The sequence below is a fragment of the Oncorhynchus keta genome, chromosome 34 (genome assembly GCF_023373465.1).
Source record: "Oncorhynchus keta strain PuntledgeMale-10-30-2019 chromosome 34, Oket_V2, whole genome shotgun sequence".
In the NCBI taxonomy this organism is placed as follows: domain Eukaryota; kingdom Metazoa; phylum Chordata; class Actinopteri; order Salmoniformes; family Salmonidae; genus Oncorhynchus; species Oncorhynchus keta.
In genome coordinates, this window is record NC_068454.1 from 27019750 (window position 1) to 27163928 (window position 144179).

The 144179-nt window shown below is 42.6% G+C and overlaps 1 protein-coding gene across 1 annotated transcript; it reads left to right on the top strand.

Annotated features, from left to right (window-relative positions):
• Positions 1-15749: 15749 nt before the first annotated feature.
• Positions 15750-98381, top strand: cps1 (carbamoyl-phosphate synthase 1, mitochondrial). Its single transcript, XM_035749699.2, has 38 exons — positions 15750-16064; positions 21436-21545; positions 21770-21914; positions 23239-23328; positions 24032-24088; positions 24310-24402; positions 24524-24613; positions 28374-28502; positions 28890-28996; positions 29560-29701; positions 29999-30076; positions 30281-30379; positions 30927-31022; positions 32994-33183; positions 34519-34676; positions 35092-35220; positions 35466-35610; positions 36734-36944; positions 39912-40110; positions 40385-40561; positions 42851-42969; positions 46418-46559; positions 46913-46978; positions 47314-47377; positions 47645-47826; positions 53471-53665; positions 54320-54387; positions 56715-56790; positions 58165-58242; positions 69928-70035; positions 70357-70446; positions 73256-73426; positions 81529-81603; positions 81931-82029; positions 89401-89460; positions 89732-89844; positions 95966-96095; positions 96336-98381. The coding sequence occupies exons 1-38, from the start codon at positions 15948-15950 to the stop codon at positions 96456-96458; spliced, it is 4521 nt and encodes a 1506-aa protein (XP_035605592.1). The 5' UTR covers positions 15750-15947; the 3' UTR covers positions 96459-98381.
• Positions 98382-144179: the final 45798 nt, after the last annotated feature.

Consider the following 144179-nt stretch of genomic DNA (forward strand, 5'->3'; position numbering starts at 1 on the left):
TATACATTTTACCTCTTGGGGATGTTATTCGAAAACATAATGTTAACTTTCACTGCTATGCGGATGACACACAGATGACAGTACATTTCAATGAAACATGGTGAAGCCCCAAAATTGCCCTCGCTAGAAGCATGTGTTTCAGACATAAGGAAGTGGATGGCTGCAAACTTTCTACTATTAAACTCGGACAAAACAGAGATGCTTGTTCTAGGTCCCAAGAAACAAAGAGATCTTCTGTTGAATCTGACAATTAATCTTAATGGTTGTACAGTCGTCTCAAATAAAACTGTGAAGGACCTCGGCGTTACTCTGGACCCTGATCTCTCTTTTGAAGAACATATCAAGACCATTTCGAGGACAGCTTTTTTCCATCTACGTAATATTGCAAAAATCAGAAACTTTCTGTCCAAAAATGATGCAGAAAAATGAATCCATGATTTTGTCACTTCAAGGTTAGACTACTGCAATGCTCTACTTTCCGGCTACCCGGATAAAGCACTAAATAAACTTCAGTTAGTGCTAAATACAGCTGCTAGAATCCTGACTAGAACCAAAAAAATTGATCATATTACTCCAGTGCTAGCCTCTCTACACTGGCTTCCTGTCAAAGCAAGGGCTGATTTCAAGGTTTTACTGCTAACCTACAAAGCATTACATGGGCTTGCTCCTACCTATCTCTCTGATTTGGTCCTGCCATACATACCTACACGTACGTTAACGGTCACAAGACACAGGCCTCCTAATTGTCCCTAGAATTTCTAAGCAAACAGCTGGAGGCAGGGCTTTCTCCTATAGAGCTCCATTTTTATGGAACGGTCTGCCTACCCATGTCAGAGACGCAAACTCGGTCTCAACCTTTAAGTCTTTACTGAAGACTCATCTCTTCAGTGGGTCATATGATTGAGTGTAGTCTGGCCCAGGAGTGGGAAGGTGAATGGAAAGGCTCTGGAGCAACGAACCGCCCTTGCTGTCTCTGCTTGGCCAGTTCCCCTCTTTCCACTGGGATTCTCTGCCTCTAACCCTATTACAGGGGCTGAGTCACTGGCTTACTGGGGCTCTCTCATGCCGTCCCTGCAGGGGGTGCGTCACCTGAGTGGGTTGATTCACTGTTGTGGTCCTCCTGTCTGGGTTGGCACCCCCCCTTGGGTTGTGCCGTGGCGGAGATCTTTGTGGGCTATACTCAGCCTTGTCTCAGGATGGTAAGTTGGTGGTTGAAGATATCCCTCTAGTGGTGTGGGGGCTGTGCTTTGGCAAAGTGGGTGGGGTTATATCCTTCCTGTTTGGCCCTGTCCGGGGGTGTCCTCGGATGGGGCCACAGTGTCTCCTGACCCCTCCTGTCTCAGCCTCCAGTATTTATGCTGCAGTAGTTTGTGTCGGGGGGCTAGGGTCAGTTTGTTATATCTGGAGTACTTCTCCTGTCCTATTCGGTGTCCTGTGTGAATCTAAGTGTGCGTTCTCTAATTCTCTCCTTCTTTCTTTCTCTCTCTCTGAGGACCTGAGCCCTAGGACCATGCCCCAGGACTACCTGACATGATGGCTCCTTGCTGTCCCCAGTCCACCTGGCCATGCTGCTGCTCCAGTTTCAACTGACCTGAGCCCTTGGACCATACCCCAGGACTATCTGACATGATGACTCCTTGCTGTCCCCAGTCCACCTGGCCATGCTGCTGCTCCAGTTTCAACTGTTCTGCCTTAGTATTATTTGACCATGCTGGTCATTTATGAACATTTGAACATCTTGGCCATGTTCTGTTATAATCTCCACCCGGCACAGCCAGAAGAGGACTGGCCACCCCACATAGCCTGGTTCCTCTCTAGGTTTTTTCCTAGGTTTTGGCCTTTCTAGGGAGTTTTTCCTAGCCACCGTGCTTCTACACCTGCATTGCTTGCTGTTTGGGGTTTTAGGCTGGGTTTCTGTACAGCACTTTGAGATATCAGCTGATGTACGAAGGGCTATGTAAATCAAATTTGATTTGATTTTGATTTGATTTGACACACCGTGTTGTGAAGGTATACTGGAGACCTTGTGTGTATAGCCGGCATCAAATCCCCCAGAACTCCAACACACGTTTCAGGCTGAGTACGAGGAACTGACACGGGTGACATCGGACAGCTAACACGCTCCTCAGGGCGAATGCCGTGCATACTATGCCAAACCAACAGCTTTCTTTCTACTCTGTCCAATACATCCTCCACACTCTCAGACTCAGCGTCGCCGACAGCTCCAATTCCATCCATGGCTCCTTACGGTAAACAGGGGGAGTTGGCTCAGGTCTGACTCCTGACTGCACCTGTCGCTTCTCCTGCTGCGGCTGTTGCTGCTGCCTCTGTTTACCACGCCGCTTGGTCCTTGGTTGGTGGGTGATTCTGTAACGGTTTTCTTCTGGTGAAAGAGAGGCGGACCAAAATGCAGCGTGGTGGTTATTCATGTTTTTAATAAAGACGACTATACATGAACAGACTAAACAAAACAAGAAAAGTGAAAACCTAAACAGTCCTATCTGGTGCAAACACAGAGACAGGAACAATCACCCACAAAACCCAACACAAAACAGGCTACCTAAATATGGTTCCCAATCAGAGACAATGACTAACACCTGCCTCTGATTGAGAACCATATCAGGCCAAACATAGAAATAGACAAACCAGACACACAACATAGAATGCCCGCCCAGCTCACGTCCTGACCAACACTAATACAAGGAAAACACATACGAACGATGGACAGAACGTGACAGTTACACCAGCTCTGTCAGGAGGAATGTGCCAAAATTCACCCAACTTATTGTGGGAAGCTTGTGGAAGGCTACCCCAAACGTTTAAAGTTAAACAATTTAAAGGCAATGCTACCAAATACTGATTGAGTGTATATAAACTTCTGACCCACTGGGAATGTGATGAAAGAAATAAAAGCTGAAATAAATAATTCTCTCTGCTATTATTCTGACATTTCACATTCTTAATATAAAGTGGTGATCCTAACTGACCTAAGACAGGAATTGTTTTCCAGGATTAAATGTCAGGAATTGTGAAAAACTGAGTTGAAATGTATTTGGCTAAGGTGTGTGTAAACTTCCGACTTCAACTGTACCTTACAGTCTTAAGTATGAAGGGAAGGTCCATGTGCAAATCTGTCATAGTGACAAGCTGGCAGCTATATACGTAGCCTCTTCATTTTCACCCTATAACTCATTAATCTACTTATCTTTACATCTCTTACTCTACTTTTCTTTACATTGCTGCCATTGTACCCGACAGTGGCCAGACTGACCATTCATTATTTGTTCCAAGATGGCGTAGCAATCGGACGTGTGTTTTGTCTTGTCCCGTCCTGTCTAGTGTAAATATAGTTTTCTTCGTTTTTTTTCTGTATATATTTCGTACATATTTTAATCTCACTTTCAAACTAGAGCTGAATATACTCTCCTGCAACCCGCATCACCCAATGTGGTACGGATCTGCTTTTTCTATACTTTACTTTAGAACCGGAACCACCATCAGAAGCTAGCCAGCTAACTAGCTACTACTCAGTTAGCCATTGCTAGCGGTCTTCAAAGCTAACTAGGACACCAGCGCGACATCAACCCAGAGCATATCAGACTGCTCTTTCTCTACCACATCTCCGGATTCCTACCGCAAGCTCTGAACCTTTACACCGGATCATCGCAACTAGCTAGCTGCAATCCGAGTGGCTACTCCTGGCTAACGTCTCTGTCCCAAAACAAGCTACAGTTAGCCTTGAGCTAAGCCCATCTCCCGACTAGCCGAAGAGGCCCAACAATACCTCTTTTGCCAATTGGCCTGGACCCTTTACTGCCGACACGGAGCCCCGCCGATCCATCACGACTGGTCCGCCGACATAATCGTCCGAGGTGGTTTCAACAGGCTTTTTCGTTGCGACATCGCCAAAGATCCATCTGCTGGCCAAGGCCCGCGAGCTTTCTGAAACGCTGTGTCTCCAGCTCACCCAGCGCACTAGAGCTCCTGTAGCATACTCCTGGGCTACAATTACCCGGGCCCACGACCGGTCTGTCGATGTCACCGCAAGAAGAGGAATAAACAGACTCACCCCATCGCGACGTCCCCCAAAGGTTAGCTCTCTAGCCCTCGCTATCTCCCTGCTTGCTAATTCGGCCTGCTAACGGTTAGCTTGTCTAGCCCGGGCCTACGAACTGTTAGCTTGTTAGCACAGGCCTGCTAACCATCTGGCTCACTGCGTTCTAAACACTCTGAACCCATTTACTTTCTATCTCTCTTTGATTTTTATTTTGTTTATACCTTCCGGAAACCTGCCTCACCCACTGTGATACGGAATCGCTATCACCTTTAATTTTTATTTTATTTTTATGACACACTCAAGAACCTCCAGACGCTAACCAGCTAACTAGCTACGAGCTATTTAGTCATTGTTAGTTTTTTTTTTTAAACCTGGATAACACTCGCCAGCCCAGCTTCCCTGCCCATCCACCGCTGCCCCCTGGACACTGATCTCTTGGCTACATAGCTGACGCACGCTGGACTGTCCATTAATCACGGTACTCCATTCTGCTTGTTTGTTTTATCTGTCGACCCAGTTGCCTAGTCAACGCCATTTTACCTGCTGTTTGTTGTGCTAGCTGATTAGCCTCGCCTACTGTTTTTAGCTAGCTTTCCCAATTCAACACCTGTGATTACTGTATGCCTCGCTGTATGTCTCTCCCAAATGTCAATATGCCTTGTATACTGTTGTTCAGGTTAGTTATCATTGTTTTAGTTCACAATGGAGCCCCTAGATCCACTCTGCATACCCCTGTTACCTCCTTTGTCCCACCCCCACACATGCGGTGACCTCACCCATTACAACCAGCATGTCCAGAGATACAACCTCTCTCATCATCACCCAGTGCCTGGGCTTACCTCCGCTGTACCCGCACCCCACCATACCCCTGTCTGCGCATTATGCCCTGAATATATTCTACCATGCCCAGAAACCTGCTCCTCTTATCCTCTGCCCCCAACGCTCTAGGCGACCAGTTTTGATAGCCTTTAGCCGCACCCTCATACTACTCCTTCTCTGTTCCGCGGGTGATGTGGAGGTAAACCCAGGCCCTGCATGTCCCCAGGTATCCTCATTTGTTGAGTTCTGTGATCGAAAAAGTCTTGGTTTTATGCATGTCAACATCAGAAGCCTCCTCCCTAAGTTTGTTTTACTCACTGCTTTAGCACACTCTGCTAACCCTGATGTCCTTGCCGTGTCTGAATCCTGGCTCAGGAAGGCCACCAAAAATTCAGAGATTTCCATACCCAACTATAACATCTTCCGTCAAGATAGAACTGCCAAAGGGGGCGGAGTCGCAGTCTACTGCAGAGATAGCCTGCAAAGTACTGTCATACTTTCCAGGTCCATACCCAAACAGTTTGAACTACTAATTTTGAAAATTACTCTCTCCAGAAACAAGTCTCTCACTGTTGCCGCCTGCTACCGACCCCCGTCAGCTCCCAGCTGTGCCCTGGACACCATTTGTGAATTGATCGCCCCCATCTAGCTTCAGAGTTTGTCCTGTTAGGTGACCTAAACTGGGATATGCTTAACACCCCGGCAGTCCTACAATCTAAGCTAGATGCCCTCAATCTCACGCAAATCATCAAGGAACCCACCAGGTACAACCCTAACTCTGTAAACAAGGGCACCCTCATAGACGTCATCCTGACCAACTGGCCCTCCAAATATACCTCCGCTGTCTTCAACCAGGATCTCAGCGATCACTGCCTCATCGCCTGTATCCGCCACGGAGCCGCAGTCAAACGACCACCCCTCATCACTGTCAAACGCTCCCTAAAACACTTCTGTGAGCAGGCCTTTCTAATCGACCTGGCCCGTGTATCCTGGAAGGACATTGACCTCATCCCGTCAGTTGAGGATGCCTGGTCATTCTTTAAAAGTAACTTCCTCACCATTTTGGATAAGCATGCTCCGTTCAAAAATGCAGAACCAAGAACAGATACAGCCCTTGGTTCACTCCAGACCTGACTGCCCTCGACCAGCACAAAAACATCCTGTGGCGGACTGCAATAGCATCGAATAGCCCCGTGATATGCAACTGTTCAGGGAAGTCAGGAACCAATACACGCAGTCAGTCAGGAAAGCTAAGGCCAGCTTCTTCAGGCAAAAGTTTGCATCCTGTAGCTCCAACTCCAAAAAGTTCTGGGACACTGTGAAGTCCATGGAGAACAAGAGCACCTCCTCCCAGCTGCCCACTGCACTGAGGCTAGGAAACACGGTCTCCACCGATAAATCCATGATTATCGAAAACTTCAATAAGCACTTCTCAACGGCTGGCCATGCCTTCCGCCTGGCTACTCCAACCTCGGCCAACAGCTCCGCCCCCCGTAGTTCCTCACCCAAGCCTCTCCAGGTTCTCCTTTACCCAAATCCAGATAGCAGATGTTCTGAAAGAGCTGCAAAACCTGGACCCGTACAAATCAGCTGGGCTTGACAATCTGGACCCGCTATTTCTGAAACTATCTGCCGCCATTGTCGCAACCCCTATTACCAGCCTGTTCAACCTCTCTTTCATATCGTCTGAGATCCCCAAGGATTGAAAGCTGCCGCAGTCATCCCCCTCTTCAAAGGAGGAGACACCCTGGACCCAAACTGCTATAGACCTATATCCATCCTGCCCTGCCTATCTAAGGTCTTCGAAAGCCAAGTCAACAAACAGGTCACTGACCATCTCGAATCCCACCGTACCTTCTCCGCTGTGCAATCTGGTTTCCGAGCCGGTCACGGGTGCACCTCAGCCACACTCAAGGTACTAAATGATATCATAACCGCCATCGATAAAAGACAGTACTGTGCAGCCGTCTTCATCGACCTCGCCAAGGCTTTCGACTCTGTCAATCACCAAATTCTTATCGGCAGACTCAACAGCCTCGGTTTTTCGGATGACTGCCTTGCCTGGTTCACCAATTACTTTGCAGACAGAGTTCAGTGTGTCAAATCAGAGGGCATGCTGTCCGGTCCTCTGGCAGTCTCTATGGGGGTGCCACAGGGTTCAATTCTCGGGCCGACTCTTTTCTCTGTATATATCAATGATGTTGCTCTTGCTGCGGGCGATTCCCTGATCCACCTCTACGCAGACGACACCATTCTATATACTTTCGGCCCGTCATTGGACACTGTGCTATCAAACCTCCAAACGAGCTTCAATGCCATACAGCACTCCTTCCGTGGCCTCCAACTGCTCTTAAACGCGAGTAAAACCAAATGCATGCTTTTCAACCGATCGCTGCCTGCACCCGCATGCCCGACTAGCATCACCACCCTGGATGGTTCCAACCTTGAATATGTGGACATCTATAAGTACCTAGGTGTCTGGCTAGACTGCAAACTCTCCTTCCAGACTCACATCAAACATCTCCAATCAAAAATCAAATCCAGAGTCGGCTTTCTATTCCGCAACAAAGCCTCCTTCACTCACGCTGCCAAGCTTACCCTAGTAAAACTGACTATCCTACCGATCCTCGACTTCGGCGATGTCATCTACAAAATGGCTTCCAACACTCTACTCAGCAAACTGGATGCAGTCTATCACAGTGCCATCCGTTTTGTCACTAAAGCACCTTATACCACCCACCACTGCGACTTGTATGCTCTAGTCGGCTGGCCCTCACTACATATTCGTCGCCAGACCCACTGGCTCCAGGTCATTTACAAGTCCATGCTAGGTAAAGCTCCGCCTTATCTCAGTTCACTGGTCACGATGGCAACACCCATCCGTAGCACGCGCTCCAGCAGGTGTATCTCACTGATCATCCCTAAAGCCAACACCTCATTTGGCCGCCTTTCGTTCCAGTACTCTGCTGCCTGTGACTGGAACAATTGCAAAAATCGCTGAAGTTGGAGACTTTTATCTCCCTCACCAACTTCAAACATCAGCTATCCGAGCAGCTAACCGATCGCTGCAGCTGTACATAGTCTATAGGTAAATAGCTCACCCTTTTTCACCTACCTCATTCCCATACTGTTTTTATACTGTTTTTATTTATTTACTTTTCTGCTCTTTTGCACACCAATATCTCTACCTGTACATGCCCATCTGATCATTTATCACTCCAGTGTTAATCTGCAAAATTGTATTATTCGCCTACCTCCTCATGCCTTTTGCACACATTGTATATAGACTGCCCATTTTTTTCTACTGTGTTATTGACTTGCTAATTGTTTACTCCATGTGTAACTCTGTCTGTTCACACTGCTATGCTTTATCTTGGCCAGGTCGCAGTTGCAAATGAGAACTTGTTCTCAACTAGCCTACCTGGTTAAATAAAGGTGAAATAAAAAATAAAAAATAAAATTTAGTCCTCTCTGAGAATGGCCACTGGAGGACACTAGTGCACTACAAGTGAATTGACTCCATTTGCTTCCCAAATGGCACCCTAATTCCCTTTATTGTGCACTACTTTGGAATAGGGTGCCTTTTGGGACTGAATCCATGTGGATAAACTTAGATACAAGGGGAAACCTGACCTGTGTAGTGGAAGTCTACTAGGGTTTATAAGTGATCCCATGTCTCTAGAGGTCTATTAAAACTGTTTCTGAGGGAATGGAAGGTGGACAGTAAATGAGAGAAGGAGATTATTAAGGATGCAAGGTACATGATGAGTGTATTGACATTTATATAGTAACTAATACCAGATAGTGTTGGTGAATTGAATCTTTCTTCGCCCTTTTTTATTTACTCAAAGTAGGTGTGAGAGCAAAACATGGAGGATTGTATAGGTGAGTCACTCAGATTTTATTTGGATGGTCGTTGTCCATCTGTTTTGGAGTGGATCTGAACAAAGAAGGAGGGAGCAACTTTTGAATCTGCAACTGATATATTGGAACTTGTTTCTCATCATCATGATTTCTACCTAAGGGTCACAGGTCAGGTGACCTGGATTGGTGACCAGGCGACCTGGACCAAAGGGGGTCACTGACCACTCATTGTCCTGAGTGTCTTTCTTCTTCTCTCTTTCTGTCTCCCTCTCTACCTTTGTCTCTCTCTCTCACTCTTTCCAATCTCTCTATATATGTCTCTCTTCTGTCTTTTACTCTTTCTCTCTCCCCCTCCCTCTTTAAAACAGGTTTTAAAGAAAAGGATGCACTTGTAAATGGCCAAAAAGGAGCCTTGCAGAGGATCACTTATTCTGGTACAGTCCAACCTGTTTTAGGACTATGACCATTCATACTGTACTGAATACCAATGTGACTGTTAATGTGGATATATTATATTTAACAACCATTTTGTACTCTGCTGCTGTATGATTCATTTCCTAATATTTTCTCATTTCCCCTGTGTCAGGTTGTTAAAACTGCTGCTCTACATACTGTATGGTTTGAAACTGAATGTAATATTGTCAACTTATAATACAGTTATTATACTGTAATAATAACCAATAACATACACAGTTAAAAACTGTTCCAATAAAAAAAAGTAGGTATGAAAGGTCAAACTGAAAAGAATCAATCTCCACACTACATAATGATCCAAAATAAAATATAATCATGGCTGCCTCTGCCCTGCATGAAGTTAACACATGAATGACACCCTCTAGATCAGGGATGGCCCCCTCTTGACAGTGGAGAGAATTTATTTTAGTTTTACAGTTCATTTCTACACATTTTGTCATAGGGTGGAGAGAAATGTTTGCAGTTTTTAATATGACCCAAAAAACTATGGGGGTACCCCGGTCGGTAATCCGACCATGATTGCTACAAGTTTAGTACCCTTTAAGCTCATCATTAAGCTCGGGGCAATGGGTCTGAACCCTGCCCTGTGCAACTGGGTCCTGGACTTCCTGATGGGCCGCCGTCAGGTGGTGAAGGCAGGAAACAACACCTCCACTTCGCTGATCCTCAGCTCAGCCCTCTCCTGTACTCCCTGTTCACAAATGACTGCGTGGCCTCTCACGCCTCCAACTGAATCATCAAGGCCTACTACACAACAGTAGTAGGCCTGATTATCAACAATGACGAGACAGCCTGGGGACGAGACAGCCTCTCACTCAACATCAACAAAACAAAGGAGCTGATTATGGGCTTCAGGAAACAGCAGAGGGAGCACGCCCCTATCCACATTGACGGGACCACAGTAGAGAAGGGGGAAAAAGCTTCAAGTTCCTCGGCGTACACATCCCTGACGACAGTGCCTCTTCAACCTCAGGAGGCTGAAGAAATTTGGCTTGGCCCCTAAAACCCTCACAAACTTTTACAGATGCACAATTGAGAGCATCCTGTCAGGCTGTCTCACCCTCTGGCACGGCAACTGCACCGCCCACAACCGCAGGGCTTTCAAGAGGATGGTGCGGTCTGACCAATGTATCACCGAGGGCAAACTACCTGCCCTCCAGGACACCTACAGCACCCGATGTCACAGGAAGGCCAAAAAGATCATCAAGGACATCAACCACCCGAGTCACAGCCTGTTACCACTATCATCCAAAAGGCAAGGTCAGTACAGGTGCATCAAAGCTGGGACCGAGAGACTGAAAAACAGCTTCTATCTCAAGGCCATCAGACTGTTAAAAAGCCATCACTAGCCGGCTTCCACCTGGTTACGCAACCCTGCACTTTAGAGGCTGCTGCCCTATATACAAAGACTTGGAATCACTGGCCACTTTAATAATGGAACACTAGTCAATTTAATAATGTTAAAATAATGTTATCATACTGTTACTCATCTCATATGTATATACTGTAATCTATTCTACTGTACCCAAGCTTTTTTAGTCAATGCCACTCCGACATTGCTTGATCAAACATTTGTATATTTCTTAATTTCATTCTTTTAATTTTAGATGTGTGTATTGTTGTGAATTGTTTTTGATACTACTGCACTGTTAGATCCTACTGCACTGATGGAGATGGGAACACAAGCATTCCGCTACACCCGCAATAACATCTGCTAAATATGTGTATGTGACCAATAACATCTGCTAAATATGTGTATGTGACCAATAACATTTGATTTGATTGGAGTTTTAATAGCTGGTTGGACTATTTTACCAATCTAAACACATTTAGCTGACTAGGGCTAATTTAGTGACTGTCAGTGACTAACAGAACAAGAGAAAAACTCCCTATGTAGAACCAAATGTCAAAATTGCACCTCCCCCCGAGTGAGTTGATTGGGTGGAACCATTTTACCGGCTTCTAACATGGACACACACACACAGATACAGGGAAAGAGAGACTTCTGAACCCAGCAGAGTGGCAGGCAGAGGCAGCTCTCTCTAGTGACTGACTGACTGGCCATGTTCAACAAACCCAGTGAGGTACCTCCCCCCATCCTGCCCCCGAATAGCAGCACTGTAGAAACTATTACACTCAACGGAACGACTTGATTAGTGTAGTGTCAACAACGCAGCCACTGCCAGCTAGCCTACAAAGTCATCAACGCAGCCACTGCCAGCTAGCCTACTTCAGCAGTACTGTATCATTTTAATCATTTTAGTCAATAAGATTCTTGCTACGTAAGCTTAACTTTCTGAACATTCGAGACGTGTAGTCCACTTGTCATTCCAATCTCCTTTGCATTAGCGTAGCCTCTTCTGTAGCCTGTCAACTATGTGTCTGTCTATCCCTGTTCTCTCCTCTCTGCACAGACCATACAAACGCTCCACACCGCGTGGCCGCGGCCACCTAATCTGGTGGTCCCAGCGCGCACGACCCACGTGGAGTTCCAGGTCTCCGGTAGCCTCTGGAACTGCCGATCTGCGGCCAACAAGGCAGAGTTCATCTCAGCCTATGCCTCCCTCCAGTCCCTCGACTTCTTGGCACTGACGGAAACATGGATCACCACAGATAACACTGCCACTCCTACTGCTCTCTCTTCGTCCGCCCACGTGTTCTCGCACACCCCGAGAGCTTCTGGTCAGCGGGGTGGTGGCACCGGGATCCTCATCTCTCCCAAGTGGTCATTCTCTCTTTCTCCCCTTACTCATCTGTCTATCGCCTCCTTTGAATTCCATGCTGTCACAGTTACCAGCCCCTTCAAGCTTAACATCCTTATCATTTATCGCCCTCCAGGTTCCCTCGGAGAGTTCATCAATGAGCTTGATGCCTTGATAAGCTCCTTTCCTGAGGACGGCTCACCTCTCACAGTTCTGGGCGACTTTAACTTCCCCACGTCTACCTTTGACTCATTCCTCTCTGCCTCCATCTTTCCACTCCTCTCCTCTTTTGACCTCACCCTCTCACCTTCCCCCCCTACTCACAAGGCAGGCAATACGCTCGACCTCATCTTTACTAGATGCTGTTCTTCCACTAACCTCATTGCAACTCCCCTCCAAGTATCCGACCACTAACTTGTATCCTTCTCCCTCTCGCTCTCATCCAACACTTCCCACACTGCCCCTACTCGGATGGTATCGCGCCGTCCCAACCTTCGCTCTCTCTCCCCCGCTACTCTCTCCTCTTCCATCCTATCATCTCTTCCCTCTGCTCAAACCTTCTCCAACCTATCTCCTGATTCTGCCTCCTCAACCCTCCTCTCCCCACTTTCTGCATCCTTTGACTCTCTATGCCCCCTATCCTCCAGGCCGGCTCGGTCCTCCCCTCCCGCTCCGTGGCTCGATGACTCATTGCGAGCTCACAGAACAGGGCTCCGGGCAGCCGAGCGGAAATGGAGGAAAACTCGCCTCCCTGCGGACCTGGCATCCTTTCGCTCCCTCCTCTCTACATTTTCCTCTTCTGTCTCTGCTGCTAAAGCCACTTTCTACCACTCTAAATTCCAAGCTTCTGCCTCTAACCCTAGGAAGCTCTTTGCCACCTTCTCCTCCCTCCTGAATCCCCCTCCCCCCCCCCCTCCTCCCTCTCTGCAGATGACTTCGTCAACCATTTTGAAAAGAAGGTCGACGACATCCGATCCTCGTTTGCTAAGTCAAACGACACCGCTGGTTCTGCTCACACTGCCCTACCCTGTGCTCTGACCTCTTTCTCCCATCTTTCTCCAGATGAAATCTCGCGTCTTGTGACGGCCGGCCGCCCAACAACCTGCCCGCTTGACCCTATCCCCTCCTCTCTTCTCCAGACCATTTCCGGAGACCTTCTCCCTTACCTCACCTCGCTCATCCCTGACCGCTGGCTACGTCCCTTCCGTCTTCAAGAGAGCGAGAGTTGCACCCCCTTCTGAAAAAACCTACACTCGATCCCTCCGATGTCAACAACTACAGACCAGTATCCCTTCTTTCTTTTCTCTCCAAAACTCTTGAACGTGCCGTCCTTGGCCAGCTCTCCCGCTATCTCTCTCAGAATGACCTTCTTGATCCAAATCAGTCAGGTTTCAAGACTAGTCATTCAACTGAGACTGCTCTTCTCTGTATCACGGAGGCACTCCGCACCGCTAAAGCTAACTCTCTCTCCTCTGCTCTCATCCTTCTAGACCTATCGGCTGCCTTCGATACTGTGAACCATCAGATCCTCCTCTCCACCCTCTCCGAGTTGGGCATCTCCGGCGCGGCCCACGCTTGGATTGCGTCCTACCTGACAGGTCGCTCCTACCAGGTGGCGTGGCGAGAATCTGTCTCCTCACCACGCGCTCTCACCACTGGTGTCCCCCAGGGCTCTGTTCTAGGCCCTCTCCTATTCTCGCTATACACCAAGTCACTTGGCTCTGTCATAACCTCACATGGTCTCTCCTATCATTGCTATGCAGACGACACACAATTAATCTTCTCCTTTCCCCCTTCTGATGACCAGGTGGCGAATCGCATCTCTGCATGTCTGGCAGACATATCAGTGTGGATGACGGATCACCACCTCAAGCTGAACCTCGGCAAGACGGAGCTGCTCTTCCTCCCGGGGAAGGACTGCCCGTTCCATGATCTCGCCATCACGGTTGACAACTCCATTGTGTCCTCCTCCCAGAGCGCTAAGAACCTTGGCGTGATCCTGGACAACACCCTGTCGTTCTCAACTAACATCAAGGCGGTGGCCCGTTCCTGTAGGTTCATGCTCTACAACATCCGCAGAGTACGACCCTGCCTCACACAGGAAGCGGCGCAGGTCCTAATCCAGGCACTTGTCATCTCCCGTCTGGATTACTGCAACTCGCTGTTGGCTGGGCTCCCTGCCTGTGCCATTAAACCCCTACAACTCATCCAGAACGCCGCAGCCCGTCTGGTGTTCAACCTTCCCAAGTTCTCCCACGTCACCCCGCTCCTCCGCTCTCTCCACTGGCTTCCAGTTGAAGCTCGCATCCGCTACAAGACCATGGTGCTTGCCTACGGAGCTGTGAGGGGAACGGCACCTCAGTACCTCCAGGCTCTGATCAGGCCCTACACCCAAACAAGGGCACTGCGTTCATCCACCTCTGGCCTGCTCGCCTCCCTACCACTGAGGAAGTACAGTTCCCACTCAGCCCAGTCAAAACTGTTCGCTGCTCTGGCCCCCAATGGTGGAACAAACTCCCCACGACGCCAGGACAGCGGAGTCAATCACCACCTTCCGGAGACACCTGAAACCCCACCTCTTTAAGGAATACCTAGGATAGGATAAGTAATCCTTCTCACCCCCCTTTTAAGATTTAGATGCACTATTGTAAAGTGACTGTTCCACTGGATGTCATAAGGTGAATGCACCAATTTGTAAGTCGCTCTGGATAAGAGCGTCTGCTAAATGACTTAAATGTTAAATGTAATGTAAATGCTTCAGACCAGTGGTCAGTGGTGGTGGTGGCTCCTCATTGCCAGACAGCAGCTGGGGGCTATAGAGAAATTACCAAAGGTTGGTGGAAAAAGTCAAATGCAATTCATGTCAAAGCACCAAAGCAGTGTTAATAATATGTGGTTAATTGGGCTTATTTTCTTGTTATCTGCTCCATTAGACTATAGCCGATGATTCCCCATGGAGACGAACCATCCTGAAATGCAGTCACATATAAACATGTACCACACATGTAATAAAGTGCCATGTTTGATGGAACTCACTAAATAAATAAGGAACCTTTCTGCTCTTAGGTTATACTCAGATGTAGGATCTTAATATTATCACTCTTTTGTTGCTGAGAAATGTCCTGCACAGCAGGAGATGTAAACCTGTAGTGTATTTTAGTTTTAAAAGGGCTTCTAAAGTTTGTAATGACCACTTTGATATTTCAGACTGGATTTAAAAAAAAAAAAATTATTTAACCTTTATTTAACTAGGCAAGTCAGTTAAGAACAAATTCTTATTTACAATGACGGCCTACCCAGGCCAAATCCTTCTCTAACCCACTGGGCCAATTGTGCGTCAGCCTATGATTTGACCTAACAAACCTCTAACCCATACAAAAGTGTCCATGAATTATAATCCAGATAATAATTAATATTTCCTGTGGCTGTATAGTTATTTTCCTGCTGTGGTTGCAAACTGGCTCAAATTAAGATCAGCATCAATAACCTAAACCTACTATAAACCTATTATATGGAGCAAATGGTCAAGTTAGTCATGTTACAGTGAACTGAGTTCACATGAAAGTAATATTTTCCTTGGGAGTTTATGCATACTAGGAATATGTTGGAACGTAGTCGTAGAAGAGCATGCTGTATATAATACAAATATTATGTGACTGTGACATATGCATCATGCAAAGCAAGCATGGTTGGTTCAACGCTAACAGCGCAGAATTTTTTACATGGTTTCAGCCACCATGTTCACCGATTCGCAGCCAATCAAAATGTTGAGCGGAAAGAAACGCGCAGAAGAAAACAACCTGGCAGCCAATTGCAGCCGACCCACGTTGATCGGCTGTTTGCATTCGGAGTTATCTGTCTGGAATCCTTTGGATGAGACACGCGGGCTGCTTGAGCCCAAATTCATCCATTTCAGTGGACCGCTCTTTCTCAATAGAACAACTTTGACAACAACACATTCTGCGCGGATTCATTTTTCCCTTGTAGGACAACAGCTAACAGAGTCAGAATAAGTGAATTAAAGACGGAATATGACAAAAATATTGACAGCCTGCAACGTCGTCAAATCACTGAGGCAAGGATGGCTCGCAGCCAGAAGAAGCAGCAACCCTGCTTGTTTGAGGTCTGCTAGGCTCTTCAGTGTTAAGGTAATACATTCGCCAGCTAGCTAACTAGCTATATTGATTTTCTTTCATTCTAAAACGTTAATTGAGCAGTAAACAACTTACTTTTACCAGCTTGCAATAGTTTGCGAAAGTTTTGTCATTGACCATGAATTATAGCTAGCTAGGAATAAGCTAACGTAAGTTGTCATTCATTGTCAATAATAGCTAAAACAATGTATTGTCGAGGTAACTTAACGTTAGCTAGCTAGCTATCACACTAATAAAGCATGCTCGAACTTGCTTCAGTCAGCTAAATGCAGTTGACAACAGGTCAACGTTCTTTTGCATTTGGAGAAGAAACACGTCGTGTTCTTGAGTTGCAGTGGAGCCAATAAAATTAATGGATGCATATGGTGGCCAATCCCGGTGTGGTGTTGCGTCATGTTGATTTACTAGTTTGGGGTGCAGTTTGGCAAATCTGGCTAAGCAAAGATATTTCTCAACATTGCATGATTACTCGATGCAATATATTTCAATCAACTTTATTAGTTATATTGGCATAACATTAAATGCCATTTTGTGATTTTTATAAATATGTGTAGGATACGGTATTGGGCTTTAACACCACACGGTCACACACGCACACGCACACGCACACACACACAGTGGATAATCCTAGGCTTGGCCATGAAAAATAGAACAAGAGAATAGTCTACCTCAGCATTCACTGCTGACCAGGAGAATATGGCCCCTCATTGAGTGGGTCAGGGGCTGGTGGTAGATAGCTACCTCTAGTTTCCTTTGTCGTCGGTGAATTAGGATAAGCCTTCTCTCATACCGATTTAAGATAGCATGTTACTGTCTATCTAAACAGAAATGTTCCTTGCATCATAAAAACACCTCATACAAACAGTAAGGATTACCCACAGTGCATTTGGAAAGTATTCAGACCGCTTAACCTTTTCTACATTTTGTTACGTTACAGCCTTATTCTAAAATTGATTTTTTTCCCCTCATCAATCTACACACAAGCTATCCCATAAAGACAAAGAAAAAATGTTTTTTTAGAAATGTTAGATAAAAACATAATTTGCTATGAGACTTGAAATTGAGCACAGGTCCATAGGGTTTCCATTGTTCATCCTTGAAATGTTTCTACAATTTTATTGGAGTCCACCTGTGGTAAATTCAATTGATTGTCCATGATATGGCCAATCAATTGAAGAGACTTGAAATTGAGCACAGGTCCATCCTGTTTCCATTGATCATCCTTGAAATGTTTCTACAACTTGATTGGAGTCCACCTGTGGTAAATTCAATTGATTGGCCACGATATGGAAAGGCACACACCTGTCTATGTAAGGTCTCACGGTTGACAGTGCATGTCAGAGCAAAAACCACGAGGTCGAAAAAGGTCGAAGAAGGTTGAAGAAGGTTGAAGAAATTGACCATAGAGCTTCAAGACAGGATTGTATCGAGGCACAGCTCTGGGGAAGGGTACCAAAAAATGTCTGCAGCATTGAAGGTGCCCAAGAACACAGTGGCCTCCGTCATTCTTAAATGGGAAAATGTTTAAAACCACCAAGACACTTCCTAGAGCTGGCCGCCCCCGGCCAAACTGAGCAATCGGGGAGGTGACCAAGAACCCGATGGTCACTCTGACAGAGCTACAGAGTTCCTCTGTGGAGATGGGAGAACCTTCCAAAAGGACAACCATCTCTGCAGCACTCCACCAATCAGACCTTTATGGAAGCCACTCCTCAGCAAAAGGCACGACAGGCCGCTTGGAGTTTGGCAAAAGGCACCTAAATGACTCTGGCCATGAGAAACAAGATTCTCTGGTCTGATGAAACCAAGATTTGCCCCTTTAGGCTGAATGCCAAGCATCACATCTGGAGGAAACCTGGCACCATCCCTACGGTGACAGCATCATGGTGGCAGCATCATGCTGTGGGGATGTTTTTCAGCGGCAGGGAATGGGAGACTAGTCAGGATCAAGGGAAAGATGAACGGAGCAAAGTACAGAGAGATCCTTGATGAAAACCTGCTCCAGAGCGCTCAGGACCTCAGACTGGGGCGAGGTTCACCTTCCAACAGGACAAAGACCCTAAGCACACAGTCAAGACAACGCAGGAGTGGCTTCGGGGACAAGCCTCTGAATGTTCTTGAGTGACCTAGCCATAGCCCGGACTTAAACCCTATCGAACATCTCTGGTGAGACCTGAAAATAGCTGTACAGCTACACTCCCCATCCAATGTGACAGAGCTTGAGAGGATCTGCAGAGAAGTATGGGAGAAACTCTCCAAATACAGGTGTGCCAAGCTTGTAGCGTCATACCCAAGAAGACTCTAGGCTGTAATCGCTGTCAAAGGTGCTTCAACAAAGTACTGAGTAAAGGTTCTGAATAAGGGATGCACAATATATCAGTGAACATATCAGAATTGGCCGATATTAGCTAAAAATGGCAACATTGGTATCGGGCCGATGTCTAGTTTAACGCCGATGCGCAAAACTGATGCCAAAGCTGACGTGCAAACCTATTTGATGCCACGTAAAAAGTTTCACGACACGTGCAACACAGCATTCCTAACCTAGCCCACAATGTCTGCTGTGTGGATGAGCAGTTAACAAGTCGAGCAGTCATTTGAAAGAGTAAAAACATTTCAGCCAGACAACTCAAAAGGCGAAATTCATTAACGGCAAGATAATGGAATTCATTGCACGATGTTGGCATTCGTAACTGGTCTAGCACCGGTACACACTACCAAGTGCGCTATTTTTCAGATGTTGCCCTACCGGAGTTACACAGTAATGGCATCGCTGCTATTACCTTCACGACATACTATGAAACGCTGTTTGGGTCTTTGCATGTCAAAAAAGATACACGTCAAATAACACGTTAAATATGCTTTTAATTTGACATGTCAAATAACACAGTTTTATTATAGAATGTTGTTTGTTCTGAATTTGCACATGTAAGCCAAGCGTCACCACTACTATCAGTAGCACTGTCATAGCTGTACAAAAAAGTCTGCCAACACCGGCCATGAGCGATGTGTTTACAATACCGCATTGGTAATAAAGCATTATTTGTTCAACCGCAACTGCTGTGGTAGCTAGCTAGCTTTAGTTTGGTACATAACTAGCACCAATACAACCAGCCTGCAATCCATGTTCTCATGTTCTGAGCAAGGAACTTAAATGTTAGCTTTTTTACATGGCACATTTTGGACTTGTACTTTCTTCTCCAACACTGTGTTTTTGCATTATTTTAAACCAAATTTAAGATGTTTCATTATTTATTTAATATTGATTTTATTTATGTATTTTATTAAGTTAAAATAAATCTGTGCATTGTTTATTCAGTATTGTTGTGTGTGTATATATAAACACCGGCCGATTTTAATTGGATCTGCTTTTTTTTTGGTCCTTCAATAATCGGTATTGGCGTTGAAAAATCATCATCGGTCGACCTCTAATCTGGACTATTTACATTGATTTTACACTGCTGCTACTCCCGCACATTGACATGTGTACCGGTACCACCTGTATAAAGCCTCGTTAATGTTAGTTTTTATTAATAAAAAAAACTTTAGGGTATCTAGTAAATGTTTTCTTAACTCTTTCTATAACTGCGTTGTTGGTTTTTCACAATTCCTGACATTTACGTGGCACCATCGTAATACATTGTATTGCATGAACAAAACAACAAAAAAACAAATTTCATTGTATTATAACAGGAGATGTCTGGGAAGGGAAAGGCCCAACGAGCCCAAGAAACCGCACTGCTACACCCTTGAACAGCTACAGGTTCCTTGCAGGGAGCAGCCTGAGGGAGGTGACCTCATGCCTCCTGTCAGTACCTGTTTACAGGGTAGCCAATTGTCCAATAACATTCCACATAGTTCCACAACTATTGCAGTTGGGTAAACATGCCTTTTGGAAGTTCAGTTCATTTTCTTCACCTGTGCACAATCAAGAGCAGAAAGAGAGGCACGCAGGAATGTGGCGTCACAATTTGGGTTTGAGCATAACATTTGCAAACAAGTTTAATAGGTAGCACCCTTTAAGATTTTGGGAAATGCGTTATTGAGATTTCACAATTATTGAACACACAGCTCTCGTGAATAGGTTGGCACAGCAAAGATATTTCAAAAAGTTAACACAGCAAACGTGAGAGCAAAAAATAAAATCTCTTGCTTGTTTAAATGCAGATCAGAGGATGGCGCAGTGGTATTCTTTTTAAGATTCTGCACATCAGTCTTATGCAATTCATTATTTATTGATTCAGTGTTTGTGTAATTGATGACCACATTGCTATTAGCACACAACTCATGACAAATTAATAATATTTAACTGCCTTGTTCAGGGGCAGAACGACAGATTTTTACCTTGTCAGCTCGGGGATTTGATCTTGCAACCTTTTGGTTATAGGTTTTGATGATGTTTTACTGGTAATGGGGACATAAGTAAATGCAAACAAAATAACTTTTTGGTCAGTGTGGTGTGTGTGTTACCTTTTTATTTAACTAGGCAAGTCAATTAAGAAGAAATTCTTATTTACAATGACGGCCTACTCTTGCCAAACCCAGAGGACGCTGGGCCAATTGTGCGCCGCTCTATGGGACTCCCAATCATGGCTGGATGTGATACAGCCTGGATTCGAACCAGGAACTGTAGTGACGCCTCTTGCACTGAGATGTGGTGCCTTAGACTGCTGAGTCCGTGTGTGTGTGTTTAACTATTAGAATGCTTAAAGGCCACAAAATTGTTTATATCGGGTATGTTTTGTTTTTATGCCAAGGAAAATATCGGTATCGGCCAAAAATGTAATATCGGTGCATCTCTAGTACTGTTAGGTACCAGTAACATAACACAATTTGGAAAGAGTCAAGGGGTCTGAATACTTTCTGAATGCACTGTGTAGCCTGGCTCAGTGGCCTTGTGATTAAAGTGCCCACCCTAAGGTTGGGAGTTTGATCTGATGCGTCTCTGCTTGAGACTCAGCATTAAAGAGATAGACGGGAGGTAAGGCCCTGCGATAAACTACTGTCCTGTCCAAGGGTGTACTTGTACATAGGCTCCTGTTCCTATGAGCTGTTCCAGCTAGCACAAACCAAGGCTTGTGCAAGGCTGGCTACTTTTTTACTATAGCCTGACCTGGTTCTATTGAATTATTAACAAAGGGTCATTGTAATATAAAAAGGTGCCACTGCCATATTATAGGTCTGTGAATGTATCATAGTAGTTTTTCCACCACATTCTTGTATTTACTCAGTAGCCCAGTTACCAGTCCAACTCTTGGATGTGTTCTGTACTGTGTAGGCTAACATGAAGAGTAATATACCAACGGTTTCTTCTTTTTCTTCATCCTTGTCTCTCCTGCTCCTCCTCCTTCACCTCCTCTCCCAGGCCCAGATAGCCCACCTGGTCCTGGAGGATGGTACCCGGATGAAGGGCTTCTCCTTTGGGGATGAACGATCTGCTGCTGGGGAGCTGGTCTTCAACACTGGCCTGGTGGGGTAAGAGATCAGTCTTGTCTAAATCACCATTAACAGTCAGTCATCATCATTGCTAAAGTGCATGGATCACAGTATGTTTACATTGTGGGGAGACAATTTTGTCCTAACCAGGGGACAGGTAAGCAGTTTTTCCAACTCCTATTTTCACTCTCATACCAAACATGACAACAACCAGCACAAATAGGTTACCTATGTATATCTATAATAACTACACATTTCTGAAGGTACCCAGAGGCTTTGACTGACCCCAGCTACAGAGGTCAAATCCTGACCCTGACCTACCCTATAGTGGGGAACTACGGCGTTCCAAACACTCAGGAGCTGGATGAGCTGGGCCTGAGGAGGAACATTGAGTCAGACCGTATACAGGTGGGTCTGTTGTGTTATCGTGTGTGTGTGTGTGTGTGTGTGTGTGTGTGTGTGTGTGTGTGTGTGTGTGTGTGTGTGTGTGTGTGCGTGTGTGTGTGAGAGCATGTCTGTGTTAGTGATGTGTTGGTTGACTCATAGCCCGCAGTTCCAGTGGGTATATCCGTGGGTGGATGGGTTTAGGGTCATGAAATATTGTGTGTATGAAGGGCAGGCAGGTTCAATAAAGAGAAAAAAATATCATAAATGTATAATTGTGGGCCTCCCGAGTGGCGCTGCGGTCTGTGTCACAGCCGGCCGTGACCAGGAGACCCATGAGGCAGCGCACAATTGGCCAAACATTATCCGGGTTTGGGGAGGGTTTGGCCGGCTGGGATGTCCTTGTCCCATCGCGCTCTAGCGACTCCTTGTGGCGGGCCGGGCACATGAATGCTGACTTCGGTCCCCAGCTGTACAGTGTTTCCTCCAACACATTGGCACGGCTGGATTCCGCGTTAAGCGAGCAGTGTGTCAAGAAGCAGTGTGGCTTGGCGAGTTTGTGTTTCAGAGGTCGCATGGCTTTCAATTTTCGCCTCTCTAGTCCGTACCGGAGTTGCAGCGATGGGACAAGATTGTAACTATCAATTGGATATCACAAAATTTGAGAGATAAAGGGGTACAAAATGAAACAAAAATTAATTAATGTATTATTCTGGGGCCTCCTGAGTGGCGCAGTGGTCTAAGGCACTGCATTGCATTGCAGTCATGATGCGCCACTACAGCCGGGAGCACCACAATTGGCCCAGCGTTGTCTGGGTTAGGGGAGAGTTTGGGGGATTTCATTGGCTCATCTCGCTCTAGTGACTCCTTGTCGGGCCGACCGTCTGCAAGCCGATACATTGGTTTGGCTCGCTTCCGGGTTAAGCAAGCCGTGTGTTAAGAAGCAGCGAGGCTTGGCGAAAATGCACGCCAAATGCTTTTGGGAATTTGGGCAGAAAAAAGTTAACGTTGATCCACTGAGGCAAAAAGGACAATGTCAGAATTGAATTCAATAAGAGAAAAGCTGCGAAATGGAGAGTTGAAATTAACTTGGAGGGCCAGAATCGTATAGTTTCCCAAATAGTAATGTTTGGGAAATATGTGGTAAAAGAGCAGTGTTATGTTATGCTATATTTTAAAGTTGACTGCTCCTTTGCTTCGCTGTTAGTCAAGTAAATATTTTAGGGTATTTAAAGTGCATATTACAAGGTCTCTTTACAGAGGAAATAAATAATAGCTTTATTAGGTTGATAACTCAAGTGTTTGGTTTGTGTTGTGACTCATGTTGGGTTTGTGTTGTGATCTCTAGGTATCTGGACTCTTGGTGCAGGATTACAGTCATGAGTACAGTCACTGGAACTCTGTCAAGTCCCTGGGACAGTGGCTACAGGAGGAGAAGGTAGTAGAGACAGCATTACAGTCACCAGCTGTACAGTGTTTCCTCCAACACATTGGCACGGCTGGATTCCGCGTTAAGCGAGCAGTGTGTCAAGAAGCAGTGTGGCTTGGCGAGTTTGTGTTTCAGAGGTCGCATGGCTTTCAATTTTCGCCTCTCTCTAGTCCGTACGGGAGTTGCAGCGATGGGACAAGATTGTAACTATCAATTGGATATCACAAAATTGGGGAGATAAAGGGGTACAAAATGAAACAAAAATTAATGAATGTATTATTCTGGAGCCTCCTGAGTGGTGCAGTGGTCTAAGGCACTGCATTGCATTGCAGTGATGATGCGCCACTACAGCCGGGAGCACCACAATTGGCCCAGCGTTGTCTGGGTTAGGGGAGAGTTTGGGGGATTTCATTGGCTTCATCGCCTTCTAACATAGTCAACATAACATAAGTCCCCAGCGTTACAGTTCTCATTAGTGGTGGGTCCGCCCTCAAAAACGAGATTTTCCTTTTGTTAATTGAGAAATAAAATCACTTTTTTTGAGTGCAGACCCACTACTAATGAATTCGATGTTTTACTTTTGGCTAATGCACCAGTTCTGATTTACAGTGGTTTAAAGAACCTTTTGAAAACATGGCACTTCGACTCATTTTCTAACAGCACAAGTCTTACTGCAATTTTAATGTTAGTATTTTCTCATATTGTTTGAAAGGTCCCTGCATTGTTTGGAGTGGATACTAGGATGCTGACCAAGATCATCAGAGACAAGGTAAGTGTTTTTACTGTAAGCCTTGTCAAAGCCAGAATGGCCTATAGGGCAGGAGCCTATCTCCTGTCTATGTAGCTTGAGGCAGCTTGATGTACAAGTACACTCCCTGGACAGGAAGCTAGTCTTGTTACTGCTTTACTCTTATTGTGTTTAAAGAAACGTGACTATTGAAGAAAAAGGCTGTTTTTGACAGAAAATGTGTCTCTTTATTTTGTGACCAGGGTACAGTGTTGGGGAAGATAGAGTTTGAGGGCCATCCAATAGAGATATCAGACCCTAACCAGCAGAACATTTTAGCAGAAGTCTCAACAAAGGTACGTTCTGACTGCTATACGATCAAGTGTATGCTGTTATTATGGATATGATTCTGCTGCAAAACATATTCCCCCCTGTTGATGATGATGATATCCTTTCATTGTTCTTGTATGTTTCCAGGAGACCAGAGTGTTTGGGAAAGGTAACCCCATCAAAGTGGTGGCTGTTGACTGTGGCATCAAGCACAACATCATCAGGCTGCTTGTTAAGGTGAGAAAGGGAGACTAGAGGAGAAAGTTTACCATTGATCACTGACCTCATCTCTTCTGTCCATAGATGATACAACTTAGACTACAGTAGGGCTGTCCCAACTAAAAAAAATCTTGGTTGACTTCTTTCGACCAATAGATTGCCTGCCAGTTATGGTTTTCATATGCACATTTTCATGAAACAGTTTCATATAATTTATAATAACTTCTCTATATCTCAATCATTGTCATGTGGTTAATCAAAATCAGATCAAAATCTAAATGAAAATGATACAAACCTAAAAAGTAACTTGTATTGCCATTGGTAACTATGTAGCCTACGTAATAAAAACATTGCAGTCTGCAGGTAGAAAATATCCTGATAAAAATAAATATCCTATAAATCACATTGGCTACACATGGCCTGTCTGCAACAAACTTCAAACGTTGTATCAACTATTCTGGGCCCTCAGAGTAGGGCTAATAACAGTTGGTCTCACGGTAATTGACTGTTCATTAACATAAACACATTTAGCATCACCTGGCTTCCACACACAGTCTACAAGCCACTGATGCAGACCTTTGGAACATCTATGTCTAACAAGTCCATGTAATGTAGCCTACACCTTCACAATAAATAAATTATTTATTTTAGACAGGTCTAAAGAAGCATGATATGAGGAAAATTTAGTTTATTTCAGAAGAACAGAATAGCATACTATGCTGTGGCTATGCCAAATGGCTGTGGGCTACACTAGTTCATTTAGCAGACAACATTTGCTTAGAATTCCATGGCATTATTTTATATTATTTCATAGTATGAAGAATACAATTGAACAAAGCTGAAAGAAATAGAAAGGATATTTTCTCTAAATGATTTGACGGAATGAGCACGTGTCTATTCTGTGAGCGGTTAACAAAGAAAACAGGTACTCCTATATGATTAGAGTTATTTATGTAACTTTAGTTGTTCTACAAATGTTGGGCTATATGTTTAAATTTTTAATACATTGCAAGGCTGCATGATGCGATGATTTGGAAAAAGTTGCTTGAAAGGCATGAGCTCTGCTTTCTTTTTTACGCAGGCTGTACACACTTCATTACTCTCTTATTCACCATTTGAGAAGCACTTGATATTGACTCAAATTGCACCCTAAAATGTTTTATTTTGCAGCCAGTGGCCGTTGTGCCCTTGGCCCGGAGTGCTGCTCGCTCCTAAGCACCTCCCACTCACATGGCTCTCCATCACGTGATGGGGTCTTTCTCACAGGCTACAAGTGAAGAGACACATCGGGGACTCAACTGCGCGCATCCTTATCTAATTTCGAGGTGCATATTGTGAGAACTGTCCACATTTGTTTTTCGTCAGCCAACAAGATGAGTAGGCCTAACGAACAGCGAAAGCACTAGCCTATGTCAATCTATTATCCTCCATAGTACAAAAGTCAACCTATTCTGTGTGATAAATAAATATTCCAAACATAGTCTGGGATAGTAGTGGGATGCAATAGATCCCAAATTAATACAACCACTAGCATCAAAACACTTTTTATGCAATGTGGCTGACACAACAGATCAGAACATTTAGCTTAAGATGTTGATAAACTATTAGGCTATTTCTTCACATTATAAGCACAGCAATGCTTACATGGCATGAGCAAATAAGAGCAAATGTTCCATTAGTAGGAAAACTCCATTATGAAAAGTGACTGCAAATGCGAATACGCATGTAATGCTTTTACTTTAAAGGTGCCTTTTTTATTTCAAAAATTATCTTCCTAAACTTGAAACTCACACCCTGTTTATGTATGCCAGTTAGGAGCTAAAGCACTTGTAAAGTGGATTAATGTGCTTCATTTTAAGAAGTTATTAGGACACTTTTAGTTGTGATACAAACCTTATCAAAACATATCGGCTTATTGGCTAGGCTAATACATGAGGTGTGGCTCGGGTGGTTGATGTCCTTGATCTTTTTGAACTTCCTGTGACATCGGGTGCTGTTGGTTTCCTTGAGGGGTTTCCTTGCCCCCGGTGCTGCGCTGGGAACCACCCTCTGGAGAGCCCTGCGGTTGTGGGTGGTGCAGTTGCCGGACCAGGTGGTGATGCTCTCAATTGTGCATCTGTAAAAGTTTGTGACGGTTTTGGGGCCAAGCCAAATTGCTTCAGCCTCCTGGTAGCCTATAGGCCTACTTCTATGCGAGTGCGTCCTGGCTCAATATTGACAGGAGCGCTCCAAACAAAAGACAATGACTAAATTGACAAAACTTGTAAATGGAATGAAATAAACCAAATGTAATGAACACGAGGGGAGACATAGAGCTGGTTCCAAGCACAGGGTGCAGCAGGTGTTTATTGCAAAGGACCACAGGAGGAGGCAGGTCCAAAAAGGCAACAGTACAGGCAGGGAAAAGGCTAGTAACGTAGTCAGGGAGATCAGGCAATAGCTAGATAACAGGAAATCTGATAGGCTAAAGTACAGGCCGGGAATAGGCAAAAGGCATCGTTAGTTTTTGCCTGCCTCACTATCATACACGGGAGGCTTCAATTACGGGAAAAACAGAGCTCCGAATAGAAGTGTGTCACAAAACAAACAATACCTCACAGTGATGGGGTGCAAAGAACTGAACTAAATAGTGTGTGATAATGACATACAGGTGTGTGAACAGGTGATTTGAATTCAGGTGTTTGGGATCTGGAGTGTGAGCTGCGTTCAGGGATCTAGGTGTTTGAGAGTGTGAGCTGGAAGCAGACCTTACACCAAAACTTGTGTTTCTCACAAGTGTAGCATAGGTTGTGCAACCTGCAAACAATGTGTCCACTCCCACAATGAGAACGGAAAGACTGGAAAAATAATATTGAATGCATTAAAATAAATTACCATAGCCAAAGTAACATGTTGTAGATTAATTCCTAATGGTAAATGTACTACTGGAATTGATATACACCAACAATTCACACAATGAAGCTATGAAACAATGAATGTGCACAAATTACCTGGAGAAAGCGCATTCTGGAGAGAGAACTGCATTCTGCATCTGGGCGCATGTCAATCCGACGTCTGCATTGGCCATGCAGCATTTACTGTGATAGTCAAGGCATTCATACATACTTCTTGCGCTTTGCAGAGCAGTGCAGCGCTATTGTCAAGTATGTGAGTTTGTGTTTATACAGGATGTACATTCCCCACCTACTGTCAACCAATCATGTCAATCTGGAGCTATACAGAGCCCCCCACATAAAAAAATGTGGCGATTCGGTACGGACCTCGATACGGCCTCTGCATACCTCTGGAGGCTCTTTAATTGCATCTCACCCTCCATATGGAGCCTCTGACCACATTTTCGGATAAAGAAAGTCTAGGCCTCCACATTGGATTAGTTCACTGAGATGGAAGCAAATAAATATATACACTACCGTTCAAAAGTTTGGGGCCAAGAAACTGAAGATCTCATACAATGCTGTGTACTACTTCCTTCACAGAACAGTGCAAACTGTCTCAAACAAGAATAGAAAGAGGAGTGGGAGACCCCGGTGCACAATTGAGCAAGAGGACAAGTACATTAGAGTGTCAAGTTTGAGAAACAGACAAGTCCTCAACAAGTCTCAACGTCGACTAATTGGGGTCAGCCCTAGACTACATAGTATGACCCTGTGGGTTTGAGTGTGAAATAATGAAAGATGTTATTTTAGAGAACCATAAATATTGACCCTGGGCTAGTCACTAATAGCAGCATGAATAGAATTGATGATAATAAATGTCTCTCTCTGTCTGTATGCTGCAGCGTGGTGCTGAGGTCCATCTGGTGCCCTGGAACCAGGACCTGATGAGTCTGGAGTACGATGGCCTGTTCATCTCCAACGGCCCTGGGGATCCCTCTCTGGCAGGAGACCTCATACAGAACGTCCGCAAGGTAACATAACCAGCTGCCCATTGCACTACAGAGGGAAGAGAATTAGATGAAGAGAACAGTTTACAAAGGACTTATAAAACCATTTAGGTGTGAAGTGTTACCATGATAAAAGATGTTAGCATTACCAGATGGAATTTCATCCAAAACATCCTCAAGGTACCAGCTGCACATTGGACTACAGAGCAACATTTGTGTTGCGATTGCTCAAAATACATCTGAGTCATACTTTATTAGTATGTGCTTGCCGCCTTTTGATTTCTTTTAAACTAATTGTTGTAAACTAGTTGTAAAGTGGTTTCATACAACTACATTATTATCATTATTGCTCTCCCTCTGGTCTATTCCCCTTCATCTTACCACCTCCCTAACTGTGTTGTTCATCCCTAGGTTCTGGAGAGTGACCGGCCACAGCCTGTCTTTGGTATCTGTATGGGCAACCAGATCACAGCACTGGCTGCAGGGGCCCAGTCCTACAAACTGCCCATGGGTAACAGGTAAACTACACATGCATTGCAGGTAGGGCTGTTGCAGTGACCGTATTACCGACAGTCATTAGTTATGACCGCATTCAAGTTCCATGTGACCGTTGAGTCAGTGTTCTCCTCTGACTCAATGGACATGTGTTGGTTGTACCCAACGACCATCATGTCGCTAATGGCTTGATACTGAGGGCTCCATTGTCCCTATAACCCAGGGATGGGCAACTGGTGGCCTGCGTCCCCCCTTTTGAAGGCCCTCTGATCAATTCCATGACCACCGCAGGACACGTATTAGTGTCCTTCTTGCCAGCTGATTCTTTCATTAGGGTCTTGCTCTGTTGAAGTTAACCCTCTACCTTAGGGGAATTGAAGAAATATTAGAACTCTATAGGCTGGTTTCCTGGACCTAGATTAAGACTAATTCTGGACTAAAAAGCACTTTCAATGGAGATACTCTATTTAGCATTATTTTTAGTGTTGGAGTAAATTTAATCTTGGTCTGGGAAACTGGCCCTCTAAGTCTGTGGCTACTAAGGTATAACTACATGTAATTTGTAATTATGTTTATTGTTCTCCAGAGGTCAGAACCAGCCTGTACTCAACGTGATGACGGGTCAGGCCTTCATCACAGCCCAGAACCATGGTTATGGCATTGACAGCACCTCTCTACCACCTGGATGGAGCCCGCTGTTTGTTAACGCCAACGACGGAACCAACGAAGTCTGCTTTGTGTTCTTAATTACTTACTTAGGGGGCCCATCACTCTTCAGGGAGCATAGGCCACTGATGACATGAAACACACTCTCTTGGGTTTTGTGATAGATACAGCATGATTGTTTTGAATGATTAGGTTCAGTTGTATTTATTTGTCTTAGCTCCGTACTCTCTTGGAAACACTGTTACCGAATGGCAGGACTACACTGGTTAAAGAAAGATGAAGTGAACCTAAGTTTATAGCTATGTTCTTTTTACAACAAACTTAGTCGTTCAAAACTTTATCTTCTTGTTGTGTTCCAGGGTATCATGCACGACACCAAGCCAGTCTTCACGGCTCAGTTCCACCCAGAAGCTAAAGGTGGACCTACAGACACTGAGGTAAAGCTGCTCTACAAACGGATACAATTAAACTATTGATCACTGCAAAACATCTCTGCATCCATTATAAGCCCCTGTTGTGCCTTGGCCTGTTAAGTACACAGGAAATACTTTTTCCTGCGGAGGATGGACAGTCTACAGTAGAATTCACACAAAACTATATTTTCTGTGATTCATAGTTAATTGTCACTGTCTTTTTTGCAGTTCCTATTTGATGTGTTCATATCCCTGATAAAGAATGGGAAGGAGGCCAACATTGTGTCAGTCATGCCCAAGAAGCCTGCTATCCCACCTAGGACTCAGGTAAGATACTAACTAATGAAAGGTACAACACAGTCAAAAATTATTCTACTTCATCAAGATAGAAGCCCAAAAATCTGTATCATATTTCATGAGCGATTCTACTTTGTGGCTCAGTTGGTAAGAGCATGGCGCTTGAAATGCCAGGGTCATAGGTGAGGGACGGCTCATATTAATGGCTGGAACGGAGCAAATGGAAACCATGTATTTGATAGCATTTCACTGATTCCGTTCCACTATTACCATAAACGCATCCTCCCCAATTAAGGGTGATGTACAGTATATAAACATACTAACATGTATGTACTAATACTCAGTGCTTGACTTGGACTAAAATAGGTGCCGTTAATCATTTTGGGTGTGGGTACTGTGTATATTTAGGTGCAGGAGCTCCACAATACTTTTGAGCTAATATTTTATAATAGGTGCAGAAACTGTAGAAGCTGTCGAACATTTGAGGTGTCTGAACTCCGCTCCGGTGAGCTCCTGTCCAAGTCAAGCGCTGCTAATACTGTATTATTAATGTGTCTTTGTGTTTTTCTTAATGCAGGTTTCCAAGGTGCTGGTGCTGGGGTCTGGAGGTCTGTCCATTGGTCAGGCTGGGGAGTTTGACTACTCTGGATCACAGGCCGTCAAAGCCATGAAGGTGAGAGGGCCTAGGAGAGCCAGTCAAGAGAGGCTGAACCAGATCTAGTTGAGACAGTCAGGAGAGGCTGAACCAGATCTAGGAGAGCCAGTCAGGAGAGGCTGAACCAGATCTAGGAGAGCCAGTCAGGAGAGGCTGAACCAGCTCTAGGAGAGCCAGTCAGGCAGGAGAGGCTGAACCAGATCTGATCAAGCTTGTCCAAAAGTTACAGAAAAAAATGGTTACTTTACAACAAACAAAGAAGCAGAAGCTCACATGTGCATTCGGAAAGTATTCAGACCCCTTGACGTTTCCCAAATTTCGTTACGTTATAGCCTTATTCTAAAATTGATTAAATATGTGTTTTTCCTCATCGATCTACACCCCATAATGAAAAAGCTAAAAACAGGTTTTTAGACCTTTTTGCAAATGTATTTAAAGTTTTGCAAAATTTTAAAAAGGAAATATCACATACATAAGTATTCAGACCCTTTAGTCAGTACTTTGTTGAAGCACCTTTGGCAGTGATTATATCATTGAGTCTTCTTAGGTATGAAGCTACAAGCTTGACACACCTGTATTTGGGGAGTTTCTCCCATTCTTCCCTGCAGATCCTCTCAAGCTCTGTCAGGTTGGTTGGGGAGCGTTGCTGCACAGCTATTTTCAGGTCTCTCCAGAGATGTTCGATCGGGTTCTGGCTGGGCCGCTCAAGGACATTCAGAGACTTGTCCCGAAGCCACTCCTGCGTTGTCTTGGCTGTGTGCATAGGGTCGTTGTCCTGTTGGAAGGTGAACCTTCGCCCCAGTCTAAGGTCTTGAGTGCTCTGGAGCAGGTTTTCATCAAGGATCTCTTTCCTTTGCTCCGTTCATTTTTCCCTCGATTCTGACTAGTCTCCCTGTCCCTGCCACTGAACAACCTCCCCACAGCATGATGCTGGCTCCACCATGCTTTACCATAGGGATGGTGCCAGGTTTCCTCCAGATGTGACGCTTGGCATTGAGGCCAGAGTTCAATCTTGGTTTCATCAGACCAGATCTTGGTCACCTCCCTTACCAAGGCCCTTCTCCCCCGATTGCTCAGTCTGGCTGGGTGGTTAGCTCTAGGGAGAGTTGTGGTGGTTCTAAACTTATTTAGAGTCTCATAGTAAAGGGTCCTAATACTTATGTAAATAAGGTATTTGTTTTTTGATAGATTTACGAAAATGTCTAAAAACCTGTTTACGCTTCGTCATTATGTGGTATTGTGTAGCTTGATGAGGAAAAACATTTATTTAATCAATTTTAGAATAAGTGTAACGGTTTTCTAGGTGTGGTGAAGGAGAGTCGGACGAAAACGCAGCGTGTAGATTGCGATCCATGTTTAATGAACAAACGTAAAACACGAATCTAAATACAAACACTACAAAACAATAAACATAACGAAAACCGATACAGCCCATACTTGTCAACTAACACAGCGACAGGAACAAAGACACTAAGGACAATCACCCACGACAAACTCAAAGAATATGGCTGCCTAAATATGGTTCCCAATCAGAGACAACGATAAACACCTGCCTCTGATTGAGAACCACTCCAGACAGCCATAGACTTTGCTAGATACCCCACTAAGCTACAATCCCAATACCAACACCAAAACCCCAAGACAAAACACACCACAATACAAAAACCCCATGCCACACCCTGGCCTGAAGATACATGAAGATAAACACAAAATACTTCGACCAGGGCGTGACAATAAGGCTGTAACTTAACAAAATATGGAAAAAGTCAAGGGGTCTGAATACTTTCCGAATGCACTGTATTTTGCTTGTTTTTTAGCCTGGTTTGTTTTTGCAGTACAGCCAACTCCTATAGTCATTGTCATGATAGCAGAGAATACCAACTTAAACCAGGCTATGTGTGTATGACAATCTCCACAAATGTCTTCAGTCAAAACGTACATCAACATTTCTGTGTGTGTGTGTCTTCCCTCCTTGCGTGTGTGTTCCAGGAGGAGAACGTGAGGACGGTGCTGATGAATCCGAACATAGCATCTGTGCAGACCAACGAGGTGGGGACTAAACAGGCTGACTCTGTCTACTTCCTGCCTGTCACGCCTCAGTTTGTCACAGAGGTCATTAAGACCGAACGACCTGACGGAATCCTTCTGTCTATGGGAGGACAGACCGCTCTAAACTGTGGTGAGTTAGGGGTGTGTGTAAGTGGACCTGGACTGGAGCGCGGCGCGAGTATCCCAAAAGCTGGAGTGTTGGCCTTCTCGCCCGCTCCAATTTCACTCCAGTTCCACTCCAGTAGCACTCATTTCACTTCAGGAGCTCAGGGCATGACCGGCACTGCTTGAATTTGTAGGCTACTTGTGTGCTGCTATAGCCCCTTGCTTTAGCTACAGCCATGGATTTCACTAAATATTTTCATAAAGAAACTGATAAAACACACAGGTGCAAAATGAAGATGAGTTAATAAGATGAAGACCAAGAGAAAGAGCGAGTGGTGACATAGTGTCCACAACTAAAGAATCATTGGGAATCTGAAAAGACACTTGTAAAAGCATGATGGTGTATTACGTGCACATGCTAACAGAAAGGAGCAAGGTGGGTAGCTAGCGAAGTGTGTCATTGTAGCAAAATTATTTATAAACAAGCAATCGGATCTCTTAAGTTTCGTTCATTTTGGTTCTATTATCTATACGATAGTCTATCATTGATTTCTGCCCAGTAGGCCTGACATATTACCTCTTTCAAGGAGCTTTCTGTTTTGATAGGGTTAGGTAAACTTTAGGTCTACCTATAGAAAAACTAAATCTAAGCAACTCTGTAAGCACTGAGAGGATATTCTCCACTGCTGACCTGCTCTCCAGGCACCATCGCATGAGCCTGAAGCCAAACTCCTGTTTCTACAAGTGAATTCAAATTCATTAAGCCTAATTAAGCCTTTGTTTCATTTTTATTTAATTCTAAGTAAGTCACAGCCTATATGCGCAATTTATAAACTATAATTATTTAATACAATGAAATGTTGTTTAAATGCTGAGTGTTTAATGTTCCTGCCAGCCTTGTGTGTTGCACTCGCAAATGCTTCACAATGTAATTCTTTGTCGGCTATAGCCTTGAACTAATAGGCTAATAATGTAGCCAAAACAATTCATTTTCTTTCATTCTCCTGACTTATTTCGTGTTTTATGTGCTGTTTTAATACAACATGTAGCCTATGTGAAATGATGAGCGCTTCTCATCATAATTTGCAAGTAAATTCATAAAAAATCCTACAAGGTGATTTTCTGGATTTTTTTTCTCATTTTGTCTGTCATAGTTGAAGTGTACCTATGATGAAAATTACAGGCCTCTCTCATCTTTTTAAGTGGGAGAACTTGCACAATTGGTGGCTGACTAAATACTTTTTTGCCCCACTGTATGTGCCTTCTGACTATTACACCTACACTCTGAAGTCACATGCATTCTCCCATATGTTTGCTCACGTGTGTGCATGTTTCCCTGTATGTCTGTGTGTATGTGTAGGAGTGGAGCTGTTCCAGAGTGGGGTACTGCAGAAGTATGGGGTGAAGGTGTTGGGGACCCCTGTAGAGTCCATTATGGCTACTGAAGACAGACAGCTGTTTGCTGACAAGCTCAACGAGATCAATGAGAAGATCGCTCCCAGCTTCGCTGTGGAGACGGTGAGGCTTCTGGACAAACACAAGCCACATCAACAACAATGTTCAGGGGTAGATCTCAAAATTCTCTCCTTGCATCCACTCTCATCTCCTTGCTTCCCTTTTTGTGAAAGGGAGGTGAGGAGAGGACGGCGGAAAGGACATGAGGAAAGAAATTTGAGATTAAACCCAGGTGTAGGCATTTATAGCTGTGCAGACCTGGGCTCAAATACTATTTTAAATATTTTGAATTAGCCTTCCCAGAGTGCCAAATGTGTAGCATTTGGAATTCCAGGACATGTCTATTGGTCCGGTAAGCCTGTCAAGCACAGCTAAAGTATTTTAAATGATTTCAAATAGTATTTGACCCCAGGTCTGGTAAGTTGCAGAGCGGAGTTGAATAGTGTAGTGTGATGTAAGGATGTGGTTTGTCCTATAGGTGGCAGATGCCCTGAAGGCAGCGGATCAGATAGGCTACCCTGTCATGCTACGTTCTGCCTATTCCCTGGGCGGACTGGGCTCAGGATTCTGTGCCAACAAGGACAAGCTGGAGGAGACCGCTCGGAAGGTAGGTCAAAAGACTTGTTGAGGACACAAGACCCATTCAGTCCTCTTAGTAGGCATGCATCTTTTTGACAAGCAGGCTAGGCCGGGCATATGAATGGCAAACCGTCTACTCAATCTACTCAGTAGGTCAAAGATCAATTCAGTGTTAGCCTAATCATGAATGCTGGGTTGTGTTCAGGCAGTCACAATGTAGCAAATTGTTTAAAAAAGTTATGAAGTAGAAAACATGTGTGTTTGTATGACTAGGCCCTGGCGATGAGCTGTCAGATCCTTGTGGAGAAGTCTCTGATGGGTTGGAAAGAGGTGGAGTATGAAGTAGTCAGGGACATCGCTAATAACTGTGTCACTGTCTGCAACATGGAGAACTTTGACCCCCTCGGCATTCACACAGGTATTACAAGCACATACGCGCACGCACACCCACACACAGACGACGAGACAGACGAGGAGGAGGTCAGTAATCTGGCAGTGTGGTTCCAGGACAAAAACCTCTTCCTCAACGTCAGCAAGACAAAGGAATTGATTGTGGACCAGAGGAAACAGGGCAGAGAACTCCCCCATCCACATCGACAGGGCTGAAGTGGAGCGGGTCGAGAGCTTCAAGTTCCTCGGTGTCCACATCACTAACGATTTAACATGATCCACACACATCAACACAGTCGTGAAGGCACAACAACACCTCTTCCCCCTCAGATCCTCAAAGTTCTACAGCTGCGACATTGAGAGCATCTTGACTGGCTGCATCATCGCTTGGTATGGCAACTGCTTGGAATCACTGGGGCAGAGTCCCTGACACCCAGGACCTCTATACCAGGTGGTGTCAGAGGAAGAACCTAAAAATGGTCAGACTCCAGCCACCCAAGTCATACACTGTTCTCTCTGCTAACGCACGGCAAGCGGTACCGATGCACCAAGTCTGGAACCACCAGGACCCTGAACAGCTTCTACCCCAGACCCATAAGACTGCTAAATAGTTAACCAAATAGCTACCCAGACTACCTACATTGACCCTTTTTGCACAAACTCTTTTGACTCATCACATATGCTGCTGCTACTGTCATCTTTACTCATTGTGTGTTTGTTCCTTGTGTTATTATGTGTACATTTTTCTCTGCATTGTTGGGAAGGGTCCGTAAGTCAGCATTTCACTGTTAGCCTACACCTGTTGTTTACAAAGCATGTGACAAATACAATTTGATTTGATTTTGACAGACACATACACATTCTTTCCACTCTAAATCAAATCAAATTAAATGAAATTGTATTTGTCACATGTGCCGAATACAACATGAAATGTTTACTTACAAGCCCTTAACCAACAATAGAGTTAATAAAATATTTATTAAATAATTTAAAGTTTAAAAAAATAAAGTAACACAAGAAAATTACATAACCATAACAAGGCTATATACAGGGGGCAAGCGGGGGTAGAGGTTAGTCGGGGTAATTTGTAAAGTGACTATACATTGAATCTATCCTCTCATTGGTGTGTTTGTCCACTCTCCCTCCCCCAGGTGACTCTATTGTGGTGGCCCCCAGCCAGACTCTGTCCAATGAGGAGTACCACATGCTGCGTGAGACGGCCATCAAGGTAGTGCGTCACCTGGGCATCGTGGGGGAGTGTAACATCCAGTACGCCCTTCACCCTGGCTCTCTAGAGTACTGCATCATAGAGGTCAACGCTCGCCTCTCACGCAGCTCTGCCCTCGCATCCAAGGCCACCGGGTAAGACGCTTGTTCTTCCAGCCTGATCACTAAAAATACACTTTGATTTCAGACACTTGCAAAGGTCCTGAGAACATCGATATACAGTGCATTCGGGAATTATTCAGACCCATTTACTTTTTCTACATTTTGTTTTGTTACAGCCTTATTCTAAAATTGACTCATTCATTGTTTTGCCCCTCATCAATCTACACAATAACCCATAATGACAAAGCCAAAACTTTTTTTAATTTGTATTAATGTTTGAAAATGTGTGTGTGTGTGTGTGTGTGTGTATATATATATTTATAAATACTTATTTTCCACCATAATTTGCAAATCAATTCATTAAAAATCCTACAATGTGATTTTCTGGATTTTTTTTTTCTGGTTTTGTCTGTCATAGTTGAAGTGTACCTATGATGAAAAAAGAATTACAGGCCTCTCTCCTTTTTAAGTGGGAGAACTTGCACAATTGGTGGCTGACTAAATACTTTTTTGCCCCACTGTATAATATGTATAAAAAAACTGGAATCAGATTTACGTAAGTATTCAGACCCTTTACTTAGTACTTTTTTGAAGCCCCTTTTGCAGTGATTACAGTCTTGAGTATTCTTCGGTATGACGTTACAAGCTTGGCACAAATGTATGGTAGTTTCTCCCATTCTTCTGTAAATCCTCTCAAGCTCTGTCAGGTTGGATGGGTGTCACGAGAATTATGTTCTCAATGTTCATAAACCCAATTCAATTAACTACTCAGCCTGAAACCCAGAATGTGTAGGAAACTGGTTGAAATGAATCAGACGGAGGCCCAGCTACGATAGGCAGAAAATGTATTTACGAGGGAGCGCTACCCTATTGTACAAAACAATTCATTTTATACTGGCTTCTCACGCACACACATTCACACAAACATACGCACACACATTCACACAATGTCCTGCTACCTAGCCGACAAAGATTAGGGACCGTGAAAACACTGAGAATCACTCCCTGTTTTCTCCCCAATCTCTGTGGCCCCAGCCAAGGTCGGCCCAACTCTTACTCAGACAGGCTGTGCTCAAGACACTATAATAGACATTGTTTGACTGACTAAAACTACACACATCATTAATTAAAACTTTATGATTCTAGTCAATTTCTACAATTATATGGTTTCTGAGTGGAGTATTCTAATCATTCCTTTAAAGCTATAAATTCCATCAACAATGGGGAACATTGCTGCAACTATTTTCAGGTTTCTACAGAGATGTTCGATCTGGTTCTTCATCTCCAGAGATGCAGTCCGGGCTCTGGCTGGGCCACTCAAGGACATTTGTCCCAAAGCCATTCCTGCGTTTTCTTGGCTGTGTGTTTAGGGTCGTTGTCCTGTTGGAAGGTGACTCTTCGTCCAAGTCTGAGCGCTCTGGAGCAGGTTTTAATCAAGGATCTCTCTGTACTTTGCTCCGCTCATCTTTCCCTCGATCCTGACAAGTCTCCCAGTCTCTTCCTCTAAAAAACATCCCCACAGCATGATGCTGACACCTCCATGCTTCACTGTAGGGGTGGTGCTAGGTTTCCTCCAGATGTGATGCTTGGCATTCAGGCCAAAGAGTTCAATCTTGGTTTCATCAGAGCAGAGAATCTTGTTTCTCATGGTCTGAAAGTCCTTCAGGTGCCTTTTTGGCGGCCTGTCATGTGCCTTTTACTGAGGAGTCTTCCATCTGGCCACTCTACCATAAAGGCCTGATTGGTGAGGTTCTGCAGAGATGGTTGTCCTTCTGGTCCTTCCCATCTCCACAGATAAATTCTGGAGCTCTGTCAGTGACCATCCGGTTCTTGGACACCTCCCTGACCAAGGCCCTTCTCCCCGATTGCTCAGTTTGGCCGGGCAGCCAGCTCATAGCAAAAGTCTTGCTGGTTCCAAACGTCTTCCATTTAAGAATGTTGGAAGCTACTGTGTTCTTGGGACCCTCAATGCTGCAGATATTTATAGTTACCCTTCCCCAAATCTGTGCCTCGACACAATCTTGTCTCTGAACTCTACGGACAATTCCTTCGACCTCATGGCTTGGTTTTTGCTCTGACATGCACTGACAATTGTGGGACCTTATATAGACAGGTGTGTGCCTTTCCAAATCATGCCCAATGTATTGAATTTACCACGGGTGGACTCCAATCAAGTTGTAGAAACATCTCAAGGATGATCAATGCAAACAGGATGCACCTGAGCTCTATTTCGAATCTCATAGCAAAGGGTCTGAATACTTACGTAAATAAGGTATTTCTGTTTTTAGTTTTTTTTAAATAAATTTGCTAACTTTTCTTAACATGTTTTCACTTTGTCATTATGGGGTATTGTGTTTGGATTGTTACGTTACAGCCTTATTGTTCCTCATCAATGTGGAAAAAGTCAAGGGGTCTGAATACTTTCCAAATGCACTGTATTCCTTCCTCGGCGCTCACAAAATAAAAGAAAATGGTTGCCCAGCAAACACGAGTTTGCCTGGAACCGAAGTGCACTGTTTAGACCACTGCTACGACAGTTGAAAATGCTTTAGCAAGCTGTGAGAATAGTTGATGTTATGAAGTTTAATGCCTGAAATGTTGTTTCTGTTTCAACCCTGTAACCATTCAGAATGAATGTGTCAAAAATAGACGTTTATAATGAAGAAGGAAAATATATCGAAATCGTTTACTCCAATTAGGGTAGGGTTAGTGGAAAATAAAGTCAAATATATTTTAAAATATATATTGAAAATAATATATATAGTTACAAAAATATATGAGGGATTGGAAATGATGCAGACAATTACATTGATGGAAGCCACAATCTAGCTACAATATTAATGTTGACCCCCCCCCCCCTGAAACAAAGGGTAATCCATAAAATATTAATTTCACAGTGCTCTACTTTTGACCAGGACCCATAGGGTCTGTCTAAAGTGCAGTATCGCAGTACAACAGTATCTCAACTCTCTCCTAACCCACTCCCCATGCTCCCTCAAGGTACCCCCTGGCGTTTGTTGCAGCCAAGCTGGCTTTGGGCATCCCTCTGCCGGAGATCAAGAACACGGTGTCAGAGAAAACCACAGCCTGTTTCGAACCAAGCCTGGATTACATTGTCACTAAGATCCCTCGCTGGGACCTTGACCGATTCCAGGGCATGTCCCGAGAAATAGGCAGCTCCATGAAGAGTGTTGGAGAGGTACGGGACACGCACACACACACACGCTCCGCTTCAAGGGGGATATTACCATATTGCTTTCACACCTATTTTATCCTCCTATCTACATGTAGTGCTTAGGGGGTAGGAGCTAGGGGTTGATTTGGGATTCAGGGATAGCCTACTTAATCTTGACTTCTGTTCAGTTTACCTTCCATTAATGGATGTAGGGAGTGATAGAGATGACTCTAAATGAAACCTGTCTGTCACTTTATCTTCTAGTTTTAACGTCTCTCTCTCCCCCCTGTCCTCTCAGGTGATGGCGGTTGGGCGTACGTTTGAGGAGAGCATGCAGAAGGCTCTGAGAATGTGCCACCCCTCTGTGGACGGGTTCATGCCCCGCCTGCCCCTCAACAAGCCTTGGTCTGCTCAGCAGGACCTACACCAGGAGTTGGCTGTACCCTCCAGCACACGGGTTTTCTCCCTGGCCAAGGTAGAGACACCACATACAGTGTCTTCAGAATGTAGTCACACCCCTTGACCTTTTCCACATTTTGTTGTGTTGCAGCCTGAATTAAAAGATGATTCAATTGAGATTTTGTGTCACTGGCCTAAACACAATACACCATAATTTAAAGTGGAATTATGTTTTTAGACATTTTTGAAAAGGTGAAATGTCTAAGTATTCACTCCCTCTGTTATGGCAAGCCTAAATGAGTTCAGGAGTAAATATTTGCTTAACAAGTCACATAATTACTTGCATGGGCTAACTCAGTGTGCAATAGTGTTTAACTTGATTTTTATGACTACCTAATCTCTGTAAGGTCCCTCAGTCGAGCAGTGAATTTAAAACACAGATTCAACCACAAAGACCAGGGGAGGTTTTCCAATGCCTCACAAATAAAGGCACCTATTGGTAGATGGGTTAAAAAAATAATCAGACATTGATGATCCCTTTGAGTATGGTGAAGGTATTAATTACACTTTGGATTGTATATCAACACACCTTGTCACTACAAAGATACAGATGTACTTCCTAACTCAGTTGCCAGAGAGGAAGGAAACCGCCCAGGGAATTCAGCAGGAGGCCAGTGTTGACTTTAAATCAGTTTTCTTGGTTGTGATAGGAGAACTCAGGATGGATCAATGGATCAACAACATAGTTATTCTACAATACTAACCTAAATGACAGAGTGAAAGAAGGAAGCTTGCACAGAATAAGGCATCCTGTTTGCAATAAGGCACTCAAGTAAAAAAGAAATACACTTTCTGGCCTGAATACAAAGTGTTATTTTTGGGGCAAATCCAACACATCACTGAATAGAACTCTTCATATTTTCAAGCAGGGTGGTGTCTGTATCATATTATGGGTATGCTTTCATCGGCGAGGACCACAGAGTTTTTTAGGATCAAAATGAAGGGAATAGAGTTCAGCACAGGCAAGTACTTCCTAGAGGAAAACCTGGTTGTCTGCTTTCCAACAGACACTGGGAGACAAATTCACCTTTCAGCAGGACAATAACCTAAAACACAAGGCCAAATCTACACTGGAGTTGCTTATCAAGACGACATTTAATGTTCCTGAGTGGCTTAGTTACAGTTTTGACTTAATTGACTTGAAAATTTATGGCACGACTTGAAAATGGCTGTCTAGCAGTGATCAACAACCAACATGACAGAGCTTGAAGAATAAAAAATCTAATAAAACCAATATTAAAATAAAAATGGAACTTGTACAGCCAAGTCAAATGGTGGCAGTCTGGAACCCTGGTGTATGTGTGGGAGAGGAACAGAGTGAGGAATCCTTCATTGAGTGCAGGATGAAATGATTGATGCTTGTACGATGTATTAAGAAGTAATGGGCCCAATCGTATCACGCTATGAGACGCCAATAACACTCAAGGTTAGCCTGGCAGCAGTGTGTGTGTGTGTGTGTGTGTGTGTGTGTGTGTGTGTGTGTGTGTGTGTGTGTGTGTGTGTGTGTGTGTGTGTGTGTGTGTGTGTGTGTGTGTGTGTGTGTGTGTGCGCGCGTGTGATTTCAGCATTTTTTTTTTCTCTCAGTGCCTAATTTCATTGTGAGCTGGTTATGTCTTCTATTAAACAGCATGTCCATGTGAATCACACATGGCTGAAAGGCACCACTTAGTGCTGCGTGTGTCCTTCTGTCTTGTACTGCGTCCCACACATGCCCAGGTAACAGGCAGAGCAGTGCTGGAACGTGTGTGTGTGGGGGTGTTGGAGCTGGGCCCGTCACGCCTCATTGGGCCCTGCTTTATATTCCGAAGGCACCGCAGCAGACACAGCTCACAATTACACTGCATCATTCCCTGTATGAGAAGGACTCCACTCAACAATGCCTGATTACTCCATCGCACAACTCAACTGAATGTTTTCTTATGTTCTGCATAGGTTGTGTTTTTATCATCATGGTATTCATTCAGCTTACTTTGTCAGTCATGAGACTTGAATGTCTCATCATGATTGATTGACAGGTTGTTCTTACCAGCAGTTAGTAGCACATTTAAAAGCACAGGTGTTAGAACAGGTTGAATTGTGTTATTATCATGAGTGCTTAGAATTATTTGATTTTGTGTGTGTGTGTGTGTGTGTGTGTGTGTGTGTGTGTGTGTGTGTGTGTGTGTGTGTGTGTGTGTGTGTGTGTGTGTGTGTGTGTGTGTGTGTGTGTGTGTGTGTGTGTGTGTGTGTTGAGAGTAAAGCAGAAGGTAAGGTAATATGAGTAAACCGTATTGTATTGACTGACCCTCTCTCTGTATCTCTCTAGGCCCTTCACAGTGGTGTGACTGTAGACCACATCCACCATCTCACTGCCATAGACAAGTGGTTCCTACACAAGCTACGACGCATCACAGAGTTGGAGCAGCACCTGAGCCAGTTCAACAGGTAGGAACACACACATGCATGCACACACACACGCAAACATACATATGCATCTTTGCACGCACACACTCATGCATGCAAACATACACGCATGCATGCATGCACGCACACACAAACTCACAAATTTCACTGTTATGAAAAAAAACGTGATGCATTTAACACTTCTACCACTAGGTGATGCTATGAGGGCACAGTTAAACTGAGACTGTCAGTCCAATGGGGATGTTTTCTTGATGCCCCTTAAGCAGCTCACCCACTACTCTATCCCTCCTGTTGTAGAAATATACTCCCCCTCCCTCCTCCAGTCTCTGTCCTCCTCTCCTCAAGTGTCTTAGCACCTCTCTCCACTTCTTTTCTCTCTCTCCACCAATCGTCTTCTCCAGTCTGTCTCTCATTCCGTCCACCCGCCGTCTCAATCATCCATTCATATTTGTATGACCCTCCTGCCATGGCTCTGCCCAGGTTGGAGGGATGCTAGAGAGGAGCGATGGACGGATAGAGGAGATTTTGGGCCCTGTGTGGGAGGAGAGCAGAGCAGACACGTCAATTACCGTAGTCATATAACCCATGGCCTGGCTGTTGTGTGTGTGTGTGTGCTTGTCTACCAGCAGATAGTCCCTATATATACACACACCCACGAATGGCCACAATCCTACACAGAAGAAACACACACCATACCACCAGGGCTATTCTCATCGTGTACACTTAAGCACATCTTGTGATTCACTTATTATTTTCTTTACCTTTTTTAGATTTTTTTTCTCTGGACATACAGTGCATTTGGAAAGTATTCAGACACCTTGACTTTTTCCACATTGATGAGGAACAATAAGGCTGTAACGTAACAATCCAAACACAATACCCCATAATGACAAAGTGAAAACAGGTTAAGAAATGTTGACAAATTTTATAAAAAACTAAACAGAAATACCTTATTTACCTAAGTATTCAGACCTTTTGCTATGAGATTCGAAATTGAGCTCAGGTGCATCCTGTTTGCATTGATCATCCTTGAGATGTTTCTACAACTTGATTGGAGTCCACCTGTGGTAAATTCAATACATTGGGCATGATTTGGAAAGGCATACACCTGTCTGTATAAGGGCCCTGAGTTGACCGTGCATATCAGAGCAAAAACCAAGCCATGAGGTTGAAGGAATTGTCCATAGAGCTCATAGACAGTATTGTGTTAAGGCACAGAGCTGGGGAAGGGTACCAAAAAATGTCTGCAGCAATGAAGATCCCCAAGAACACAGTGGCCTCCATCATTCTTAAATGGAAGACGTTTGGAACCACCAAGACTCTTCCTAGAGTTGGCCGCCTGGCAATCGGGTGAGAAGGGCTTTGGTCAAGGAGGTGACCAAGAACGCGATGGTCACTGACGGAACTGACGGAGTTCCTCTGTGGAGATGGGATAACCTTCCAGAAGGACAACCATCTCTGCAGCACTCCACCAATCAGGCCTTTATGTTAGAGTGGCCAGAAGGAAAGCCCCCGAGTAAAAGGCACATAACAGCCCGCTTGGAGTTTGCCAAAAGCCACTTAAAGGACTCTCAGACCACAAGACACAAGATAGCTTTTGTACTTAATGAACAGCAAAGCACTAGCCTATGTCAATCTACTATTCCCCCATATTGTGGATACATTTTAAGAAGTTATTTGGCCACTTTAGTTGTGATACAAACCTAATGAAAACATATTGGCCTATGGGCTAGGCTACAATTCGCAAAAAAAGTTATGCATTGCTTTTTGCCTTACTCTGGACATCATTCACAAGTGATAATATATAATTCACAAGTGATAGGGTAATATTGTCATCAGAGTATTCTTGATTTAATCTAGTCTTTACATATACTAAATAATATATGTGACATGTATTTTTATATAGAATATTGTGCACCTGTCTCGAAACAGGGGCAACGGGGAAAAATACATGTCATCTATAAACTTAAATAGAGAATGGAGGACTCTTTTCACCGTGGTTAATTTTCATGCCAGCCAGGTTGGCTATACTCCTGATGTAAAGATAAATAATGTGCTTAATATTAGGAAAGTTGAGAAATAAATATAATAGCCTATAGAAATCTGAATCCTCCTTTTAATAGAGGCCATCACTCTTGTTTTCTCAATTTGCAATTGCATAGCCTATAGAAATGTTGAGCAACATGAGCTCATGTGCTCTCATGAAGTGTTTGATTAGATTTTCGATCACATTTGCACGGATGTCAGAGTGATTAGAGGGACAATAGAGTGCTGTGTACCAGGCAGTTAGCAAGTTTAGTAGGCTACTAATGACAAGCAGCAGCATCAGAGCTTGGAGAAGCCTAGTTACCATGACTAAAAGGTCTTGTGGAATTTGACTGCCTTCTTGACTGCCGGTGTGGCAGTAATACGGTCACCGTAATAGCCCTCGTCGCGTCTGGAGGAAACCTGGCGCCATCCCTACGGTGAAGCATGGTGGTGGTAACATCATGCTGTGGGGATGTTTTTCAGTGGCAGGGACTGGTAGACTAGTCGGGATTGAGGGAAATATAAACGGAGCAAAGTACATAAATCCTTGATAGAAACCGTCTCCAGAGCGCTCAGGACCTCAGACTGGGGTGAAGGTTCACCTTCCAACAGAACAACGACCCTAAGCACACAGCCAAGACAATGTAGGAGTCGCTTCGGGACAAGTCTCTGAATGTCCTTGAGTGGACTTGACCCCATCAAACATGTCTGGATAGACCTGAAAATAGCTGTTCCAACCTGACAGAGCTTAAGAGGATCTGCAGAGAAGAATGGAAGAAACTCCCCAAGCTTGTAGCATCATACCCAAGAAGACTCAAGGCTTTAATCGCTGCCAAAGGTGCTTCAACAAAGTGCTGAGTAAAAGGTCGGAATACTAATGTAAATGTGATATTTCAGTTTTATTTATTTTTTATACATTTGCCAAAAAATTGAAAAACCCTGTTGTTGCTTTGTCATTATGGGGTTTTGTGTGTAGATTGATGGGGGGGGACGACAATTTAATCAAATTTAGAAAACTGTTGTAAAGTAACAAAATGTGGAATAAGTCAAAGGGGTCTGAATATCTTCCCGAATGTCAACAAAAACAATACAAACTTCCTTTAGATCTGTTTTTTTGTTTTTTACGTAGTGAATCTGTTATTCAGTGCATTTCAATGAGCTAATTGGCATAATGCCAAAAATATATAATTAGTTTATTATTAGTTTTTTATTCTAAAATGCTAAATCAAAAAGCTTAATGATCCATGGTATGACCATCTTAAAACAATTTCATGTTAGCTAAGTAGAACCCCTCCCCCGGCTTAGACTAGTAGAGGGTTAAACGGCTACAATCACTGACCTGGTGCAGAGGGAGGGGCCCAACACACATGTTTTCCAAGTGCTACATTCAGTGTGTATATGTATTTAACCTTTAAGCTCAGATCTTGGTTTCTCTCCTCAGTGCAACATTACCCCAGACCCTGCTGCTGAAGGCTAAACAGGACGGCTTCTCAGACCGCCAGGTGGGCCAGGCCCTTGGCTCCAGCGAGGGGGAGGCCAGAGTGTTGAGGCTGGCTCAGAACATTAAACCCTGGGTGAAACAGGTGAGCAGCCGCCCCTGGGTCCTGGTCCATGTCATGCGTCCCAAATGGCACCCTTTTCACTACCCTACATAGTGTACTTCTTAAAAGTAGTCCACTATATTGGGAATAGGGTGTCATCTGGGACGCGTTGAGTATTTCCCACAGGAGTTGAAATGAACTTTCAGGCTAACAACGTCCCTCACCTCCACGTGACACCTCTCTGACATCGCTCTCCTAGCGACAGACCCTCAGACTTACCTTGGCCTACTAAATAAAAGCATTGTGCACAGAAATATCGCATTGTCACGTGTTCATAGTATTCTAATGAGTAGGTTCTGTATTGTAGGAGACATCAGTTTTTATTTTCTGTTCAGATTGACACCCTTGCTGCAGAGTACCCTGCTGTGACCAACTACCTGTACTGTACCTACCATGGACAGGTGAGTCCTTATCCTGCTTAACCGATGTGAATTCATAATGTATTTGTCCAATGTCCAGTCATTTTTTGGTGCCGTACGTTAGCTCCTGAATTAGAAAAATCTTTTAAGGCCAATCTGCATTATAAACAACAACAAAGTGGACACCCCGCCACTTTTTTGGCAAACGGGTGAGGGATGTAAACACACTGCAATTCTTAATAGTATAAGCAATACCTTTATTTGAGAAGATATGAGTATGTGGTCCTTAATGGTTGTTTCCCATGCATTGTGTTTGTCAAAGTTAGTTAGACACTTTTTCAATCTTGCTAACCTGAGTCATTGTGTCCATTCAACAGGAGCATGACTTGGAGTTCAAGGACCAGGGTGTCATGGTTCTGGGATGTGGTCCCTATCACATTGGTGAGATGTATTATCATCGTGTTTTCAACATACTAATGAATGGTTTACTCTAGCCTGGTGGTAGCAGACATATTTCTATTTGGTCTTTTTTTGAACCTTTTCTATGGTAGCAGATCTGTTTGCGATCCGCCAACTCCTCTGTCGTGTGTGTTCGTTGTCATAACTAACATGTATCAAACCAAAATAAATTCAATCAAATCAATATTTGAAAGTTGTGAGTTAAAGTAATACAATAATTATGTTTTTGTTATCCCTCCTGTCCACTAGGGAGCAGTGTGGAGTTTGACTGGTGTGCAGTGTCCAGTATCCGAGCCCTGCGTCAGATGGGCATGCGGACAGTGGTGGTAAACCACAACCCTGAGACTGTCAGCACGGACTTTGACGAATGTGACCGCCTGTACTTTGAAGAGTTGACTCTGGAACGCATTCTGGACATCACACAGCAAGAGGTGAGAAGTCAACACACACACATGAACGTTCAGAGATGCACAGATGCGCACAAGCACACATACACGTATACGCACACACATTAGTGATGGGGGGGAAAATCAATAGTTGCATAACGGGATGTTATTTTTGAAGATATCAAATTTTATTTGTCACATGGTTAGCAAATATTAATGCGAGTGTAGCGAAATGCTTGTGCTTCTAGTTCCGACAATGCAGTAATAACCAACAGGTAATCTAACCTAACAATTTCACAACAACTACCTTATACACACAAGTGTAAAGGGATGAAGAATATGTACATAAGGATATATGAATGAGTGATGGTACAGAACGGCATAGGCAAGATGCAGATGATGGTATCAAGTACAGTATATACATATTAGATGAGTAATGTAGGGTATGTAAACATTATATTAAGTGGCATTGTTTAAAGTGGTTAGTGATACATTTTTTAAATAGATTTTTCCATTATTAAAGTGGCTGGAGTTGAGTCAGTATGTTGTCAGCAGCCACTCAATGTTAGTGGTGGCTGTTTAACAGTCTGATGGCCTTGAGATAGAAGCTGTTTTTCAGTCTCTCGGTCCCCGCTTTGATGCACCTGTACTGACCTCGCCTTCTGGATGATAGCGGGGTGAACAGGCAGTGGCTCGGGTGGTTGTTGTCCTTGATGATCTTTATGGCCTTCCTGTGACATCGGGTGGTGTAGGTGTCCTGGAGGGCAGGTAGTTTGCCCCCGGTGATGCGTTGTGCAGACCTCACTACCCTCTGGAGAGTCTTACGGTTGTGGGGGGATCAGTTGCCGTACCAGGCTGTGATACAGCCCGACAGGATGATCTCGATTGTGCATCTGTAGAAGTTTGTGAGTGCTTTTGGTGACAAGCCAAATTTATGTGGGTGGACCAATTCAGTTTCAATTTATTGGGTGGACCCAATTCAATTTATTGGGTGGACCAATTCAGTTTTTCCGTGATGTGTACGCCGAGGGACTTAAAACTTACTACCCTCTCCACTAATGTCCTGTCAATGTGGATAGCGGGGTGCTCCCTCTGCTGTTTCCTGAAGTCCACGATCATCTCCTTTGTTTTGTTGACGTTGAGTGCAAGGATATTTTCCTGACACCACACTCCTCCCTGTAGGCCCTCACCTCCTCCCTGTAGGCCGTCTGGTCGTTGTTAGTGATCAAGCCTACCACTGTAGTGTCGTCTGCAAACTTGACGATTGAGTTGGAGGCGTACATGGCCACGCAGTCGTGGGTGAACAGGGAGTACAGGAGAGGGCTCAGAATGCACCCTTGTTGGTCCCCAGTGTTGAGGATCAGCGGGGTGGAGATGTTATTACCTACCCTCACCACCTGGGGGCGGCCCGTCAGGAAGTCCAGTACCCAGTTGCACAGGGCGGGGTCGTGAAGAGTTTGGAGGGTACTATGGTGTTAAATGCTGAGCTGTAGTCGATGAACAGCATTCTCACATAGGTATTCCTCTTGTCCAGATAGGTTAGGGCAGTTTGCAGTGTGGTTGGGATTGCGTCGTCTGTGGACCTATTGGGGCGGTAAGCAAAATGGAGTGGGTCTAGGGTGTCAGGTAGGGTGGAGGTGATATGATCCTTGACTAGTCTCTCAAAGCACTTCATGATGACGGAAGTGAGTGGGGCGGTAGTCGTTAGCTTTCTTGGGAACAGGAACAATGGTGGCCCTCTTGAAGCATGTGGGAACAGCAGACTGGGATAAGGATTGATTGAATATGCCCGTAAACACACCAGCCAGATGGTCTGCGCATGCTCTGAGGGCGCGGCTGGGGATGCCGTCTGGGCCTACAGCCTTGCGAGGGTTAACACGTTTAAATGTTTTACTCACGTCGGCTGCAGTGAAAAGAAGGGCCGAGCACGCCCCTATTTTCATTGATGGGGCTGCAGTGGAGCAGGTTGAGAGCTTCAAGTTCCTTGGTGTCCACGTCACCAACAAACTAACATGGTCCAAGTACACCAAGACAGTCGTGAAGAGGGCACGACAAAACCTATTCCCCCTTGGAAACTGAAAAGATTTGGCATGGGTCCTCAAATCCTCAAAAGGTTCTACAGCTGCACCATTGAGAGCATCCTGACCATCGAGAGCATTACTGCCTTGTATGGCAATGGCTCGGCCTCCAACCGCAAGGCAATACGGAGGGTAGTGTAAACGGCCCAGTACATCACTGGGGCCAGGCTCCCTGCCATCCAGGACCTCTATACCAGGCAGTGTCAGAGGAAGCCCCTAAAAATGGACTCCAGCCACCCTAGTCATAGACTACCGAGCGGCAAGCGGTACCAGAGTGCCAAGTCTAGGTCCAAGAGGCTTTTAAACAGCTTTTACCCCCAAGCCATAAGACTCCTGAACACCAAATCAAATGGCTACTCAGACTATTTGCATTGCCCCCTCCCCGCCTTTTACACTGCTGCTACTCTCTGTTATTATCTATGCATAGTCACTTTAATAACTCTACCCACATGTACATATTACCTCAACTAATCGGTGCCCCGCACATTGACTCTGTACCTGTATATAGTCTCACTATTGTTATTTTTTTGCTGCTGCTCTTTAATTACTTGTTTACTTTTATTTATTGTTCTTATCTGTAATTATTCCTATTTTATTTTTTTAAACTGCATTGTTGGTTAGGGGCTCGTAAGTAAGCATTTCACTGTAAGGTACACCTGTTGTATTCGGCGCATGTGACAAATAAAATGTTATTTGATTTGGAGACCAGTGGAAGCAAAATAGCCTCATAACATCAAAGATCCACCACCATATTTTACAGTAGGTATGATGTACATTTCTGCATATGCATCTGTTTTACAACACCAAACCTACCACTGGTATGCATGGCCATAGAGCTCTATTTTCATCTCATCTGACAATGGCACCTGACATTTTAGTCATGAACTTGGTTGCTCTGATTGGAGGCTGACACTTGTCCACAAGTGGATCTTCCAGCAAGACGACAACCCCAAGCACATATCAAAATCCACAAAGAAATGGTTTATTGACCACAAACTCAACATTTTCCGGAATTGAACCCCATTGAAAACCTGTGGTTTGTATTGAAGAGGGCAATCCATAAGTACAGACGATGAATATCAAGGACCTGGAAAGATTCTGTATGGATCCCTCCCATTGGAGAACACATTGACGTCCCTCCCAATCTGTTCTCCAATCTCATAAAATGTTTTAGGAAAAGGCTCAGTGTTGTTATCCTTGGGTAGGGTTGCTTGAGTACTAAAAACAGCGATGCCAATAATTCTGACACTTAAAAAAAACTTGTTAAACAAAATGTCTTTCTCTGAGCAATTGTATTAGTATAAAATAATATAATCCCCCCTCCCCCAAATTGCATGCAATACAGCCCAGTATTTGTATAATTTATTTTATACAGCCTTTTTTTGCCCATCTTTATCATGGGTGCCAATAATTCTGTACCTGACTGTAGTTTAGGTGTTGTTTCGATGGGCCATCGTCAGGCTGACTGCCAGTGAATGACTTGCGGTGAGGGACAGGGGGAAAACATAACCTCTTAAAACCGCTTATAACACAAAAGATGTTTGTGACATTAAGATTCTAACAATGACATTGTGTTATATAGACTTGTTAAGAAAAAGTTATGGTTGAGGGGTGACATATGACTTTAAAAATGGCAGAGTAATTAAAAAGTACATTCGTTTTTGAATCAATATGACGCTCTCGGCTCTGCTAGTTAAAACTTCTTAAGCCTATGGGTTCCCCTACAGGAACTCCACCCCCCCGTTCAGCTGAAACGGTGGCGCAGGGAATGCAAAAATATTCTTAGAAATATTTAACCTCCACACATTAACAAGTCCAATACCTCAAATGAAAGATAAACACCTTGTTCATCTACTCAGCGTGTCAGATCTTTAAAATGTTTTACGGCGAAAACACAGCATATATTTATGTTAGACCACCACCAAAACAAAGAAGAAACGTAGCCATTTTGTCCAACAAAAGATAAAATGACAAAAGCAGGATAAAAAAATAATAATTCACTAACCTCTTGAAAATCTTCATCAGATGACAGTCATATGACATGTTACACAGTACATTTATGTTTTGTTCGATAATATGCATTTTATATCCATAAATCTCGGTTTACATTGACGCCATGTTCAGAAAATTCTCCAAAATGTCCGGAGGAATTATAGAAAGCTATGCCAGATATACTCATCATAAACTTTGACTAAAGATACATGTTCTACATATAATTAAAAAGATACACTGGTTCTTAATGCAACCGCTGTGTCACATTTTTTTTTACGTTATGGAAAAAGCCTAACATTGCAATAATCTGAGACGGCGCTCAGACGTAACAATATTTCTCCGCTATGTTGGAGTCAACAGAAATACAAAATTACAACATAAATATTCCCTTACCTTTGATGATCTTCCATCAGAATGTAGTGCAAGGAGTCCTAGTTCAACAATAAATCGTTTTGTTTCATAATGTTCAATTCTAGTGTCCAAGTAGCAGCATTTGCTACCACTTTCAGCTCAAATGCCCAAAAAATTACTTCTGGTCCAGGATAACTTTGCATCAAAACTTCCAAATTACATAGTACAGGTTGACGGAACTGGTCAAACTAAGTGCAGAATCAATCTTCAGGATGTTATGATCATACAGATCGAATAGCATTCCAACCGGGCCATTCATGTTCATCTGGGGCTGATTGGAACAGCCAAATCACTCGAACGCATACGCCCCTTCAAGCACATGGAAATATTTTGCGACACTTAGTACTTTCCTTCCCATTAGGTCAAAATTCACAGCAAATGCTCCATTACACTTTCTACTGAATGAGGACATCTAGTGGAAGACATAGGAAGTGTTTCCAGATCCATAACTTGTTGGAAAGGGAGGGGACGATGACATCAAAGTTACCCCAACTTTCAGGATTTCAAAACTAGTTTGGAAGATTGCCTGCCCTGTGAGTTCTGCTATACTCACAGACATAATTCAAACGGTTTTAGAAACTTCAGAGTGTTTTCTATCCAATATTAATAATAATATGCATATATTAGCAATTTAGGACAGATTTTGATGCAGTTCACTATGGGCACGCAATTCATCCAAAGGGGAAATACTGCCCCCTATCTCTAACAGGTTTGTAGCCTGGTTTCAGTGAGCGGCTGTTATGACACCATATTCCCTATATAGGGCACTACTTTTGACCAGAGCCCTATAGACCCGGTTCATAAGTAGTGTACTAAATACTACACTAAATATGGAATAGGGTGCCATTTGGGATGTACGGTTGACTTTTGCAGATGAATGTACTCCAGTTATAGTGGATATGAGATCAGCCTGGTGATTAACTGGTTGTTGATTCAGGGAGATAACATTACCACCATCCCTCCTGTCCTTTGCTCTCTTCGATGAAGGTTTATTGAAATGTATGAAACCTTTTATCAGGCAAATACAAAACATCTCAACAAGCACCCAGTAGCCTATTCACAACCATCTTATTTCACTTATTTTATTATAAAAATAAAACACATTTTAGTCTGTGATTCCAGAAACATGACAAAAATGGCAGATTTCATTTATAGATATAAATAATGTCACCTGACAAAAGTCTTACTTCTCTACCATGAGTCTCCAGGGCTGTACAGGCAGCATTGTGTCTGTAGGGGGTCAGATCCCCAATAACCTGGCCATGCCTCTGCACCTGAACGGGGTCAAGATCCTAGGAACCAACCCCCAGCAGATCGACCGAGCCGAGGAGAGGTCAGTGTTCTCCACCATCCTGGATGAACTGGGGGTGGCCCAGGCCCCGTGGAAGGCCCTCAGCTCACTGGTGAGATATGCACACAACACAAACAAACTGTCCCCTTAGTGTCAGAAGTGCAGAAACGTGTAGATCAACTGACTTGCTGAAATGTGTCTGACTCTCCATTCCCTTAGTGTTGTACTGCTCCTGTCTCTCCTGGACCTACAGGGAGAGGAGTGGAAAGGGGATAGGCTGTCTCGGCTTAGACAGGGCTATGTACTGTAGAAGGAAACAACAGTTAGCGAAGACATGCTGATATTAGAATGAAGGAAAGAGACAGAGCGAGAGAAAGAAAAACAGAGGACTAGACTTCCTCCGAGACACTTCCTACACATTCCATATTTGTTTTTTTCTCTCACACCTTCTCTCTCCCTAATTATCTACTTACTTCTTTCTAGCGCTCACTTGTATTTTAAGTGGTGAGTCGTTTTTAGACTTAGAGCCGACAGAGCCCAGTATCCCTAGGAACCAATCTGTGTCTCTGTTCATCCCACCAGGAGCTGTTGTATTATGATGGAGAAAACAAAGAGCAGTGAGAGAGAGATTGTGACAGAAAGAGACTGAGTGAAATAAAGAGAGAATGACCTAGGGTCAGCCAAACAGGCATTTGATGCTATAAATATAAGTTGTAATTAGAACCAATGCTTTAACCCTCATCTCCTCTGATTCTGTGTGTTTCAGGAAGATGCCTTTGCCTTTGCCAATAAAGTGGGCTACCCCTGTCTCCTACGCCCCTCTTACGTACTCAGGTAAGCTACACCTGTCTCCTGCGCCCCTCTTACGTGCTCAGGTAATCTACCCATGTCTCCTGCGCCCCTCTTACGTACTCCGTTAAGCTACCCCTGTCTCCTGCGCCCCTCTTACGTACTCCGTTAAGATACTCCTGTCTCCTGCGCCCCTCTTACGTACTCCGTTAAGCTACTCCTGTCTTCTGCGCCCTTCTTACGTACTCAGGTAAGCTACTCCTGTCTCCTGCGCCCCTCTTACGTGCTCAGGTAATCTACCCATGTCTCCTGCGCCCCTCTTACGTACTCCGTTAAGCTACCCCTGTCTCCTACGCCCCTCTTACGTACTCCGTTAAGCTACCCCTGTCTCCTGCGCCCCTCTTACGTACTCCGTTAAGCTACTCCTGTCTTCTGCGCCCTTCTTACGTACTCAGGTAAGCTACTCCTATCTCCTGCGCCCCTCTTACGTACTCAGGTAAGCTACTCCTGTCTCCTGCGCCCCTCTTACGTACTCCGTTAAGCTACTCCTGTCTCCTGCGCCCCTCTTATGTACTCAGCTAAGTGTTGGGGAGGGGACAGCACTCTCATAACCATAGGTTGGAGTCAACTCCATTTCAAATCAGTAATTGCTATTTCAGTTTACTTCCTGTATGAACTGAATTGAAATGGAATGGACTAATCTTTCCTTGTTTATGTTGGCCAGGCCTCTACAGTATATCCACAGTAATGGGATGTATTTTCTAATATGATAACTTGTTTATACAGCCACACCATATGTCCAACTAGAAAACACATTTTTGAGTAATTGAATGCATCTCAGAAGAATAAATAAATACGACAGTCAGCGTGAAGAAACGCAAAATGAAATATGGAAGGGAGGGTATAAAAAACAGCAAGTGACTGATTAGCTAAAGCAGAGGCTCAATTTAGCCTTTACAATTTTGTCACGGCTACCACTGCGATGCTACTCAATTACCAGAATGAAAAGATAGCCTACATCCTGAGAAGAACACAACAAAACGTATTACAGTGTGTGTGTGTTAATGCGGTGCTGGTATTGGGTAGGTCTGGATTGCTAATTTGCACATAATCAAGCAACAGCGTTGGTTTTGAAAGTGTATTGAAAGCATATTGGGTGGCTAATTTTGGTACTCGAGTCAACACAGCACACACACACATACACACACAACCCCCCCAGCTTGCATGCTTAGGAGAAGAGCAGCATCAGACAGGTGGGTTAGGCTGTTAGTCTGCTGCTTCTTGTTTTAGTTTGCAAACAGTAATCCATGATGGAGTGATTAGGAATCTCAGGTCCCCAATGGCTGTCTATGGTCTTGTAGGAACTGGAGGCACCACCCTGTTAACCTTATTGGTTTGTGTACATGGAGAATGAACCTCTCCCCTCACCTCCCTTCCTCTTCCCTTTCTCCTCTCCTGCCTGACTGCCTGGCTGTCCATCTGTCTGTCTTTCTCTATTATGTCATTGTGCATAGTGTGTTTGGGCCTACCTCTCATCAGACCATTACTAATTATGATTAGCTTGGAAGATGATTGATCTCTAAATGCAGTTCAGCCACTCACACTAGATATCCTTTGATTGTTTGAGTATGTTGTTATTCAAAGAATGAACTCACTAAGCCAATGATTTTGTCCAAAGCGATTACAGTCATGCGTGCATGCATTTTCATATGGGTGGTGGTCCCAGCGGTATTCAGACCAACAATCCTGGCGCTGCAACCAACTGAGTCACAGAGGAATATTTTTTCCTTGAACCCCGTATAATGTCCATGGCGTTTTAAAGACAGGTGTGGTTCCTGGCTGTTTGGCCATATGTGTGCCTTGTAGCAGTCAGGCCAAAGGAGGTAGGAGTTGTGACTGAGCCTGACCCTCCCCTGTCCCTCTAGTCTATGCCTGTGTGCCAAATAGCACCATATTCTGTTTATAGTGCATTACTTTTGACTAGGGCCTATAGTGAAACCCATAGTGCACTACTTTTGAACAGAGCCTATGTTAGGAATAGGGTTCCATTTGGGACAGAGACTATCCACTCTCCCTCTGGCTGCGTTCAGGAGCATGTGGATGCCCAACTAGCTGGCCAAAAGAAGAAGGGAGAAAAACATAAATACCCCGAATACTTATTTTTTAATGACTCAGCTCAGAAAGCAAACTCATTCTGTACAGCCTGGAGTGTTTCCTGACCTAAATCTTTCTTTTTCTTTTTCTCCACTTTTTTGTTTTGCTGTTTAAAACCTTTCTTCATCTTGATTATAATGATGCAACTGGGAGATATCAACATTTGAGCTTGTTATTTTTCTAATTATTTTCCTCTTTCGCTCTCTCTTCTTCTTCAGTGGCTCAGCAATGAACGTGGCATACGGTGAAGAAGAGATGAGGGGCTTCTTGGACGAGGCAACTCAGGTGTCTCAGGTGATCCAGGGAACTTTATTATCTGTGTTCCGACTTGAACCCTATTCTCTATATGGTGCACTACTTGAAGTAATCAGTTGAAAACCTCTTCCTACTCAACATACAAAATCCTTTTAACACATGCACACTCAGACTCACCCACCCTGTGAGTTACAAATACAATTCCTTCATTATGCACACACACATATAACCCCCTCTCTTATAAAAAGGCTTACACTTAATTTCTCCATGTATTTGTTCTCCCTAGCCAACCACAGATAGTTTTATCTCTTTGTGTCCCAAATTGCACCCTATTCCCAATATAGTGCACTACTTTTAAACAGCCCATTGGGCCTTGGTCAAAAGTAGTGCACTACATAGGTATTAGTTTGCAATTTGGGATGCAACCTTTGTCTAATGTCTACTCACCTACTGTACACACACACACACACACACAGTTCCTCTGAGCTCAATCAGCTCGTGCCCCTCACTGGCACCTTCTCAGTATGGATGAGTGTAGTATGTTGGCTGTGGGGCAGAGCTGATTTTGTTGTTTACCTGTCTCTCTGCCCACACATACAAACACACTCCCTCTGGGTGCTGGTGGTCCACCTGGCCCCTCAACATGCCCTTGCCTGGGGCTGACAGAGCAGCCGGCCTCCCTGTCATGCTGCTCACACTAAACCAGTCCTGGTCATATGCACATACAAACACGCACGTACACCTCCCCTTGCTTACTGTCAGCTAAGCAGCACTTCTCTAGCCAGGATGAGGACAAACAGCCCTCTGGCCTGTGACCTGAATAGACATGGCCTGCCTGGCTTTTGACAGAACACAGCATCACACACCTGTCTCTCAGGGGCAGCACACACACACACATACCACTCACCACGCCAAGAGGAGCTCTATCACAGGAGGTTGGTGGCACCTTAATTGGGGAGGACAGGCTTGTGATAATGGCTGGAGTGGAATAGTATCAAATAGATCAACCATATGGTTTCCATGTGTTTGATGCCATTCCATTCACTCCGTTTCAGCCATTATTATGAGCCGTCCTGTCCCCAGCAGACTCTACTGATCTCTACTCTACTCGACTCACGGTGCGCATCTGGCTAGCTGTACAAATCACACGTGTAACTGGTATAATAGTATGTATAAGGAAGCTGGGGAGTTGAGCTGGGCTGCTGTAGAATCCCAATATAAACAGGATGCAGCCTCCTACTCCAACATAATTGCAGTGTGCTCTGCTGCACTGTGCATCCAAAATAGAATCCTATTCCCTATATAGTGCACTATTGTTGAGCGCCTTAAGGACCCAGATTGAAAGTAGAGCGCTATATAGGGAATAGGTGCCATTCGAGAGTTAGATATCTGATGATGTTATTTTTCCTACAGGAGCATCCAGTGGTCATCACCAAGTTTATCCGTGGAGCCAGAGAGGTGGAGGTGGATGCAGTGGCCAAGATGGGAAAAGTAAGCCAGTTTGATATGCCTCACACACCTCACATCATTATGCTATGTGCGCTATATGCTACTTAGAAGACACTTGCTTACAGTACAGTGAGTGCATGTGCATATTTTCAGTATGTGTATGTGATTCCTGCTGGAATTGACCTTTTTTGAACCCATTTTATCAAGTGAGCCATACAGGACCTAGATGTGTGATCTCTCTGCCTCACGTGATGGAGCAGGTGGAACACGTGGGGGGCTTTTATAGGAGCTCTCCTCCTCATCCCCCTCCCTCCTCTCCTCTCTTATTTCCTGAATGAAGGGCAAGGTGAATTATTTGCTTCAGCAAGCAAAACACTCACAGGCTATATTACTTAGCATCACATTTAGACTGTAATGAATTTAATCAGTTCTACATCAACATAGTATGTCCTAATCCTAGTACTAAAGCAGTTTTGTACTTTTACCTTCACATTTGTCTCATTATATCTTCTTACATTCATGACTCAGTCTTTAGTATGTGGATGTGACCTCTGGGGGAATTTAACCCCACGACCTTGCATTTGCTAGCTCCACGCTCTTACCAACTGAGCCACGCTGGAGCATTACTCCACTCTGCTTTAATGTAGCATTTTATTCCTCCATTATATTACCTCAGTCTGATGAGGCCAAGTTCCAAATGGCACCCTATTCCCTACATAGAGCACTACTAGGGCACTCATCAAAGGTAGGGCAATATTTTAGGATGCAACCTAAGTAGACACTAGATAATTTCTCCCATCCTATCAGCAGAGAAACATATTACAGCTGCTTTGAAAGGAACAGAGGATTGGCAGATAGATATCAGACAGACAGTGGAAATGGAATATATTCAATTGAAAGATGGGTGGGGAAAAACACATTTAAAAAATCCTGGGATGTTTTGTAGGTTGTGTAAAGAGTACTGAAAAGTATTTTGGAGTCAATTAACCTTTTTATACCATTTTGAGGCCAGTTCTTAAAAGAAACTGCATAATAATGTTCTCCATTGACCTTTGATCCAATAAAGCCTTAGATTTGACCACTCTCTCACTCACATACTGTACGAGGGAAGATAGACCAACACGAACATTGACATGAACACCTGCTGGGTGCTGACGAACTGTGGTGATCAAACATGTACAATGGCGCCGGAAGAAATGGCAGCCGTTTTCCAGGCGCCTAACCGATTGTGCTGTAATGTGTTTTTTTCAGTTTTTGTAACTTATTTTGTACATAATGTTTCTGCCACTGTATCTTACGGCAAAAAAGAGCTTCTGGATATCAGGACAGCGGTGACTCACCTCGGATTAGACAAAGATGCACAGGATGTACTTCAGACACCCGACAAGGTTGAAATCCCCGTCATTGGCAAGAGAAAGAGACGCAGGTATAGAGGACACAGGGCGGGGAGCCTCGTAAGGATCCGCCGATGGTGAATGGGAAATCTTCCCTTAACATCAATATTACTGGCCAAAGTATTGGACAATAAATTAAACGAGGTACGATCACGAATATCCTACCAACGGGACATCAAAAACTGTAATATCTTATGTTTCACCAAATCGTAGCTGAATGACGACATGGAAAACATTCAGCTAGCGGGATATATACGCTGCACCGGCTAGACCGAACAACCCACTCCGGTAAGACGGAGTGTACATTTGTAAACGACAGCTGGTGCAGGAAATCTAAGGAAGTCTCTAGATTTTGCTCGCCTGAAGTAGAGTATCTCATGATAAGCTGTAGACCACAGCCAAGCGAGTTCCATCTATTATTTTCATGGCTGTTTATTTACCACCACAGACGGACGCTGGCGCTAAGACCACACTGAGTCAGCTGTATAAGGAAATAAGAAAACAGGAAACCACTCACCCAGAGGCGGCGCTCCTAGTTGCCAGGGACTTTAATGCCCTCCTGTACTCCCTGTTCACCCACGACTGCATGGCCAGGCACGACTCCAACACCATCATTAAGTTTGCAGAAGACACAACAGTGGTAGGCCTGATCAACGACGAGACAGCCTATAGGGAGGAGGTCAGAGACCTGGCCGGGTGGGTGGTGCCAGAATAACAACTTATCGCTCAATGTAATCAAGACAAAGGAGATGATTGTGGACTACATGATAAGGAGGACAGAGCACCCCCCATTCTCATCAAAAAGGCTGTAGTGGAGCACGTTGAGAGCTTCAATTTCCTTGGTGTCCACATCACCAACAAACTATCATGGTCCAAACACACCAAGACAGTTGTGAAGAGGGCATGACAAAACCTATTCCCCCTCAGGAGACTGAAAAGATTCGGTATGGGTCCTCAGATCCTCAAAAGGTTCTACAGCTGCAACATCGAGAGCATCTTTACTGGTTGCATCACTGCCTGGTACGGCAACTGCTCGGGGTCCGACCGCAAAGCAGTACAGAGGGTAGTGCGTACGGCCCAGTACATCACTGGGGCTAAGCTGCCTACCATCCAGGACCTCTACACCAGATGGTGTCAGAGGAAGGCCTAAAAGTTGTCAACGACCCCAGCCACTCCAGTCATAGACTGTTCTCTCGGCTACCACATGGAAAGCGGTGCCGGAGTGCCAAGTCTAGGACCAAAAGGCTTCTCAACAACTTTTACCCCCAAACCATAAGACTACTGAACAACTAATCTAATGGCTACCCGGACCATTTGCATTGTGTCCTGCCACTTCCCACCCGACGCCGTACACGCGGTCTGCCATCTGCCCGGTACAGTTTGAAACCTTGGCTTAATCCGTGAAGAGCCCATTTCTCCAGCGTGCCAGTGGCCAATGAATGTGATCATTTGCCCTTTGATGCCGGTTACGACGCCAAACTGCATTCAGGTCAAGACCCTGGTGAGGACGACGAGCACGCAGATGAGCTTCCCTGAGACGGTTTCTGACAGTTTGTGCAGAAATTCTTGTGCAAACCCACAGGTTTTATCAGCTGTCTGGGTGACTGGTCTCAGACGATCCCGCAGGTGTGTAAGCCGGATGCGGAGGTCCTGGGCTGGCGTGGTTACACGTGGTTTGCGGTTGTGAGGCTGGTTCGACGAACTGCAAAATTCTCTAAAACGACATTGGAAATGGCATATGGTAGAGAAATGAACATGAAATCCTTTGGCAACAGTTCTGGTGGACATTCCTGCAGTCAGCATGCCAATTGCATGCTTGCTCAACTTGAGACTTCTATGGCATTGAGTTGTGACAAAACTTTACATTTTAGAGTGGCCTTTTATTGTTTACAGCACAAGGTACATCTGTGTAATGATCATGCTGTTTAATCAGCTTCTTGATATGCCACACCTGTCGGGTGGATGGATTATCTTGGAAAAGGAGGAATGCTCACTGACAGGGATGTAAATTCATTTGAGCACATCTTGAACATTTGAACATTTCTGAGAATATGCTTTTTTTGCAAATGGAACATTTCTGTAAACTTTTATTTCAGCTCCTAAAACATGGAACCAAAACTACATGTTGATTTTATATTTTTGTTCTGTAAAGAAAATAATTAAACTAAATAATGAGGATTTCTATCAGCCTAATCGAGGTGTAGAGTACATGTCACATTCCAATGTTCATTCCAGTGGCATAATGCCAGGAGCCGCTTGTGGATTTGACAGCTCTAAAGCAGTTCCACCTCCGACATCACGAAAACAACCGCTTAAGAGCCCTTATTAGACATGTCAAAGCTAGGGATTGGTTAAGAAGTTTACATGGTGCCAGGGAGATAGGTATGAGTATATAAGCCTTAGTTCAACCTGAAGAGCTCATCATTATTCCCTTAGTTTCATGTGTCTAGATTGGATCTGCCATTGTAATATTTTAATGTTGAAACACGATTAAGAAAAAAAGCCACACATGGATGGATCCAATGCAATACATTTAATAAATACTGAAGTTTTGACCGTTCAGCTGTGCTTATATATGATTGAGACCCTGTATGGACATGTTTAGATTTCTGATTGTAGCCTAAATCCTAACAACTATCAAGGAAAGAGTAGTCATATGTTCTATATACATGGTAATCTTCTTCTCCTCCTCTCCCTTTTTTTCTCTTTTGTATATATCCCTCTTTGTTTCAGTCTGTCTCTTTTAGACAAAAACTAGCTTACAGATGATTCCATCAAACAACATTACTTGCATAATTTCTGATCCCACTTTTTTTACTCTACCACCCCCTCCTCTGGTTGGAGGGCCTGGTGTAAAACATAAACATTCAATATACATTACCAGTAAAAAGTTAGGAAAAACCTGCTCATTCAAGGGTTTTTCTTTATTTTGAATATTCTCTACATTGTAGAATAATAGGGAAGACATCAAAACTATGAAATAACACGTATGGAATCATGCAGTAACCAAAAAAGTGTTAAACAAATTAAACTACATATTTTCTTCAAAGTGCCACCCTTTGCCTTGATGACAGCTTTGCACACTCTTCACATTCTCTCAACCAGCTTCTTGAGGAATGCTTTTCCAACAGTCTTGATGGAGTTCCCACATACAGTAGAAGTCAGATGTTTACATACACTTAGGTTGGAGTCATTAAAACTCATTTTTCAACCACTCCACAAATTTCTTGTTAACAAAGTATAGTTTTTGCAAGTCAGTTAGGACATCTACTTTGTGCACAACACAAGTAATTTTTCCAACGATTGTTTACAGATTATTTCACTTAGAATTCACTATCACAATTCCAGTGGGTCAGAAGTTTACATACACTAAGTTGACTGTGCCTTTTAAACAGCTTGGAAAATTCCAGACAATTGTGTCATGGCTTTAGAAGCTTCGGATTGGCTAATTGACATCATTTGAGTCAATTGGAGGTGTACCTGTGGATGTATTTCAAGGCCTCCCTTCAAACTCAGTGCCTCTTTGCTTGACATCATGGGAAAATCTAAAGAATCAGCCAAGACCTCAGAAAAACAATTGTAGACCTCCACAAATCTGGTTCATCATTGGGAGGAGATGCGTTCTGTCTCCAAGAGATGAACATACTTTGGTGCGCAAATCAGTCCCAGAACAACAGCAAAGGACCTTGTGAAGATGCTGGAGGAAACCGGTACAATAATCTATATCCACAGTTAAATGAGGCCTATATCGACATAACCTGAAAAGCCGCTCAGCAAGGAAGAAGCCACTTCTCCAAAACTGCCATAAAAAAGCCAGACTACGGTTTGCAACTGCACATGGGGACAAAGATGGTACTTTTGGAAAATGTCCTCTGGTCTGATGAAACAAACATTTATTTTTTGGCCATAATAAACATTTTGTTTGGAGGAAAAAGGGGGAGGCTTGCAAGCACGAAGAACACCATCCCAACCATGAAGCACGGGGGTGGCAGCATCATGTTGTGGGGATGCTTTGCTGCAGAGACTGGTGCACTTCACAAAATAGATGGCATCATGAGGGAGGAAAATTGTGGATATATTGAAGCAGCATCTCAAGACATCAGTCAGGAAGATAAAGCTTGGTCGCAAATGGGTCTTCCTAATGGACAATGACCCCAAACATACTTCCAAAGTTGTGGCAAAATGGCTTAAAGACAACCAGGTCAATGTATTGGAGTGGCCATCACAAAGCCCTAACCTCAAACCTATATTTGTGGGCAGAACTGAAAAGGCGTGTGCGAGCAAAGAGACCTACAAACCTGACTCAGTTACACCAGCTCTGTCAGGAGGAATGGGCCAAAATGCACTCAAGTGTGCCTTGAATTCTAAATAAATCACAGACCGTGTCACCAGCAAAGTTCCCCCATACCGTCACACCACCTCCTCCATGCTTCACGGTGGGAAGCACACATGCAGAGATCATCCGTTTAGTTGTGGACAGGTGTCTTTTATACTGATAACAAGTTCAAACAGGTGATTAATACAGGTGGAGTGGAGGACAGAGGAGCCCCTTAAAGAAGAAGTTACAGGTCTGTGAGAGCCAGAAATCTTGCTTGTTTGTAGGTGAAGAAAAACTTATTTTCCACCATAATTTGCAAATAAATTAATTAAGAATCCTACAATGTGATTTTCTGGATTTTTTTTCTCATTTTGTCTGTCATAGTTGAAGTGTACCTATGATGAAAATTACAGAACTCTCTCATATTTTTAAGTGGGAGAACTTGCACAATTGGTGGCTGACTAAATACTTTTTTGCCCCACTGTATGTCAGTTACGTTTATGGGGGGTCAATTAAGGAAGACATCCTCTTGCAAACCACTGGAAACCAGGACAACAGGAGGGGATATGTTTAAAGTACTGGACAGCTTTGTGACATCAAATGGACTTTGGTGGTCAAGATATGTCGGTATCTGTACCGATGGCGCAAAAGCCATGACAGAGAGACATTGTGGAGTGCAAGCAGTTGCTCCCGATGCCGCTTGGGTACACTGCAGCATCCACCGAGAGGCTCTTGCTGCCAAAGGATTGCCTGACAGCTTGAAATACGTTTTGGACACTACAGTGAAAATGTTTAATTTTGTTAAAACAAAAGTAACACTTTTACAACATACAGAAGAAGTACGCTGGTTAACGAGGGAACATCATTTTCACTTGTCTGACCACTTGCATGATGACGAGTTTCTCACACGACTGGCCTATCTGGGTGATGTTTTTTCTCTCTTGAATGATCTGAATCTAGGATTACAGGGACTCCAACTATATTCAATGTGTGGGACAAAATTGAGGCTATGATTAAGAAATTGGAGCTCTTCTTTGTCTGCATTAACAATCACAAACGACTGGATTCGTTATCCCTTTCATGCCCTGCCTCCAGTCCACTTACTGATATCTGAACAGAAGAGCCTCATCTAAGTTGCAACGAGCGGTTCTGTGAAAATTTTATTTAATCAGAAGCCACTGCCAGATTTCTAGATTGGGCTGCGCTCAGAGTATCCTGCCTTGGCAAATCATGCTGTTAAGACACTGATGCCCTTTGCAACCACGTACCTATGTGAGAGTGGATTCTCTAGCATGAAAACTAAATACAGGCACAGACTGTGTGTGGAAAATGATTTAAGACTGAGACTCTCCAATACAACCCAACATTGCAGAGTTATGTACATCCTTTCAAGCACACTTCTCATTAACTTGTGGTGAGTTATTCACCATTTTCAATTAACAAATAAGGTGTTATATGTAAGATGGTTAAATAAAGAGCAAAATGATTGATTATTATTATTTGTGCCCTGGTCCTATAAGAGCTCTTTGTCACTTCCCATGAGCCGGGTTGTGACAAACTCACACTCATTCTTCTGTTTAATAAATGTATCGTATTGTGTGTGTGTGTGGCAGGCTTACAATGATGGCAAAAAAACAAAATTTGACAGTGCGCTGACCCTGGTGCTGGAGGGGGTACACAGCTGGAGGTTGAATGTTTGAAGGGGTACAGGACTATAACAAGTCCCGTGTTTAGAGAGAGACCCAATCTGTAATATAGTACACTTACCATAGTTAGCTTTTAACCCTGATGAATTCGATAAATTCTCCATGTCCTCAGTAAGGCCCTTCAAGGTTGAAGGACTCAAGATAACTTGAATCATTTTAGTCCCTTAATGTTATCATCAGACTTTTATCGCTAACACTTCAAAGGCCATAATAAATAGGTATGGTGATAAAGGCTAACCTTGTTTTACACCTCTTGACAGCTCAAAACTTTCAGAGAAGTATCCGTTGTTGATTATTTTACATAAAGGGTTGTTGTACATTACCTTTACCCATCTTATGAGAGATTCTCCAAAGTTAAAAAATCAAGGCACTCATAAACAGATTCTAGGCATACTGTATCAAAGGATTTCTCAATCTGCTATAAAGATTATATCTGGTTTCCTTATATTCTGTATTTGTCTGTCTTCTCTTTTTCCTCCCACATTACAGATCCATCCATTGACTGAATGCCAAATAGGGCTCATTATTCAGTGTGTGTGTGTGCATGCGCGCGTGTGCTCTTCATATGCATTCCACCGTATTAACTACAGGCTTTATCAAGAGTGTGTGTTCCTCCAGGATTGTGTGTGTTCATCAATTAGTGTGTTGCTAATGAGTGCTGCAATTATCGGGGGTTTAATATGTACTAACGACAACACAGTTCATTGAAACACTACTCCCTTTTGATTGGTGGGAAGGGGAAGGGGTGGGAGAGTTAAGTGTTATGTACCAAATGGCTCCCGATTATAGTCCACTACCTTTGACCAGAGCCCTTTCAGCAATTCATCCATTTAAGGTTTTATATTGACGTATTACCTGCTATCAATTATATAGTTTATCTATTGATGAATTCCTTTATACACTTTTGTGTGAAAAGGGCTGCTTATCGTGATGACTTAAATTAATAGTGTTACTTTTGCATATATAGTGTATGTATGTGGACACCCCTTCAAATTATTGGATTCAGCTATTACTGAAGAACTCATTGACTTTCAATATGGCACCGTCATAGGATGCCACCTTTACAACAAGTCACTTTGTCAAATATTTGCCCTGGTAGCGTTGCCCTGGTCAACTGTAAGTACTGTTATTGTGAAGTAGAAACGTCTAGGACCAACAACGGTAGGCCACACAAGCTCACAGAACGGGACCACAGAGTGCTGAAGCGCTTAAAAATGGTCTGTCCTCGGTTGCAACACTCACTACCTAGTTCCAAACTGCCTCTGTAATAGGGCTGTTGCGGTGACCGTATTACTGCCACCAGCAGTCACGAGTCATGAACGCAGTCAAATTCCACATTACCGTTTTGTCACGGTAATTAGGCTTCTCCAAGCTCTCTTGCTGCTGCTGGTCATTAGTAGCCTACCAAACTTGCTAACTGCCTGGTACTCAGCACTCTATTGTCCCTCTAATCACTCTGACATCCATGCAAATGTATTAGAAAATCTAATCAAACACTTCATGAGAGCACATGAGCTCATGTTGCACAACATTTCTATAGGCTATGCAATTGCGGGAGAAAACGCAGTGATGGCCGCTAATAAAAATATGATCCCATCAGCTTTCTATAGGCTAGGCTTACTATACTTATTTCTCAACTTTCCTAATGTTAAGCACATTGTTAGCTTTACAACGGGAGTATAACCTACCTGGCTGGCATGAAAATAAACCACAGGGAAAAGCGTCCTCTATTCCTATCTATTTTCTCCGGCTGCCCCTGTTTCGATACAGATGCATGATAACGGTCCATTCTAAATCAAAACAAATGTCACACATATATTATTTAGTATACGTTAAGATAAGATTAAATCAAGAATAGTCTGATGGGTGACAATATTAGCCTATCACTTGATATATTATCACTTGTGAATGATGACCAGCATAAGAAACAATGCTTCTTTTTTTTAAAAATCATAGTCGCTACTTTTTCTAATCATAGTCGCACACCTCTTGTAGCCAGCCCATGGGCCTATATGTTTTATATGGGATTGTATCACAACTAAAGTGGCCAAATATCTTCTTAAAATGAATCACATTTATCCATTTTAGAATGGGCGTAGAGCCTAACTGGCATATGTAAGCAGTCTGTGAGTTTCAAGTTTGGGAGATATCATTTTCACCATAAAAATTGAACATTTGCGCTTATAGCCTACTACCATGTGCACATTGCTAGTGGTTGAAATAATTTGGGATCTATCGCATCCCACTACTATCCCACACTATGTTTGGAATATTTATTTGTCACACAGAATAGGTTGACTTTTGTACTATGGGGGGATAATTGATTGACATAGGCTAGTGCTTTTGCTGTTCATTAGGCCTACTCATCTTGTTGCCTGACAAAGTAAATGTGGTCAGTTCTTCCAACATCTTCAATATGCACCTTGGAATTGGATAAGGACACGCGCAATTGTGTCCCCGATGTGTATGTTTTCACTTGTATTCTGTAAGAAAGACCCAATCACGTGACTGAGAGCCATGTGAATGAGAGGCGATTCGGGTTGCGCAGCACACTCGGGGAGAAGGGCACAACGCAGCACTCCGGGCCGCAAAAGGCATGGATAATTTTTATTGGGTGTATTACGGCCATAAAGGGTATACCGCCGGGAAATTCGAGGCATTATCAAGTGCTTGTCAAATTGTGAATGAGAGACTATTGTAGTGTGTACAGCCTGCGTACAGCAGAGCTCATGCCTTTCAAGTGACGTTTTTCAAATCATCATTAGTCTCATCATGCAGCCTTACAATGTATTAAAAATCAAAACATATAGCCCAACATTTGTAGAACAAGTAAAGTTTGCATTAATAACTCTAAATTAAGCATAAAGGAGAACCTATTTCTTTGTTAACCACTCAACACAGAATAGCCACGTGTCCGCACTCCTTCAAATCATTTGGAAAAAATATCCTTTTATTTTATTCCTTTATTTTATTCAGCTTTGTTCAATTGTATTCTTCATACTATAAAATAATGCCACGGAATTCTAAGCAAATGTTGCCTGCTAAATGAACTAGTGTAGCCCACAGCCATTTGGCATAGCCACATCAGGACCTAACATAAGGACAGCTCGTGTATGCTATTCTTTTCTTCTGAAATAAACTACATTTTCTTCATATCATGCTTCTTTAGACCTGTCTAAAATAAATAATATATTTATTGTGAAGGTGGGGGCTATATTACATGGATTTATTAGACTTTTTAAAATGGCTTGTAGCTATGTGTGGAAGCCAGGAGATGCTAAATATGTTTATGTTAATTAACAGTCAATTACCGTGAGACCGATAGTTATGTGCTTGACAAGCACCAGCTGACAAAATTTTGTGACTGCCACAGCCCTATTCTGGAAGCAATGTCAGCACAATAACTGTTCGTTGAGAGCTTCATGAAAAAGCAGACTGCGAGCCAGTCCTAATCGCCCAAACTCACCAATGCTCTTGTGGCTGAAACAACCCAGAATAAAACACTTAATACGACTCATTATGGTAGTGACTGCCCATTACTGCTTATCACTTGTTAACCATCATTTATTTTATTTACTTTAATAAAATATGTAAGTTGTCTATAATATATTACATTTGTTTTATTTGATGAATTTATTATTTAATTCAAAGTCATGTTCTCATCTCTATAGTTTTGCTGCCTTTGCTGTCTGACAAAATCCCTATTTTTAGCAGTTCTTCAAAGTAAATAGGGCATACTTTTATAATATATGCCATTTAGCATTCACTTTTATCCAAAGCGACTTAGTCATGCCTGCATACATTTATACATTAGTTATACATGTATGACTTAATGTATTTTCAGGTAAAGATACCTCCCTCTTGGTTGTCACTAGTTACCACAGCCACATAGTCATAAAGCCTGCATATTTCTACAATTTATCTTCTTAAAATGTGATTTTAAACCTAACCCTAATCTTAACCACACTGCTAACCTGATACCTAACTAGAGGAAACCCACCCTCTCTGTGACTGCCCCACATAGACCGGACAAGTAAGTGCGCAATGGATTGCAGTTAATTACCACATTTTTTGTGCTAAACTATGTAGAATATTGGCCTGTTGGAAACTACAACTCTCTACTACATTGCACAGTTTGGGCTTGATCTGAGTTCTGTCTAGAGAAACTGCATTGATCTCACAGAAAACCCCCCCCAGAACAAAATCGAATGTTCAAATAATTGATCCAACGTTGATCAATTAGTTGTTTAAAAAATTGAAAATTATAATTTATGTTAATCGCTCAGCACTAGTTATAACCTCTTCTCAGGTGCTGTGCCATGCTATAACAGAGCATGTGGAGGATGCTGGGGTCCACTCTGGAGATGCCACACTCATGCTACCTACCCAGAGCATCAGCCAGGGGGCCCTAGAGAAGGTCAGTGTGTGTGTGTGTGTGTGTGTGTGTGTGTGTGTGTGTATCATGCTGTTTTTTTTACCCACCTATTAGGGGCTGACTCACTCAAAACTTAGGAAAAGTTTCCACATTTTATTTGTTAGACTGTTAGTCTGTTGGCCTGCCTATATTTAGGATCACTGACTCCTGACAGGGAATTCATTATTAGGCTGTGGTTTATATTGATTTTTCACTACTGTAATCCATTGCCCAGGCTGTGAATATGTAAATCATTTGTACTGAGTTATAGGTTCGTCTTTGATGGAAGCTTCATATTTAGTATTTGTCCTCCATTACTCTCAGGTGAAGAGTGCCACACGGAAAATTGCTAAGGCGTTTGAGATCTCTGGTCCATTCAATACTCAGTTCCTAGTGAAAGGCAACGATGTCATGGTAAGTGTGTGTGTGTGTGTGTGTGTGTGTGTGTGTGTGTGTGTGTGTGTGTGTGTGTGTGTGTGGCGCCTGACGGAATACGTTAGAGGAAGCTATAAATGATCACTTGACGTTTTCACAGTCGTAAAAAAAAAAAGGAGTAGCAATTTGGTCATGAATTGAAATACAGAATCTCGGTGTGGTGTGGTCACAGTGAATTCCAAAGATGAAAAGATGGATACAGTGCCTTCAGAAAGGGTATGAATACTATGACTTAATCCACATTTTGTTGTTAACAGCCTGAATTCTCAGCCATCTACACACAATACCCAGTAATGACAAAGTTAAAACATGTTTTTAGAAATGTTTGATAATTTAATGAAAATGAAACACAGAATTATGTCATTTACGTAGGTATTCACACCCCTCAGTCAATACATGTTAGAATCACCTTTGGCAGCGATCTTTCTGGGTAAGTCTGTTCTGTTAAGAGCTTTGCATACCTGGATTGTACAATAGTTGCACATTTTTCTTTTAAAAATTCTTCAAGCTCTGTCAAGTTGATTATTGATCAGTGTCAGACATCCATTTTCAAGTCTTGCCATGGATTTTCAAACTGATTTAAGTCAAAACTGTAACTAGTCCTCCCTGGTAGCGCAGTGGTTAAGGGCGCTGTACTGCAGCGCCAGCTGTGCCACCAGAGACGCACAATTGGCCCAGCATCGTCTGGGTTAGGGAGGGCTTGGCCGGTAGCGCTAACCGGAGGACGCATGACTTTCAACCTTCGTCTCTCCCGAGCCCATATGGGAGTTGTAGCGATGAGACAAGATAGTAGCTACTAAAACAATTGGATACCACGAAATTGGGGAGAGAAAGGGGTAAAAAAATAAATACAACTGTGACTAGGCCACTCAGGAACATTCAATGTCATCTTGGTAAGCAACTCCAGTGTATATTTGGCCTTGTGTTTTAGGTTATTGTCCTGCTGAAAGGTGAATTTATCTCCCAGTGTCTGTTGAAAGCAGACTGAATCAGGTTTTCCTCTAGAATTTTGCCTGTACTTAGCTCTATTCTGTTTCTTTTTAACCTTAAAAAACTCCCTAGTTCTTGCCGATGACAAGCATACCCATAACATGATGCAGGACCACCATGCTTGAAAATATGGTGGTGTTTGATTTGGACCAAACATAAGGCTTTGTATTCAGGACATAAAGTGCATTTGTCTGACAGATTTGTATTCTGTACAGGCTTCCTTCTTTTCACTCTGTCATTTAGGTTAGTAATGTGGAGTAACTCGAAACGTGGTTGATCCATCCTCAGTTTTCTCCTCTCACAGCCATTGAACTTTGTAACTGTTTTAAAGTCACCTTAAGCCTCATGGTTAAATCCCTCAGCGGTTTCCTTCCTCTCTGGCAACTGAGTTAGGAAGTAAACCTGTGTCTTTGTAGTGACTGGGTGTATTGATGCACAATCCAAAGGGTAATTTGTAACTTCACCATGATCAAACCATATTCAATGTCTGCTTTTTTTTAACGTTTTTTTTTTGCCATCTAAAGGGTGTGAATCATTTTTGAAGACGCATGTAGATTTCATTATGAATACTGTTCTTCAATTTCATTTGTCAAATGTGCCTTCGGTGGTTGGCGTGGCAGAGGCAATGAGCCAATTTTAGAGAAATTTTTTGAAGTTTCGTCCTGCTAATGTAGATTTTTGTTTGTTGCATTTTTAAGCCAATTTCCTGCAATTTACACACTTCACCATGGAGCTGAGAATTTTTATCAGTTTAAACCACATTTCCTGCAAATTTACACAATTTTTGTTGTAGTTTTGAGGCACATTTCCTGTTAGTTGCCATGGAGCTGAGAGAACTTTGAAGTTTTAAGCTAGTTTCCTGCAATTCTGTGCGTTTTGACATGGCTAATGTGTTATTTTGCTCAAATATAATAACAAAATTAAAACTGGTGTTCAACATAAAAATAATAGTAATTTAGCAGACACCCTTATCCAGAGCGACTTACAGGAGCAATTAGTGCCTCGCTGAAGGGCACATCGACAGATGTTTTTACCTAGTCGGCTTGAGAATTTGAACCAGCAATGTTTCGGTTACTGCCCCAACACTCTTAACTGCTCTTAACCACAAATTCCATTGCTTTATGGGTATTCAATTCTCCTTGACTGTCTAGCTTTTATTTTGGTTATCAGAGATTATATTATAAAAAATAAATAGGTCCATTATTTTTTCTAAAAACCTGTTTTTGCTTTGTCATTATTGGGTATTGTGTGTAGATCAGGATTTTTATTTATTTAATCAATTAGAATAAGGCTGAATACTTTCTGAATGCACTGTATTTGGTTTACACTGAAAGCGCTTTTCCCATCCCAAAAATGATTTATGTATTTTTTACACTGTATTTAGGCGACTTGAGAAAAAAAGCTTAGGCGGATTAAAATGTCAGAAAAATCACAGATTGAGATCATAGTTTCTTCTTGAAATTTTATTTTAGGCATTCGATAAACATGTAAAAGCAACACAAATCAAATTTAAGGCAAGAGGTGACTCTTTTCACAGCACACTATAGCAGTTTTTCCCAAACTACTGGGGCCCCCGCTGGGTGCACATTTTGGGTTTTACCCTAGCACTACACAGTTGATTCAAATAATCAAAGCTTGATGTGTGGAAATAGTTAGGACACATCATTCAATTAATCAATGAAATTGGGCCTTTTTTACAGTTGCCACTAAGTGCTTAATGGTTATAGTAGCTCGGCCCATCCTCCTCCAACTGTACTGGTTTAGAATGAAAATGTGTGTGTGCGTTCCTCCCCGCCAGGTGATAGAGTGTAACCTGCGAGCATCACGCTCCTTCCCCTTCGTATCTAAGACCATCGGTGTGGACTTCATTAGTGTGGCTACACGGGTCATGGTGGGTGAACCCCAGGATGAGGCTGCTCTACCTTCTCTGGAGAACCCCATCATCCCCGTTGACTATGTGGGAATCAAGGTGAGGCTCTGTGACTACAGGGCTCTGTCCCAATATCCATACTAGCACACTACTTAGAATGATGCAATAAGGGGAGACTACAGGGCTCTGTCCCAATATCCACACGAGCACACTACTTAGAATGAAGCAATAAGGGGAGACTACAGGGCTCTGTCCCAATATCCACACTAGCATACTACTTAGAATGAAGCAATAAGGGGAGACTACAGGGCTCTGTCCCAATATCCACACTAGCACACTACTTAGAATGAAGCGATAAATCTTTTTTTTTTTTGCTATCATACGTGTCTTACTATGCAATAGACTAAAGAGTAGCAGAGGGACCCTGATTAAAAGTGGTAATAGCACCAACCTCTCCTATTGCCATTTTCACCTATTATACCCTCCATAATAGTCTTAATAATGACCATGTCTTCTGTGTCCTGGACTGCAGTAAACTGTGGGGGGACTATTGTACTGCTTTAGGCATGGTAGAACACTCCCACACAGGGAGGTGGGTGATATATGTACAATAAGTATGATTAGCCATATGAAGCCTATTATTTGGGCCCTGTGTTTTGGTTAATCATGTCACATGACCTGGAGTTTAACCTTTATTTATGGAGATTTTTCACCAAACAGTTTCATTTTCTTTTCATGACGATTGCTTTTATTTTTGGTCTAATTCTAATTTCGGGAGAGGCTTAAAATAAAGTTTAAATCCAGGTCATGTGACAACCTAAACACAGGGACCTTCCAATGAATATGGGGTGGAAAGGAGACACTCACTCTCAAGTGGCGCAGTGGTCTAAAGCACTGCATCTCAGTGCAAGAGGCGTCACAACAGTCCCCGGTTTGAATCCAGCCTGTATCACATCCGGCTGTGATTGGAAGTCCCATAGAGCGGCACACAATTTTCCCAGCGCTGTCTGGGTTTGGCCGGGGTAGGCCATCATTGTAAATAATAATTTGTTCTTAACTGACTTGCCTAGTTAAATAAAATAAATACATCTCTGTAGTTTAGTGCTGAATTGCCTAGACCTTAAGGATGCTTCCCAAATGGCACCCAGCCTATTCCCTGTATAGTGGACCCAATGGGCTCTGGTCAAAAGTAGTGCACTTATATAGGGAATAAGCTGCCAGGGACATGGTTAAAAATAGTGCACTATATATGTAATAGGTTGCTATTTAAGACTTGTTAAGTGTTATGGCAAGCACCTAAAACTACATTTTTGGTCTACCAGCCACTGTAGCAGGTAGATACAATAATCCAGGGGCCACTCAGGTTTTTTACCAGCCAAAATATTTTCTCATTAATTACACAAAAAAAACTAGTAAGAAGTAATGTGATATTTGAAATTGTGTTTTTTACATTGGATACAAGTAGAGACTCGGAGCTAGAAAATTGTATATCATACACTGCAGTTGAGGAACAATGGGAAAGTAATTTTGCTTTGAAAGTTGATAAACTTGTAACCCCACTTTTGAGAAAATGGCCATTGAATGAATGTTGATAAACTTGTAACCCCACATTTTGAGAAAATGGCCCTTGAATGTTTTGGTAATCCTACTGGAGAGCTCTTCTTTGTCTACACCCATTCGGCATCGTTCACACCCGCTTAAGCCTTAGCCCCAACCATCTCTTTTAGGATTCACATGTGAGGCCATGTGGTAAACACGCTATATCAAATTAAATCTCAGTTTATTTGTCACATGCACAGGATACAGAAGGTGTAAAGTTTACACCTTCTGTATCCTGTGCATGTGACAAATAACACACTATACAACACAAATAAACGGTGCAGCGATAGTACTTGCATAGTAGGGATATCAAAAACAGTGTGTCCAGATAAAAATATTTTATAAATATTTGATCGTTATTAGATGATGCTTACCTGACACACTTGTGTTTCCTTCATGTGGTGGAAATGCTATAACCACCCATCACCCACATCTAGCTAAGTGGATGTGTCACTATTGTCTAGACATGTACTCTTACTCGTATACATGGATGAACGCTTCACTGCAGACTGGAACCATTTAACTCCATTTTGTTTGTAGCTACATCTTGTTTGGCCAGCTTTGTGTCAAGTCACTCCGGTTCACACTGACCGTGGCGTGTGCAGGAAGTAGCCCATCACTTTATCCTACTGCTCTGTCGATAGCACCTGCTAAATTCAGGGCATCAAATGTTGTTGAGAAAAGTAGCAAAACGTTTGTAGTTCTCGATGGCTAACGTTATATCTTTCAAAAACGGCAAGGTAGAAAGGGCTGTCAACACATACTGAACAGCTCACGTAATAGACAGAAGCGCGCTTACATCTCAGTTCAATCCAAACTCATCTCCCGGAATGTCCAGACCATACATTATCTCAGCCAATCATGGCTAGTGGGAAGGTTCCTGTTTTTTTCCCCCTGGCTGAACCAACTAGGCTTGTAATTTAAAATGTTTATTAGTATTTATGGATGGAATACAAGTTTGTTATTAAGGCACATGAAGTTCACATATTCCAGAAGGCATTTCTAAATATAAATATTTACCTTTAAATGCTGCTCCTGCGAAGTAGTGACGTGCGTCATGCGCCTAGTTTCCTGAAACGAGTCACACACTTTTAACCAAAATATCACAAATGAGACGACAATGTTCAGCTGCCCATTTAACATTACCGTTGTCATGACTCTCTCTCCTTGACGAGGATAAAAGGTGCCATATCAGCTTGGCACATGGCTGACAGATAGGGGGGGGTCTGGTTTTATGACTTAATGATGGTTTATCAAGGTAACGGTAACTCAAAGTGTACACTTTCTATGTATCAGGTTTACATCTAAATGTTGTAATAATGATATGATTAAATATGAGAATACTTTTGTGAAGATAGCAATGTGATTTTAGCCTTCTAAATTAGTTTTGTTTTTAAATAAACTTGTGCCCAGTCTGTAGCCACGCCCAAGTGAGCTCAGAGTTCAGAATGTCCCTGTGGCCAGAGTGCTTTAAAGGACTCGCTAAGAATTAACATACAGACTAGAAAGCGTAGAGAGGTGGCTACACGTTGAAATGGTTAGAAACGTTGTACTGACGCCAGACTGCGTGGAGCAGTGGCTACACAGCTGAAAATGGTTTAAACTCTACAGACCAGCCGACATACAGCGCGAGCTGAACTTTACGAAATGGTTACAAACTCTCAACACAAGTGAAGAAGGTAGACTAGACCAGAACATTCACAGTCCAGCTGTGCATGAAAAAGTGGTCCTAGAACTTTGACTAAAGACACGAGGAAGGAAGACAATCCTCACTGATACAACTGTTGGTACGTCTGAACTATCTTTTCTAACGAACACTCCAAGACCAGAGAAACTCTACAACTAAGAAAGACATTGTGACCTCTGGTAGACAACCAGAACCTTGTATTGAGCCACTACCCATAGACCACATATGTCAGAGTCAAGGCCCGCGGGCCACATCCGGCCCGCGAGAAGGTTTTTTACGGCCCCTGGGATGATCTTGATTTATTATTAGAACCGGCCCGCAGACCGCAGCAAGCCGGCAGCCCGCAGATCTTTTACACGCACCAATACTACATTTCCCACAATGCAACGGTGACGCACCGAGCAGTAGGCTGCTTCATTTCAATATTTATTGGCACAGCAGTTGTCAGCATCACAGTAAAATTAACTTTCAGATACCCATCAAAAATGGCAAAACGGAAGGTGGACACTGAGAACCGGGGTTTCAAACAAGGTGGGAGTCGGAGTATTTGTTCACGGAGGTAGCTGGAAAACCTGTGTGTCTTCTGTGTGGAGAAAGTGTGGCGGTACTGAAAGAGTATAATCTGAGACGACATTATGAAACGAAACACGCGGACAAAAACAAGAATATGGACATGGAACAAAGGCTACAAAAGGCAGAGGAATTAAAACGAGGCCTCAAATCTCGACAGGCTCTGTTCAAAAAAGCCAAATCACAAGGCCAGGCTGCTGTCAAGGCCAGTTTTATTTTGGCAGAAGAGATCGCTAAATCAGCCCGGCCATTTACGGAGGGGATTTCATCAAAAACTGCATGATTAAAGTTTGTGACGAAGTTTGCCCAGAAAAAAGGCAACTCTTTTTAAATGTGAGTCTGAGCAGAAACACCATTGCCGAGAGAGTAGACCAGTTGTCCATCAATCTAAAAGAGCAGCTTGTGAAAAAGGGAAAAGATTTCATTGCATATTCCTTGGCTGTGGATGAGAGCACCGACATTTCTGACATTGCCCAGTTGTCAATTTTCATCCGCGGAGTGGACTCCAGCCTAAGCGTGACAGAGGAGTTTTTGGCTTTACGTCCTATGCATGGCACAACTACGGGGCATGATTTGTATGAAGAGGTGTCAAGATGTGTAAATGAGATGGAGCTGCCTTGGGAAAAACTCGTGGGTTTGACAACCGACGGAGCACCTGCGATGTGTGGACACAGGAGCGGACTGGTGGCGAAGATACGGGAAAAGATGCAAGAGGAAAACGCGACAGGTGAGCTGACAGCTTATCATTGTATCATACACCAGGAAGCGTTGTGCGGTAAAGCCTTGAAAATGGAGCATGTAATGAGCATCATCACGCGCACAGTTAACTTTATCAGAGCCAAAGGTTTGAATCACCGCCAGTTCAAGGCATTTCTGACGGAGTTAGAAACGGAGCATGGTGATTTGCCTTATCACACAGAGGTGCGATGGCTAAGCCAGGGAAAGGTGCTTCAAAGATGTTTCGAGCTTCGTGAGGAGATTTGTCTGTTCTTGGACAGCAAAGGGAAAGACACAACACAACTCCGAGACGAAATGTTTCTGTGTGAAATGGCTTTTCTGTGTGACATTACGAGTCATCTGAATGCAATGAACTTGCAGCTGCAGGGTCGGGATCGTGTCATCTCTGATATGTACAGTACAGTGAAGGCATTTAAAACCAAACTGACTCTGTGGGAGACGCAGATGCGGAAAGAAAATTTGAGCCACTTTCCCAGCTGCCAGACCATGAAAGAGAAGCTCTCTACCAGTGCGTTCCCGAGCGCACATTTGGCTGATAAAATAGGTATGCTTGCCGCTGACTTTCGACGCCGATTTGCTGACTTTGAAGCACAAAAAAGCAGGTTGGAACTGCTCGGTAACCCATTTGCTGTTGACGTGGAAAGCTCACCACCAAACCTCCAAATGGAGTTGATTGACCTCCAATGCAATGATGCACTGAGGGCAAAATATGCGGCAGTGGGTGCTGCGGAGTTCGCCCGTTTCCTCCCCGACACAATGCCCCAGCTGCGCATCCAGGCTGCTCAAACGTTGTCTATGTTTGGCAGCACATACCTGTGTGAACAACTGTTTTCTTTGATGAACTTGAACAAAACATCACACAGAAGTCGACTTACTGCTGAACACCTCCACTCAATTCTGAGGATTTCCTCAGCTCAGAGCCTTACCCCGAACATTGATGAACTTGTGGAAAAGATGGGACACCACCAAGTATCACCCTCAACCTCAAACAAGTGAACATTACTGTGCAATCACATATTTAGAGTTTTTACTCAGTTCAAGTTTAAAAGTTAAAGTTTAATATTTGTTTTCACTGCATGTTACTTCTCCTTAAACAAAGTGTTGTTTTTGATTAATAGATTTTTGCACTTTATTTTATTGTATTTCAATCCAATTATATTTTAAAAATATTTCAGTTGAGTGGATGATAGAAAATTGCTATTATTGTTTTTTTCTTTGAAGTAAATTTAGCCCACTTTTGCTAAAATAGAAAATATAGGCTACTGATGGTGCCTTGAATACCGGTTTCTTTCATTTAATGTTCATGTTATGGGGATTTTTATATAAAGGAAATTTGTCTTTTGTGTCTGTTGAAAATTAAAGATTACTGACAGAGCCATAAGAAAATATTGCTTTATTTATCTGATCATATTGGAATATATTTGTTAGGTTTTCAGTAGGTTCAATTAGGTTCACTAGACTATATGCGTCATTTAAACATTTTTCAATGAACATTCGAACAGTCCGGCCCTCGGCTTGTAGCTAAATTTTTTATTTGGCCCTCCGTCCATTTGACTTTGACACCCCTGCCATAGACGGATCAATTGGTTTCAACAGAGACGACAGAGAAAGACGTCTATGCGTAAATATATATTGCATTTCTAATCTGAATGAGCGGTGGTTAGGGGGCTAAGTATTCTGGTTACTCTGACCGTAGTTTTCAAATGTATCTTTCCCCACCGCCCTTCCATTGTGAAACAAGCCGTCATATCGTGTCAGTCCACTAGGGACTTTTATCTCATGTAAGTGTGTATTGTATTGTGTTATTAGTTAGTTAGTAAATAAATACATTTGTGTAGTACTGAATATTCAAAAGTGCTAGGGTTCTTGCGGGTCTACGGATTATGCGACATTCAGAATAAGACTGAGGTAATAATTAATAATGGACTATTATTGATGTAAGAGATATACAGATATCTTTAGAGTTTAAGTCGGGAGATAGTAACTCGTTAAACAACTTTTCCCATGGTGCCCCAAATTCCTAATGAGTTAATTGTTACATGATTAATTTAATTGAGTAACAATTAAACATAGTTAGTTTGATTCAATAAATAACAGTCATCAGATTAATGATAGTCACGTCACGACAACGTGGTAACGGGGCCACTCGAGTGGTCACTGTGCCTTTGAGAATCTTGACTCGTTGAGGCCGACGACATCTCTTCGATAGCAGTGGAAGCAAACTCAAACATTTAAAAACAACCTAACTTGTAAACAAAACTATGTAAATAGCCAAGAAAGCCAAGGATAAAGTCTAACTTTAGAATACTGAACAAAAATATCAACACAACATGTAAAGTGTTGGTCCCATGTTTCATGAGCTGAAATAAAAAATCCCAGAAATGTTGATATTGACTTTTTATGAAATGCTCGCACTGTTAAGCCCTGAGTCTGACCACCCGCCAACGTGGCTGGTGAATTAGACATTCTTACCCGCCAGTGGCAAAAATATACCCGCATTTGGCGGGTCTTAATTTTAGGCCCTGGTTATGGCAGTGACTAACTAAACTGTTACTGGTAGATTGAAATGTGTGAGTGGAGTGTGGAGTCAGTCAGCCAGCTGGTGCTTGAACACTGTTTTCTCCCAAAGTAATTTCCTGTTGTAATTACAAAGGAGAGGCAGCACAATAGCTGTGGTTGGGGGAGGGGGCAATGGGCTAGGTATAATCCCTGTCTCCTCTCTGTAACTTCTCAATATCCAGGCTTGCGTAGAAGAGAAAATAAACAGTAGTGAATAGTCTAGTCTCGTCTGCTGTCTATACGTGAGCCAAGCTCTAACTTCTTACATTTACATCAGAGTTGAGGGTATGACAATTCTGTGTCGCTCTCTCTCTAACACTTTTTCTCTCTTTCTATCTCTCTCGCTCTCTCTGTCTCTCTATCTCTGTCTGACTCTCTTTTTGGTGCAGTCACTACAAAGATTCAGCAACCGTAACGTTGAATAACCATCAGTTGACACGGGTTGATAGGGAATACCCTCTTGGCCAAGTGGTAAAGATGTTGACGAGCGGGAGGCTGGGGTTTAGATCAACATGGTTGATCCGGGGGTTTGAGAGTTTTTCCACCTCTAGATGGCAGCCTTGTCACAAAACCTGTTTGATTTGAAGCACTAGTCCTGATGTTCCATTTCCTCTCGGTTGTTGAGTGTAGAAAAGTGTGATTGAATTTCTAACCAAAGCAACATTTCTTACTCACAGGTAGTCCCATGTCTTATGTTTTATCAATAGCTTTCTGTAGACACATCCTTTAACACCATTAAAAAGGTATTATAATGCTGATATACGGATTTAAATCACCAGAACATATGTGATTGCAGAAGAAAAGTTTGCACTGCTTTTTTCAGTAATGCCTATACTTTAGGTTACACTAAACACATTTGATACCTTTCCATCCATTCCATTCTTCCAGCCACAATATAGGGTGACGTTGCCCCTAGACACTGATCCTGAGTCAGTTTAGCATTTCCCCCACTGATGGTTAAGATCAGGGTTGGGGGAGGTCTCCACCACTGAGCTCCACAGGTTAAAATACCAAAATGGTCTGTCTGTTTGTATCTTCTCTGTGATAGGCTCCTATGTTCTCCTGGCCTCGCCTTCGTGATGCCGACCCAGTCCTGCGCTGTGAAATGGCTTCCACAGGAGAGGTGTGTGTGCGTGCGGACACACACACACACACACACACACACACACAAATAACTATGTATAAACAAACACACACATATATAGGTACTAGCACGCATACACATACATTACACAGACACACACACAAATGACACATGTACACACACAGACGGGCTCGCACACACATGTATGTATGTATGTATGTATGTATGTATGTATGTATGTATGTATGTATGTATGTATGTATGTATGTATGTATGTATGTATGTATGTATGTATGTATGTATGTATGTACATGCACACACATGCACATATATACACTTAACAGGTGTCTGTGTCCCTCCTTGCAGGTGGCTTGTTTTGGACCAAACATCTACTCTGCCTTCCTCAAGGCTATGCTATCCACTGGCTTCAAGCTGCCTACAAAAGGAATCCTCATCGGGATCCAGGTCTGTGTGTGTGTGGTTCAAGAGAGTACACATCAGGGTTAACACTTCCCTTTTTCAAACACTCTCAAATGGTTTAATCCATAATCTCACAATTGTCAGGATTTGTTTTTTCTTCCCAAGTCTCTTGCCAAAGTGCTTTGCTCTGTAAAAAGCTGTTTTCAGGTACATGTCAGATACTAAAACAGAGTAGACAAAAGCGGTTGACACCCTATTCCTTATATAGTGCACTACTTTTGACCAGAGCCCTATTATCCTGGTCAAAAGAAGTGCACCATATATGAAATAGGGTGCAATATGGGACGCAGCTTAAAAAGGTTGCTGTTTCTCATGTGTGTGTCAGAAACAGCCATGCGTGTGCAGCTAGTAAGATTAATGTAGTGTTCATGTGTAATACGTAGCTAGCGCTCTTCAACGAGCCAGTCAGTGGGGTTATGAATGAGTGCCTCAGGCCTGCTCCTAGCTAGCCACACTAAAGCTGAATAGCAGGATCTGGAAAAGGCTGATGCATTCATATCATAAATGATCATCGATCCACGGACTGGTCTCCCATGGCTACGACAGCACTTCTGATGGAAAGTTAAAAGTGTGTGTGTGTATGTCTGTGCCTGTGTGTACATCAAATACTTACATAGATGTCTTGTATTGAGAGAGGAAGGTCTTGTTTATAAAGTCTTCTGTGTCTATGTTTTCATCGGGAAGAGAGATATGGATAAACAGGGCATTATGAGCTCTCTGTAGAGTTCCCACATCCTCTTCTCTTCCTTCGCCCTCCCTCTCGCTCTTCCCCTCTTTCTCCCTCCTCTCCTTTCACTCTCTCCTTCTCTTTTCCCTCTCTCCCTCCTCCCCTCTCTTACCCTCCCCCTGTCCTCTCTCTCTTCCTCCCTGTCTCCTCCCCTCTCTTACCCTCCCCCCTGTCCTCTCTCTCTTCCTCCCTGTCTCCTCCCTCTCTCTGGTGACAGACTCTTCTCTCCATCTTTCTACTTCCTTTCACTCTCTCCTTCTCTTTTCCCTCCCTTTCTTCCTCCTCCCCTCTCTTCTCACTCGTTCTTCCTGTCTCCAGTGACAGACTGTCTGTATGTGAGGAAGTCCTTTGAGGGCCAGATGAAAGTTGACAGTGGTTATTTCTCATCATGGCATTCAGCTCCACATGTCACAAGTGCTCAGTGCAGGTCTGATGGGAGAATATGTCTAGCACTATGAAGGCCTGCTACTCACCAGGAGAATATGTCTTGCGTTATGAAGGCCTAGTACCTAGTAACGGGGGAAGAAATCGATACAGTTACATATCAGGATATTCTTTTTGACGATATATATCGTATAGTTTTGACTATCGCAATATTATTTTTGTGCTAGTTGGCTGCACCTGCACCAAAACAGTATTTTCTTCATAGCTTGTTTCCCATCCTCTTTTTAAATAGGGAGCCAATTTGTTTTCAGTACTTTTATTTCCATTACAGATCAACATTTTTCTCATGGCTCTGTCTTGTCCCTCTGCAGCAGACATGGTGAGCACTATGTTTTGAACAGCGAATTGCACTAAAATCACAGTATTCAATCACAGTATTCAATCACAATAAAGAATTGTGAGAATCGCAATACATATCGTATCGGCACCAAAGTATGGTTATAATATCGTATCGTGAGGTCCCTGGCAATTCCCGGTGCTAGTAGTACTCCAGGAGGCCTTGGTACTGCTTAAAGATCTGACAGTACCAATGTCATGTCCCATCCTTTTATCCTCCTCTCCTCCGCCTCGCCACTATGGAACTTACTGATGTCCAAATGACCACGGGATTCTCTTCACCCACCCGGAGAGCAGGGTTTCCACTAGGAGAATTTGGGGCCGGACAGTTGAGAAATGGACCGGTCATCCATATGTGTTGGGTTTGTAACCCATTAGGGTGTCCATCCATGCAGCCAACAGCATCAATAAACCAGGGATATTACTTTCCTAAAACAATAATTGTCCACCTCACAGTTCAGCTGTCGGAGATTTGAGCACTAAATGCATCAGCACATTGCATGCATAGGCCTATAGGCTTAGTGATCCACTATAGTCAGGGTTAGAAATTAACACCCGCCAAATTGGGTATATTTTTACATTGGCGGGTAAGAATGTCTATTTCACCAGCCACGTTGGGTGGTCACACAGAGCAAGGCCACATATAGAGGTTTGGTCAAATTGACTAGAAAGGCTACTAAAGTGTGGCTTCGTCCTCGTGTTTCTTGGCCAGATACAGTGTCCTCCGTAGTTATTGGGACAGTAAAGCATTTTTTCTTATTTTTACTCTATAGTTCAAAAGTTTTGATTTGAATTCAAATAATAACTATGAGTTTAAAGTGCAGACTGTCAGCTTTAATTAGAATTTTCATTCATATCAAGTGAACCATTTTAGAGGTGCAAAAGTATTGGGAAAAATGTGCTGATGTGTATTAAAGTAGTAAAAAGTTAGCTATTTGGTCCCATATTCCTAGCACGCAATGACCACATTAAGCTTGTGACTGTACAAACTTGTTGGATGTATTCACTGTTTGTTTTGGTTGTGTTTCAGATTAGTTTGTTCTCAGTAGAAATTTATGTCATTTTGGAGTCACTTTTATTGTAAATAGGCATGCAAAATGTTTCTAAATACTTCTACATGAATGTGGATGCTACTATGATTACGGATAATTCTGAATGAATCGTGAATAAGGATTACTGAGAAAGTTAGATGCACAAATACATTATATATACAAAAGTATGTGGACACTCCTTCAAATTTGTGGATTTGGCAATTTCAACAACACCCATTGCTGACAGGTGTATAGAATTGAGCACACAGCCATGCAATCTCCATAAACAAACATTGGCAGTGGAATGGCCTTCCTGAAGAGCTCAGTGACTTTCAACGTGGCACCGTCATAGGATGCCACCTTTTCAAAAAGTCAGTAGTCAAATTTCTGCCCTGCTAGAGCTGCCCCGGTCAACTGTAATTGCTGTTATTGTGAAGTAGAAACGTCTAGGAGCAACAACGGCTCAGCAGTGAAGTGGTAGGCCACACAAGCTCACAGAACCTGACCGCTGTGCGTAGAGCGTAAAAATAATCTGTCCTTGGTTGCAACACTCACTACCGAGTTCCAAACTGCCTCTGGAAGCAACGTCCACACAATAACTGGCCGTTGGAAGCTTTGTAAAATGGGTTTCCATGACCGAGTAGCCGCACACAAGCCTAAGATTACAATGCGCAATGTCAAGAGTCAGCTGGAGAGGTGTAAAGCTCACCGCCATTGGACTCTGGAGCAGTGGAAATGTGATCTCTGGAGTGATGAATCACGCTTCACCATCTGGCAGTCCGACAGACTAATCTGGGTTTGGCAGATGCCAGTAGAACGCTACCTGCCCCAATGCATAGTGCAAACTGTAACATTTGGTGGAGGAGGAATAATGGTCTGGGGCTGTTTTTCATGGTTCTGTCTAGGCCCCTTAGTTCCATTGAAGGGAAATTTTAACGCTACGGTATACAATGACATTCTAGACAGTACGGTGCTTCCAACTTTGTGGCAACAGGGAAGGCCCTTTCCTGTTTCAGCATGACAATGCCCCCGTGCACAAAGTGAGGTCCATACATAAATGGTTTGTTGAGATTGGTGTGGAAGAACTTGACTGGCCTGTACTGAGCCCTGACCTCAACCCCATCGAACACCTTTGGGATGAATTGGAACTCCGACAGTGAGCCAGGCCTAATCGCCCAACATCAGTGTCCGACCTCACTAATGCTCTTGTGGATGAATTGAGGCAAGTCCCCGCAGCAATGTGCCAACATCTAGTGGAAAACCTTCCCAGAAGAGTGGAGCAAAGGGGGCACCAACTCCATATAATGCCCCTGATTTTGGAATGTGATGTTTGACAAGCGGGTGTCCACATACTTTTGGTCATGTAGTGTATCATACCCCCAAAAAACATGCTATCCTCCCCTGTTATTGTAAAGGTGAGAGGTTAGCATGTCTTGGGTGTATGATATTTGTGGATCTGTAACTTAGAACAAAAAGTAGAAAATGCTTTACCGTCCCAATAATTACGGAGGGCACTGTATATCATTTACTTCACTCTCTACATTGTTTTTCAATGTTAGTTTGAGTTTGCTGCAACCGTCTGCTGCTAGGAAGACATCGCAGTCTGAGATTGTTTTCAGATAAAACCAGTAATGACGTCATTCACGAGGCAGTCTATTCGCTGAGGCTAATAATTAGGGCTCCCGAGGGGCGCAGCGTTCTAAGGCACTCAATCTTAGTGCTAGAGGCGTGCGTCACTACAGACCCGAGTTCGATTCTAGGCTGTATCACAACCGGCCGTGGTTGGGAGTCCCACAGGGCGGTGCACAATTGCCTTGTTAAATAAAGGTTCAATCAAAATAATGATAATAGGATCATCTTTGGGAGAAACGTGAGAGAGTGGCCAAATAAGGGAATGAATAGAAATCAACATGTTTTGCGTTATTGTTTGTATATTATCACAAACAAAGTACTAGGGTAGTGAATTGATGTTAGCTTTAGCTGTCAGCTAGCAAGGAAAGTTAGTCTAAGGAAAGCAAGGAAAGTACCGAAGTTTCAGTATACCGTGCCACGCTAGTCCACTGTATGATAGGCTGGAGTAAAACTGACTAGGCAATCAGGATAGATAATAAACAGAGTAGCAGCAGTGTAAAGGAAAGGGGGGTACCTAGTCATTTGTCCAACAAGGTATTCAACTGAAATGTTTCCTCCGCATTTAACCCAACCCCTCTGAATCAGAGAGGTGCGGGGGGCTGCCTTAATTGATATCCACGTCTTCGCCGCCCAGGGGACAGTAGACTGTGTGTGTGTGTGTTGGAGTGTCAGTGTGTGGTTAGAGTCCAGTGAGTATACATAGAACCAGTGCAGAAAAATGTATAGAGAGGGGGAGGGGTGGGGGGGGTCAATGCAAATAGTCAGAGTAGCCATTTGATTATCTGTTCAGCGGTCTTAAGGCTTGGGGGTAGAAGCTGTTCAGAAGCCATTTGATCCCTGGCTTGGCACTCCGGTACCGCTTGTCGTGTGGTAGCAGAGAGATGACTTGGGTGGCTGGAGTCTTTTAAAATGTTTAGGGCCTTCCTCTGACACAGCCTTGTATAGAGGTCCAGGATGGCAGGGAGTTTGGCCGCAGTGATGTACTGGGCGTACACACTACCGTCTGTACCGACTTGCAGTCAGATGCCAAGCAGTGATACCAAGCGGTGATGCAGCCTGTCAACATGCTCTTAATGGTGCAGCTATATATCATTTTGAATATCTTAGTTAAGGCCAGTGCCAAATCTTTTCGGCCTCCTGCAGGGGAAGAGGCATTGTCATGCCCTCTTCACGACTATGATGTTGTTTGGACCATGATAGGTCCTTTGTGATGTGGACACCGAGGAACTTGAAGCTCTCGACCCACTCCACTACAGCCCCATCGATGTGAATAGTTGTGTGCTCGGCCCTCTGTTTCCTGTAGTCCACAATCAGCTTGTTTGTCTTGCTGACATTGAGACAGAAGTTGTTGTCCTGGCACCACACTGCCAGGTGTCTGACCTCCTCCTGTAGGCTTTCTCATTGTTTTTGCCGATCAGGCCTACCACGTTGGCAATGTTGCCATCAAGCACACACGCATTGAGGGTCAGTGTGGCGGATGTGTTGTTGCCTAACTTTCACCACCTGGGGGCGACTCGTCAGGATGTCCAGGGTCCAGTTGCAGAGGGAGGTGTTTAGTCCCAGGGTCCTTAGCTTGGAGGAAACAATGGTTTTGAATGCCGAGCTGGAGTCAATGGAAAACATTCTCATGTAGGTGTTCCTTTTGTCCAGGTGGGAAAGGTCACTGTGGAGTGCAATAGAGATTGCGTCATTAGTGGGTCTGTTGCGGCGGTATCTGAAGTGGGCCCAGGGTGTGTGGGATGATGGTGTTGATGTGAGCAATGACCAGCCTTTCAAAGCCTTGCATGGCTACAGATGTGAGTGCTACGGGGCAATAGTCATTTAGACAGGTTATCTTAGCATTCTTGAGCACAGGGACTATGGTGGTCTTTTTGAAATATGTAGGTATTACAGACTCTGTCAGGGAATATCAGTGAAGACACTTGCCAGCTGGTGAACCTGTTTAAGTCTTACTCGCATCGGCAACGGAGAGTGTGATCACACAGTCATCCGGAACAGCTGGTGCTCTCATGCATGGTTGGTTCAGTGTTGCTTGCCTCAAAGCGAGCATCGAAGGCATTTAGCTCGTCTGGTAGGCTCGTGTCACTGGGCAGCTTGCGACTGGATTTCACTATGTAATCCGTGATTGTTTGCAAACCCTGCCACATTTGACGAGCTTCAGAGCCGGTGTATGAAGTGTCAATCTTGGTCCTGTATTGACGATTTGAATGTTTGATGGTTCCTCAGAGGGCGTAGTGGAATTTCTTATAAGCGTCCAGATTAGTGTCTTGCACCTGTAAAACGGCTGCAGGATATTATATTGCAACAAACACAACATTACATTTGGAAAACATTTTCCAAGAGAACAAAATGAAACAAAACACTTGCAAACTGGTTTAAACCGTTTTTGTTTTACTTCAATGAAAAAGGCATCCATCTTCACAAGAAACAGTAGCCCGAGGCTCCTCTCTTGCTCTCTCGCTCCATCAGCAGCAGCAGGCGCATAAGGCAGCGCAGAAGACAGTGAGAAAATGGTGCTGAAGCACGAAATTGGGATGTATGATATGCTGCTATGGACAATTTGGCCAGCTACAATTTTATTTATCGACTTTTCATTTATTTTATCGGCCAAAAGCCGTCAATTACCGGCTTACGGAAACCCTGCAAGAGAGGGCAAGAGATGGAAGAATGATGGGAGAGAGAGGAATGAAGATAGAGGTTGTTATAGGGTCATCGTCCATGTCCGTCTCTAATAAGACTTCAACAAAGGGTGGACACTAGTGTGAAATCGGAATATCTGTGTGTGTGTGTCTGCAGGTACTAGGGACAGAGCGGAGGGTGGTGTGAAATCAGAATTAGCGACCGAGGCTGAGTTTCTCTTCTACCTTTCCCTCCTAATGACCAGCCTACATGGCTGTGAATCTGACACGCCTTTACAAACCTGATTACTTGGTCCTGTTTAACACAGTGTGATGACACAACTAGGCTGTTGATCTGGCTCACAGAGGAGAAGAGGAGGAAAGAATGTACAGATTTAATCTTAGAGAGGTGTTTCTTATGTTTCTCCTCTATTGATGTTCAAAAGCAAACGCTACCAAGGGTCAGAGACTCATATGCGTCCCAAATGGCAACCTATTCCCTATGTAGTGCACTACCTTTTGACCAGGGCTTAGTTTGTGATTCTGATTAGATTTTTACCTCCCTCAGCATTCGTTCCGGCCCAACTTCTTAGCCACAGCACACCAGCTGAATGAAGAAGGCTTTAAGGTGAGTACTACTGTTCGTTCTCAATTACTACTCTTCAAATGAAATTTTATTGGTCACATACACGTGTTTAGCAGATGTTATTGCGGGTCTAGCAAAATTCTTCTCTCCTATTGGAAGTTTAGTCATGAGTTAGACTGCTAGTAGACCTGATAGTCTATGCACAACCCAAAACAACACACCAAAACACAGAGGGACTGAAGAGAAAGAGAACAAACTGACATTTGCTTCTCTCCCCCTCTGTGTGTGTGTGTGTGTGTGGTCTCTCCTCCAGCTCTTTGCTACAGAGGCCACCTCGGCCTGGCTCTCTGCCAATGACGTGCCCGCCACCCCTGTGGCATGGCCCAGCCAGGAGGGAGGAGATGCCAGCATGCCCAGTATTATCAGGTGAGAGGGGATAAGGGCAAGGGGTGACTGTCTGGAATAGAGGGATGAAGAGAGGGAGGGATAAAGAGTAAGTTGTATTAGTCGTATGTACAGGATACGCATGGTATACATCGTCCAATGAAATGCTTTCTTGCAAGTTCCCAACAAAGCAACAGCAATAAGAAATAATAAAAGATAAGAATATGAACATAAAGTAAATGTTTCAATAGAATAAACATTTTAGCATAATTACAATACAGGATGGTACAATTTTTAGTCCAATATTAACATGTGTATTGGGGAAGAGGGGGAATGGGGGGCCAGTGTATAAACTGAGTCTGGTAGCAGCAGTTGTGATGTGTGTGTGTGTGTGTGTAGTATGAATGTATATGTGTGTATGTCTGTGTGGGTGTGTAGTATGAATGAATATGTGTATGTATGTTTGTGTAGTTGTGTGCATGAATGTATGTGTGTGTGTATGGCTGTGAAGTGTAGTATGAATGTATGTGTGTGTGTGTGTGTGTGTAGTATGAATGTAAATGTGTGTGTATGGCTGTGTGTGTGTGTGTGTGTGTGTGTGTGTGTGTGTGTGTGTGTGTGTGTGTGTGTGTGTGTGTGTGTGTGTGTGTGTGTGTGTGTGTGTGTGTGTGTGTGTGTGTGTGTGTGTGTGTGTGTGTGTGTGTGTGTGTGTGTGTATGAATGTATATGTGTGTGTGTAATATGAATGCACATGTGTGTGTGTATGTCTGTGGGTGTGTAGTATGAATGAATATGTGTGTGGGTGTGTAGTATGAATGTATATGTGTGTGTATGTCCGTGGGTGTGTGTGACTGTGTGTGTGTGTGTATGTCTGTGTGGGTGTGTAGTATGAATGTATATGTGTGTGTGTGTATGTCTGTGGGTGTGTAGTATGAATGTATATGTGTGTGTGTCTAGTATGAATGTATATGTGGGTGTGTAGTATGAATGTATATGTGGGTGTGTAGTATGAATGTGTATGTCTGTGTATGTGTAGTATAAATGTATATGTGTGGGTGTGTAGTATGCATGTGTATGTGTGTGTGTATGTCTGTGTGTAGTATGAATGTATATGTGTGTTTGTATGTCTATGTGGGTGTGTAGTATGAATGTATATGTGTATGTCTGTGTGGGTGTGTGCATGAATGAGTGCATGTGTGCTAAGGTGTGTAGTAACAGAGCAGGTGGTCAGTCCAATTCAAGTAGTCTGATGACTTGTAAATAGAAACTGTCTCTGAGCCTGTTGGTATCAGACCTCATTCTCCAATTCCGTCATCATTATGGAGAACAGCTTGTTTCTGGGGTGTGTGAGGTCCTAGATGATGTTGCGTGCCTTCCTCAGGCACTGTTTTGAGTAGATGTCCTGGATGGGTGGGAGCACGGTCTCAGTGATGGACTGGGCCGTCTTCACCACCCACTGGAGGGCCTTGCGGTCGTGAACGGAGCAATTCCCGTACCAGGCCGTGATGAAACAGGTCAGGACGCTCTCAATGATGAAGCGGGAATATTTGGAGAACACCCGGGGCAGCACGCCAAATTTCCTTAGCTGTCTTAGGAAGTAGGGACACTGGTGTGCCATCTTGTCAAGAGTGGTGGTATTGTTGGTCCATGACAAGTTCTCTGTGATGTGGACACTGAAGAACTTAAAACTCGTGACTCTCTCTACTGCAGTCTTGATGTGGATCGGGGCACCCTCCTTTCAAACGTTATTAATCTACCTTCCGAAAATACCTCTCATCTTTTGTGACAACTGATGCGTCCTCTCCTTCAGTGTGGAATTAAGCATGTAACTGTGTTGACAGTCATTGATCAACAAGTCATTTTGCATCCCGAACAACCCCAGCTAATTAAATCAAATGTTATTGGTGTTTAGCAGATGTTATTGTGGGTGCAGCGAAATGCTTGTGTTTCTTGCTCAACGAACAATTACACACACAGACATGGGGGGGAACAGAGGATAATATATGCGTAGAGAATGAAGGGATGTAAAACAGGTGTGCGGATGAACAAGACAAAACAAATGGAAAATGAAAGGTGGAGCGGCGATGGCTAGAAGACCGGTGATGTCGACCGCCGAGCACCACCCGATCAAGGAGAGGAGCCTACTTCGGCGGGAGTCGTGACAAGAGCGGCATAGACTAAGATACAGTAGATACAGTGTATTATTATTTTATCTTTATTTAACTAGGCAAGTCAGTTAAGAACAAATTCTTATTTTCAATGCCGGCCTGGGAACAGTGGGTTAACTGCCTCGTTCAGGGCCAGAACGACAGATTTTTACCTTGTCAGCTCGGGGGATTCGATCTTACAACCTTCCGGTTACTAGTCTAACGCTGTAACCACCACTAGGCTACCTGCCGCCCCACTAATATACATATGAGATGAGTAATGCAAAATATGTAAACATTGTGACTAGTGTTCCATTATTAAAGTGGCCAGTGATGTCAAGTCTATGTATATAGGGCAGCAGCCGCTAATGTGCTAGTGATGGCTATTTAACAGTCTGATGGCCTTGAGATAGAAGCTGTTTTTAAGTCTCCCGGTCCCGGCTTTGATGCACCTGTACTGACCTCGCCTTCTGGATGAGAGCGGGGTGAACAGGCAGGGACTCGGATGGTTGTTGTTGGATTGCGTCCTACCTGACAGGTCGCTCCTACCAGGTGGCGTGGCGAGAATCTGTCTCCTCACCACGCGCTCTCACCACTGGTGTCCCCCAGGGCTCTGTTCTAGGCCCTCTCCTATTCTCGCTATACACCAAGTCACTTGGCTCTGTCATAACCTCACATGGTCTCTCCTATCATTGCTATGCAGACGACACACAATTAATCTTCTCCTTTCCCCCTTCTGATGACCAGGTGGCGAATCGCATCTCTGCATGTCTGGCAGACATCAGTGTGGATGACGGATCACCACCTCAAGCTGAACCTCGGCAAGACGGAGCTGCTCTTCCTCCCGGGGAAGGACTGCCCGTTCCATGATCTCGCCATCACGGTTGACAACTCCATTGTGTCCTCCTCCCAGAGCGCTAAGAACCTTGGCGTGATCCTGGACAACACCCTGTCGTTCTCAAGTAACATCAAGGCGGTGGCCCGTTCCTGTAGGTTCATGCTCTACAACATCCGCAGAGTACGACCCTGCCTCACACAGGAAGCGGCGCAGGTCCTAATCCAGGCACTTGTCATCTCCCGTCTGGATTACTGCAACTCACTGTTGGCTGGGCTCCCTGCCTGTGCCATTAAACCCCTACAACTCATCCAGAACGCCGCAGCCCGTCTGGTGTTCAACCTTCCCAAGTTCTCTCACGTCACCCCGCTCCTCCGCTCTCTCCACTGGCTTCCAGTTGAAGCTCGCATCCGCTACAAGACCATGGTGCTTGCCTACGGAGCTGTGAGGGGAACGGCACCTCAGTACCTCCAGGCTCTGATCAGGCCCTACACCCAAACAAGGGCACTGCGTTCATCCACCTCTGGCCTGCTCGCCTCCCTACCACTGAGGAAGTACAGTTCCCGCTCAGCCCAGTCAAAACTGTTCGCTGCTCTGGCTCCCCAATGGTGGAACACACTCCCTCACGACGCCAGGACAGCGGAGTCAATCACCACCTTCCGGAGACACCTGAAACCCCACCTCTTTAAGGAATACCTAGGATAGGATAAAGTAATCCTTCTCACCCCCCCCCCCTTAAAAGATTTAGATGCACTATTGTAAAGTGGCTGTTCCACTGGATGTCATAAGGTGAATGCACCAATTTGTAAGTCGCTCTGGATAAGAGCGTCTGCTAAATGACTTAAATGTAAATGTAATGTAAATGTCCCTGATAATCTTTTTGGCCTTCCTGTGACATCGGGGCAGTAGGTGTTCTGGAGGGCAGGTAGTTTGCCCCCTGTGATTCGTTGGGCAGACCTCACCACCCTCTGGAGAGCCCTGCAGTTGTGGGCAGTGCAGTTGCCGTACCAGGCGGTGATACAGCCTGACAGGATGCTCTCAATTGTGCATCTGTAAAAGTTTGTGAGGGTTTTAGGTGCCAAGACAAATTTCTTCAGCCTCCTGAGGTTGAAGAGGCGCTGTTGCGCCTTCTTCACCACACTGTCTGTGTGGGTGGACCATTTCAGTTTGTCAGTGATGTGTAAGCAGAGGAAATAGGGGGGTGCTCCCTCTGCTGTTTCCTGAAGTCCACGATCAGCTTTGTTTTGTTGACGTCGGGTGAGAAGTTATTTTCCTGGCACCACACTCCCAGGGCCCACACCTCCTCCCTGTAGGCTGTCTCGTCATTGTTTGTAATCAGGCCTACTACTGTGTTGTTTGCAAACTTGATGATTGAGTTGGAGGCATGCGTGGCCACGCAGTCTTGGGTGAACAGGGAGTACAGGAGAGGGCTGAGCAAGCACCCTTGTGGTGCCCCAGTTGTGAGGATCAACGAAGTGGAGGTGTTGTTTCCAACCTTCACCATCTGGGGGCATCCCATCACGAAGTCCAGGACCCAGTTGTACAGGGTGGGGTTGAGACCCAGGGCCTCGAGCTTGGAGTGTACTATGGTGTTGAATGCTGAGCTGTAGTCAATGAATATCAGTAGCCTACTATAGTAAAACTGTGCACTGTGCCCAGCTTCACACACTGACCAACGCGAGGTAGGCGGCCTGATCTTGAACATCTGCACGTCACCTTCCGCATTCAAATGCTAAATTGGCTTGCGCGATATTCGGCTTTATTAGTTTAGTGACAACCTATGAAATCTGCTAGGTTGTTATTGTTATCTATGTGCGGTTGTATGTATTGTATGTTACCGGAATAAATGTAAACTATTGGAGACATTTGGCTATACCTGATGAACAGGCTTAGTATAGATTTTACTTAGCTTGTTCAGGTTCACCAACAGCAATAGTTTTTTTAGGTAGTTTGTTTAAAACCAATCAGTGTATATGGTCATTTTTAGATATACAGGGTAAAGTTAATATTTTCATAACAAGAACAACAATCAAGTTTTGTGAGGCACGCTGCATGGCCGATGCAGGAGGAAAAATAAGGTTACTCCGTAGAAACGTCAACGGTCATAACCATTAGATTTTGAGGTGGGTGGGGGGATTAAATCCAAAGTTGGCTATATATTAATTCGCTATGTCATAGCTCATTTGTAAACGGTAAATATTGATACAATACTAGCTCAAACACTTAATCTGCAAAAATGACACGTTAATTTAGTGGGTGATGGTGATTTCAGAACCGAAGTGGGGGGGGCTAAAAACACGTTGCCCCCACTAATCTCATATTGGTAGTGAGGTGGTGCCTAGTTTCCCTTATGGCTCAGCTCAGGTGCCAAAATAGTAGATACACCCTAGACATGCATAATTTACACACACACATACACACATGCAGAAGTCAGTTCAGACAGATCCGGATCAGAGAGGCCCAACTCATGAGCTAATCAGCAGAGGATTTGGAAATTGAATGTGTTTATGCAACGAATGTTAGTGCATCAAACTGAATCGCAACGATTCGTTCTCTAATCAAACCGAATCCCACAAATCGTTTCAAGCTAAAAACGTATCAATCCTGTATCGTATCGGAGCCCATGTACAGTATCTGGATGTGTATGGAATTGTCTTGAAAGGGAAAGATGTACATCCCTAGTATTTTGCTAACATCTCACTCCTTACAGCTCTTACTGCTTCATCACTATAATATATTTGGCGTGTGATTAAACTCTGAATAATGTCTCAGAACACACAGTCCAATTACACAGAATTATAAGGAATATGAAATATAACAACGAGGAGTGCATACACACACACACACACTACTCCTCCTTACACAGTGCTGCTGTCAGCCTCAGGAGTGGCACGTGATGTGTGTGTGATTGTGGACAGAGGATTTGATGTCACCTTTGTTTTAATGTGGTTGTCATCTGTGTCCCCTCCATATTATCATTAGCATTCCATCCTGATGTGTCTCTGTCTGACAAAAGGCTTCAGATATAAATGTATCTTTAGATGCTTTACCTCGTCTGTTTATCCACAGCCTTGTTTTCCTCTTCTCCTCATACTTCCTCCTCTCCTCTCTTCTCCTCTCCCTTTCTCTCTTCTCCTATTCTCCTCGGTTCACTGTAACCTTTCTCTGTGTATGTGTGTAGGCTGATCAATGAGGGCCACATTGACCTGGTGATAAACCTTCCCAACAACAACAGCAAGTTCCTCAGGGACAATTTCCTGATACGCAGGATGGCTGTGGACCACGGGGTGCCTCTCATCACCAACTACCAGGTACACAGACACAGTGACAAGACACACACACATCCAAAGCAACTTACAGTACTTACAAGAATTGAACAGACAATCATGTCTTAAACAGATTGAGACACCTTTCCAGGGTCAGTTTAATTTCAATTCAGGAATTTTAACTGCAATTCCAAGTTTTACTCATAGAAAAGCATTATTTGGAATTGGAGTACTTCCCGAATTGAATTGACCCCATCACTGAACCTTTCCCTGTGGTCCCGTCAGGTGGTCAAGCTGTTTGCTGAGGCCATAAAGTATGCCAGCGAGTTGGACACCACCAGCCTGTTCCACTACCGCCAACGGGACGCTGACCGCCTTAGGGACGCTGCCGCCGGACTGCAGAGCTAGAGCTGCACCCCCCCCCCTTCTCATCTCTTCATCTATCCCTGACCCCATCTCTGACCCTCCCTCTCTCCCTCATCCTCCTCCCCCACAGGGCCCAGACACAGCACAGTACAGCACAGCTCACTCCATCAGGGTCCTCCAACACCAGGAAAGACCATGATGACCCTTGACCTTTCACGTGACATGCTTCTTTACAGAGTAGAGGTGTATTTGTCCCCTTTCCCCTGAAGTGTGCACTCACACACTCCTCCCCATTGATTTTAAAGTGTTGGATTGGTGTAAGAATGTTGGGCCAGAGGGAGTTTCCACCATATTTCTTCCATCAGTCAGCTCCTCTGAAATCCATGAAGGGAAGCAAACACTTTAGGAGAAAGGACAGAAATTTGGACACTGGGGCTCGTCTTCCATGACAACCGTTGCTGCCTGTCTCTTTTCCTCTGTGATGTCTGGCGGATACTGTACCAAACATAGTTACTGTAGCGAAGATAGTTACTGTACCAGAAGTTAAAGGGGGTAAACCATTGTTATTGACACCTGTAAATGTAGCTCTTAATTATATGCCAAATCTTTATACATGTGTTTTAAAGACATTTCACATCTAGGGATAGAGGACATAGTATGTTTGTTTGTGATCTCATTTAACCACATCCAAGGGCAGTATCTTTCCTGTTTACACTCCACAAACACATTTTTCATTATCTTGGCTGTATTTTCCTCATACTGAAAACACATAAAACACATTTGATATTTTGTTCGCCAGTTCAGAAGCCTTCAACATTTTAAAGTCTAAAACAGACCTTGCTGACAAACTTTTAAAAGCAGCAGGTGGCCATCCTATTATCGCTGACCAGAAAATCGGGCATCATTTTCTGTTCCAGTGACGACATGTTGACTCACCACTGATCGTCTCTAACTAACCCACCCGTCTCTAACTAGCCAGCCGCTGCTTTCAGCCGTTGTAATGCCTGCTACATTAAAGGACTCAGTTTGGCCAGTGACCCACACTACTGCTTCATGCATTCATGCATTTTGGTTATAGACTAAAGATGGTGCTATGGGCCCAACTAGGATTGTATGTGTATGTTGAGTGCAGTGTTGGAAAAAGTACCCAATTGTCATACTTGAGTAAAACTATAGATACTTAGAAAGTTACTCAAGTACAAGTGAGTCACCCCCCTTAAGTAAAAGTCTAAAAGTATTCGGTTCTAAATGTACTTAAGTGTCTAAAGTTAAGGTAGAAATCATTTCAAATTCCTTATATTAAGCAAAGCAGACGGCATCATTGTCTTGTATTAAACATTTGCAGATAACCAGGGACTCCAACACTCAGACATCATTTTGAAAATATGCATTTTTGTTTAGTGAGTCCACCAAATCAGAGTCAGCAGGGATGACCACGTGTTCTCTTGATAAGTCCGTGAATGGGACCATTTTCCTGTCCTGCTAAGCATTCAAAATGTAACGAGTACTTTTGAGTGTCAGGTAAAATGTACATTATTTTCTTTAGGAATGTAGTGAAGTAAAACTTGTCAAAAATATAAATAGCAAAGTAAAGTACAGATACCCCCAACAAAAACTTCTTAAGTAGTACTTTTAACATATTTTTACTGAAATACTTTACACCAGTGGTTGAGTGTGTTTTACTAGGCACCCTTCGAGATAGCTTCTACATTCTTGATATTTTGAGGCCGAGTTATGAATTTATCCAAAATGCTTCTGTCTTTAAAAAAAAAACTATCTGAAAGTTTTGAGTTATTTTGTGGACAATTTTAGTTAACGATCCTAACAGCTGATTAGTTATATTTTACATGTATTTGTGTGTCCATGTTTATAAATAACATGAGCTTACATTTCAAAGTACTCTCCCTTTCATAAACATCTGCATTCTGCATACATACAAATGTAATAAAAGCAGTATTCACCATGTTTTAGCTGCAGTCTATATTTATTTGACTGTATCCCTGGGTTTACCCTGCTGTATAGAAGTTAGACACTTTTAGTGCCCTAGGGAATCAGGTTCTGCAGGACCATAGATGTTTTAGTCTCATCCCCTCACCTGGAATTAACACTACTAATCAGGTGAGTACATGTTTGATTAATTGGGTTTAAATAGCACTTTTTCAGTTGCACAAAGCGCTAAGTGGGAACACCTTATCCACCACCAATATTTATTGATTTGTTTTGTTTGTCTTTCAGATGTTTTTCAAAGTCTTTCAAACACTTTTGTTTACCACATGTAAATGACTACTTTGCCTCAGGCTTTGCCTGGAGCTTGGAGGAGATCACTATCACTTCAGCTGCTTTTAGACAGGCAGCCCAAGTCTTTTGACCAATCACAGGAGAGTAGGACAGGGGTGGAGGGGGGAGGGGAACGTACTGTACATGGAGCCTTGCCTGGGCCAGCCACAGAGATGGTCTCTGCTTTTTGCAGATCTGTTGCAAGCTATACTCATTATGAATTAAAACATATTAAGAGGAAATGAGATACATGTAAGCTATTTGTGTGAGGGTACAAATGACTAGATACAGTGGAGAACAACCTCTGACCTCTTCAATAGCAGGTTAGTCACACACACTCAGGCCTTAATGACAATTTAATACAACAGCATGAAGATTACATTGCCTGTAGTGTTCCATGTGGCTTTTGTTGTCAGTCCCTGTGTGAGTCTTGTTATGCTCTCAGTAAATACCTCTTTTGCTGACAGACGCTAGTCACACTGACTTCAGACGCTAGCTATGAGATTTGATGCTTTTACCTCAGCAATGATGATTGCACTCTTATAGTGTGTTCCGAATGGCACTCTATTCCCTAGATAGTGCACTACTTTTGACCAGGGCCCTATGGTTAAGTAGTGCACTATAAAGGGAATAGGGTGCCATTTGGAATGTAGACGTTTCCCCAGCTGCCATAGGGCTAGACTTTCCATCACATTTACCTACGCAAAGGGAGGTTTGCCATATGCCTGTCTGCTGTAACAGCACAGCCACCTGCTGTTTGACAGGTTATATTGAGCTCAAACTTACGTTTCCTGCCATCGTTAATAACACACACACACACACACTGACCCTAAGCTCTGCAAATAATAACACTGAGCTAAGATCTAACATAAACCGTAGTGTACATGTATAATAAGAACATCTGTATGTGTTGGAATTCAATTCATCTGAATACATTCCTGTTTGTCTTAAGTATATGGGTCCTATTGGCCCTGGTTGAAAGTAGTGCACTGCATAAGGAATAGGGTGCAATTGGGAAGTTGCTGGGTCTTTTTTTTCTCCCAAGCTATGATCGTGGGAATCAGAACCATGGTGGGAAGCTCATTGAGGCTACATTTATTTATGACAGTCTAAAACCCAACCAGTCTCTTGACGCCTTTGTAAAATCTACATCTTACAGGAGACTAGAGGGCAAATGGGTGAACCTTTGTAATAGACCACAGCTGCCTGTTCCATGTGTATCCTTTCTGCTACTGAGCTGAACTCAGCCCATCCAGATCCATATACAACATCCCTCGAATTCGCTAATCTGGCTTCATCCCAAATGGCACCATGTTCCCTATATAGTGCACTACTTTTGACCATAAAGTAGTGCACTATTTAGAGAATGGGGTGCCGTTTGGGATGCCCACACTCTTTGTTCACATGTTACTGTAATTACCTCTGAATCATCATACCTAACTACCATGTTCTTTAGCATGCTTGACTTGAACACTTAAACTACTTGTCTTTTCAAATGACAGTCTTTGTGTTTACGTTCCATTCTAATGAGCTGTACTTTGTGTTTACGTTCCATTCTAATTAGCCGTACTTTGTGTTTACGTTCCATTCTAATTAGCTGTACTTTGTGTTGACGTTCCATTCTAATTAGCTGTACTTTGTGTTGACGTTCCATTCTAATTAGCTGTACTTTGTGTTTACGTTCCATTCTAATGAGCTGTACTTTGTGTTTACGTTCCATTCTAATTAGCCGTACTTTGTGTTTACGTTCCATTCTAATTAGCTGTACTTTGTGTTTACGTTCCATTCTAATTAGCTGTACTTTGTGTTGACGTTCCATTCTAATTAGCTGTACTTTGTGTTGACGTTCCATTCTAATTAGCTGTACTTTGTGTTTACGTTCCATTCTAATTAGCTGTACTTTGTGTTTACGTTCCATTCTAATTAGCTGTACTTTGTGTTGACGTTCCATTCTAATTAGCTGTACTTTGTGTTGACGTTCCATTCTAATTAGCTGTACTTTGTGTTTACGTTCCATTCTAATTAGCTGTACTTTGTGTTTACGTTCCATTCTAATTAGCTGTACTTTGTGTTTACGTTCCATTCTAATTAGCTGTACTTTGTGTTTACGTTCCATTCTAATTAGCTGTACTTTGTGTTTACGTTCCATTCTAATTAGCTGTACTTTGTGTTGACGTTCCATTCTAATTAGCTGTACTTTGTGTTTACGTTCCATTCTAATTAGCTGTACTTTGTGTTGACGTTCCATTCTAATTAGCTGTACTTTGTGTTTACGTTCCATTCTAATTAGCTGTACTTTGTGTTGACGTTCCATTCTAATTAGCTGTACTTTGTGTTTACGTTCCATTCTAATTAGCTGTACTTTGTGTTTACGTTCCATTCTAATTAGCTGTACTTTGTGTTTACGTTCCATTCTAATTAGCTGTACTTTGTGTTTACGTTCCATTCTAATTAGCTGTACTTTGTGTTTACGTTCCATTCTAATTAGCTGTACTTTGTGTTTACGTTCCATTCTAATTAGCTGTACTTTGTGTTTACGTTCCATTCTAATTAGCTGTACTTTGTGTTTACGTTCCATTCTAATTAGCTGTACTTTGTGTTTACGTTCCATTCTAATTAGCTGTACTTTGTGTTTACGTTCCATTCTAATTAGCTGTACTTTGTGTTTACGTTCCATTCTAATTAGCTGTACTTTGTGTTTACGTTCCATTCTAATTAGCCGTACTTTGTGTTTACGTTCCATTCTAATTAGCTGTATTTTGTGTTTACGTTCCATTCTAATTAGCTGTACTTTGTGTTTACGTTCCATTCTAATTAGCTGTACTTTGTGTTTACGTTCCATTCTAATTAGCTGTACTTTGTGTTTACGTTCCATTCTAATTAGCTGTACTTTGTGTTTACGTTCCATTCTAATTAGCTGTACTTTGTGTTTACGTTCCATTCTAATTAGCTGTACTTTGTGTTTACGTTCCATTCTAATTAGCTGTACTTTGTGTTTACGTTCCATTCTAATTAGCTGTACTTTGTGTTTGCGTTCCATTCTAATTAGCTGTACTTTGTGTTTACGTTCCATTCTAATTAGCTGTACTTTGTGTTTACGTTCCATTCTAATTAGCTGTACTTTGTGTTTACGTTCCATTCTAATTAGCTGTACTTTGTGTTTACGTTCCATTCTAATTAGCTGTACTTTGTGTTTACGTTCCATTCTAATTAGCTGTACTTTGTGTTTACGTTCCATTCTAATTAGCTGTACTTTGTGTTTACGTTCCATTCTAATTAGCTATACTTTGTGTTTACGTTCCATTCTAATTAGCTGTACTCTGTGTTTACGTTCCATTCTAATTAGCTGTACTCTGTGTTTACGTTCCATTCTAATTAGCTGTACTTTGTGTTTACGTTCCATTCTAATTAGCTGTACTTTGTGTTTACGTTCCATTCTAATTAGCTGTACTTTTGTGTTTACGTTCCATTCTAATTAGCTGTACTTTGTGTTTACGTTCCATTCTAATTAGCTGTACTTTGTGTTTACGTTCCATTCTAATTAGCTGTACTTTGTGTTTACGTTCCATTCTATTTAGCTGTACTTTGTGTTTACGTTCCATTCTAATTAGCCTTACTTTGTGTTTACGTTCCATTCTAATTAGCTGTACTTTGTGTTTACGTTCCATTCTAATTAGCCGTACTTTGTGTTTACGTTCCATTCTAATTAGCTGTACTTTGTGTTTACGTTCCATTCTAATTAGCCTTACTTTGTTTACGTTCCATTCTAATTAGCTGTACTTTGTGTTGACGTTCCATTCTATTTAGCTGTACTTTGTGTTTACGTTCCATTCTAATTAGCTGTACTTTGTGTTTACGTTCCATTCTATTTAGCTGTACTTTGTGTTTACGTTCCATTCTAATTAGCTGTACTTTGTGTTTACGTTCCATTCTAATTAGCTGTACTTTGTGTTTACGTTCCATTCTATTTAGCTGTACTTTGTGTTTACGTTCCATTCTAATTAGCTGTACTTTGTGCAGAGAAAAGGGAGACGATGCGTTCAGCCATTTCCCTTTTTAAAGTTTCAAGGGGAGTTTTTTTTTTATTGAGAATTTTTCAATTTGCATAACAAAACATTGCTGGGGTTTGATCAAGTCCCTTGTTTAGCTGGATAAAGTGCAATTACACATAATAGAGAATGTTTTTTTTGTATTCAGATGACTATGGAGAGAGATTTCCCTACACGCTCCTGTAAGGCCTTACCTCAAGCCTCTCCTGGAATGTCAAAGACCAGCTGTGTTCTGTATTCTCTGTTCTTAATTCTAGCAATGAGGGCCGGTACTGTGTAAAATAGTTACATTTAATCTGGTAAAACTGCGGTAGTTCTATTGATTCTGATGAAGGTTATTACCGGCCGACATGACATGATTTTAATGTCTAGATAAATTGTCCTGCTCACTGGTTAAGTTCTTTATTTCTCTTGCTGCCATCTCACGACCCAGCACACTTGGGTTGTACTAGCTCTAATTTTGATGGTAGTGAGGATCATCTTTATGTTCTTGCTGTACAGATCTGTGTATGTTTTGAGAGGTACTATGTAGGTAGATTGAGGCTTATTGTCTTGAAATTACAATAATGATACAATCGTGGGAATCAGATACATGGCTGAGAAGCTAATTTAGAATACATTTATTGATGACAGTCTAAAACCCAACCAGTCTCTTGACGCCTTTGTAAAATCTACATCTTACAGGAGACTAGAGGGCGAATGGGTGATATAATGTCCTCATTGGGAGAATGTGTGGAATGAGCTCATATGCAGAAAATACTACTTTGTGTAATACTACTTTCAGCGCCAGTGCTGAGTTTAGAACAACACCAGATCATATTAAATATTAAACAGGATCCCACTTACGTAACTGGCAAAAGTAAGCATTTTTCTTTTTTTACTCATTAGATATGAATCCAGGACAAGTAACTATTTTACCGACCATAGGATACTGTTGTCTGATCTGTCCCTCCGTGCCTCTCCCTCTTTGTCTCTGTCCCTCCGTGCCTCTCCCTCTTTGTCTCTGTCCCTCTGTGCCTCTCCCTCTTTGTCTCTGTCCCTCCGTGCCTCTCCCTCTTTGTCTCTGTCCCTCTCCATCTTTCTCTGTCCCTCCATGCCTCTCCCTCTTTCTCTGTCCCTCCGTGCCTCTCCTTCTTTGTCTCTGTACCTCCGTGCCTCTCCCTCTTTCTCTGTCCCTCCGTGCCTCTCCTTCTTTGTCTCTTTCCCTCCGTGCCTCTCCCTCTTTGTCTCTGTCCCTTCGTCTCTGTCCCTCTCCCTCTTTGTCTCTGTCTTTCCTGTCCCTCGTGCCTCTCCTTCTTTGTCTCTGTCCCTTTGTGCCTTTCCCTCTTTGTCTCTGTCCCCTTCCCTCTTTGTGCCTCTCCCTCTTTGTCTCTGTCCCTCTGTGCCTCTCCCTCTTTGTCTCTGTCCCTCTGTGCCTCTCCCTCTTTGTCTCTGTCCCGCTGTGCCTCTCCCTCTTTGTCTCTGTCCCGCCGTGCCTCTACCTCTTTGTCTCTGTCCCTTCGTGCCTCTCTCTCTTTGTCTCTGTGCCTTCGTGCCTCTCTCTCTTTGTCTCTGTGCCTCTCCCTCTTTGTCTCTGTGCCTCTCCCTCTTTGTCTCTGTCCCGCCGTGCCTCTACCTCTTTGTCTCTGTCCCGCCGTGCCTCTCTCTCTTTGTCTCTGTCCCTCTGTGCCTCTCCCTCTTTGTCTCTGTCCCTCCGTGCCTCTCCCTCTTTGTCTCTGTCCCGCCGTGCCTCTCCCTCTTTGTCTCTGTGCCTCTCCCTCTTTGTCTCTGTCCCGCCGTGCCTCTACCTCTTTGTCTCTGTCCCGCCGTGCCTCTCTCTCTTTGTCTCTGTCCCTCTGTGCCTCTCCCTCTTTGTCTCTGTCCCTCCGTGCCTCTCCCTCTTTCTCTGTCCCTCCGTGCCTCTCCCTCTTTGTCTCTGTCCCTCCGTGCCTCTCCCTCTTTGTCTCTGTCCCTTTGTGCCTCTCCCTCTTTGTCTCTGTCCCTCTGTGCCTCTCCCTCTTTGTCTCTGTCCCTCCGTGCCTCTCCCTCTTTGTCTCTGTCCCGCCGTGCCTCTCCCTCTTTGTCTCTGTCCCGCCGTGCCTCTCCCTCTTTGTCTCTGTCCCGCCGTGCCTCTCCCTCTTTGTCTCTGTCCCGCCGTGCCTCTCCCTCTTTGTCTCTGTCCCGCCGTGCCTCTCCCTCTTTGTCTCTGTCCCGCCGTGCCTCTCCCTCTTTGTCTCTGTCCCGCCGTGCCTCTCCCTCTTTGTCTCTGTCCCTCCGTGCCTCTCCCTCTTTGTCTCTGTCCCTCTGTGCCTCTCCCTCTTTGTCTCTGTCCCGCCGTGCCTCTCCCTCTTTGTCTCTGTCCCGCCGTGCCTCTCCCTCTTTGTCTCTGTCCCGCCGTGCCTCTCCCTCTTTGTCTCTGTCCCGCCGTGCCTCTCCCTCTTTGTCTCTGTCCCTCTTTGTCTCTGTCCCTTTGTGCCTCTCCCTCTTTGTCTCTGTCCCTTTGTGCCTCTCCGTCTTTATCTCTGTCCCTTCGTGCCTCTCCCTCTGTCTCTGTACCTCCGTGTGTCTCCCTCTTTGTCTCTGTCCCTCTGTGCCTCTCCCTCTTTGTCTCTGTCCCTCCATGCCTCTCCCTCTTTGTCGCTGTCCCTTTGTGCCTCTCCCTCTTTGTCTCTGTACCTCCGTGCCTCTCCCTCTTTGTCGCTGTCCCTTTGTGCCTCTCCCTCTTTGTCTCTGTACCTCCGTGCCTCTCCCTCTTTGTCTCTGTCCCTTTGTGCCTCTCCCTCTTTGTCTCTGTCCCTCCGTGCCTCTCCCTCTTTGTCTCTGTCCCTCTGTGCCTCTCCCTCTTTGTCTCTGTCCGTCTGTGCCTCTCCCTCTTTCTCTCTGTCCCGCCGTGCCTCTACCTCTTTGTCTCTGTCCCGCCGTGCCTCTTTCTCTTTGTCTCTGTGCCTCTACCTTTTTGTCTCTGTCCCTATGTGCCTCTCCCTCTTTGTCTCTGTCCCTTTGTGCCTCTCCCTCCGTGCCTCTCCCTCTTTGTCTCTGTCCCTCTGTGCCTCTCCCTCTTTCTCTCTGTCCTGCCGTGCCTCTACCTCTTTGTCTCTGTCCCGCTGTGCCTCTTTGTCTCTGTGCCTCTCCCTCTTTGTCTCTGTGCCTCTCCCTCTTTGTCTCTGTGCCTCTCCCTCTTTGTCTCTGTGCCTCTCCCTCTTTGTCTCTGTCCCTACGTGCCTCTCCCTCTTTGTCTCTGTCCCTCTGTGCCTCTCCCTCTTTGTCTCTGTCCCTCCGTGCCTCTCCCTCTTTCTCTCTGTCCCTTCGTGCCTCTCCCTCTTTGTCTCTGTCCCTCCGTGCCTCTCCCTCTTTGTCTCTGTCCCTCTCCATCTTTCTCTGTCCCTCCATGCCTCTCCCTCTTTCCCTGTCCCTCCGTGCCTCTCCTTCTTTGTCTCTGTACCTCCGTGCCTCTCCCTCTTTGTCTCTGTACCTCCGTGCCTCTCCCTCTTTCTCTGTCCCTCCGTGCCTCTCCTTCTTTGTCTCTTTCCCTCCGTGACTCTCCCTCTTTGTCTCTGTCCCTTCGTGCCTCTCCCTCTTTGTCTCTGTCCCTTCGTGCCTCTCCCTCTTTGTCTCTGTCCCTTTGTGCCTTTCCCTCTTTGTCTCTGTCCCTTCGTGCCTCTCCCTCTTTGTCTCTGTCCCTCTGTGCCTCTCCCTCTTTGTCTCTGTCCCTCTGTGCCTCTCCCTCTTTGTCTCTGTCCCTCTGTGCCTCTCCCTCTTTGTCTCTGTCCCTCTGTGCCTCTCCCTCTTTATCTCTGTCCCTCTGTGCCTCTCCCTCTTTATCTCTGTCCCTCTGTGCCTCTCCCTCTTTGTCTCTGTCCCTCTGTGCCTCTCCCTCTTTGTCTCTGTCCCGCTGTGCCTCTCCCTCTTTGTCTCTGTCCCGCCGTGCCTCTACCTCTTTGTCTCTGTCCCTTCGTGCCTCTCTCTCTTTGTCTCTGTGCCTTCGTGCCTCTCTCTCTTTGTCTCTGTGCCTCTCCCTCTTTGTCTCTGTGCCTCTCCCTCTTTGTCTCTGTCCCGCCGTGCCTCTCTCTCTTTGTCTCTGTGCCTCTCCCTCTTTGTCTCTGTGCCTCTCCCTCTTTGTCTCTGTCCCGCCGTGCCTCTACCTCTTTGTCTCTGTCCCTTCGTGCCTCTCTCTCTTTGTCTCTGTGCCTCTCCCTCTTTCTCTGTCCCTCCGTGCCTCTCCCTCTTTGTCTCTGTCCCTCCGTGCCTCTCCCTCTTTGTCTCTGTCCCTCTGTGCCTCTCCCTCTTTGTCTCTGTCCCTCCGTGCCTCTCCCTCTTTGTCTCTGTCCCTCTGTGCCTCTCCCTCTTTGTCTCTGTCCCGCCGTGCCTCTCCCTCTTTGTCTCTGTCCCTCTGTGCCTCTCCCTCTTTGTCTCTGTCCCGCCGTGCCTCTCCCTCTTTGTCTCTGTCCCTTCTTGCCTCTCCCTCTTTGTCTCTGTCCCTCTTTGTCTCTGTCCCGCCGTGCCTCTCCCTCTTTGTCTCTGTCCCTTTGTGCCTCTCCCTCTTTATCTCTGTCCCTTCGTGCCTCTCCCTCTTTGTCTCTGTACCTCTGTGTGTCTCCCTCTTTGTCTCTGTCCCTCTGTGCCTCTCCCTCTTTGTCTCTGTCCCTCCGTGCCTCTCCCTCTTTGTCGCTGTCCCTTTGTGCCTCTCCCTCTTTGTCTCTGTACCTCCGTGCCTCTCCCTCTTTGTCGCTGTCCCTTTGTGCCTCTCCCTCTTTGTCTCTGTACCTCCGTGCCTCTCCCTCTTTGTCTCTGTCCCTTTGTGCCTCTCCCTCTTTGTCTCTGTCCCTCCGTGCCTCTCCCTCTTTGTCTCTGTCCCTCTGTGCCTCTCCCTCTTTGTCTCTGTCCGTCTGTGCCTCTCCCTCTTTCTCTCTGTCCCGCCGTGCCTCTACCTCTTTGTCTCTGTCCCGCCGTGCCTCTTTCTCTTTGTCTCTGTGCCTCTACCTTTTTGTCTCTGTCCCTATGTGCCTCTCCCTCTTTGTCTCTGTCCCTTTGTGCCTCTCCCTCCGTGCCTCTCCCTCTTTGTCTCTGTCCCTCTGTGCCTCTCCCTCTTTCTCTCTGTCCTGCCGTGCCTCTACCTCTTTGTCTCTGTCCTGCCGTGCCTCTACCTCTTTGTCTCTGTCCCGCTGTGCCTCTCCCTCTTTGTCTCTGTGCCTCTCCCTCTTTGTCTCTGTGCCTCTCCCTCTTTGTCTCTGTCCCTACGTGCCTCTCCCTCTTTGTCTCTGTCCCTACGTGCCTCTCCCTCTTTGTCTCTGTCCCTACGTGCCTCTCCCTCTTTGTCTCTGTCCCTTTGTGCCTCTCCCTCTTTGTCTCTGTCCCTTTGTGCCTCTCCCTCTTTGTCTCTTTCCCTCCGTGCCTCTCCCTCTGTCTCTGTCCCTCCGTGCCTCTCCCTCTTTGTCTCTGTCCCTTTGTGCCTCTCCCTCTTTGTCTCTGTCGCTCTGTGTATCTATCCCTCCATTTTTCCAACCTTCCCTCCAACCTCCATCCCTCTATCCCTTCCTCTACCTCTCCATCCTCCTCCTTTCTCCTCTTCAGAGGGGGCTCAAGGTAAGGTTCCCTCATGTTGCAGGTTTAAATCGGGGGCCATTTTCAAAGACTTGAGTGTAGTTGGTAGTAACTTTGCTAATATTTAAAGCATCTACCTCGCTGATGGTGTTGAGGAACAGTGTTGAAGTAGCTCTCTTCAGATGGTAAAATACTACTACTTCAACCCTGAAGAAGGCACTGTGTGTTAATGTTGGTTTACCCTTTAAATTGTTGGCAGCACATACAGTGCATTCAGAAAGTATTCAGACCCCTTGACTTTTTCCACATTTTGTTAGGTTACAGCCTTATTCTAAAATGGATCAAATAAAATATTCTCCTCAACAATCTACAAACATTACCACACAATGACAAAGCAAAAACAGGTTTTAATTTTTTTTTGTAAAACAAAATACATACAAGTAAATACCTTATATACATACAGTACCAGTCAAACGTTTGGACACACCTACTCATTCAAGGGTTTTTCTTTATTTTTACTATTTTCTACATTGTAGAATAATAGTGACGACATCAAAACTATGAAATAACACATGGAATCATGTAGTAAACAAAAAAGTGTTTAACAAATGTATTTTATATTTGAGATTCTTCAAAGTAGCCACCCTTTGCCTTGATGACAGCTTTGCACACATTGATGAAAACCTGCTCCAGAGTGCTCAGGACCACCGACTGGGTCGAAGGTTCACCTTCCAACAGGACATCGACCCTAAGCACACAGCCAAGACAACACAGGAGTGGCTTCGGGACAAGTCTCTGAATTTCCTTGAGTGGCCCAGCCAGAGCCCAGACTTGAACCCGATCAAACATCTCTGGAAAACCCTGAAAATAGCTGTGCAGCAACACTCCCCATCCAACTTGACAGAGCTTGAGAGGATCTGCAGAGAATAATGAGAGAAACTCCCCAAATACAGGTGTGCCAAACTTGTAGTGTCATACCCAAGAAGACTCAAGGCTGTAATCGCTGCCAAAGGTGTTTAAACAAGGTACTGAGTAAAGGGTCTGAATACTCATGTACAGTTCATTTTCAAAGTATTCAGACTCCTTGACTTTTTCCACATTTTGTTATGTTACAGCCTTATTCTAAAATTGATGCAATTATTTTCTCCCCCCTCATCAATCTACACACAATACCCCATAATGACAAAGTAAAAACAGGTTTGTAGAAACTTTTGCTCATTTATAAAAAAAATTATTAAATACCTTACTTACATAAGTATTCTGATCCTTTGCTATTAGACTCAAAATAAATTGTGTTTAGGTGCATCTTGTTTCCATTGATCATCCTTGAGATATTTCTACAACTTGGAGTCCACCTGTAGTAAATTCAATTGATTGGACATGATTTGGAAGGAGTGACGGTTGCTGATAATGGGTCTCTGTATGCCTATATAAATATTCCATTAAAAAATCTGCCGTTTCCAGCTACAATAGTCTTTTACAACATTAACAATGTCTACACTGTATTTCTGATCAATTTGATGTTATTTTAAAAGACAAAAAATGTGCTTTTCTTTCAAAAACAAGTACATTTCTAAGTGACCCCAAACTTCTGAACAGTAGTGTAAGTAACCTACCATCTCAGAGTAGGAGTACTGATCTAGGATCTCCCCTGTCCATTTGATCCTATTCATTATGATCTAAAATCCTAAACGGATCCTAAATCAGCACTCCTACTCTGATATGCTTGAAACATACAGCCCCTGGTCTCCTAAAAGACAAAAGAATAGATTTGAATATTTTGTTTCAAAACCCTAACGAGTAAGACAAAAAAGAAAGGGGCGAGGGAGAGTCAGCGTCCTCCATTTCCAACGCAGGCAGATAGATGAAACTATCTTCAATTTAACAATAACATTTAGAACACCTCCCACCACCATGGCAACGGGGGGTGGCAGGCCCAGGCAGGTACTATATGACAGGGTGGCGTAGCCGAGGGTGGGTAGTGGCTGGTGCTCTGACTGGAGGAGAGTAATGAATGGTAGCTTGCGGACCGAAATAAATGCATCATAAGATCGTAGCGCCCTTTGATTACTCTGGTTAAGATACAGATGATACTCACTATTCACACTCAGCACTCCCTTCCCATTACAGGATGGAATATAGGTTGTCAAAGTAGCACCCAGCACTTTAGTCTACACCCCCCTCCCCATGCTCCCCTCTCCTATCCTCTCCTCTGATGCAAATGTTTTTCAGTTATTGAAGAGGTGTCTGGATCCATTTAATTATAAGCAAACATTGTGTCTCAGACAGTCTTCCCCCTGCGTGGCTGCCAAGGGCAGGAGGGGGGAGAGGAGTAGGAGGGAGAGGAGCAAACTCAAATGAGGAAAACAGCTCTATTTGAATTTTCCTTTCCTTGCACCAACTCTCTTCTCTTTCCACTTATCTTCTCCTCTCTTTCCACATATCTTCTCTTTCCACTTGTCTTCTCCTCTCTTTCTACATATCTTCTCCTCTCTTTCTACATATCTTCTCCTCTCTTTCCATGTATCTTCTCTTTCCACATATCTTCTCTTTCCACTTATCTTCTCCTCTCTTTCTACATATCTTCTCCTCTCTTTCTACATATCTTCTCCACTCTTTCTACATATCTTCTCCTCTCTTTCTACATATCTTCTCCTCCCTTTCTACATATCTTCTCCTCTCTTTCTACATATCTTCTCCTCTCTTTCTACATATCTTCTCCACTCTTTCTACATATCTTCTCCACTCTTTCCACATATCTTCTCCACTCTTTCTACATATCTTCTCCTCTCTTTCTACATATCTTCTCCACTCTTTCTACATATCTTCTCCTCTCTTTCTACATATCTTCTCCTCTCTTTCTACATATCTTCTCTCTTTCTACATATCTTCTCCTCTCTTTCCACATATCTTCTCTTTCCACTTATCTTCTCCTCTTTTTCCACATATCTCCTCCTCTCTTTCCACATATCTTCTCCTCTCTTTCTACATATCTTCTCCTCTCTTTCTATATATCTTCTCCACTCTTTCGACATATCTTCTCCACTCTTTCTACATATCTTCTCCACTCTTTCTACATATCTTATCCTCTCTTTCTACATATCTTCTCCTCTCTTTCTATATAGCTTCTCCACTCTTTCTACATATCATCTCCACTCTTTCTACATATCGTCTCCACTCTTTCTACATTTCTCCACTCTTTCTACATATCTTCTCTTCGTTCTACATATCTTCTCCTCTTTCTACATATCTTCTCCTTTCTACATATCTTCTCCTCTCTTTCTACATATCTTCTCCTCTTTCTACATATCTTCTCCTCTTTCTACATATCTTCTCTTTTCTACATATCTTCTCCTCTCTTTCGACATATCTTCTCCTCGTTCTACATATCTTCTCCTCTTTCTACATATCTTCTCCTTTCTACATATCTTCTCCTCTCTTTCTACATATCTTCTCCTCTTTCTACATATCTTCTCCTCTCTTTCTACATATCTTCTCCTCTTTCTACATATCTTCTCCTCTTTCTACATATCTTCTCTTTTCTACATATCTTCTCCTCTCTTTCGACATATCTTCTCCTCTTTCGACATATCTTCTCCTCTCTTTCGACATATCTTCTCCTCTCTTTCTATATATCTTCTCCTCTCTTTCTATATATCTTCTCCACTCTTTCTACATATCTTCTCCACTCTTTCTACATTTCTCCACTATTTCTACATATCTTATCCTCTTTCTACATATCTTCTCCTTTCTACATATCTTCTCCTCTCTTTCTACATATCTTCTCCACTCTTTCTACATATCTTCTCCTCTTTCTACATATCTTCTCCTCTCTTTCTACATATCTTCTCCTCTCTTTCTACATATCTTCTCCTCTCTTTCTACATATCTTCTCCTCTCTTTCTACATATCTTCTCCTCTCTTTCTACATATCTTCTCCTCTCTTTTTATATTTCTCCACTCTTTCTACATATCTTCTCCTCTTTCTACATATCTTCTCCTCTTACTACATATCTTCCCCTTTCTACATATCTTCTCCTCTCTTTCGACATATCTTCTCCTCTCTTTCTACATATCTTCTCCTCTCTTTCGACGTATCTTCTCCTCTCTTTCTACATATCTTCTCCTCTCTTTCTACATATCTTCTCCTCTCTTTCTACATATCTTCTCCTCTCTTTCTACATATCTTCTCCTCTCTTTCTACATGTCTTCTCCACTCTTTCTACATATCTTCTCCACTCTTTCTACATATCTTCTCCACTCTTTCTATATATCTTCTCCACTCTTTCTACATTTCTCCACTCTTTCTACTTATCTTCTCCACTCTTTCTACACGTCTTCTCCACTCTTTCTACACGTCTTCTCCACTCTTTCTACACGTCTTCTCCACTCTTTCTAAAAGTCTTCTCCACTCTTTCTACACTCTGTCTACACGTCTTCTCCACTCTTTCTACACGTCTTCTCCTCTCTTTCTACACTCTGTCTACACGTCTTCTCCTCTCTTTCTACACGTCTTCTCCTCTCTTTCTACACGTCTTCTCCACTCTTTCTACACTCTGTCTACACGTCTTCTCCACTCTTTCTACACGTCTTCTCCACTCTTTCTACACGTCTTCTCCACTCTTTCTACATATCTTCTCCACTCTTTCTACATATCTTCTCCACTCTTTCTATATATCTTCTCCACTCTTTCTACTTATCTTCTCCACTCTTTCTACTTATCTTCTCCACTCTTTCTACTTATCTTCTCCACTCTTTCTACATTTCTCCACTCTTTCTACTTATCTTCTCCACTCTTTCTACACGTCTTCTCCACTCTTTCTACACGTCTTCTCCACTCTTTCTACACGTCTTCTCCACTCTTTCTACACGTCTTCTCCACTCTTTCTACACTCTGTCTACACGTCTTCTCCACTCTTTCTACACGTCTTCTCCTCTCTTTCTACACTCTGTCTACACGTCTTCTCCTCTCTTTCTACACGTCTTCTCCACTCTTTCTACACTCTGTCTACACGTCTTCTCCACTCTTTCTACACGTCTTCTCCACTCTTTCTACACGTCTTCTCCACTCTTTCTACACGTCTTCTCCACTCTTTCTACACTCTGTCTACACGTCTTCTCCTCTCTTTCTACACGTCTTCTCCACTCTTTCTACACTCTGTCTACACGTCTTCTCCACTCTTTCTACATATCTTCTCCTCTCTTTCTACATATCTTCTCCTCTCTTTCTACATATCTTCTCCACTCTCCACATATCTTCTCCACTCTTTCTACATATCTTATCCACTCTTTCTACATATCTTCTCCTCTCTTTCTACATATCTTCTCCTCTCTTTCTACATATCTTCTCCTCTTTCTACATTTCTTCTCCTCTCTTTATACATGTCTTCTCCTCTCTTTCTACATGTCTTCTCCTCTCTTTCTACATGTCTTCTCCTCTCTTTCTACATGTCTTCTCCTCTCTTTCTACATATCTTCTCCTCTCTTTCTACATATCTTCTCCTCTCTTTCTACATATATTCTCCTCTCTTTCTACATATCTTCTCCTCTTTTCCTACATATCTTCTCCTCTTTCTACATGTCTTCTCCTCTCTTTCTACATGTCTTCTCCTCTCTTTCTACATGTCTTCTCCTCTCTTTCTACATGTCTTCTCCTCTCTTTCTACATGTCTTCTCCACTCTTTCCACATATCTTCTCCTCTCTTTCTACATATCTTCTCCTCTCTTTCTACATATCTTCTCCTCTCTTTCTACATATCTTCTCCTCTCTTTCTATAGATCTTCTCCACTCTTTCTAAATATCTTCTCCACTCTTTCTACATATTGCCTCCCTTTTTCCACCTATCATTTCCCCTCTTTCCACCTCTCCTCTCCCCTCTTTTCCCCTCTATTCTCCAGCCTGTCTGTTGTGCTGTTGATGTGTAGCAGCTGATGGACTGTGTCAGATAATTGACCATAAAGCAGGTAATCAATACCTGGGCAACAACACTATTAAGATCACTGTTGAGGCAGTCGCTCCTTCACTTCACACGTACGGACATGCACGCGCACACACACAATCACGCGTATGCAGACACCACACACATGCACACACACACAAACGGACGCACGCAAACAAAATTCACATACACACGCATACAGATCGTTCCACCAATTCGGTGCCTTTTGTGATGTCGACCTGAGTCACATTTTATATATTTTTTCACATTCTGTGCTGAAGACCACATGTTCAACACTTTTTAAAAAACCAAGTGCCAAATAAAGTAACAGGGTTGACCATAACAGAGTTGATGACTTCATCTTAAATCAGCCATAAATTTCCTTGACAGAGGAAATGGAAGCAAGTTGTGTGCCACAGGAAGTGGCAATTGGATGCAACCCACTGGGCACAGACGTAATTTCAACGTCTAGTTTTGATTTACATTTGGTGGAGTTATCAACTACTGTCAATTCAACGTGAAATCAAGGAAAAAAATGTCACCATGATTTGGGTTAAAAGTTGGGTGAAATAAAAGACTAAATTCCCTCACGTTGATGACTTTCTGCAAATCCAAGCAGTTTTCCATGTTGATTCAACTTCATCACATTGATTTTTTTAGTTTGAAATGACATGGAAACAACATTGATTCAACCAGTTTTTGCCCCGTGGGAAGCGTCAAAAAAATATTGAAATTGTTAAAAAAATTCTAGCCTGTCTATGGGTAACAGGGTGACCTGTTATGCTCGACTCAGTTTTACACCACAAAACACCAGAAAATTGCCAAAAAGAGTAGAATCAGCTCACCTACTTTTACTCTATGATTTGACTGTTTCTTTTGAAAAAAAATATTTTATAAGGAATAGTTTCACCATTATTAAAATGAGGGTTCGGTTCGCATAACAAGGTTGACCTTAAATGAGGGACAGATGTAAATGAATCATTAATTACATTAAATAAATAATAATCTTCATAGCAACAAAATAACTAGGGCTTTTCAATGGTCGTGAAAAATGTTGGGGTTAAGTGGGTTCAAATGTTCCAGAAGTCACAGATGGTGCACGGAGGGACATGTCAAAATTATACATTTAGTCTTTATTCATAGACAAAATGTACAGATTACAGATGTATTGAATTTTCCATATGGTCGATATTAAAGGCCACTTCATTGAATATAATAGTCTTTAAAATGTCAATATTGGTGCACAATTCCTACTTAAAATATCAAAGAGATACAAAAGGCATGTAGCGGTTGTCGTCTTCCTCTTCTGAGGAGGAGTAGGAAATATCGGACCAATATGCAGCGTGGTATGTGTTCGTCATATTTATTACACTGAATATAGGAAACAAATTAACCAAGCGAATAAAGAAAAAACTAAACAGTCCCGAATGGTGAAAAAGACTGAAACGGAGAATAACCACCCACAAACAAGAGTGGGAAAACAGGCTGCCTAAGTATGGTTCTCAATCAGAGACAACGATGGACAACTGCCTCTGATTGGGAACCATACCAGGCCAAACACATAGAAATATAAACACAAGAACAAAACATAGAATGCCCACCCCAACTTACGCCCTGACCCATCTAAAATAGAAACATACAAAAGGAACTAACGTGACACGGCACTCTTTTCATGGACAACCCATGCGCACACACCCCTCCTGCTACTCTGCCTTTTCCTCCCGTCTGTCAGGAAGGGAAGACTATTTAATTACATTTACATTTAAGTCATTTAGCAGACGCTCTTATCCAGAGCGACTTACAAATTGGTGCATTCACCTTATGACATCCAGTGGAACAGCCACTTTACAATAGTGCATCTAAATCTTTTAAGGGGGGTGAGAAGGATTACTTTATCCTATCCTAGGTATTCCTTAAAGAGGTGGGGTTTCAGGTGTCTCCGGAAGGTGGTGATTGACTGTCCTGGCGTCGTGAGGGAGTGTGTTCCACCATTGGGGAGCCAGAGCAGCGAACAGTTTTGACTGGGCTGAGCGGGAACTGTACTTCCTCAGTGGTAGGGAGGCGAGCAGGCCAGAGGTGGATGAACGCAGTGCCCTTGTTTGGGTGTAGGGCCTGATCAGAGCCTGGAGGTACTGAGGTGCCGTTCCCCTCACAGCTCCGTAGGCAAGCACCATGGTCTTGTAGCGGATGCGAGCTTCAACTGGAAGCCAGTGGAGAGAGCGGAGGAGCGGGGTGACGTGAGAGAACTTGGGAAGGTTGAACACCAGACGGGCTGCGGCGTTCTGGATGAGTTGTAGGGGTTCAATGGCACAGGCAGGGAGCCCAGCCAACAGCGAGTTGCAGTAATCCAGACGGGAGATGACAAGTGCCTGGATTAGGACCTGCGCCGCTTCCTGTGTGAGGCAGGGTCGTACTCTGCGGATGTTGTAGAGCATGAACCTACAGGAACGGGCCACCGCCTTGATGTTAGTTGAGAACGACAGGGTGTTGTCCAGGATCACGCCAAGGTTCTTAGCGCTCTGGGAGGAGGACACAATGGAGTTGTCAACCGTGATGGCGAGATCATGGAACGGGCAGTCCTTCCCCGGGAGGAAGAGCAGCTCCGTCTTGCCGAGGTTCGTTAATCATACACATTTGCAACATGACTATTTAAATCACATACAGGACATGATGGAATTTGTCTGATGTGGTTATACAGTATATTTCTTCACCATAGACTTATTTTTCCTTTCACACAGCAAAGTTTGGAACCAATGCAGAGTGATATTGTTACAAGGATTTCTATTCTAATTGCAAAAAAAAATTGGTAGCCTTGCAGAAATGTCTTGTTTTTTTTGTTCATTTTGAAAAATAAAATGATGACCTTGCTATAACAGAACCCTATTGCTTTACTGTTAGAACTGCCATGGCACATTGTGGTGATTAAGAATGTACAAAAACACTGACAATAGACAATATTAATAAACCTCTCCTCCTGGCCAAGCAACCAATGACACCAGTAGGAGAAACGGTACCAACCATATTTATGAGCAGAGAAAGGAAAGAGAGAGAGTTGAAGAGTGAGATAATTATGGGAATTGTTCGAAAATGAGAGTCGATTGACAACATAAGCTGAAGAGCCCCCCTTCAAGTGCTGAAACGTTAGAACAATACCTTGCATCCAGGTCACCTGCTCTTTCCATGACGTAGACTGACCAGGGGAATCCAGGTAAAAGCTATGATTCCTTATCGATGTCACTTCAATCAGTGTAGATTAAGGGGAGGAGACGGGTTTAATAAGGATGTGTGCATGTGTGCCATTCAGATCGTGAATGGGCAAGACAAGACATTTCTGTGCTTTTGAATGGGGTATGGAAGTAGGTGTTAGGTGCACTGGTTTGTGTCAAGAACTACAACAATGCTGGGTTTTTCATGCTCAACAGTTCCCTGTGTGTATCCAGAATGGTCCACCACCCAAAGGATATCCAGCCAACTTCTCATAACTGTGGGAAGAATTTGGAGTCAACATGGGCCAGCATCCCTGTTCACCGCTTTTGACACTTTGAGGAGTCCATGCCCCGATGAATTGAGTCTGTTCTGAGGGCAAAAGGGGGTGCAACTCCATATTAGGAAGGTGTTCCTAAATGTTTGGTATACTCAGTGTATATTTGTTTACTATTAAACTTGTAGAACTTTCCGCATCACCCAGAATTAACCAAGCTGATCCTTTGTTAGCCTACATCCAAAATGGCACCTTATTCCTTACATAGTTCACTACTTTTGGATCTATGTGCCACGGTCAAAAGTAGTGCACTATTGGGGAATAAGGTGCCATTTGGGATGAAGCCTTTAAAACTGTGGATTTAAGCTGTGGTGCGGTGGAGGGAGGGCATTTTGATCAAACAAGGCAGAAGAGGAGTGCTGCATCCCAATGGCTGCCGGCTGTTGTAGTATAGGTTCTCAGAGGACTCCAGCTACAGATTCAAGCTAGACTGATTTCTCTTTGTTTGCAGTTCAAATGGCACCCTATTCCCCATATAGTGTACTACTTTTGTATGGGTCCTGGTCAAAAGCAGTGTGCTATAATAGGAAATAGGGTGCCATTTGGGATGCAACCTCTCTCATAGCCATGTTGCACTTGAGCTCCCCACTATCTCTCTAGCCCTGCTGCCTCACAGGTCTGCTTCCTAACAGCTCTGTGTTGGTGGGGAAAACTGTTTTTAGACTGTTAAAAATACCATTAAATGAGTTTCTCTCTGTTAGTCCAGTGGATAAGAACCAAAAGTACTGGAGATCGTTCCATTTTATGATACAAGTATCAAACTTGGTACACTAATACTAGATTGTTTAAAAAAATGTAACCTTTATTTAACTAGGCAATTCAGTTCAGAACAAATTCTTATTTATAATGACTGTCTACCCTGGCCAAACCCGGAACGACGCTGGGCCAAATGTGCGCAGCTGGGCCTGGATTCAAACCAGGGACTGTAGTGACACCTCTTGCACTGAGATGCAGTGCCTTAGACCGCTGCGCCACTCGGGATATACCTGGAGGCAGTCTGGGAAGCATGTCAGACAACCAGGGCAGCCATTTATCTTTGGCTATAGTGCAATCACAGATTTTGTCCATTTCCAATATGGCCGCCAATATGTCCAACTGCGCAGGTCCATATTGGACTAGAATCACTTGACCAGTGAGTCTGGGGAAATACAATAAAATGGCAAAAGAATCCATAGATTTTTCCATTAAACATTTTTATGTATCCTTAAACATTTTTGTAAGTAGTTCAAATAGTTTACATGTAAACATAAAAAGTAACATGTGTTTTCCCTGAAGTCTACTGATTTCAATGATATATAATATGATATTCTGTTTGCGTCAATTTGAAGAAAAATTACAGGAAACCTGCCCTGCACAAGTCACTTTAGGTAAAATCCCATAGGAATGTATTATGTCCAGCAGAGAGACGGGTAACCCATTTTAACTAAATACTTTTATGATGAGACCTTTCAGCCTTTACCCAAAGTAAGTCAGTCTAAACAAAGATAGTAATAGTGTCATTGCAGATTTAACCTATAAGTGCTATTGTTTTATGTGCTGTTGAGCAAAGAAAAGTAAATTATGTAATTTCTCAATCAATGTTTGCACCTGTAGCCTGTTCAATAATATAATTGTATATGAAAAAAACGCATCATCCAAATGTAACGTCTGCCTATGCCTACATACATTGACTTGAATACATTTTTGTATTTTTTATACTGTCAAACACCAAATTAGGCCTACCTAATTTCAAAATAGGCCATCATCACTGTCAATTATGAATGACAATTCTTCTTGTTTTACAGGTGAAATATCCAAGCTTCATTCTGAATGCCAACCATAACCATTTTATCTCACTCTGTTTCATGAAAATATGCATTTAGATGAGTGATGTGAGTAGATGATAGTAACAAGCTACAGACTCGCCTACCGTATTGTTTTCATCAGAGCACATTTATCCTATGGTGCATGCTGTTTAAATTTGGCCGCATCATGAGAAAAGAACGTGACCAAGATGGTCATACCAAGGATAATTTAGCTATTTGATTTGGAATTTTAGGTATCCCCCAAAAATGATTTGATGAAACATTGAATTTGGAATTACTGCTATTAGCCCATAGAAATGCATTGAATAACAGATTCATACATGGAAAAACAGATACACAAAAAAGATGTCAAGGAAGTTTGTTTTAAAGTGTCTGTCCTATATCTGAGAGATTTATTTGTTTTAAAGTGTCTGTCCTATATCTGAGAGATTTATTTGTTTTAAAGTGTCTGTCCTATATCTGAGAGATTTATTTGTTTTAAAGTGTCTGTCCTATATCTGAGAGATTTATTTGTTTTAAAGTGTCTGTCCTATATCTGAGAGATTTATTTGTTTTAAAGTGTCTGTCCTATATCTGAGAGATTTATTTGTTTTAAAGTGTCTGTCCTATATCTGAGAGATTTAGGAAACTGACTGCGGAAATTTGCCAGAGGGTTATTAGAGTATTAGATTTAAGTATTAGAGTATTACATTTAAACTCTTAAAACTGTCAAATGGCTATTCCCTAAAGTATACTAATTACAGTGATATAAAACATGATATTCTGTATTTTTTTATTTTCAAGAAATTTGACAAGAAAGCTTCCCTGTACTTCCTTCCCTATAATTAGAATGCTAAAAATGGAACCATGGACATGGAACCAATCCAATAGAACTCTACCTTTTTGAATGAGATGTATAGGACACGATACTAAGGCTACCATTACTTATTATGCAATCACTGTTTTGGTAAATGTTATACTGTATATCATTCTAATCCGTAGATATCAGATATTTTAAAAAGGCATTGATTTGGACAGCATTTTGGGTACATTTGTGGTCTTTGATGAAACATTATTTTTGGCCTTACTGCTATTAGCCGACACAAATGCATTGAATAACAGATTCACTACATGGAGCAACAGATCGTCCCCCCCAAAATCAAAAGGATGTTCTGAAGTGTCTGTCCTACAGTGCCTTCGGAAAGTACTCAGACTCCTTGCCCTTTTCCACATTTTGTAACGTTACAGCGTTATTCTCAAATTGATTAAATAAATAAAAATCCTCAGCAATCTACACACAATACCCCATAATGACAAAGCGAAAGCAGTTATAAGTGTTTGCTTGGCCCCGGTGAGGGACTGGGCCGTACGCACTACCCTTTGTAGTGCCATGCGGTCAGAGGCTGAGCAGTTGCCGTACCAAGCAGTGATGCAACCTGTCAGGATGCTCTCGGTGTTGCAGCTGTAGAACATTTTGAGGATATGAGGTCCCATGTTACTGGGCAACCTTCAGACGAGTCTTGTGAGGACCGTGGGCGTCGTAGAGCAAAACAATCGATATGTACGTGACAGTCTCATCTTTCCATAGAGGGGTCATTATAGTTTCTAGGCCAAACTGTCCGGACGCTACAAATGATTTTGCGAGAAGTCCGATGTCTCATGGTCTGAGAAACATCACTTTGGCTCTGTCATCTTTCACCGCAGATGCGGAAGTGCGGCATTGGCGAATGCAGTGAATTGAGACTCATTCAATGCTAAAAAAAAAACATATACAGTATCTCTAGCTTAAACTGACATCTTTTTATTATGCCAATTAGATTTCCGCGAGGGTGCGGACATCGACTCTAGGGGGATTTAAGCTACCATTAGGCCTAATATACTGTACCACTTACTAATGAAGGCCAATTACAACACACTAATCTTAGGGGATATTTCCACCACATTTCTGCATGAATTTTAAAGGTCACATTCATAAGGCATACTTGGGTCATAGTATTGTATTCTCTACACCACTTCAAACATTTTAATTAAGCCATCACCTGGCTGTATGTACCAATTATTTAATGGCGATATGACCATGTGAATCCTGTCCAGTTCGAACCAATGTAGCTGGTTGGTGGTCATTTTGGAAAACCAGTCTTTTTTTATGGTATAATAGGTTATTAAATCTGCAATGGCACTAGCTAGACATCTTTATGTAATATTCCACTCACTTTGTGTAAAGACTGAAAGGTCTCATCATAATGGGTTACCAGTCTCTGCTGGACATAAGGCATTTCTATGAGATTGTACCTAAAGTGACTTGTGCAGGGCAGATTTCCTTTTATATTTCCTAAAATGTACACAAAACAGAATATAATATTATATATCATTGAAATCAGTAGACTTCACCGAACACCCGTATAATTCTTTTGCGTGTTTACATGTCAACTATTGGAAATGGCCATGAAAACATTTACAAAAAACATTGTTGACACATGTTTTCAACATTTTTAAAGGATACGTATATATGGCATCTTTGAGACATTTTATTGTGTTTTACAGACCCCCATCAAACATTTTAAGCCATAATTGGGCTGTATGTACCAATACGGCCCCATTCAGCTGGTTGGCGGCTGTACAAAAACCCTCAGAGTGGAGCAGCATACTACTGAGATGAACTTGATCAACCTGTTGACACCTCTCTCAATGCCACACACAATTATCAGGACTGCCCTGATCAAATCCAATTATATTGGTCGCATAGACATATTTAGCAGATGTTATTGCGGGTGTAGTGAAATGTTTGTGTTCCTAGCTACAATAATACACATCTATAAAAGTAAAATAATGGAATTAAGAAAAACAGAAATATTAGGACGAGCAATGTAGGAGTCTGGAGTGTGTGTGTGTGTGTGTGTGTGTGTGTGTGTGTGTGTGTGTGTGTGTGTGTGTGTGTGTATATATTATATATAATGTGTGAATATACATGTATGTGTGAGCTATATATATATATACAGTCAAATGTTTGGACATACCTACAAGGGTTTTTCTTCATTTTTACTATTTTCTATATTGTAGAATAATAGTGAAGGCATCCACACTATGAAATAACACATATGGAGTCATGTAGTAACCAAAAAACTGTTAAACAAATCTAATTATATTTAGATTCTTCAAAGTAGCCATCCTTCTCCTTGATGACAGTGTCACGACTCCCGCCGAAGTCGGCTCCTCTCCTTGTTCGGGCGGCACTCGACGTCACTGGTAGCCATCGCTGCTCCACCTTTCATTTTCCATTTGTTTTGTCTTGTTTTTCTGCACCTGTTTTACATCCCCTCATCACTCTATGTGTATATTATCCTCTGTTCCCCCCCATGTCTGTGTGTGTAATTGTTCGTTACGTGTCATGTGTGACGCTTCATGATGATTTTTTTCGCCGGGACTTGTTTGGAACCCGTGGAATTATATGCTGTACATTATTTGTGTGACGACTGCGCTATTCGCTTTTGCCTTTATAAAGTGTGCCTGTTCACTCATCTCTGCTCTCCTGCACCTGACTTCAGTTAACCAGTTGTGCACACTGTTGACAGACAGCTTTGTACAAACTTTGATTGACTGACGTTCATGTCTTAAAGTAATGATGGACTGTCATTTCTCTTTGCTTATTTGAGCTGTTCTTGCCTTTAATATGGACTTGGTATTTTACCATAGGGCTATCTTCTGTATACCACCCTTAGCTTGTCTCAAACGCATTAAGAAGGAAATAAATTCCACAAATTAACAAGGCACACCTGTTAATTTAAATGGATTCCAGGTGACTTCCTCATTAAGCTGGTTAAGATTGTACAAAGTTGTCAAGGCAAAGGATGGCTACTTTAAAGAAACTCAAATATATTTTGATTTGTTTCACACTTTTTTGGTTACTACATGATTCAATATGTGTTACTTCATAGTTTTGATGTCTTTGCAACATAGAAAATAGTCAAAATAAATGGGGGAAAAACTTGAATGATTAGGTGTGTCCAAACTTTAGACTGGTACTGTATGTGAGAATGCTGTTTTCTACAGCTCAGCATTCAACACCATAGTTCCCACAAAGCTCATCATAAAATTGAACAATTATTTCACCTATCCGCTGGACTATGTGTCCTTGGAGAAAAACAGTGGGGCATGTAAGAGACAGGAGAGCAAGGTGAGGTGAGATCTGTTTTATAGGTAGGTAAGTACCAGACCTGCGTTCAAATGAATCTTTCAAATACTTGTTTTTTTGTTTGCTTTAGACTGCTTGGAGTGCCAGATTGGCTGGGTCTGCCCTTTTGGGTTAAAATCCACCAGACAAATTCAACCAAGCACAGCAGAGGATTTTAAATACTATGCTACCCCAGGTCTGTTAAGCACCATGGTATATGTTCTATAGCAGACCATTTATTTATATACATGTTTCAGCCCTATAGATGTGTGTGTGCTATGAAAGGAAATGGAGGTAAATATGCCCACCTGAAGGAGATAAAAGGTCTCACGTTTCAGTAAGATTAGGAGCAAGCCTTCTTCTTCCTTCATTCCTTCAGCCATCAGACTGTTGAACAGTAGGTTCATGGGACATAACGCGGACCCAATACATGGCCAGACAGTTGTCACAGGGACTATACGCTGAATGTACAACACATTAGGAACACCTGCTCTTTCCATGACAGACTGACAGACCAGGTGAATCCAGGTGAAAGCTATGATCCCTTATTGATGCAACTTGTTAAATCCACTTCAATCAGTGTAGATGAAGGGGGGAGACAGGTTAAAGAAAAAAAAGTTGAATCCTTAAGACAATTGAGACGTGGAATTGACATGTGTGCCATTCAGAGGCTAAATGGGCAAGACAAAAGTTTGAAGTACCTTTGAACGAGGTATGGTAGTAGGTGCCGAGCGCACAGGTTTGATTGGGTCAAGAACTGAAACGCAGCTGTTTTTTTCACGCTCGAGTTTCCTGTGTGTATCAAGAATGGTTCAGCATCCAAAGAACATCCAGCCAACTTGACACAACTGTGGGACTCATCTGTGTCAACATGGGCCATCATCCCTGTGGGACTCTTTCGTCACCTTGTAGAGTCCATGCTCCAACTGTAATCCAGTACCGGGTTACCTTCAGATGAGTTCTGTGACACTTTGGTTTGTAGAACAAAATGGAGAACACCATCGTGTTCGTGAGATTCTCCCCTTTCCATAGTGTGGAAGGCCGACATAGGCTGATGTGGTGGACTGAGTCGCAGCCCATACAACAAAACTGATCTCTGATTTAAACCAGACAGATTTTGATGGTGATTGTTTATCATGTTAATTTGATTGCAAAAGGATCAACTCGAGTTCAGGGAGTTTTAACAGGGAAACTCTCAAGAGAATAAGATTTACATATTTTATACATGACATACTTTAGTTGAAGTAGGCTGCATGTTTGCATAATCGTACATGACCACTGGTGAGAATGGTCATCAAGTAAGTGAGCTAGAGTTGGTTGGGACCAGCTTTGTCCTACTGTATGTTTTATCTCCATCGCAGCTTCAGTGGTGTTTGATTGAAGACGTGGCACATTGTTGATGTCATACGTTATCATATGTAATATCTTTATATAGGGGTTTTCTGATTTTGGTAAAAGTCCATCCTTCGCCCTCTCTGCTCCATCCTCTCTCCTCCATGACCCAGAAACCGATAGGTGGTCAAGTAGTGTCAATTCGTTAGTAGGCATTTCCTGCTCTGCAGTTAAATTCTCAGCAACAAAAGAGGGATAAAATTAAGATCCTACATATGTAACTTAATTGTTTTTATTACTTTAAACATTTATTTAGGTATTGCACCCCTGAAATGTAATTTGCCTGATGACGCATGAGTGGAGAAGGACCGTCTCATTTCAAAGAAGTGCATTTCCATCCACGTTCCTCCTCCTCGCCGAATCTCCTCGATTACCTTTGATCTTTTTCAAAAGGAGTCGAGAGAGAAAAAAGGACGCAGGAGGTGAGCAAATCTAATTGAGAAAAGCACACTGTTCTTCTAAGATACATTATGTGTGATATTAAACCATATTTAGGGCATATACTGTGTGGAACAAGGCAGCATTTCAAATGGAACCCTATTCCCTACATAGTGCAGTACTTTTGAAGAAAGCCCATCAAAAGTAGTGCACTGCATGGGGAATAGGGTGCCACTTGGGACCCATCCTTAATAAGAGGTGCTGGTTTCAAAAGGTGTGGTAAGGCTGGGGTTGTTGTGCATGGTGTTGTATATCCCTCTAAAAGCTACTGGAGCACAGCTAAAGGTAGGATAGTACTCAATATTCATAACATTGGCTCCCTCTGTGTGAAATTGGTTTTTGCCTAATGGATCTATGCATGGGTGCACTCCTCCCTAATACTGCTACTGAGCATCGTCTGGCCTTAAAGGCACTGGAGTCGCAGCTAAAATAGAAATTGCATTTTAAAAGGCCCATTGTCGTCAGTACGGTGCGCTGGTCGACAACGTGATTTTGATTGAACCACAGCCTACATCTGCTACACTATGCAATATAATTGATTAGATTACCGTCTTCATTTTCTCAAGTCCAACATTGAAAATGATTTAGAATGGCATGAAATGCGTTTATAAAAGGAACACATTTTCCTGGACCCTAACCTGCCATGAATGTGTGCAGACCTTAGAAACGCCTCTGGATAAAAGTGTTAGGCATTGGAAATGTGATTGATAAAAACATGCAATGATGATGGAAAGTGGTGGCAGTTTTTTCTATGACTTTGTGGCCTGAATGTTCTACATCTTCTGAAGCTCGTACCTGAGATCAGATGTTTATTGTAATCATATCGACCTTAAGCATGGTGTTTGGTATATCTTCAATTCAATGTTCATATGAGTTTATTTTTGTATTTTCTATTTTTACTTGGATGACCTGCAGATGCTTTCTGAGCAGCTTTCTAACTATACTGAACAAAAATGTAAATGCAACATGCTACAATTTCAAAGATTTTACTGAATTACAGTTCATATAAGGAAATCAGTCAATTGAAATAAATGTATTAGGCCCTTATCTATGGATTTCACATGACTGGTAATACAGATACTGTATGCATCTGTAGGTCAAGATACCTTAAAAAAAGCTAGGGGTGTGGATCAGAAAACCAGTCAGTATTTGGTGTGACCACCATTTGCCTCATGCAGTGGGACACATCTTCACATAGCGTTGATCAGGTTATTGATTGTGGACTATGGAATGTTGGCCCACTCCTCTTCAATGGCTGTGCGAAGTTGCTGGATATTGGTGGGAACTGGAACACGCTGTTGTACACGTTGACCCAGAGCATCCCAAACTTCCTCAATGGGTGGTATGTCTAGTGAATATGCAGGCCATGGAAGAACTGGGACATTTTCAGTGTCGTGCATTATCAGACTGAAACATGAGGTGATGGCGGTCGATAAATGGCACGACAATGGGCCTCAGGATCTCGTCACGGTATCTCTGTGCATTCAAATTGCCGTCGATAAAATGCAGTTCTGTTTGTTGTCCGTAGTTTATGCCTGCCCATACCATAACCCCACTGCCACCATGCAGCACTCTGTTCACAACGTTGACATCAGGTATCTGCTCGCCAACACGACACCATACACGTGGTCTGCATTGTGCTATGTGACACAACTGCACATTTTCGAGTGGCCTTTTATTGTCCCCAGCACAAGGTGACCCTGTGTAATGATCATGCTGTTTAATCAGTTTTTTCATGTCACACCTGTCAGATGGATGGATTATCTTGGCAAAAGAGAAATGCTCACTAAAAGGGATGTAAACCAACAACAACAAACAATTGTGCATATGGAACATTTCTGGGATCTTTAATTTCAGCTTATGAAACATGGGACCAACACTTTACATGTTGCGTTTATATTTTTGTTCACTGTATATGTTAAGGAAGGTTTGTGGTTTTATTATTGTAGAGACATGTTCCTCATAGCCCTAACCCTCTCTCTCCCTGTCATAGATGAATAACAGATAGGGGCCCTCATAGCCTAACCCTCTCTCTCTGTTATAGAGGAATAATAGATAGGGGCCCTCATAGCCTAACCCTCTCTCTCCCTGTCATAGATGAATAACAGATAGGGGCCCTCATAGCCTAACCCTCTCTCTCCCTGTCATAGATGAATAACAGATAGGGGCCCTCATAGCCTAACCCTCTCTCTCCCTGTCATAGATGAATAACAGATAGGGGCCCTCATAGCCCTAACCCCCTCTCTCCCTGTTATAGAGGAATAACAGAGAGGGGCCCTCATAGCCCTAGCCCTCTCTCTCCCTGTCATAGATGAATAACAGATAGGGGCCCTCATAGCCCTAACCCTCTCTCTCCCAGTCATAGAGGAATAACAGATAGGGGCCCTCTTAGCCAAACCCTCTCTCTCCCTGTTATAGAGGAATAACAGAGAGGGGCTCTCATAGGGGGCACTTACATCATGAAACACTAAGGATGCGTCCCAAATGCACCTTATTCCCTTTAATATATGTATAGTGCACTACTTTTGACCACTACATAGGGAATAGGGTGCCATCTGGGACCAGCATAACCCTCCCCCTCCCTGTCATCTACAGGGAGGGGCCTCACAGAACTAAAGCACTAACTCTCTCTCGGTCCTATCTGAGCCAATCACCTGGCTAACGAGGGTGGAGGTTGGTGTTGGAGGGCCCAGCGCAGTGTGACGGGCAGACGGATGGTGAAACACATTCTGGGTTTGTGCTGCTGGACAGAATAGTGCGCTATGATGCTGTGCTACAGTACATTAAGCAATAATTGAAAGCACCTCGTGATTATTAAGACAGGCCATTTTGCTGCACTGAACCACCAGCTAAAGTATTAACACGTCTCCACCCTTTTTCATAGATGGTTAAATTCGATGGAGTAGTGAGGGAGAGAGAGAAGGGATGTTTGGCTGCTCTGCTGTATCCCTGGAACAGTGGATGCCTGACTCTCAGGATGTGGCCATGGTTAGTTCATATATAGTTTCATGTAAGGATGGGAGTAGTTAATGTAAGGATGGGGGCGATACAAGGGTAACTGGGTAAACAACACTTCTATATTGTCGAATTAGGCTGTCAGTGGCCATGCTGGATAATGTAAGCACCGGGGTAGTTAATGTAATTATGTGATAGTTCATGTAAGGATGGGGGTAGTTAATGTAAGGATTGGTTAGTTAATGTAAGGATGGGGGTAGTTAATGTAAGGATGGGGTAGTTAATGTAAGGTTGGGGTAGTTAATGTAAGGATGGGGTAGTTAATGTAAGGAAGGGGTAGTTAATGTAAGGATGGGGTAGTTAATGTAAGGATGGGGTAGTTACTGCAAGGATGGGATAGTTAATGTAACAATGGGGTAGTTCATGTAAGGATGGGGTAGTTAATGTAACAATGGGGTAGTTAATGTAACAATGGGATAGTTAATGTAAGGATGAGGTAGTTAATGTGAGAATGGGATAGTTAATGTAAGGATGGGGTAGTTATTGTAACAATGGGGTAGTTAATGTAAGGATGGGGTAGTTAATGTAACAATGGGGTAGTTAATGTAACAATGGGATAGTTAATGTAAGGATGAGGTAGTTAATGTGAGAATGGGATGGTTAATGTAAGGATGAGGTAGTTAATGTGAGAATGGGATAGTTAATGTAAGGATGGGGTAGTTATTGTAACAATGGGGTAGTTAATGTAAGGATGGGGTAGTTAATGTAAGGATGGGGGTAGTTAATGTGAGAATGGGGTAGTTAATGTAACAATGGGATAGTTAATGTAAGGATGGGGTAGTTAATGTAAGGATGGGGGTAGTTAATGTGAGAATGGGATAGTTAATGTAACAATGGGATAGTTAATGTAAGGATGGGGGTAGTTATTGTGAGAATGGGATAGTTAATGTAAGGATGGGGGTAGTTAATGTGAGAATGGGATAGTTAATGTAAGGATGAGGTAGTTAATGTAACAATGGGATAGTTAATGTAAGGATGAGGTAGTTAATGTAAGGATGGGGGTAGTTAATGTAATGATGGGGGTAGTTAATGTGAGAATGGGATAGTTAATGTAAGGATGTGGGTAATTATTGTAACAATGGGGTAGTTAATGTAAGGATGAGGTAGTTAATGTGAGAATGGGATCGTTAATGTAATGATGGGGGTAGTTAATGTGAGAATGGGATAGTTAATGTAAGGATGTGGGTAATTATTGTAACAATGGGGTAGTTAATGTAAGGATGAGGTAGTTAATGTGAGAATGGGATAGTTAATGTAATGATGGGGGTAGTTAATGTGAGAATGGGATAGTTAATGTAAGGATGTGGGTAATTATTGTAACAATGGGGTAGTTAATGTAAGGATGAGGTAGTTAATGTGAGAATGGGATCGTTAATGTAAGGATGAGGTAGTTAATGTAACAATGGGATAGTTAATGTAAGGATGAGGTAGTTAATGTGAGAATGGGATAGTTAATGTAAGGATGAGGTAGTTAATGTAACAATGGGATAGTTAATGTAAGGATGAGGTAGTTAATGTGAGAATGGGATAGTTAATGTAAGGATGGGGGTAGTTATTGTAACAATGGGGTAGTTAATGTAAGGATGGGGGTAGTTATTGTAACAATGGGGTAGTTAATGTAAGGATGAGGTAGTTAATGTAACAATGGGGTAGTTAATGTAAGGATGAGGTAGTTAATGTAACAATGGGGTAGTTAATGTAAGGATGGGGTAGTTAATGTTACAATGGGATAGTTAATGTGACAAAGAGGTAGTTAATGTAACAATGGGATGGTTAATGTAAGGATGAGGTAGTTAATGTGAGAATGGGATAGTTAATGTAAGGATGGGGTAGTTAATGTGAGAATGGGGTAGTTAATGTAAGGATGAGGTAGTTAATGTAACAATGGGGTAGTTAATGTAAGGATGAGGTAGTTAATGTAACAATGGGGTAGTTAATGTAAGGATGAGGTAGTTAATGTGAGAATGGGATCGTTAATGTAAGGATGAGGTAGTTAATGTAACAATGGGATAGTTAATGTAAGGATGAGGTAGTTAATGTGAGAATGGGATAGTTAATGTAAGGATGAGGTAGTTAATGTAACAATGGGATAGTTAATGTAAGGATGAGGTAGTTAATGTGAGAATGGGATAGTTAATGTAAGGATGGGGGTAGTTATTGTAACAATGGGGTAGTTAATGTAAGGATGGGGGTAGTTATTGTAACAATGGGGTAGTTAATGTAAGGATGAGGTAGTTAATGTAACAATGGGGTAGTTAATGTAAGGATGAGGTAGTTAATGTAACAATGGGGTAGTTAATGTAAGGATGGGGTAGTTAATGTTACAATGGGATAGTTAATGTGACAAAGAGGTAGTTAATGTAACAATGGGATGGTTAATGTAAGGATGAGGTAGTTAATGTGAGAATGGGATAGTTAATGTAAGGATGGGGTAGTTAATGTGAGAATGGGGTAGTTAATGTAAGGATGAGGTAGTTAATGTAACAATGGGGTAGTTAATGTAAGGATGAGGTAGTTAATGTAACAATGGGGTAGTTAATGTAAGGATGAGGTAGTTAATGTAACAATGGGGTAGTTAATGTAAGGATGAGGTAGTTAATGTAACAATGGGGTAGTTAATGTAAGGATGAGGTAGTTAATGTAACAATGGGGTAGTTAATGTAAGGATGGGGTAGTTAATGTTACAATGGGATAGTTAATGTGACAAAGAGGTAGTTAATGTAACAATGGGATGGTTAATGTAAGGATGGGGTAGTTAATGTGAGAATGGGATAGTTAATGTAAGGATTAGGTAGTCAATGTGAGAATGGGATAGTTCATGTAAGGATGAGGTAGTTAATGTGAGAATGGGATAGTTAATATAAGGATGAGGTAGTTAATGTAAGGATGAGGTAGTTAATGTGAGAATGGGATAGTTAATGTAAGGATTAGGTAGTCAATGTGAGAATGGGATAGTTCATGTAAGGATGAGGTAGTTAATGTGAGAATGGGATAGTTAATATAAGGATGAGGTAGTTAATGTGAGAATGGGATAGTTAATATAAGGATGAGGTAGTTAATGTGAGAATGGGATAGTTAATATAAGGATGAGGTAGTTAATGTGAGAATGGGATAGTTAATGTAAGGATTAGGTAGTCAATGTGAGAATGGGATAGTTCATGTAAGGATGAGGTAGTTAATGTGAGAATGGGATAGTTAATATAAGGATGAGGTAGTTAATGTGAGAATGGGATAGTTAATATAAGGATGAGGTAGTTAATGTGAGAATGGGATAGTTAATATAAGGATGAGGTAGTTAATGTAAGGATGAGGTAGTTAATGTGAGAATGGGATAGTTAATGTAAGGATTAGGTAGTCAATGTGAGAATGGGATAGTTCATGTAAGGATGAGGTAGTTAATGTGAGAATGGGATAGTTAATATAAGGATGAGGTAGTTAATGTGAGAATGGGATAGTTAATATAAGGATGAGGTAGTTAATGTGAGAATGGGATAGTTAATATAAGGATGAGGTAGTTAATGTGAGAATGGGATAGTTAATGTAAGGATGAGGTAGTTAATGTGAGAATGGGATAGTTAATGTAAGGATGAGGTAGTTAATGTGAGAATGGGATAGTTAATGTAAGGATGGGGTAGTTAATGTGAGAATGGGATAGTTAATATAAGGATGAGGTAGTTAATGTGAGAATGGGATAGTTAATGTAAGGATGAGGTAGTTAATGTGAGAATGGGATAGTTAATGTAAGGATGGGGTAGTTCATGTGAGAATGGGATAGTTAATGTAAGGATGGGGTAGTTAATGTTACAATGGGATAGTTAATGTGACAAAGAGGTAGTTAATGTAACAATGGGGTAGTTAATGTGAGAATGGGATAGTTAATGTAAGGATGGGGTAGTTAATGTGAGAATGGGATAGTTAATGTAAGGATGGGGTAGTTAATGTTACAATGGGATAGTTAATGTGACAAAGAGGTAGTTAATGTAACAATGGGGTAGTTAATGTAAGGATGGGGTAGTTATTGTGAGAATGGGATAGTTAATGTAAGGATGAGGTAGTTAATGTGAGAATGGGATAGTTAATGTAAGGATGGGGTAGTTAATGTGAGAATGGGATAGTTAATGTAAGGATGGGGTAGTTAATGTAACAATCGGGTAGTTAATGTAAGGATGAGGTAGTTAATGTGAGAATGGGATAGTTAATATAAGGATGAGGTAGTTAATGTGAGAATGGGATAGTTCATGTAAGGGTGAGGTAGTTAATGTGAGAATGGGATAGTTAATATAAGGATGAGGTAGTTAATGTGAGAATGGGATAGTTAATATAAGGGTGAGGTAGTTAATGTGAGAATGGGATAGTTCATGTAAGGGTGAGGTAGTTAATGTGAGAATGGGATAGTTAATGTAAGGATGGGGTAGTTAATGTTACAATGGGATAGTTAATGTGACAAAGAGGTAGTTAATGTAACAATGGGGTAGTTAATGTAAGGATGGGGTAGTTATTGTGAGAATGGGATAGTTAATGTAAGGATGAGGTAGTTAATGTGAGAATGGGATAGTTAATGTAAGGATGGGGTAGTTAATGTGAGAATGGGATAGTTAATGTAAGGATGGGGTAGTTAATGTAACAATCGGGTAGTTAATGTAAGGATGAGGTAGTTAATGTAACAATGGGATAGTTAATGTAAGGATGGGGGTAGTTAATGTAAGGATGGGGTAATTAATGTGAGAATGGGATAGTTAATGTAAGGATTAGGTAGTCAATGTGAGAATGGGATAGTTAATGTAAGGATGGGGTAGTTAATGTGAGAATGGGATAGTTAATGTAAGGATGGGGGTAGTTATTGTAACAATGGGGTAGTTAATGTGAGAATGGGATAGTTAATGTAAGGATTAGGTAGTCAATGTGAGAATGGGATAGTTAATGTAAGGATGGGGTAATTAATGTGAGAATGGGATAGTTAATGTAAGGATTAGGTAGTCAATGTGAGAATGGGATAGTTAATGTAAGGATGGGGTAATTAATGTGAGAATGGGATAGTTAATGTAAGGATTAGGTAGTCAATGTGAGAATGGGATAGTTAATGTAAGGATGGGGTAGTTAATGTAAGGAAGGGGTAGTTAATGTAAGGATGGGGTAGTTAATGTAAGGATGGGGTAGTTACTGCAAGGATGGGATAGTTAATGTAACAATGGGGTAGTTAATGTGAGAATGGGATAGTTAATGTAAGGATGAGGTAGTTAATGTGAGAATGGGATAGTTAATGTAAGGATGGGGGTAGTTATTGTAACAATGGGGTAGTTAATGTAAGGATGGGGGTAGTTATTGTAACAATGGGTTAGTTAATGTAAGGATGGGGGTAGTTAATGTAACAATGGGATAGTTAATGTAAGGATGGGGTAGTTAATGTAACAATGGGATAGTTAATGTAAGGATCGGGTAGTTAATGTAAGGATGGGGGTAGTTAATGTGAGAATGGGGTAGTTAATGTAACAATGGGATAGTTAATGTAAGGATGGGGGTAGTTAATGTGAGAATGGCATAGTTAATGTAACAATGGGATAGTTAATGTAAGGATGAGGTAGTTAATGTGAGAATGGGATAGTTAATGTAAGGATGGGGGTAGTTATTGTGAGAATGGGAGAGTTAATGTAAGGATGGGGGTAGTTAATGTGAGAATGGGATAGTTAATGTAAGGATGAGGTAGTTAATGTAACAATGGGATAGTTAATGTAAGGATGAGATAGTTAATGTAAGGATGGGGGTAGTTAATGTGAGAATGGGATAGTTAATGTAAGGATGGGGTAGTTAATGTAAGGATGAGGTAGTTAATGTAAGGATGGGGGTAGTTAATGTAACAATGGGATAGTTAATGTAAGGATGGGGTAGTTAATGTGAGAATGGGATAGTTAATGTAAGGATGGGGTAGTTAATGTGAGAATGGGATAGTTAATGTAAGGATGGGGTAGTTAATGTGAGAATGGGATAGTTAATGTAAGGATGAGGTAGTTAATGTGAGAATGGGATAGTTAATGTAAGGATGAGGTAGTTAATGTAACAATGGGATAGTTAATGTAAGGATGGGGGTAGTTAATGTAACAATGGGATAGTTAATGTAAGGATGGGGGTAGTTAATGTGAGAATGGGATAGTTAATGTAAGGATGAGGTAGTTAATGTAACAATGGGATAGTTAATGTAAGGATGAGGTAGTTAATGTAAGGATGGGGGTAGTTAATGTGAGAATGGGATAGTTAATGTAAGGATGAGGTAGTTAATGTAAGGATGGGGGTAGTTAATGTGAGAATGGGATAGTTAATGTAAGGATGGGGTAGTTAATGTGAGAATGGGATAGTTAATGTAAGGATGGGGTAGTTAATGTAAGGATGGGGGTAGTTAATGTGAGAATGGGATAGTTAATGTAAGGATGGGGTAGTTAATGTAACAATGGGATAGTTAATGTAAGGATGAGGTAGTTAATGTAAGGATGGGGGTAGTTAATGTGAGAATGGGATAGTTAATGTAAGGATGAGGTAGTTAATGTAACAATGGGATAGTTAATGTAAGGATGAGGTAGTTAATGTAAGGATGGGGGTAGTTAATGTGAGAATGGGATAGTTAATGTAAGGATGGGGTAGTTAATGTGAGAATGGGATAGTTAATGTAAGGATGGGGTAGTTAATGTGAGAATGGGATAGTTAATGTAAGGATGGGGTAGTTAATGTGAGAATGGGATAGTTAATGTAAGGATGAGGTAGTTAATGTAAGGATGGGGGTAGTTAATGTGAGAATGGGATAGTTAATGTAAGGATGAGGTAGTTAATGTGAGAATGGGATAGTTAATGTAAGGATGGGGTAGTTAATGTGAGAATGGGATAGTTAATGTAAGGATGGGGTAGTTAATGTGAGAATGGGATAGTTAATGTGAGAATGGGATAGTTAATGTAAGGATGGGGTAGTTAATGTGAGAATGGGATAGTTAATGTAAGGATGAGGTAGTTAATGTAAGGATGGGGGTAGTTAATGTGAGAATGGGATAGTTAATGTAAGGATGAGGTAGTTAATGTGAGAATGGGATAGTTAATGTAAGGATGGGGTAGTTAATGTGAGAATGGGATAGTTAATGTAAGGATGAGGTAGTTAATGTAAGGATGGGGGTAGTTAATGTGAGAATGGGATAGTTAATGTAAGGATGAGGTAGTTAATGTGAGAATGGGATAGTTAATGTAAGGATGGGGGTAGTTAATGTGAGAATGGGATAGTTAATGTAAGGATGAGGTAGTTAATGTGAGAATGGGATAGTTAATGTAAGGATGGGGTAGTTAATGTGAGAATGGGATAGTTAATGTAAGGATGAGGTAGTTAATGTAAGGATGGGGGTAGTTAATGTGAGAATGGGATAGTTAATGTAAGGATGAGGTAGTTAATGTGAGAATGGGATAGTTAATGTAAGGATGGGGTAGTTAATGTGAGAATGGGATAGTTAATGTAAGGATGGGGTAGTTAATGTGAGAATGGGATAGTTAATGTAAGGATGGGGTAGTTAATGTGAGAATGGGATAGTTAATGTAAGGATGGGGTAGTTAATGTGAGAATGGGATAGGTAATGTAAGGATGGGGGCGATACAAGGGTAACTGGGTAAACAACACTTCTATATTGTCGAATTAGGCTGTCAGTGGCCATGCTGGATAATGTAAGCACCGGGGTAGTTAATGTAATTATGTGATAGTTCATGTAAGGATGGGGGTAGTTAATGTAAGGATTGGTTAGTTAATGTAAGGATGGGGGTACTTAATGTAAGGATGGGGTAGTTAATGTAAGGAAGGGGTAGTTAATGTAAGGTTGGGGTAGTTAATGTAAGGATGGGGTAGTTAATGTAAGGAAGGGGTAGTTAATGTAAGGTTGGGGTAGTTAATGTAAGGATGGGGTAGTTAATGTAAGGAAGGGGTAGTTAATGTAAGGATGGGGTAGTTAATGTAAGGATGGGGTAGTTACTGCAAGGATGGGATAGTTAATGTAACAATGGGGTAGTTCATGTAAGGATGAGGTAGTTAATGTAACAATGGGGTAGTTAATGTAACAATGGGATAGTTAATGTAAGGATGAGGTAGTTAATGTGAGAATGGGATAGTTAATGTAAGGATGGGGTAGTTATTGTAACAATGGGGTAGTTAATGTAAGAGATGGGGTAGTTATTGTAACAATGGATAGTTAATGTAAGGATGGGGGTAGTTATTGTAACAATGGGGTAGTTAATGTAAGGATGGGGTAGTTAATGTAAGATGGGGGTAGTTAATGTGAGAATGGGGTAGTTAATGTAACAATGGGATAGTTAATGTAAGGATGGGGGTAGTTAATGTGAGAATGGGATAGTTAATGTAACAATGGGATAGTTAATGTAAGGATGAGGTAGTTAATGTGAGAATGGGATAGTTAATGTAAGGATGGGGTAGTTAATGTGAGAATGGGATAGTTAATGTAAGGATGGGGGTAGTTATTGTGAGAATGGGATAGTTAATGTAAGGATGGGGGTAGTTAATGTGAGAATGGGATAGTTAATGTAAGGATGAGGTAGTTCATGTAACAATGGGATAGTTAATGTAAGGATGAGGTAGTTAATGTAAGGATGGGGGTTGTTAATGTGAGAATGGGATAGTTAATGTAAGGATGAGGTAGTTAATGTGAGAATGGGATAGTTAAAGTAAGGATGTGGGTAGTTATTGTAACAATGGGGTAGTTAATGTAAGGATGAGGTAGTTAATGTGAGAATGGGATAGTTAATGTAAGGATGAGGTAGTTAATGTAACAATGGGATAGTTAATGTAAGGATGGGGTAGTTAATGTAAGGATGGGGGTAGTTAATGTGAGAATGGGATAGTTAAGGTAAGGATAGGGGTAGTTATTGTAACAATGGGGTAGTTAATGTAAGGATGGGGGTAGTTATTGTAACAATGGGGTAGTTAATGTAAGGATGAGGTAGTTAATGTAACAATGGGGTAGTTAATGTAAGGATGAGGTAGTTAATGTAACAATGGGGTAGTTAATGTAAGGATGAGGTAGTTAATGTAACAATGGGGTAGTTAATGTAAGGATGGGGTAGTTAATGTTACAATGGGATAGTTAATGTGACAAAGAGGTAGTTAATGTAACAATGGGGTAGTTAATGTAAGGATGGGGTAGTTAATGTGAGAATGGGATAGTTAAGGTAAGGATGGGGGTAGTTATTGTAACAATGGGGTAGTTAATGGATGGGGGTAGTTATTGTAACAATGGGGTAGTTAATGTAAGGATGAGGTAGTTAATGTAACAATGGGGTAGTTAATGTAAGGATGAGGTAGTTAATGTAACAATGGGGTAGTTAATGTAAGGATGAGGTAGTTCATGTGAGAATGGGATAGTTAAGGTAAGGATGGGGGTAGTTATTGTAACAATGGGGTAGTTAATGGATGGGGGTAGTTATTGTAACAATGGGGTAGTTAATGTAAGGATGAGGTAGTTAATGTAAGAATGGGGTAGTTAATGTAAGGATGAGGTAGTTAATGTAACAATGGGGTAGTTAATGTAAGGATGAGGTAGTTAATGTAACAATGGGGTAGTTAATGTAAGGATGAGGTAGTTAATGTAACAATGGGGTAGTTAATGTAAGATGAGGTAGTTAATGTAACAATGGGGTAGTTAATGTAAGGATGAGGTACTTAATGTAACAATGGGGTAGTTAATGTAAGGATGAGGTAGTTAATGTAACAATGGGGTAGTTAATGTAAGGATGAGGTAGTTAATGTAACAATGGGGTAGTTAATGTAAGGATGAGGTAGTTAATGTAACAATGGGGTAGTTAATGTAAGATGAGGTAGTTAATGTAACAATGGGGTAGTTAATGTAAGGATAGGTAGTTATTGTAACAATGGGGTAGTTAATGTAACAATGGGGTAGTTAATGTAAGGATGAGGTAGTTAATGTAACAATGGGGTAGTTAATGTAAGGATGAGGTAGTTAATGTAACAATGGGGTAGTTAATGTAAGGATGAGGTAGTTAATGTAACAATGGGGTAGTTAATGTAAGGATGAGGTAGTTAATGTAACAATGGGGTAGTTAATGTAAGAGATGAGGTAGTTAATGTAACAATGGGGTAGTTAATGTAAGGATGAGGTAGTTAATGTAACAATGGGGTAGTTAATGTAAGGATGAGGTAGTTAATGTAACAATGGGGTAGTTAATGTAAGGATGAGGTAGTTAATGTAACAATGGGGTAGTTAATGTAAGGATGAGGTAGTTAATGTAACAATGGGGTAGTTAATGTAAGGATGAGGTAGTTAATGTAACAATGGGGTAGTTAATGTAAGGATGAGGTAGTTAATGTAACAATGGGGTAGTTAATGTAAGGATGAGGTAGTTATTGTAACAATGGGGTAGTTAATGTAAGGATGAGGTAGTTAATGTAACAATGGGATAGTTAATGTAAGGATGAGGTAGTTAATGTAACAATGGGGTAGTTAATGTAAGGATGAGGTAGTTATTGTAACAATGGGGTAGTTAATGTAAGGATGAGGTAGTTAATGTAACAATGGGATAGTTAATGTAAGGATGAGGTAGTTAATGTAACAATGGGGTAGTTAATGTAAGGATGAGGTAGTTAATGTAACAATGGGGTAGTTAATGTAAGGATGAGGTAGTTAATGTAACAATGGGGTAGTTAATGTAAGGATGAGGTAGTTAATGTAACAATGGGGTAGTTAATGTAAGGATGAGGTAGTTATTGTAACAATGGGGTAGTTAATGTAAGGATGAGGTAGTTAATGTAACAATGGGGTAGTTAATGTAAGGATGAGGTAGTTAATGTAACAATGGGGTAGTTAATGGATAGGGGTAGTTATTGTAACAATGGGGTAGTTAATGGATGGGGTAGTTATTGTAACAATGGGGTAGTTAATGGATGGGGGTAGTTATTGTAACAATGGGGTAGTTAATGTAAGGATGAGGTAGTTAATGTAACAATGGGGTAGTTAATGTAAGGATGAGGTAGTTAATGTAACAATGGGGTAGTTAATGTAAGGATGACCTAGTTAATGTAACAATGGGGTAGTTAATGTAAGGATGAGGTAGTTAATGTAACAATGGGGTAGTTAATGTAAGGATGGGGTAGTTAATGTTACAATGGGATAGTTAATGTGACAAAGAGGTAGTTAATGTAACAATGGGGTAGTTAATGTAAGGATGGGGTAGTTAATGTGAGAATGGGATAGTTAATGTAAGGATGGGGTAGTTAATGTAAGGATGGGGGTAGTTAATGTGAGAATGGGATAGTTAATGTAAGGATGGGGTAGTTAATGTAACAATGGGATAGTTAATGTAAGGATGAGGTAGTTAATGTAAGGATGGGGGTAGTTAATGTGAGAATGGGATAGTTAATGTAAGGATGAGGTAGTTAATGTAACAATGGGATAGTTAATGTAAGGATGAGGTAGTTAATGTAAGGATGGGGGTAGTTAATGTGAGAATGGGATAGTTAATGTAAGGATGGGGTAGTTAATGTGAGAATGGGATAGTTAATGTAAGGATGGGGTAGTTAATGTGAGAATGGGATAGTTAATGTAAGGATGGGGTAGTTAATGTGAGAATGGGATAGTTAATGTAAGGATGAGGTAGTTAATGTAAGGATGGGGGTAGTTAATGTGAGAATGGGATAGTTAATGTAAGGATGAGGTAGTTAATGTGAGAATGGGATAGTTAATGTAAGGATGGGGTAGTTAATGTGAGAATGGGATAGTTAATGTAAGGATGGGGTAGTTAATGTGAGAATGGGATAGTTAATGTGAGAATGGGATAGTTAATGTAAGGATGGGGTAGTTAATGTGAGAATGGGATAGTTAATGTAAGGATGAGGTAGTTAATGTAAGGATGGGGGTAGTTAATGTGAGAATGGGATAGTTAATGTAAGGATGAGGTAGTTAATGTGAGAATGGGATAGTTAATGTAAGGATGGGGTAGTTAATGTGAGAATGGGATAGTTAATGTAAGGATGAGGTAGTTAATGTAAGGATGGGGGTAGTTAATGTGAGAATGGGATAGTTAATGTAAGGATGAGGTAGTTAATGTGAGAATGGGATAGATAATGTAAGGATGGGGGTAGTTAATGTGAGAATGGGATAGTTAATGTAAGGATGAGGTAGTTAATGTGAGAATGGGATAGTTAATGTAAGGATGGGGTAGTTAATGTGAGAATGGGATAGTTAATGTAAGGATGAGGTAGTTAATGTAAGGATGGGGGTAGTTAATGTGAGAATGGGATAGTTAATGTAAGGATGAGGTAGTTAATGTGAGAATGGGATAGTTAATGTAAGGATGGGGTAGTTAATGTGAGAATGGGATAGTTAATGTAAGGATGGGGTAGTTAATGTGAGAATGGGATAGGTAATGTAAGGATGGGGGCGATACAAGGGTAACTGGGTAAACAACACTTCTATATTGTCGAATTAGGCTGTCAGTGGCCATGCTGGATAATGTAAGCACCGGGGTAGTTAATGTAATTATGTGATAGTTCATGTAAGGATGGGGGTAGTTAATGTAAGGATTGGTTAGTTAATGTAAGGATGGGGGTACTTAATGTAAGGATGGGGTAGTTAATGTAAGGAAGGGGTAGTTAATGTAAGGTTGGGGTAGTTAATGTAAGGATGGGGTAGTTAATGTAAGGAAGGGGTAGTTAATGTAAGGTTGGGGTAGTTAATGTAAGGATGGGGTAGTTAATGTAAGGAAGGGGTAGTTAATGTAAGGATGGGGTAGTTAATGTAAGGATGGGGTAGTTACTGCAAGGATGGGATAGTTAATGTAACAATGGGGTAGTTCATGTAAGGATGAGGTAGTTAATGTAACAATGGGGTAGTTAATGTAACAATGGGATAGTTAATGTAAGGATGAGGTAGTTAATGTGAGAATGGGATAGTTAATGTAAGGATGGGGTAGTTATTGTAACAATGGGGTAGTTAATGTAAGGATGGGGTAGTTATTGTAACAATGGATAGTTAATGTAAGGATGGGGGTAGTTATTGTAACAATGGGGTAGTTAATGTAAGGATGGGGTAGTTAATGTAAGGATGGGGGTAGTTAATGTGAGAATGGGGTAGTTAATGTAACAATGGGATAGTTAATGTAAGGATGGGGGTAGTTAATGTGAGAATGGGATAGTTAATGTAACAATGGGATAGTTAATGTAAGGATGAGGTAGTTAATGTGAGAATGGGATAGTTAATGTAAGGATGGGGTAGTTAATGTGAGAATGGGATAGTTAATGTAAGGATGGGGGTAGTTATTGTGAGAATGGGATAGTTAATGTAAGGATGGGGGTAGTTAATGTGAGAATGGGATAGTTAATGTAAGGATGAGGTAGTTCATGTAACAATGGGATAGTTAATGTAAGGATGAGGTAGTTAATGTAAGGATGGGGGTTGTTAATGTGAGAATGGGATAGTTAATGTAAGGATGAGGTAGTTAATGTGAGAATGGGATAGTTAAAGTAAGGATGTGGGTAGTTATTGTAACAATGGGGTAGTTAATGTAAGGATGAGGTAGTTAATGTGAGAATGGGATAGTTAATGTAAGGATGAGGTAGTTAATGTAACAATGGGATAGTTAATGTAAGGATGGGGTAGTTAATGTAAGGATGGGGGTAGTTAATGTGAGAATGGGATAGTTAAGGTAAGGATGGGGGTAGTTATTGTAACAATGGGGTAGTTAATGTAAGGATGGGGGTAGTTATTGTAACAATGGGGTAGTTAATGTAAGGATGAGGTAGTTAATGTAACAATGGGGTAGTTAATGTAAGGATGAGGTAGTTAATGTAACAATGGGGTAGTTAATGTAAGGATGAGGTAGTTAATGTAACAATGGGGTAGTTAATGTAAGGATGGGGTAGTTAATGTTACAATGGGATAGTTAATGTGACAAAGAGGTAGTTAATGTAACAATGGGGTAGTTAATGTAAGGATGGGGTAGTTAATGTGAGAATGGGATAGTTAAGGTAAGGATGGGGGTAGTTATTGTAACAATGGGGTAGTTAATGGATGGGGGTAGTTATTGTAACAATGGGGTAGTTAATGTAAGGATGAGGTAGTTAATGTAACAATGGGGTAGTTAATGTAAGGATGAGGTAGTTAATGTAACAATGGGGTAGTTAATGTAAGGATGAGGTAGTTCATGTGAGAATGGGATAGTTAAGGTAAGGATGGGGGTAGTTATTGTAACAATGGGGTAGTTAATGGATGGGGGTAGTTATTGTAACAATGGGGTAGTTAATGTAAGGATGAGGTAGTTAATGTAACAATGGGGTAGTTAATGTAAGGATGAGGTAGTTAATGTAACAATGGGGTAGTTAATGTAAGGATGAGGTAGTTAATGTAACAATGGGGTAGTTAATGTAAGGATGAGGTAGTTAATGTAACAATGGGGTAGTTAATGTAAGGATGAGGTAGTTAATGTAACAATGGGGTAGTTAATGTAAGGATGAGGTAGTTAATGTAACAATGGGGTAGTTAATGTAAGGATGAGGTAGTTAATGTAACAATGGGGTAGTTAATGTAAGGATGAGGTAGTTAATGTAACAATGGGGTAGTTAATGTAAGGATGAGGTAGTTAATGTAACAATGGGGTAGTTAATGTAAGGATGAGGTAGTTAATGTAACAATGGGGTAGTTAATGTAAGGATGAGGTAGTTATTGTAACAATGGGGTAGTTAATGTAACAATGGGGTAGTTAATGTAAGGATGAGGTAGTTAATGTAACAATGGGGTAGTTAATGTAAGGATGAGGTAGTTAATGTAACAATGGGGTAGTTAATGTAAGGATGAGGTAGTTAATGTAACAATGGGGTAGTTAATGTAAGGATGAGGTAGTTAATGTAACAATGGGGTAGTTAATGTAAGGATGAGGTAGTTAATGTAACAATGGGGTAGTTAATGTAAGGATGAGGTAGTTAATGTAACAATGGGGTAGTTAATGTAAGGATGAGGTAGTTAATGTAACAATGGGGTAGTTAATGTAAGGATGAGGTAGTTAATGTAACAATGGGGTAGTTAATGTAAGGATGAGGTAGTTAATGTAACAATGGGGTAGTTAATGTAAGGATGAGGTAGTTAATGTAACAATGGGGTAGTTAATGTAAGGATGAGGTAGTTAATGTAACAATGGGGTAGTTAATGTAAGGATGAGGTAGTTATTGTAACAATGGGGTAGTTAATGTAAGGATGAGGTAGTTAATGTAACAATGGGATAGTTAATGTAAGGATGAGGTAGTTAATGTAACAATGGGGTAGTTAATGTAAGGATGAGGTAGTTATTGTAACAATGGGGTAGTTAATGTAAGGATGAGGTAGTTAATGTAACAATGGGATAGTTAATGTAAGGATGAGGTAGTTAATGTAACAATGGGGTAGTTAATGTAAGGATGAGGTAGTTAATGTAACAATGGGGTAGTTAATGTAAGGATGAGGTAGTTAATGTAACAATGGGGTAGTTAATGTAAGGATGAGGTAGTTAATGTAACAATGGGGTAGTTAATGTAAGGATGAGGTAGTTATTGTAACAATGGGGTAGTTAATGTAAGGATGAGGTAGTTAATGTAACAATGGGGTAGTTAATGTAAGGATGA

Bases quoted from the DNA above. Each gene is read 5' to 3' on its own strand.
- cps1 (XM_035749699.2), top strand. From the start codon at position 15,948: ATGACAAAAATATTGACAGCCTGCAACGTCGTCAAATCACTGAGGCAA. The intron at 29,702-29,998 runs GTCTGCTTTGTG...GTTGTGTTCCAG, and splicing joins CCAACGACGGAACCAACGAA to GGTATCATGCACGACACCAA. The intron at 81,604-81,930 runs GTGTGTGTGCGT...CCCTCCTTGCAG, and splicing joins AAATGGCTTCCACAGGAGAG to GTGGCTTGTTTTGGACCAAA.